Source organism: Schistocerca piceifrons, chromosome 3, assembly GCF_021461385.2.
Source record: "Schistocerca piceifrons isolate TAMUIC-IGC-003096 chromosome 3, iqSchPice1.1, whole genome shotgun sequence".
Classification (NCBI taxonomy): Eukaryota; Metazoa; Arthropoda; class Insecta; order Orthoptera; family Acrididae; genus Schistocerca; species Schistocerca piceifrons.
The window spans coordinates 67106162-67215097 of record NC_060140.1 but is presented as its reverse complement, the minus strand read 5'-3'; the positions used below and the strand labels follow the sequence as shown (position 1 = coordinate 67215097).

The 108936-nt window shown below is 43.0% G+C and overlaps 1 protein-coding gene across 1 annotated transcript; it reads left to right on the top strand.

The window, feature by feature from the left end:
* The first annotated feature begins 2514 nt into the window (after positions 1-2514).
* LOC124788395 (arylsulfatase B-like) lies at positions 2515-90258 on the top strand. The gene is made up of 8 exons (XM_047255661.1): positions 2515-2622; positions 24849-25008; positions 29220-29443; positions 38739-38988; positions 62248-62405; positions 67106-67241; positions 84308-84490; positions 89795-90258. The coding sequence occupies exons 1-8, from the start codon at positions 2515-2517 to the stop codon at positions 90256-90258; spliced, it is 1683 nt and encodes a 560-aa protein (XP_047111617.1).
* The last annotated feature ends 18678 nt before the right edge of the window (positions 90259-108936 follow it).

Sequence of the window (108936 nt, the reverse complement as noted above, 5' to 3'; positions counted from 1 at the left end):
GGCAATCGTTTTTCCCTCAATCTCTTTTCAAGCGGAACAGGAAACGAAATAACTAGTAGTGGTACATGATACCCTCCGAAACGCACCGTACGGTGGCTAGAGGAGAATTTATGTAGATGTAGATGATTTTTCTCTTCAAATTCTGAAAGCCTGCAAGATTTCACTAGTGTATTTACTTGTGTAGGCTTAGAATCCTCAATAATCACTTCCATGTTTTCGTTGCAAGTGTTGCATTTAAGTAAGTTTTCATGTACTGGGCGGAAAAGGGTGTCGTATCAGAGCGTGGAAACACTGTTAGGCTCGAGGATGTAGCCATAGAAAAAGTCTGAACCCCATGCCATATTGCACGTGTACGCCACAAATCCTGCTCGTGGATTTTATCGTCGCAGTGTGAATAATTTGATAGCTGCCGTCGATTCCAGTTCCCTCGTTCCGAAATTCACTTGCGCTGCCAAGTTTTAAAACAATCTGTGAGGCAGACACTAAAAAATAAACTCGTCTTGTTAGATCAGCGTTTATTTGGTGAAGAGCTGATAGAAATCGTTCATGACTGAAATCGAACATTTTTGTGCGCTGTTGCCAACCCTTCATTTTGATGGCCTCCACAGAAAGTGGAACTGATGTAGGTTTACGTTTACAAGAGCATCAACTGACTCTCAAGTGAAACGTGGTTCCTGATCAACATGTGCAATCAAACTACATGGTTCCAGAGACCTTTTCAAGTCTCCAACATCTATTGGGTACAAGTACACATGTAGACTGTAGCGGCGTAAGAACATTTGTATCAAGGCCAGGATTGGAATCAGAGTTTCCTGTCCGCTAGGCAGATGTGCCAACCATACACCACCGAGGAACAGTGGATATTGGCAACTGCACGAACTACGCTAGCACGTCTGCCTCTTCAATCCAAATTCCCACTCACATCTCGCCCCTTTCGGTATACGCTTGAACAGTGTTGCAGAGACTTCCCAACAGCGCAGCAACAGCACCTCAGCATCGAACTAAACGGGGGACGCTGTCTGAAACCCAAACATACGTGGCTAGAGAGACCTTTTGAAGTCTCTGACGTCAATGGTGTAATATGTGCAGATTGAAGCTACGATTTCAAGTTTGTACCAAGGCCAAGTTCCGATCTGAATTTCGTCTGAGGAGAGAAGAATTCCGACATAGTCCCTGCAGTACCGGAGTGACGCTGTGCCAGGGTGGCGTAGTGGCTATCACACCTGCCTAGCGAGCAGCAGGCCCAAATAATAATTCTCACCTTGACACAAATTTCCCTTCGTCGCTTCATTCTGTATACGTATATTACGACCAAAATCTATTTGAAAACACCACTTTACCCAAGCAGTTAAAGAAATGCAACATCACGAAGAAAGCAGAAAGATCTCTTTAATAATAAAATTCAGCTGCCTATTCGTTAGTGCTATTTTAATTTATAGCAGTTATATACTATTTCTTTTACATATCAAATTTGTTTTAATGTGTATTAAAGTGGTAAAACCATTTTTGAGTTGATTATTACATCCGCAAATCTGTCTGCTAGCTTAGAAAAATAAAATAAGTCTTTTTCCTTACGATTTTAAAAGTACTAAGGATGTATGTGTAAAATGTCCCTTCTTGAAATATTTTTTGCATTGAGTCTAGATCTGCTCTCAAGTTACCCGATTTTGTCATATTTTAGAAGGTATGGAAGCTTTAATAATCTCATTTATGTTTTAGTGATATTTATTCATCTGACGCGTTTAGATTATAGTTGTAAGAGTTTTTAATATCCAGCATCTGCATAGTAAATGTTACTTTTCAAAACAGTCATTTCATTGAATTATACTGTCACCGACATTTGAAATAGGAAACGTACAATACGGCTTTGGAAGGATCGTTTTGTGTCTGTGGGATCAACAAGCAGTCAACAATATTTTACTGTTGTTATAAATATATCTTATGCATAAAACATGGAATTCACCCAATGCAAATTTTCAGTTGGATTCAAAGAGTTTGTCGTTAGGTGTCGCGATGGACTTTGCTTCTATTATCGATTAAGCAGCTCTGTCACAAAGTGGTGTTTAATGAATGAGGCAGATATCGCTTGGTTAATGGACCACAATAAATTATATTTAATTCCTCGGAAACGTAAAGTGTGACGTTTTGTGTGACTTTTGGTTGTGCTGTTTGGCATTTGCGGTGATTACTGGCGGAAGTTGCCAGAAAACAGCTAGTGGGAGCGTATTCAGTATTAGTCGTCCATGTGCGTTTCCATAAGCAGTTGTTTTGTTACAGGGCATTACTTATTGACTTCTGACCACTCACAAGTTTAATACAAATTTTCTGGTAAAATCGACGTTGGTGTCCCTATTTTGTAAGTGTTGCAATGCCAAAATGTGATATACACCAATAAATCTTTGCCAAACACTTTGCGTAGTTTGCCCAGCGCGCCTAGATTACTGCTGCCAAAGCTAAATCTACTCGAACTCTACGCCTCGTAATCAATTTGTTTTTGGCTGATTGCAGTAGAAGATGTGCCTGCTGCTAGCTGCCGTGTGGGTTTTAGTCCTTTTGGAATCCAAAGGTGCTATAGCGGCGTCAGAGCAGCCCAACATCATCTTCATCTTCGCTGATGACCTGGTAAGAGATTCTACGCCTGACAGTTGTGCAAGCGGGCTGTCGTTTCATTCTCGTAACAAATGCCTATTAAGTTCAGTACAGCGCAAACGCTTTATGCAATTTGTTACCGAGTATACTAGAGTATGAAGAAAAGTTACGTCACCCGAATTCTTTAATTAATGTGACTCATTGGTATACAATAATTTCAAACGTCTTATTACTTTACAAATAAGTTAACGTATGAAATTTTTGCGCTCCAATATAAAAGAAGCCAACTTTTCACGCACATGAATGTTTATGACGCCATTTCTCTCAAACTGTGTATTGTACATTGATAAAATTCTGCAGATTCATTCAGTGATATATGTGGTGCCTGTAGTGCATAATGTGGTGTGAACAGATGTAGCAGAAAAGAAGGAATAGCCGCGCAGTCTTAGGTGGTTTGCCACGGTTCACACGGCGCCTCCCTGGGGAGGTTCGAGTCTTCCCTCGGGCATGGGTACGTGTGTTCTCCTTAGCGTAAGTTAAGTTAGACAAACTAGTGTGTAAGGATCGATGGACTCAGCAGTTTGGTCCCATATTTTGCGGGGCGTTTCATCGAGAAAGAGTTTAGAGAAGATCTGAAAGTATGTGTAAGGTCTGTAAGTAGCAAATCACTATGTGCTCTCATTTTGGGTGAAATGCTGGATGAATTTAGTCCGGGTGATTCACACACTGTGAGGTTCACTGGCTCAATACACGTACTATTTCTACCTTTAATACTTAACTTATCGCGTTAACATTTCAACGGGAGATTATCTACCTCTTAATGAAAGCCTAGGACAGTAATTTAAATTTTTAAATGTGATCAATAATTACGAGAAATATTGATACCCAAATTTTTCTTTCCACTGGAAGTCCTAGAGAGGTTGCCTGCAGCTGGAATGGATGACGAGTTGGCCGTCCTAGCAGTTTAATAATATACACTGACGGAAAAAATGTCGGGATACTGAAACATAATTCATTTAGTGTAATGAAATTTCGAGAATACATTTATCTATGGAAGATATTTAAGTGTTTAACATTGCAAGGCCACAGGTAAAAGTAAGAGAGAGATAAATTATTCAAATTAAGAAATGCTGGGACACCAATAACCACTGTAACTGACAAAATGTTGAATGCAAATGTGCATGCATTTTGTTGTACAGGTGCCTGACGTCAGTTTGTGGTATGGGCTTGCATGTCTGTTACGCTTGGTCGTTCAATTCTGGAACGGCTAACGCTGTTTGTGGATGACGTTGCAGTCGGCGTTCGATGATGACCCATATATCCAGAATGAGATTTTCACTCTGCAGCGGCATGTACGCTAATATTAAACTTTTTGGCAGATTAAAACTGTGTGCCGGACCGAGACTCGAACTCTGGACCTTTACCTTCCGCGGGCAAGTGCTCTACCAACTGCAAGGTTCGCAGGAGAACTTCTGTAAAGTCTGGAAGGTAGGAGACGAGGTACTGGCAGAAGTAAGGCTGTGAGGACGTGGCGTGAGTCGTGCTTGGGTAGCTCAGTTGGTAGAGCACTTGCCCGCGAAAGGCAAAGTTCCCGAGTTCGAATCTCGGTCCGGCACACAGTTTTAATCTGCCAGGAAGTTTCGTGTCCCATATATTCTCGATTGGAGACAGCATTGGTATGTGGGCGAGCGTTATCCTATCCGAAAACGCCCTCTGGAAAGCTCTTCATGAATGGCAGCACAACTGGTCGAATCATCAGACTACGTACAGTGTCTCATGGTGCTCGGAATAATCACGACACTGTTCTTGCTGTCATGCGGAATTCCACACCAAGCCGTAACTCCAGTTGTAGATCCTGTGTGTCTAGCACGCAGGTAGGTTGGTCGCAGGCCCTAACGAACACACTTTCATCACTGTCACCGAGGCATAAGCAGCTTTCATCAGAAAACATAACAGGCCTCCAACCCGCCCTCCAATAGTATCTCGCCTGACACCACTGAACTCGTAAATGCCAGTGGTTTGGGGTCAGTGGAACGCACGCTGCAGGGTGTCTGGTTGGGAGCTGTCCTTGAAGTAACCATCCTTAACAGTTCGTTGTGTCACTGTGGTGCCAACTTCTGCTAAAATTGCTGCTGCAGATGCATTATGATGCGCTAGAGCCACACACTGAACACGATGGTCTTCGGTTGCCATCTGGCCGTCCGGAGTACATTCTCATTATCACCGTGCCAGCAGTCATTTACAGTGACTGTACTCCTGCCCAGTCTTTCTGGAGTATAGCGGAAGAAAAACCCTGCTTCTCGTAGCCATATTATACGGTCTCGTTAAAACTCAGTGAGATGTTGATAGTTGCGTATATGTTCCCTTAAAAGCATTTTTGACTAACATCATCCCGACACGGTCACTCTTAAACGTAACTAAAGCTCGCGATCCTCACAGTGTATACTAACACTACTGAAGCTACTCTTATGCGACTGGCGTGAAATTTGAGTCTTTCAGATGTAAGAACATGACTACCAACTTCCGCTCATGTCGCACAACTCCTTCTTCATGCTGCAACCTTTTCTTTCTTTCTTCTTTTTTTTTTACGTCAGTGTACGTTATACTACTACTGACCAGATTAAAATAGTTATTGGTTTTGTTACTATTATTATTACCATTTGCCAATTTTAACATTCTAATTTACTCATTCTACCTATTTAACTTTACCATTCTTCTACACGGGAGAACACCGTACATCCACATTACGAATCAACAACAATCTGTTGAACTTACGTAACAAAGCATCCAAGTTTATGCTTCAACAATAAGTAATTGCGCCGATAGCTTTTCACCACACACAATGACTCCTTCAAAATCCATTCCAGTCTTTAAACAATGCAGGTTTGATGCTAAAATTTTGCACTTTCCCATGGCTGATTTTTTTCTCAGGAAAAACAAGAATTCCACAATGACAAATATCGTGAGTACTCATACAGTTAACAGAACCATCATAACATTCTTGTTATATTGTCAGCGCAAAAGAGATCGAAAAATTCCACGACACACTGGAAGGATAGTAACAGGTCGATTCGTCCCATTTGAAAGTGTGATGCAAATGCTGTGGGAAGTTAAATGGTAAACCGTGGAAGGAAGACGACGTAGTTGTCGAGAAACCATGTTGTATTCGAAGAAGATTGTTGGACAATCCTGATGTAACAATCGCGTATTACGCGTTGGGATCATGAGGATAAAGTGACAGATGAGAAGGTGATTAGGGCATGTACTGAGGCACATAGTCACCTTTTCCTCAGAACACGGATGAAATAAAAGATGAAACAGGCAATTTTGCTATGAGGTAACATCCACTATATAAAGAACTATGGATTTTGTAGTATGTACGTACATGAATATGTACAATAAATAGTGAACATTGTAAGAACATCGTGATCGACATCCTTGCGAGGCAGCTACGTGGCAGCAGGCGCTAGCGTCTCGCCTTTTCTGGCTGAAAGACTATATTCGTATTGCATCGACAATGTGAATTAGTAGTGAGGGCGAGAAGGCAGTTGTGGAGCGGTGTCGGGCGAGTGGGCGTGTAACGAAAAAGTCTCGAGACATAAATACACCAATTTGAATTGCAAAGTGTCTAAAACGCGTTGAGGAAATATTCCGTTGGGGTAAACTATTGATTCGTTCGTGCCTTTTAAAGTTAATTTTGAAAATTGTCTGTTTCATCAAAGTGAATGAGTGCCATACTGTTAGGGGCGTTTTACCATTGAGTAAAATAAATTGAAGGACATTATGTTTTATTTCAGAAGAACATTGCCAAAATTTACTACAAATTTTGCAGTAAATGATAATTCATGACAACTAGAGTTAAGCTACGTATTAGTTTTCTGTCTCATCGTTGGTGAAGTAAATCCCCCTCCGCCTATAGTCCGATAACCAACGATAAGGATAACGGTGGGATCTCTTATAATTATGGGGTTAAGAGCTAACAAGAAATTGTAAAAAGAATGTTTAAATTCGTTTTCCTCGATAACTCTCAATGCAAGTAGTGAGCACGTTAATAAAACCACCGTAATTTGTGCCATGTTCTGATACAGTTATAGTAACTCCTTTACACTCTTGCTGATGAGCAGCTAAATGGTTATTGGGAGGTTATATAAGTAACTTACCTAAAACTAATACTTCCGTATTATTACAGAGTGTTACATCCGAAATACGTAGAAATGTTACAGTCCAAAAATTGAAATAGGCGTTTGTCAGCCTGTCGCTAGCAGGAAGGCATGAGGTCATCCGGTAATTTTTACATTTTTATAAACACAGACAAATTTCTTGTTTTTCCTATAAGATGGTCCAAATGCCTGCGCAAGATATTTCTGTCACCACAACAAGGATGTTGGTTACACGGTCAGGGTGTGTGTGTGGTTTTGTAAGTATCTATGCAACAAGTCTGAATTGATCTGTGGTTTTAGTGCGCTAGTATAATTACTTGTTCATTATGCTGAATGACAAATAGCACTGATAATTCAAACAGAAATACCAGTAATGAATAATTCATCTGGACTTAATTCGAAGCGACTCATACTATCAAAAAAGACTAATTACTCATAACATTACAACACCAATACGTTCTCGTAATCGACGATTGGCAGGCACTTGCATGAACAGTGATGAGAATCTTTTCAGGTTGTCTGGTCGATTGAGATACTATCTGAAACTTCCCGGCAGATTAAAACTGTGTGCCGGACCGGGACTCGAACTCGATACCTTTGCCTTTCGTGGGTAAATGCTCTACCAAGAGCAGAAGAGCTTGTGTGGGGTTTGGAAGGTAGGAGACGAGATACTGGCAGAACTGAAGCTGTGGGGACGGGTGGTGAGTCGTGCTTGGGTAACAGTTGGCAGTCTGCTTTCCGCAGTCGTGCGGCGCGGACGTCTGTTTACGCCGCTGCCGCGGTGCTTAGGGCGTACGCGATTGTTTACTTCGCGTTAGCTTTCGCTAGTGCTTGCGCTTTCGAGCTGGAATGGCTCATTCGTACCGACAATCTACAATCAAGATCAGCTTTAATGATGAATTTGCGCGGCCGAATGCATCTGAAATAGAGCGATTTCTAAATGAAGAAATTAAAATTGAACCACAAGACACGATTTGCGTCCACTTCTCTATCATACGCAATGTGGTCTACGTCAAACTGATCAACGACACGATGTATGACAAGATAGTATGCGACCGTAAAGATGGACTTAAATTTAAACATTCAGACGGCCATGTCGGAACGGTAGCAACTGATCATGCGGGACTGTAAGAGTGTTTGAGCTACCATTTGAGGTTCCGGTTGAGATGTTGGTTAACGCGCTACAACCATACAGACGGGTACTTAGTCACATAACAGAAAAATGGACAACCTTCACCACATATCCGGCACTTAATGGTGTGCGACAAATACCGATCGAGCTATCAAAACATGTGCCTTCTTATTTCACAACTGGAGGCTGCAGAGCCATAGTCATTTACGACGGTCAGCCGAAAACTTGCTCAGGTTGTGGTCAGGAAGGCCACGTTCGCTCAACGTGTCTCCAACGAAGAATTGCACAGACACCGACAGGTTAAGGTCTAGCAATACCTGTGGCGATGTCTCTCCCTCTCACATATGCAAATGTGTTCCGTAATCATCGACAGTCGAATAGTGCCAACGGCTGTCTTCGTTACCGACAGCAGTGGTGACAGAGACACTCACCCATATTCGGATACGAACCGCACACACATAAGCAACGGTCTCCAAAACGGCGCAAGAAACGACGTCTAGCCCCTTCGGACGACTCCTTACTACGTATGCACGTCGACGATCAAGAAAGGACCGAGGAAGACGGCCACCTTACAGAGGGTCCAGAAGTCCACTGTCTCGAAAGCAGCATACGTGAAGAGTGACCTGAAAACCTTGACAACGCACGGCAACCTGCAGTCCACTCCCACTAACCAGCATTAGAAGAGGAGCAACAGAGAGACGTGGCTGGCGAGCCTCAGCCCACGGAAAACTTGTCCCAAGGAGAGTGGGCTGATGATTGTGGAAGGGACCCACCGACAGTCGCAACTGGCGACACGGCGGGGGCGGCGCCCCTCTAAAGTTCAACTTATGTCCAACGACGGCGGGCAGGACGGGGTAACGTAACGTGCCAGTACAACAGCAGGCGGCGTAAGCACCCATGGACGATATACAGGGTGATTCAAAAAGAATACCACAACTTTAAAAATGTGTATTTAATGAAAGAAACATAATTTAACCTTCTGTTATATATCATTACAAAGAGTATTTAAAAAGGTTTTTTTCACTCAAAAACAAGTTCAGAGAGGTTCAATATGGCCCCCTCCAGACACACGAGCAATATCAACCCGATACTCCAACTCGTTCCACACTCTCTGTAGCATATCAGGCATAACAGTTCGGATAGCTGCTGTTATTTCTCGTTTCAAATCATCAATGGTGGCTGGAAGAGGTGGCCGAAACACCATATCCTTAACATACCCCCATAAGAAAAAATCGCAGCGGGTAAGAACAGGGCATCTTGGAGGCCAGTGATGAAGTGCTCTGTCACGGGCCTCGGGTAGTTGACGTTCAGGTTTCATAACTAACCTTTTTCGTAGGACTCTCCATAAAGTTGATTGTGGAATTTGCAGCTCTCTGCTAGCTCTGCGAGTCGATTTTCCTGGGCTGCGAACAAATGCTTGCTGGATGCGTGCTACATTTTCATCACTCGTTCTCGGCCGTCCAGAACTTTTCCCTTTGCACAAACACCCATTCTCTGTAAACTGTTTATACCAACGTTTAATACACCACCTATCAGGAGGTTTAACACCATACTTCGTTCGAAATGCACGCTGAACAACTGTCGTCGATTCACTTCTGCGATACTCAATAACACAAAAAGCTTTTTGTTGAGCGGTCGCCATCTTAGCATCAACTGACGCTGACGCCTAGTCAACAGCGCCTCAAGCGAACAAATGTACAACTAAATGAAACTTTATAGCTCCCTTAATTCGCCGACAGATAGTGCTTAGCTCTGCCTTTTGTCGTTGCAGAGTTTTAAATTCCTAAAGTTGTGGTATTCTTTTTGAATCACCCTGTACATGCGACGGAACGAAGAATATCGACTTGCTTTTATCAATAATATACGGTCGCAGATTAAGATGGCCTTACTCAAAGACATGCTCCAAGCAGCGGACATCGACACCGCCCTCTTACAAGAAGTATACGTCGATGAATTTCCTGTCGTGTACGGGTACGTATCCTGTCTATTACACGCTACCGAAACTGGCAGCGGCATAGCAATACTTCTTAAAGAAGGCATCACGGCAGAGGATGTAGTGTACCTACCGTTGGCACGGGGATTAGCAATGACAGTATCTGATGTACGACTCATCAACATCTGTGCACCGTCCGGTACAGACAGGAGGCGAGAGTGTTCCCGATTCTTCGCAGATGAAATTGCCCCTCTCTCACAACGTCGACACGGACGATTAATCCTAGGTGGCGAATTTAATTGTGTACTTGCAGCGAAAGACCAATTTCGTCCATGTACCCCGTGCCCGGGATTACGAATGTTGGTGAAGAGTGTGGTGTCACCGCCAGACACCACACTTGCTAGGTGTTAGCTTAAATCGGCCGCGGTCCATTTAGTACATGTCGGACCCGCGTGTCGCCACTGTGTGATCGCAGACCGAGCGCCATCACAAGGCAGGTCTCGAGATACGGACGAGCACTCGCCCCAGTTGTACGGACGACATTGCTAGCGACAATACGGACGAAGCCTTTCCTCTCATTTGCCGAGAGGCAGTTAGAATAGCCTTCTGCTAAGTCCATGGCTACGACCTAGCAAGGCGCCAATTGTAACAGTGCATGTATCTTACGAGTCTCATTTGTATAGTCAAGAGAGATGTATCACAAGGAGTGATTAAAAGTTAATTATATTCCAAAGCTACGTATTTTCTTTATAGCAGTCATAACGTATCCTGTTCCAGACTTGACGCCAGTCGGCGTGTGTGTACGCGTGCCTTTCGGCTCCCTTCTCAGTGTGGCGTAGCTAGCTTGTTACGCCACAACAAAGAGTATGTATCCGGTTGACATCTGGGATCATGACCATGGCCTCTGTCCTGGGTACAGCCATAGAACAAGTCATTCCGCTAGTCGTCTCGACCGAATTTAAGTCACACGCAATCTTAACGCCCTGGAAGCAGAGCTGTGGCCTACAGCCTATACCGACCATACAGCATTAAAATGTACAATCTTCCTCTGGCGACAGCAAGGGTGGCGTAGCCGCGGTCCTTGGAAAATTAACGTCGCCCACCTGCGGGACCCAGCTTGTCGAGACGTCATTGAAGATGTTTGGAGAACTTGCGATTGACGCCTTCGGTCGTATCCCACGATCCTAAGTGGGCTGATGGGTTGCGCCAAACAGGCGCTGCGCCGTGCAATGATATACTGTCGCGAGCAGGCAGTGTGGCGACGTCAGACGATGGACTCCTATTTCACGGTGCTACGGATATGCGCCGAACAAATGCCTTCTCCGGAGCGGCAAGAGGCGGACGAGCAAAGGCCAAAATTGTATCCATCTTCCGACGCTACCTCGAAGTTCAGGGCGGGGACACTAGATCGGGTTGCAGGAGAACGCCCATCGATATATCACATCATTAACGAAAACAAAAGGCGACAAAGAGCCCTAGTGCAAGCTGTGGACACGGATGATGGCAGACACCTAACATCACAACAAGAAAAAATGCCTTTATAGAACATTACACTCAGCTGTACACCGCAGTGGACACCGGTGTGGCGGCCATTAACGAAGTTATGCATATGATTTTCTGCACTGTTGACGCAAGGGCGGAAGCACAACTGATTGTGGAGCCTATTAGTAGGGCAGCGGTGAACAAATCTGCGGGACCAGATGGCCTCCCTCTGGAATTCTACAGGACCTTTAGCTATGTGATAGTACCACGATGGACTACTATCTGCCGCAAATCAATGTCTCCTGACGTGCCCTTACCGCCGGCTTTTGTGGAGGGGCTAATTATCCCGATACACACACCCTCGGGTGGTACACAGATACGGGACTACCGACCACTGACACTCCTTAACTGCGACTTTAAAATATTCACCAGATTATTAGCAGCACGCGTCCGAAGAGTACTGCGGCAAGCACTCTCACTTGATCAAACTTCGCTCGGCGGAGATAACAACATCCAGACGGCGCTTGTTGAATATCGCGATTTGATCACCCTAGCAATGCGTGCCGCCTTCGTGCAGCACTAGCATCAATAGATTTTGATCAATCCTTTGATAGAGTTAGCCATAAATATCTTGCAGAAGATTTCCATGACCAGATCATTGAGACAAGGATGTCTCTTATCAACGACATTATATGCACTGGCTCTCGACCCGTTACTTTTCGGCCTACGACACCGCTTGACAGGACTGACTTTTCAAGGATATACATTTACGTGAAAGTCATATGTGGATGACCTGGTGCTGATAGTACGGAATGAAAACGAAATGAGTGTGGCTTTAGATTGGATACGCGAATATGGAACGGCCACTGGCAGCCGTATAAATATTGACAAGTCTGTAGCGATGAATATTAGTGTTGGACTAACTGAAGAATGTGTAGCACCCTTACGGCCCATGGATACCCTGGAATGCCTAGGTATTGTTTTTACCAACGACATATATCGCACAGCAACGTACTACTACAGCCAGTCCGGACGGGCATCAGACATGATGCAACGTGTCACGTATGTTAACACGTACCTGGCGTCACGAATTCCGTATTTCCCTCAAGTACTCACAATGAAGGTGACGAGAGCACGATGAATACTGGCGGCGTTGGGTTCCTTTTTGAGTGTAGGTCTACTGTTTAAAGTAAGATACGACGCTCTTAGCCTCCCTCTAAGTAGAGGTGTACTTGGTCTTGCGCATATTCGTGATCGAGCGGTGGCACTATATATCAGCACAATGTTAAAACTATGGAGACGACACCAGTCTTTTTTGACAGGAATCTTAATAGAAGAACTAGCACCAATTTCTCAAACGGCGCCAGGGGCGGTTCAGCACATTTCCCTGTCACTCCAGCATATACGCACTATTTTTATAGACTGGAGCAAAGTTCAGACGGCTGGCCGGAAACCAGACCTGCAGCGGAGCGTGACATACACTCCTGGAAATGGAAAAAAGAACACATTGACACCGGTGTGTCAGACCCACCATACTTGCTCCGGACACTGCGAGAGGGCTGTACAAGTAATGATCACACGCACGGCACAGCGGACACACCAGGAACCGCGGTGTTGGCCGTCGAATGGCACTAGCTGCGCAGCATTTGTGCACCGCCGCCGTCAGTGTCAGCCAGTTTGCCGTGGCATACGGAGCTCCATCGCAGTCTTTAACACTGGTAGCATACCGCGACAGCGTGGACGTGAACCGTATGTGCAGTTGACGGACTTTGAGCGAGGGCGTATAGTGGGCATGCGGGAGGCCGGGTGGACGTACCGCCGAACTGCTCAACACGTGGGGCGTGAGGTCTCCACAGTACATCGATGTTGTCGCCAGTGGTCGGCGGAAGTTGCACGTGCCCGTCAACCTGGGACCGGCCCGCAGCGACGCACGGATGCACGCCAAGACCGTAGGATCCTACGCAGTGCCGTAGGGGACCGCACCGCCACTTCCCAGCAAATTAGGGACACTGTTGCTCCTGGGGTATCAGCAAGGACCATTCGCAACCGTCTCCATGAAGCTGGGCTACGGTCCCACACACCGTTAGGCCGTCTTCCGATCACGCCCCAACATCGTGCAGCCCGCCTCCAGTGGTGTCGCGACAGGCGTGAATGGAGGGACGAATGGAGACGTGTCGTCTTCAGCGATGAAAGTCGCTTCTGCCTTGGTGCCAATGATGGTCGTATGCGTGTTTGGCGCCGTGCAGGTGAGCGCCACAATCAGGACTGCATACGACCGAGGCACACAGGGCCAACACCCGGCATCATGGTGTGGGGAGCGATCTCCTACACTGGCCGTACACCACTGGTGATCGTCGAGGGGACACTGAATAGTGCACGGTACATCCAAACCGTCATCGAACCCATCGTTCTACCATTCCTAGACCGGCAAGGGAACTTGCTGTTCCAACAGGACAATGCACGTCCGCATGTATCCCGTGCCACCCAACGTGCTCTAGAAGGTGTAAGTCAACTACCCTGGCCAGCAAGATCTCCGGATCTGTCCCCCATTGAGCATGTTTGGGACTGGATGAAGCGTCGTCTCACGCGGTCTGCACGTCCAGCACGAACGCTGGTCCAACTGAGGCGCCAGGTGGAAATGGCATGGCAAGCCGTTCCACAGGACTACATCCAGCATCTCTACGATCGTCTCCATGGGAGAACAGCAGCCTGCATTGCTGCGAAAGGTGGATATACACTGTACTAGTGCCGACATTGTGCATGCTCTGTTGCCTGTGTCTATGTGCCTGTGGTTCTGTCAGTGTGATCATGTGATGTATCTGACCCCAGGAATGTGTCAATAAAGTTTCCCCTTCCTGGGTCAATGAATTCACGGTGTTCTTATTTCAATTTCCAGGAGTGTATATAGGATACTAATGACCGGACGGCACAGTAATCCTGTTGAGAGGAAGCATCCACGTATCAATTGTCAAGAAGTAGAACGGCGATCGATACACCACGTTTCCTTAGACACAGAGACACGTTCAACGTGGTACCTAAAAGTAAATGGTAAAAATGTCACCGATCCAGACCCCATGCGATTCATATGACAGATTCGCCATTGTGCCCTCTGTGCCATACTGTGGACAACGATGAACACCGCCTGATATGTGGCCCTTTGGCAGAAGTGTGGCTTTTGGTGACACGAATGATCGCATTCTTTCTCCGAATGGGACAAAGCAACATTGAATTAGGGGTTATATTCTTCCCGGGCGGCACTTACTACCCACGCACGAAAACGTATGCAGTAATATGGCTTCGAGGCCAGACGATGCTCTACTTGTTCAGAGATGGCCCGAAGAATTTAATGGACTTCTGGACTTTTCTACAGGAACAACATCTAAAGATCGTGAACGATCCGAAATACCGATAGTATATCTCTAACTTCCTACGGAGTGCGATTCAAGAGTCCCCGCATAGCTGGAACGTCCAGGGTAGGAGAAGTTAAATTATCGATGCTAAGAAACCACGAAAGGAAGGATAAGAATCGGTGGATACATTGTACTTACGAGAAGACATTCCCGGATAACAGAACAGCAGGAGTGGTTGGAAATACGATTCTCCATTGTAATGTGTGTTTTTTCTTTCGAGAATAAAGTTCAGTTCACTAGCTTGAAGCAATAGAGAAATATGTTTTATGTGAACCAGGATTTGCTTTAATTTGTAAAAGATATTCATTGGAGTTTGAAGCATGGTTAAAGAAGTTTATTCCTTTAACGTAATTTTATTGCATGTTTTTCTTTCTGACGTATGTTTACCTTCCAAAGCTTACTACTTATCACAATGTTAATTTTACATCAATCTGGTTAATAGTCATCCTTTCAGATTATGTATGTATCTATGTAACGAAATTGTTAATCTCATTTATAATACCAATAGAAAGGTAGTTTCTTTGTTTTCTATGGTTCCTGTTTAAATGTAAAAAAAAAGTAAACATAAAAAGTTGGGAGCCCACTTGCCCGCGAAAGGCAAAGGTCCCGAGTTCGAGTCTCAGTCCGGCACACAGCTTTGATCTGCCAGGAAGTCTCATATCAGCGCACACTCCGCTGCAGAGTTAAAATCTCATTCGATGAAATTATGAATAAATCTTGCTTTCCAAGTTACTACCTTTGCTAATTAATGCCGTCTTCCACCTGCTACTCTCCTGTGCTTATCCACATCCCTTCGATGAGACAGTACGATGCAGACGAAGTGACATAACGAGTAACAACACAAGCGTGGAATTGCTTCCAGACAGCTAAAGTTATTAGAAGAAAATTTAAGTCACTGCATTGTTGTAGTGACTCACTATTGCCTACATTCTAATAGCCAGAACTTCCAGTAGACGTAATCAGGATAGTGAAAAGCTGAGAACTGAGAAAGGATTCAGGTAAAGAGCACCCAATAACACTAAACTACTTTAGTCGACGTTTTCGGATCCCTAAACTGGGAAATCGTTTTACGTTTATCATATATCGCACATGACTCTAGTGTAGGCAATGCCTAATATGAATTGATGGGTCGTAATGGAGCAAATGTGAAATTCATTACGATGTGAATAAAATACTTTCAACGTTACGAAGAAAGAGTAGTGAAAATTAACAAAACGCTCGTAGAATCCGTTGTAGGATTTTTGAGTATATGTCTATGTCTATGTCTAGACGGACAGTAAAAGACGTGGAAAAAGAGGAGAATTGGCCTGGTATTTCTTTAATTGTGGCGGAAAAAGAACAAAAAATCTTACTATTTCGTCTGCTCTCATTTCTATGTACTATTTACTGTTTTCTTTCTACCGATTTCGAAGCTCTGCAGTTTCATTTCCAGGCATTATAGCACTGTGATCGATGTGATACACAACCGCATGTTGTTGTTGTTGTTGTTGTGGTCTTCAGTCCTGAAACTGGTTTGATGCAGCTCTCCATGCTACTCTATACTGTGCAAGCTTCCTCATCTCCCAGTACCTACTGCAGCCTACATTGTTCTCAATCTGCTTAGTGTATTCATCTCTTGGTCTCCCTCTACGATTTTTACCCTCCACGCTGTCCTCCAATACCAAATAGGTGATCCCTCGATGTCTCAGAACATGTCCTACCAACCCATCCCTTCTTCTAGTCAAGTTGTGCCACAAGCTCCTCCTCCCCCCATTTCTACTCAATACCTCGCCATCAGTTATGTGATCCACCCATCCAATCTTCAGCATTCTTCTGTAGCACCACATTTCGAAAGCTTCTATTATCTTCTTGTCTAAACTATTTATCGTCCATGTGTCACTCCCATACATGGCTACACTCGAAACAAATACTTTCAGAAACGACTTTCTGACATTTAAAACGCGTGACCGCTACGGTCGCAGGTTCGAATCCTGCCTCGGACATGGATGTGTGTGATCTCTTTAGGTTAGTTAGGTTCAAGTAGTTATAAGTTCTAGGGGACTGACGACCTCAGTAGTTCAGTCCCATAGTGCTCAGAGCCATTTGAACCATTTTGACATTAAAATCTATACTCGATGTTAACAAATTTTTCTTCTTCAGAAACGTTTCCTTGCCATTGCTAGTCTACATTTTATGTCCTCTCTACTTCGACCATCATCAGTTATTTTGCTCCCCAAATTGCAAAACTCCTTTACTACTTTAGGCGTCTCATTTCCTAATCTAATTCCCTCAGCATCACCCGATTTAATTCGACTACATTCCATTATCGTCGTTTTGCTTTTGTTGATGTTCATCTTATACCCTCCTTTCAAGACACTGTCCATTCCGTTCAATTGCTCTTCCAGATCCTTTGCTGTCTCTGACAGAATTACAATGTCATCGGTGAACCTCAAAGTTTTTATTTCTTCTCCATGGATTTTAATACCTACTCCAAATTTTTCTTTTGTTTCCTTTACTGCTTGCTCAATATACAGATTGAATAACATCGGGGAGAGGCTACAAACCTGCCTTACTCCCTTCTCAACCACTGCTTCCCTTTCATGTCCCTCGACTCTTACAACTGCCATCTTGTTTCTGTACAAATTGTAAATAGCCTTTTGCTCCCTGTATTTTATCCCTGCCACCTTCAGAATTTGAAAAAGAGTATTCCACTCAACATTGTCAAAAGCTTTCTCTAAGTCTACAAATGCTAGAAATGTAGGTTTGCCTTTCCTTAATCTTTCTTCTAAGATAAGTCCTTGGGTCAGTATTGCCTCACATGTTCCAACATTTCTACGGAATCCAAACTGATCTTCCCCAAGGTCGGCTTCTATCAGTTTTTCCATTCGTCTATAAAGAATTCGCTTTAGTATTTTGCAGCTGTGACTTATTAAACTGATAGCTCGGTAATTTTCACATCTGTCAACACCTGCTTTCTTTGGGATTGGAATTATTATATTCTTCTTGAAGTCTGAGGGTATTTCGCCTGTCTGATACATCTTGCCCACCAGATGGTAGAGTTTTGTCAGGACTGGCTCTCCCAAGGCTGTCAGTAGTTCTAATGGAATGTTGTCTACTCCCAGGGCCTTGTTACGACTCAGGTCTTTCATTGCTCTGTCAAACTCTTCACGCAGTATCATAACTCCCATTTCATCTTCATCTACATCCAATTCCATTTCCATAATATTGTCCTTAAGTACATCGCCCTTCCACCTTTCTGCTTTCCCTTCTTGGCTTAGAACTGGGTTTCCATCAAAGCTCTTGATATTCGTGCTAGTGGTTCTTCTTTCTCCAAAGGCACTATCTATATTACCCCTAGTGAGATAAGCCTCTACATTCTTACATTTGTCCTCTAGCCATCCCTGCTTAGCCATTTGGCACTTACTGTCAATCTCCTTTTTGAGACGTTTACATTCCTTTTTGCCTGTTTTATTTACTGCGTTTTTATATTTTCTCCTTTCATCAATTAAATTCAATATTTCTTTTGTTACCCAAGGGTTTCTACTAGCCCACGTCTTTTTACCTATTTGATCCCCTCTTGCCTTCACTATTTCATCCCTCAAAGCTACCCATTCTTCTTCTACTGTATTTCTTTCCTCCATTCCTGTCAATTGTTCCCTTATGCTCTCCCTGAAACTTTGTACAACCTCTGGTCCTTTCAGTTTATCCAGGACCCATCTCCTTAAATTCCCACCTTTTTGCAGTTTCTTCAGTTTTATTCATAACCAATAGATTGTGGTCAGAGTCAACATCTGCCCCTGGAAATGTCTTTCAATTTGAAACCTGGTTCCTAAATCTCTGTCTTACCATTATGTAATCTATCTGATACCTTCTAGTATCTCTAGGATTCTTCCATGTATACAACCTTCTTTTCTGTTTCTAGAACCAAGTGTTAGCAATGATTAAGTTATGCTCTGTTGAAAATTCTACCAGACGGCTTCCTCTTTCATTTCTCTCACCCAATCGATATTCATGCACTATGTTTCCTTCTCTCCCTTTTCCTACTCTCGAATTCCAGTCACTCATGACTAGTAAATTTTCGTCTACCTTCACTACCTGAATAACTTCTTTTATCTCATCATACATTTCATCAATTTCTTCATCATCTGCAGAGCTAGTTGGCATATAAACTTATACTACTGTAGTAGGCATGGGCTTCGTGTCTGTCTTGGCCACAATAATGCGTTAATTATGCTATTGGTAGTAGCTTACCCGCACTCCTATTTTTTATTCATTATTAAACCCACTCCTGCATTACCCCTATTTGATTTTGTATTTATAACCCTATATTCACCTGACGAAAAGTCTTGTTCCTCCTGCTACCGAACTTCTCGAATTCCCACTATATCTAACTTTAACCTATCCATTTCCCTTTTTAAATTTTCTAACCTACCTGCACGATTAAGGGATCTGACACTCCACGCTCCGATCCGTAGAACGCCAGTTTTCTTTCTCCTGATAACAACGTCCTCTTGAGTAGTCCCCGCCCGGAGATCCGAATGGGGGACTATTTTACCTCCGGAATATTTTACCCAAGAGGACGCCATCATCATTTAATCATACAGTAAAGCTGCATTCCCGCATGTACATCCAGTTAATGTACTCTAGCATCCTCCACACCAAGAACAATATGGTGAGCTGAAGCTCTTTCCACAGGCCATATTTTCTAGTAAAGCCTTTGGCTCAGTGAAAGAGATTCCTACCTCACATTCAAATCGTTAACTGCTTCCATTGTGCTTGAATTGTCATGATGACGATGATGACGATGATTAGACGCTCTGCCAAGCGGGCAGGTCGATCGCAGGTAGTTATCATTCAGCTCCTCCCAGTTTTCTGCCACTTTTCCTGCATATGATGAATGTGTCTTGATGTTGTCATGTATCTGGTACTTTCTTCTACCTCGGGTCCTCTTCTGAGACACCATTCCCCCTAGTGCAACATATATTGTACATTTTCTTCTCATTCTGTGTCCTCCCTTTGCTCCTCTTAATATTATTTATCTTTTGACATTCATACCTTGTAACACACTCAGTCCTTTAAATATTCATTCATACTTTCTATTTTTTTCGAGATCCACATCTCAAAAACCTCTAAGCATTTCTTCTCTCTCTGCCACACTGTCCATGTCTCAGCACGATATAGCGCAACATTCTGTAGAAAAGACTTCACTATCTTTTATCTTAAATGTTTATCTAATGGATCACAGAATGCATTCCTCGTTCTGTAAAGTCAATAACTGTCTTTTATTCGATTTCTTGTTCACTTTTCACGTTACTGGTAATTTTGCAGCAGAAGTGCCAGAAGTTATCATCTTCCTTCCCTAGCCCATCACAAATTTTCACTTTTACCTTCCATGACTGCTCTGTAAAATAATTGCTCAGTTTTATGAGTTTATCTGCATTACATGTTCCTCACCGCTGGTGTTCACTTCTTTTAACGTACTGTTAATTGGCTTTTTATTTTCAGTCAGTAATACCAGCAAGTCTCACAACATTTTTATGTTTCATTCGTAGTACTGCAGTAACAGTAGTAAAAAAATCTTTCTTTCGATTGCAGCAATAATATACTCTGTTTCTGGAAGATAATTATTCTATGGATCCAGTCTCAGTTTTCATGTAATAACGGTTTCGTACATGATTACAACAGCCTATGCATCGTACGTACCTGCAAAGTCACACGCTTTCGCAATAACATTTGTAAATTCAAACAACCAAAAGACAGACAGTACACAAACGAGTAATATGGGAGTCAAGAGAAATAATTGATCATGTCTACTTCACGATTGTCTTGCGATACTTGGTTAGGGACGCCTCTTAGAAAACAAGGCTGTAGTATTCCATTTGCCTTAACAGCGTTTTTGCATTCGAAAACTATCTTGATGGAATTGCCTCCCTGCTCATCACTAACAGCTCCAAGGTGATCCACGAGGAAGTCCAGATGAAATCCAAAGTGACATTTGACATCCCATAAGGTATGGTGTCAGTAGTTCTTGTCCAATATCACGATAGGTGCGTGCTCTATGGTGACCTAAAGAGCACTTGCAGACACTTGTGAAAGTCAATCACGCTATTCGTTCAACTTCATTAGCACCATTCAGATAATGTTCGTCAGAATTTAATTTCCTAATTATCTGTGCTACAAGTATTGCTAATTTTAATTTTATTTCAATGATGCGTGCGAATGTCTCTCCCTAGTAGATAAATCAACAAGAGATTTTTCCCACAGTTTTTAAGAAAAAGCCACATTTTAATGTGCAGTGCAGATGCATTTTTATTCAACCAGCGAGAGGAGTGTTCACAAATTTGTTCTGTCCAGGCAGCAACGCTTACTGAAAAGACAATTCGTTTCCCAGTGACAGTGGTTTTTCTTTCTCTGCTGTCCCATACGTGGTAAAAATCAGCAGGGCTTTATGTACGTGAGCTGTATGCTGGACAAATTTGTATTTATCTTGATATTTTCACATATTCATTGTTAGTATTTCTTGCACTGGATAAATGCGAGTAGCAAATTGCAGTTCTCGTATGTCTCTTTCAGATTAACTGCGTAAACAAGAAAAATTTTTTCCCATTGTGAAAAAGTACTGCTTTGAGACTAAGCTTGAATCTGCAAACTAGCGCCACTTCCTCATGCGGAAATCTTTGACGACAGTCTCCATAAAGAAATCCACGTCACCTATCTTCGAGGATTATTCAGAAAACAGCATTGTGGTCAGTTTCATAACTGCGATTCCATCGTTACAATCACGAATCCATTGTTTTGAATGAGGTATTCGTTGAGAGACCAGACAAATGTGTTTTTCCTGAAGACGGGCATCAGCCTTTTCTGCAGTTGCGGGGGCAACAATTTGGATGATGCGAACGGCTGAAAGGAAGGGGAAACTAGAGTCATAATTTTTTGCGAGCACATGCATCTGTACTGAATGGTTAAATGATGAGGGCGTCCTCTTGGGTAAAATATTCCGGAGGTAAAATAGTCCCCTATTCTGATCTCCGTCTGGGGGCTACTCAGGAGGATGCCGTCATCAAGAGGAACAGAACTGGTATTCTACGGATCGGAGCGTGGAATGTTCGATCCCAAATTCAGGCATGTAGGTTAAAGATTGAAAGAGGGAAGTGGATAGGTTGAAGGTAGATATAGTGGTAATTAGTAAAGTTCGGTGAGACGAGGAAAAAGAGGTCTGGTCAGATGTATACAGACTTATAAACACAAAGTCATACTGGAGTAATGCAGAAGTGGGTTTAATAATGAACAAGAAAACAGGAATGCGGATAACCTACTCAGTATAGTGAACACATTGTCGTAACCAAGATACACAAAGCCGACATCTACCACAATAGGACAAGTTTACATGCCAACTAGCTCCGCAGATGATGGAGAGATTGAAGAAGTGTTCCATGAGATAAAAGAAATTTTTCAGCTAGTTAAAGGACACGAGAATATAATTTTCACAGGGTGCTGGAATACGATAGCAGGGAAAGGTAGAGAAGGAAAAATAGTAGGTGAATAAGAACTGATAGAAAGGAATGAAAGATGAAGTCGCCAGGTAGAATTTGGCACAGAGCATAATTTAATCGTAGCCGACAGTTAGTTTAGGAACCATGAACGAAGGTAGTAAACGTGAAAGAGACTTCGAGACACCGGAAGGTTTCAGACTGTTTATATACTTCTTAGACAGAGATTTAGGAACCAGATTTTAAATTGTAAGACATTTCCAGAGATAGATGTGGACTCTGACCACAATTTATTGGTTATGAACTGTATATTGAACCGGAAGGAACTACAAGACTGTAGGAATTGAAGGAGACGGGACCTGGATAAACTGAAAGAAGCAGAAATTGTAGAGAGTTTCAGAGAGAGCATTAGGGAACGATTGACAAGAACGGGCAAAAGAAATACAGTAGAAGAAGAATGGGTAACTTTGAGTGATGAAATACTGAAGGCAGAGAAGGATCAAGTAGGTAGAAAGACGAGGCCTAGTAGAACTCCTTTAACTGATGAAAGTATAAAACTTAATAATGCAGCAAAGGAAGCATGCGAAAGTGAGTACAGAAATTCTGAAAATGAGATTACATGAAATGAAAAATGGCTAAGCCGGAATTGTTGGAGGACAAATGTAAGGATTTAGAAGCATTTGTCACTAGGGGAAAGACAGATAGCGCCTGCAGGAAAATTAAAGAGACCTTTAGCTGTATGAATATCAAGAGCTCAGATGGAAAATCAGTTCTATGGAAAGAAGGGAAAGCTGAAGGTGGAAGGAGTATACAGAGGTTCTATATAAGGGAGATGAACTTGAAAGCAATATTATAGGAAGGGCAGTGGACGTAGATGAAAATGAGATGGGAGACATGAGACTGTGAGAAGAATTTGACAGACCTCTGAAAGATCTAAGCCTAAACATGCGCCTGGAGTGGACGATATTCTATAAGAACTAGTCACAGCCTCGGGAGAGCCACCAATAACAAAACTCTTCCATTTGATGTGCAAGATGTGCAGAGACAGACGAAATACCCTCAGACTTAAAGGAAGATGTAGTAATTCCAATTGCATAGAAATCAGTTGCTGACAGCAGTAAAAATTAGCAAACTATCAGTTTATTAAATTATGGTGGCGAATTACTAACACGAATTCTTTATAGAAGAATAGAAAAACGGGTAGAAATCGACATCGCAGAAGATCAGTTTGAATTGAGGAGAAGTATAGGAACACCTCGACCTATCTTCGAATGTAGATTAAGGAAAGGCAAACCCCCATTTATAGCTTCTGAAGGCTGCAGGGGTAAAATACACTGAGCGAAAGGATATTTACAACTTATAGAGAAACGTGACAGCTGTTGTAATAGTGGAAAGACATGGAAGGGAAGCAGTGGTTGATAAGGGTGTGAGACAAGATTGTAGCCTATCCCAGATGTTAGTCAATATACATTGAACAAACAGTGAAAGAAACCAAGGAAAATTTGGAGTAGGAATTCAAGTTCAGGGAGAAGACATTGTAATTCTGTCAGAGACAGCAAAGGACTTAGAAGAGCAATCAAACGGAATGGGCAATGTCTTGAAAGAAGGATATAAGATGAACATCAGCAAAAGCAAAACCGGTGTAATGGAATGTAGTCAAATGAAATTAGATAATGCTAAGGGAATCAGATAGGAAACGAGACAAAGCAGTGGATGACTTTTGTTATTTGGCAGCAAAATAAATGATGATGGCCGAAACAGATAGGATGTAAAATGTAGTCTGGCAATGGGGAGAAAAGTATTTCTGGAGAAAAGACATTTTTTGAGATGGAATGTAGATTTAACATTCAGGAAGTCCTTTTTCTGAAGGCATTTGTCTGGAGTGTAGCCATCTGTGGAAGAGAATCATGGACGATAAACAGTTTAGACGGAAAGCGAATAGAAACTTTCTAAATGTGGTGCTACAGAAGAGTGTTGAGGGTCAGATGGGTCGGTTACGTAAATTATGGGAAAGTACTGTAGAGAATTTGCGATATAAGAAATCTGTGCACAACTTGACTAAAAGAAGGAAATTGATAGGACACTTTATGAGATATCAAGGAATCACCAGTTTAGTACTGGAGGGAAATGTGAGGGAAATAATTGTAGTGAGAGACCAAAAGATGAATACGGTAAGCAGATTCTGAAAGTCTGTAGGTTGCAGTAGTTATTCGGAGATGAAGAGGCTATCACAGAATAGAGTAGCAGGCAAAGCTGCATCTAAACAGTCTCCGGACTGAAGACTACAACGTCAAAAACAAATTGCTATCAGACGAATTGCAAAATTAAACTGTCCAGCATGAACAACTTCTCCGACAGTGCCGAGTATTCATGAAATGAGCGGTCTCCCTAAGTGCGTCACCAGTAATTGATTATAGCAGCTTCAACTACTGATGAATTATTGTGTTCGTTGGACATAAAACCTGATCATATCGTCAGAAATAAGGTTAGCTAGTATGACGCAAATCGCAGTACATGCTAATGCTAACCTTTGTTCGAATCGGAACATGCTGAAGCATTTTTCAGACTAATGTATTGAGCACGGTTCACTACCTATTCACGCGCTGTGTGTATCACGTTTGAAAGCGGTTAGAGCGCTGAACTTATTTGGATATCAATAGAAATTGTTTGCAGGGGTGGAACGACGTGAGCTTCCACGGGTCGGACCAGATCCCGACGCCAAACATCGACGCTCTGGCGTATCACGGTGTGATCCTCAACAGCCACTACGTACAGCCCGTGTGTACTCCATCGAGAGCAGCCCTCATGACTGGAAAGTACCCCATTCGCACAGGTAAGAATACATCCAGTTTGTATCTCAAAGTGTTCATGTTTAGTGGCAATGAGAACTGCTGATCTCTACGGCTAATATATTTGTAAGTACGTCCCCCCCCCCCTTTTCCCACTACCCCACGCTCTCCATCCCTATTAACAACTCTTTAAAGAATGGAACACTCATTTATGATACAGCATAAACCGTCAATCTTCATGGTTATAGTCTCTATAAACTGCGCTCCCATTCAAGAAAAGCTATTATTTACGCATCTACACGTTTATGGCGTCATATCTGCTGAATATATGTGACATACAAGGATAATGTTTCGCATGTACTTTCAGCAGTGTATGTAGGTACTGTCTGAAGAATGTGAAGCAAATAAAGAAATAATAAATTAAAACATCTTGCCTGATGCTGAAGTTTTACTGCGTTATCCGTGAAAATGTAGTCAGCGATAAGGGTTTTGCTTTTCACTATGTAATGGGGGGTGCCAGTGAGGAAAACCTTCCAAAAAATCTCAGAAAATGTCTGAATTTTGTTGGAACTCACAAAGTGAACGTAAATAATTTGGGTAATCTTCGCGCCTTGGGTAATGATGCCTCGAGATAGATACACACTAACTTTAATACGTGATTATAACGTTAAACCAGTAACGTAAGATTATACCTCTTCACGAAGAGATTATGGTAGCATTTTAAATTTCAAAGTTCGCTGAATAATGAAATACTGAAAATAATATTTTTGTTGCCATGGAAGTCGTTAGAAAGACAATCTGCATCAGGAATTGACCGGATGACTATTTAAATCGTTCATTAGTACAGTACTCTGGCTTGGTAATAAATGAAGGTTTATGAAAGCTGTGTATTAAGGAACTTTACAGCAGAACTTTTAATATCTGATTTCGTAACTAAACCTTTTTGCCAGAGGAGCATTGTTTCTGTACTGTTAAATGGATTGTTTCACATAGTGTCTTTTAAATTTCGTGAAGGTACGTTATTCCAGAATTCTGATGCTTCTCCTACAGCTGTGATTTTTGGGGTTCCTTGCCTCATTCGGTAAAAGCGGAATCCTTATAAAATCACTTTCCTGTATGTCTGTCTGTCGGACTGTTAAAAAACTTTTTTGTCGGGAACGGATAGGTGAAATCTGTGCGACATACTAAGGTCTACAGTCCCTTGGCGGTGGAAGAATTGAAGCTTTCAAGTGAGTGACATCAAAATTTACTGTCATTTACGTGACGTACCTTGAAACTTGGAAACCCAGCATCAAACCCCCTAGAGCATTTCCCGTTATCCTGGAATCATGAAATTTGGCAAGAAAGTTTCAGAGTACAACGCAAAGTCAGATTTTCAAGCATGTTAATTTGTAATTATATAAGACAAAAAATGTTTCTTTTATCATTGTTATTCACCTCCTAACTTAAAATTAAAACTGTGGTGTCACCGCCAGACACCACACTTGGTAGGTGGTAGCCTTTAAATCGGCCGCGGTCCGTTAGTATACGTCGGACCCGCGTGTCGCCACTATCAGTGACTGCAGACCGAGCGCCGCCACACGGCAGGTCTAGAGAGACTTCCCAGCACTCGCCCCAGTCGTACAGCCGACTTTGCTAGCGATGGTTCATTGACAAATTACGCTCTCATTTGCCGAGACGATAGTTAGCATAGCCTTCAGCTACGTCATTTGTTACGACCTAGCAAGGCGCCATTACCAGTTACTATTGATGCTGTAAAACATGTACCGTCAAGAGCGTTGTTCACCAAGTATGGATTAAAGTTAAGTATTCCAGAAGCTACGTACCTTTTTTGCTAGTCTCAATCCCTTGTCCTGTTCCAGACCTCACGCCAGCCTGCGTGAGCTTAAACGCGTGCCTTTCGGCTTCCTCATAGTGGATTGGCTGTCCTGCCAATCCACAACAAAAACTTTCTTTAAAGTCCTGAAATTTTCGGCTCTGATATATTGCCAGTATCAATGTAGACTACAGGCAAAATTCTTCGACTTTCTCGTATCCCGGGATGAATAAACTCACCCTAGTCTACTCTCCATCCGAACAGGCCTCGGAAAGCCTAACGGTGCCGACCGACCGCCGTGTCATCCCCACCGATAAGCGTCACTGGATGCGAGTATGTAATGGATGTGGTTAGCACTCCGCTCTCCCGGTCGTTGTCAGTTTTCGTGACCGGAGCCGCTACTTCTCAGTCAAGTAGCCCTCAGTTGGCTTCACAAGGGCTGAGTGCACCCCGCTTGTCAATAGCGCTCGACAGATCCGGATGGTCACCCATCCAAGTGCTAGCCAGGTCCAACAGTGCTTAACTTCGGTGATCTGTCGTGAACCGGTGTTACCACTGCGGCAAGGACGTTGGCCTAGATTTCCTAAAACGTCATAAATTTACGACTGTAGTAAGGTATAAGACAGGATATTTTGTACTTCATTTGGTATGTAACATACGATTGGAGATCTAGTAAGTGTAATTAACTAATGCATCACCTACACATGACTTCCTTTTAACAAAACATCAAGTAGTAACATTTAGGAGGGTTTAGCTGCAGTTTAAGGTTTTTGTTCCTTTAGTGTTCTAGTGTTACGTTTGTACAGTACCCTGAGAGCATGAGTCCTATTCCTATCTTGAAAATTTTTAATTGTAAAACCTATGGTCTCCGACTTAACACTTGCTAACTGTTGCTGGAGACTCGAATGATTAATTTGAGGAGATGCATGACAGCACCAGATATTTTACTTCTATACAGAAACACCTAGAGCCAAATCTATCACAGTCGCTGTCAATAAATTACAGCAGGATGAGAACTGGGATTTATCTTCGTCGTAAAGTATGTTTCTCGACCCGTTTTGTTTACATTGTTACCATTGAGGATTCGAGACTAGTATCAAGTTAATACTCTACAAAGTGAGCTCTATTCACTAAGAGAAACGGTTAACGTACACTGATGTGGCAGCACATTATGACCACCTGCTTAGTAGCTTGTTTGTTCATCTTTGGAACGAAATACATAATTGATCCCTAGTTTGTTGGTAGGTTTGTGGACATAGGTGGCATTAAATGTCGACGCACAGTTAAATTAATTCGCGTAAATAACAGGCTGCTGATTTGCCCACGCGATGATGGCGCCCGATAGCAACTCTGATGGATTCAAAAGGATTTACATCAGGCAGAAGTAGTCTCCGAGACACAGTTACACTGATGAAACATGATATCGCCGTCGGGGAAGACATCAAGCATGAAGGGGTGCAGGTAGTTCGTAGCTGTAGACTTATCTTTGATTACTACCACAGGTCCCACGACCGCAGGAGAATGTCTCCCATAGCATAATACCGCTACCACCATCGTGTGGCCGTCTCGCGGTGCAAGTTTTGAGCCGCCGTTCACCCAAACGACGGCGTTTGTGGAGACGACCAGTAACCTAGTGTAGAAAAAAATGTTGACCACCTGAAGAGCCAACACGTTCCCATTCATTGACGTTCGAATCCCGTTGGTGCCGTGTTCATTGCAATTGTAACTGACGCTCTCGTTCGTCCGACATGTGAACACATAGGGGTCGTCTGCGCGGAGCTTCATGTTCAACAATGTGCGACGAACGGCGCGTTCCGGAAATATTTGTGCGTGAAGCAGCATTGTGCTCTTTCGGTGGAGATGCCGCAGATCACCATCTATCCAATTTTACAGAGCAGAAAAGCGTCCGGACCCCACGTCCAACCATTTAGCGCGTAGTGGTAGTTCCACTGTCCTCCTCCGTCTTCCCGTAGATGCTCACGACAGTACCACGTGAAAATTCGACCAGCTTCGTAGTTTTCGAGATACTCGTTCAGAGGCTCCATAATAATCATCTGCCCTTTGTCAAAATCGCTTATCTTATTGGATTGTCCCTTCGCGCAGGGGTGACCCCCGTCCGTGTTTGCTACGCTTACTTACTTTTGTTACCGCGTCATAAGCCCTCAACGCCACTAGACGGCATCCAATGTCGCGGTGGTCAGTGGTGATAATGTTTTGGCTATCAGTGTATACTGATGTGGTCAGCGTATTAGCAGCAGCGCGATGAACGCAAAATGGCCGACGCCAGCCACTTGTGCCTACTTTCCTTATATAGTTCATTTATGTCTGTCGCTCACATGCGACAGAATACAAGATGATCTTACAAAAAGAAAACTGCACGCAAATATTTTGTGTTACCGCAGTTGCATTGCATGACTAATCTTATTTACTTGCCGACAGGTATGCAGGCCCACGTGATAGGAGCCACCGACCTGAGCGCCCTGCCAGAGGGCAAGATCCTGCCGCAGTACCTGCAGGACTTGGGCTACGTCACCAGGGCAATCGGCAAGTGGCACCTCGGCCACCACGCCAAGAACTACACGCCGGCATACCGAGGGTTCGACACACACTTCGGCTACTGGAACGGCATGGTCGGCTACTACGACTTCGTAGTTCAGTCTGGCGTAAGATCCATTTTACTATTACCATTACTGTTACAACTCTGCCACGAATATTTATCATGTCCTGATAAAAATCTATCGAGTTTCCGGTCCCATCAAGTGGTTTGAGCTTGAAGCTTACTGGCACATTAAAACTGTGTGTCGGACAGAGTCTCGAACTGGGCACCTTTGCCTTTCGCGGGCGAATGCTCTACCATCTGAGCTACTCAAGCACGACTCACGCCCCGTCCTCACAGCTTTACTTCTGTCAGTATCTCGTCTTGTACCTTCCAAACTTTACAGAAGCTCTCCTGCGAACCTTGCAGAACTAGCACTCCTGAAAGAAAGGATGTTGTTGAGACATGGCTTAGCCACAGCCTGGGGGACGTTTCACGAATGAGATTCTCACTCTGCAGCGGAGTGTGCGCTGATATGAAACTTCCTGGCAGATTAAAACTGTGTGCCAGGACCGAATCTCGAACTCGGGACCTTTCCCTTTCGTGGGCAAGTGGTCTACCATCTGAGCTACCGAAGCACGACTCATACCCTATCCTCACAGCTTTACTTCTGGCAGTATCTCGTCTCCTACCTTCCAAACATTACAGAAGCTCTCCTGCGAACCTTGCGGAACTAGCACTCCTGAAAGGAAGGACGGGGCGTGGGTCGGGCTTGGATTGCTCAGATGGTAGAGCACTTGCCCGCGAAAGGCAAAGGTGCTGAGTTCGAGTCACGGACCGGCAGACAGTATTAATCTGCCAGGAAGTTCCATATCAGCACACACTCCGCAGCAGAGTGAAAATCTCATTCAGGTTTGAGCTTGTTTTACGACTCTATACCTTAATACATTTGCCCACGTAATAGTAGATGTTTCATGGAATGTAATTCACTGCCTGTTTTTTAAATCATGTTCTTCTGCCGCTGATTTCTTAGGTTACCGTCCGTGGTTTGTTGATTTGGGACCAAACAGCGAGGTCGTCGGTCCCATCGGATTGGGGAAGGAACGGGAAGGAAGTCGGCAGTGTCCTTGCAAAGGAACCATTCCGGCATTTGCGTGAATAGATTTAGGGAAATCACTGGAAACTTAAATCAGGATGGTCCGAAGCCTGTTTCAACCGTCGTCCTCCCCAATGCGAGTCGTAGGTGGTAATATCTGCCGTGGCCTATACGGCACTGTTGAATTGTGCGCGTATTCTGCCCGGTGTGAAAGTCTCCACATCCGTGCGTGATTTTGTATATTCCTGCATTCTGAGGCCTACGTGATCTTCCACAGACCTCGTAAGTTTTGTAGGACACCTGAAGACAGAATCGACGTTACGCCCCTTTAGGGATCGGCTAATGTTTCCGATTACTCAGCCACAACCCCTAAACACAAAAGATTCATTGAAGTGTTTGGTGAAATGGGTGGCAGGATTTTGTGTTCATTCAAGGCGTTTTCTTTGAGCCTTTTCGCAAATGGCTCAGTCCTTGGACAGGTTTTCTGACTCTGATGTGGCTACCGTCCGATGCACCAAAGTGCTCAGAACAATGTTGCTGTGATGGGCGGTGCTAGCGGGTAGCTCGCAATATCAGTCCGCGTGGGTGGCATCCAGACGGCCCCATATGGTTGAAAGGCTCTTTTCCGAATGCGCTGCAGAACATTTCGTAGCCCTGAAGACAGCTATTCGTGGCCGTAGATTTGCTTCGGATGAAGAAGTGAAAGTCTGGTTACAATCATGGCTCCATAGACAACCACAAACTTTTACCACGAAGACATTGACAGTATCACTCATGGATGAATTTATTGACAGATATGGCGATTACTTTTGAAATAGTAAACAGTTTGCTTTCTTCTGTCTGTCTCCTTTTCAGTTGTCTACACCTTATATTTTATTTTACTGTTTTAATCCAACGCGTTTCGAAGCTACAACTTAATTTTCAAAAACCAAATTGAATTACTTTCTCTGATGAGTTAAATACAAATTTTGAAGTTTTTCATCAATGTTGATGATGGCAAATTCATAGCTAAGTGCGGATGTCACAATAGACGATTTCACCAGGAAGCCAATCTCGGTGTCTGTCGATCTGTTGTGCAGCTAGTCTCCGACCAATGATGGAGGAGACACAGTGTTGCTGGGGGTCCATTACTTATTCTCGGATGGCTGTCGCAAATGTGAAGGGGTTACGATGTGATTGCAGGACTACACGGCGATCCTCCTCTGTGGCGGTCAGACTTGTTCGTTCGGAACCTTCATGACGAGTTTACCTGTCTTAATGTTCCCTTGCAGACCACAATGGCGTCACTGTCACATCTGAATGCCTTACAAGTTTGAATATAGCACCATTTGACCAGGCCGCTAAATGGAGAACCACAATGAGGCTCCTTTCAAACCCCGACAGCGCTCTCTCGAACAGATTCGTGGTATCACCGCTTGCTTCAGTCATTACTCAACATCTGAAGCTGTTCATGCCCCGTGAAACCCCATGAGTCCTAGTAACAACACTAAACATAAACAACAGTGATGCAGTCTAGTACCCAGCTAATTTCCTTCTCTTGGTGCTACGAGGACTTGAATTTTTAAATGTAGATTTTCGGAAACGATGGACCCACGAAGAGAGAATAGCCGCCACAGTCACGCCCGCATTGTTACACATGGTTTGGGAGACAAGGTGCGGCTAAACTTGCATTAGCATAATTATTTCAGACCTGGACAATCCACATTGCCTCTCTCCCCAACTACTATACGGGATGTAACTGGAAATACGAATGACTTTACCACAACCCGTAATGAGAGAAATTCTAATCATGTGATGACGAAAATGACTGGAAGATGCGACGGAGTTTTACCGATTGCTTTTTGATGTCCAGATTTTGGAATGATTCTCACCGAGACGAATCGTTATGCCGAGCAACGAACTCTTGACAGTTTTGTCAACGAAAAATGTACAGAACTCTGTAAACTACAGCAATAGATACACGCCAGTAACGAAGAACTGCGGTTTTTGGATTCGTTCCGTGGGCTGGTTTGGATCGAAAACGTATACTGCAGAGGTATTGGCCAAACAACATGCTATAGAAAAATGAAGTGAATAAAGCTTTACCCCGCAACAAGTTTCAAGCCCTTTTGAGTATGCTACATTTTTCGGGCATAATCGGGTACAAAAATGGCAAACTGTACAACATTTCACCATTAGCTGATATACTAAACGATAAATTTCACGAAGTAGTCCTGGTAAGAAATTGTGCATTAATGTAACTATAGTGCCGTTTAGAGGAAGGTTGGGATTTCGCCAGTATAAACCGTCAGTATAAACGTCAGAAATATGGTCCAAGCCATTCACACGTGTGTTCATGGAGGTTATACCTGGAATGTTAAATTGCATGCTCGAAAGCAGATTGCCCCACAAGCTCATGACACGTTCTCGAGTCTGAGTTGATGGGTCCACTGTTGAAAGCCGGACAGGTCCTCTACGTCGACAATTACTATGCAAGCGTCGCCTTAGCCCTTAAGTTGAACGAACATTCTATCCACCGGGTTGACACATTGAGAAATAACAGAAAGTACAATCCAAGGACCGTAATGGAAGGAAAGGTCAAGAAAGGGGAACTGTTATGGATGCAGTTATAGGAAAATGGAATGTTTGTGACGACGAAAGACGTTCCAGAACTAATAATAACCACGTCAAGAAAAGGAAGAACCAGAAATCCATCCCCAATTTTGGAATATAAACACGCAAAATCCTTCACAGACGTTTCATATCAAATGGCGTCTCATGTCTCCACTTTCCGCAGAGGTGTGAAGCAGTACCGTAAGATTGCATTCGAGCTCAGTCAGGCAGTAGCAGCCGGCCCAGACGGACGCAGCACCAGGGAAGTAACCTACTTTGTGACGTATTACAAGTTCTTAATCAGGGGCAAATTATTTAGTAGACAGAGCTTTATCCCAGTTAGCGGTGTGAAAAGCAACTTCCTGGAAGAAAGTTAAAGGTTTTTTTAATTTCGTAACTTATGCACAGGTTGGCACAACTGGGCAAGCAGAGTGTTTTCACATTCAAACTGACTAAGGCGAGTAATAGTCGGGGCATGTACGTGTAAGTAATTCATGACTTTGGGAACATGTCTTAAGACTTTACATTTATTCGGTGAGTATGTTCACATAATGTAACGTCACCTTCCGTTCCCGGAAATCTAAGTAGAAGTTTCTGCGTGGGTAGCCACTTTGTTGATAACCGGGACACAGGAAAGACCTGTTACAGACCGATGCCGTGCTACACGCTGTGGAACTGGTAACAACAAACTCAGTTATTTAGCACCCAGCCTGCCTCTCGTGTAACAGGATGTTAATAGTACATTTTCTAGCGACATGACCACCTATTCCTCGAAAGCACATTGCGGCTACGTCAAGACAAGCACTTGGTCGTTTATCGCAGCAGAAGTAAACCTTTTGTGGGTTTTGTATTTTTCGTAGCCATGCCTACTCCTTGTATTAACTAGCGATTGTAAATGAAGTCATACTTTGGGCATTTTATGGTTGTGTCATTGCAATTAGTTGCCGCTCCTGAGTCCAGTATTTGAGTCACAACTTGTTTAGTAGTGGACTAATAATTCGAACCAACTTCAGGTGCCGGCCCGTGTGGCCGTGCGGTTAAAGGGGCTTCAGTCTGGAACCGCGTGACCGCTCAGGTCGCAGGTTCGAATCCTGCCTCGGGCATGGATGTGTGTGATGTCCTTAGGTTAGTTAGGTTTAAGTAGTTCTAAGTTCTAGGGGACTGATGACCACAGATGTTAAGTCCCATAGTGCTCAGAGCCATTTGAGCCATCTTCAGGTCCTCCTGGAAATCATTGCTTGTCGGGGTCTGTATTTATAACGTCATTCACTATATCTAAGTGTGTATTATCAGGGATTTTTCTAACAGTGATTAATGTACATTTAGGTATTCCGTTCGTAGAAGGGTAGCAATAAGGAATGTAGCGGGTGTAAGTGCAGTTGTTTCTGTTGGTATCTGAGGACGGTGCACTGAATAACATTACACCAATATTTACCTCATTTGCAGACTAACAGTTATAGCCATTACAAGTCGTATGCTTATAGTTTCTTTAGTATCTCCAAGTACACGTGGCAATAATAAGCAATTAATGCATATTTTAGTGAAGGAAGCATGTCAGGAGTTGAAGTGTGGATGCATGGACACCAAATGGTTAGCATATACTGACAGGTGTAGTCCAGTTGGTGATGCAGTACGACCGTGCAGAAAAAATCAGTCGCAAAATTTGTGGCGCGTCTGTGGAAAATGCGGTGTCGTTGAGTATCGAGAGCTGCGCAAGAATTATCGACCACACTGGAGATACTGTACAGTGAAGCAGTATCACGAGGTGCCAATTAGTACCAGGAAGCAGCAGTGCCTTCCGTAGTTTTGAGGTGACACCGCCACGCCTCTGCCCTGAAATAGCGTCACCAGAGGCCAGGATGGCAGTTCTGTTCGAGATCGGATCCTGCCCACTCCCAGGATGTTCCTGTCAGCGTAACGTCTTTGTGCTGCCTACTCGCAGTAACACAGCTCGTGTCAACCGCAGGGAGTGAAGAGACTTCCGTCTCCTATGAACTGTGCCTACACGCCAACCCGTCAGAACAGTGTCACAAAGTGTCTACGAACTTGCGTTTTCTAGCGCTGGAGTAAAGCGACAGTACGGTCATTCTGAAATTGTATCGATTCACCATTCAGAAATCGTGGCTCATTTAGTGTGTTCTAAATCGCAAGTCGACGTTTGCAGTTTCATAGCTACAGCCGAGCCTGGTGAGCAAAGATACGTTTTGTTGAAATTGATAAATTATTACTTATTCAGAGTGTTCTAATTGACTGTGTTATTACTAACCACCTCAGTGTGCAAGTAGTCATACAGAACAGAAGAACTATTCGCCACAGAGATATAACAACCGACATACTGATGTGTGAACATACGAAGGTAACATATATAAAAATGTCTACACGTATACCCTTACACAATCGGTATATATACTGCAATTCGAATTCTCACTAACTTTGCTAATTTGGCTTCCATTACGATTTACCGACTGTTTAACGATCTCTCCAAATCAAGCCAATAATTTTCGACACTTTTCCTTCATCGGATTCCCAAGTTTGTAATTACGCATGTTTGAAACATCTGGCACTACAAGCGCATCGAGCGGACATATAAATGGATTTTCTTTCAGAGTTCCAGCGGATTTCGCCTCTGTGCTAGTCCACAAGATGTAGGACAGACAGAGCCCAAACAGTACACTGCGCATAATGACAGGTTCAGCGAAAACGCTTTCTCTTTCGAGGCATAATTCTGTCACAGAAAAGTCATATTAAAGTTAAATATTCTCAGAAAGCAATATGCTCAGTGCTTTCAGATAATGTTTAGTTCAAGTCGGATTAGTTTCCACCTTTCAGTCATTCTCTTCATATTTGAAGAAGGGGAGGCCACGACATTAGGATCACAGATTTCTTTCAAACTTTGTACACGCGTTTTTGCACGAAGTTTCAATTTATGTTTTCCACGTCTGTATGACAAATACCACCCTGTCACGTGCGATGTGGAGAGCACATCTGACGAGCAATTGTACATTACTCTTGTGGTCGGGCACATTGTGACTTACTACGCAGGGTGTATAAAAAATATCGTCCGATTTGGCACCTACATATTTCTGAAATTAATAAACATATACAATAAATTTTGTTTTCTGGATGAGCGAGAAACAAAAAATTTTTTTCATACCTTTTCATAGGTGTTCAATATGCCCCCCTTGAGATGCACGGCATATGTCAACGCGGTATTCAAATTATTCCCACACTGCAGCGAGTATGTCTTGGGTTACAGCTTGCACAGGTGCTGCTATTTGATGTCTCAGTTCATTCATTGTTTTTGGTAGCGGAGGAACATATTTTATAAACCGGCACAAGAAATCAGTCAGGTCCAGTGACCTCGGAGGCCAGTAATGTAAGGCTGAATCATTTGGTGCGGGTTGACCGATCCATCGTTCAGTAATCCTTGGGTTTAAAATTTCCAGCACTTCCAGACGCCAGTGTGGAGGTTCCCCATCCAGATAGCAAATGAAGTCGTTCGAATCAGTCTCCACTTGTGGGAAAAGAAAGTTCTCAAGCATATCGAGGTATGTGTTGCCTGTAACAGTGATTTCAAATGGTTCAAATGGTTCTGAGCTCTATGGGACTTAACTTCTGAGGTCCTCAGACCCCTAGAACTTAGAACTACTTAAACCTAACCAACCTAAGGACATCACACACATCCGTACCCGAGGCAGGATTCGAACCTGCGATAGTAGCGGTCGCGCGGTTCCAGACGGAAGCGCCTAAAACCGCTCGGCCACACCGGCCGGCGAACAGTGATCTCCCCAAAGAAAACTGGACCGTACACCTTTTCTCGTGAAATCTGCACAAAACACATTCGATTTTGGAGTGTATTATGTTGCTCAGCTTCAGGTGGGGTATTCTCACGTTATGACGTTTCACTTTTCAGTTGAAATGGAATGTTGCCTCGTCACTAAAGGTTAAGCGTGGAAGAAAATTGTCAACCTTCGTCTTACCAAGAACGAAATTACGTAACTCCACAAGTTGTCGTTTGTCACCTTCACGAAGAGCTTGCAGTAGCTGAATTTTGTATGGTTTCATGTATAGACGTCATGTATAGACGTCGAGGCAACACACGCCACACGGACATCAGCTGCACGGCGATGGGATTTCTGCGGACTCCATGTGAAACTATGGCAGAAGCGTTCTACGTCTGTGTCAGAAACTGGGAACTGACTGGCAATTTGTCCTTACAGAAACAACCCACTCCTAGAAATTGTTCATGCCATCGTCTAATGCTCTGTGCTGTAGGAGGATCCACACCACAGCTAGTACGAAACTCACGCTGAACAGTTATTACTGACCCGAGCTGTGCAAAACGTACAATGCAAAACGCTTTCTGTTGTCCCGACACCATTTTTACTGGAACTGAAGTAGGTGCACACTGCTGATACCTAGCAGGAACCATGTAAAACTCTAGCGTTTGCTCTTCCCGACAGTACGATGTTCACGCACATACCTCAAATAGCATAATAGACATGATTGCTTTAAATCGAGTGATTCATTTTGATACAACCTGTATTACTTATTGTGAATAGCGTCATTCATATAATTATCTATCGAGGTTTACCTTGAACTTTCCAAGCTTGATCTTGAAAATTTAATTACAAATAGTAATTAGTCAAACAACGTCTGACACTCAGTAGAAGTTCTTAAAACTCACATGGTTTTTTTGTCATTATATCATCTCTCAAATATCATATAAATTACACAATATGGCTAGTGATGAAAGGAATATGGATTAAAAGCTAAGGGTTGGTGGAACTCGAGCCGTCGCTTCGTCCGTGACCCTCTTAGAATGCGCGAACGCTAACCATTTGACCACAACTCCTTGAAACTGCCGGCAACTTTGCACAAATGCATCAGGTACATAAGAGACGCGTAGAACTTTTCTTGCTATTTTCTCGGAATTGCCAGAGTAGTGCAGCTTACTTCTTGCACATTAAGTATTTTTATTGGAATAATTATGAAAAATCCGCCTCGATTGCACAAACTACCTGGTGTTTGCCTAGATTTCAGCGTGGGTAACCACGCCTTCTTCAGAACAGATATAAAACAGCTTGCCTAAATATGCATAGTCAAAGGCTAAAATCAGCACCTACAACGGCAAGACCCTACAAAATTTTTTACAAATACACGGTACATATGTACCAAGTCAATAATATAAATTATCTCAACCCTGTAATATTATTGAATTGGTACATATGTGCCGTGTATTTGTAAAAACATTTTATGGGGTCTTGCCGCTGTAGGTGTTGATTTTAGCGTTTGACTATGCGTATTTAGGCAAGATGTTTTATATTTGTTCTGAATAAGGCGTGGTTACCCACGCTGAAACCTAGGTAATCACCACGTAGTTTTGCAATCGAGGCGGATTTTTCATAATTATTTCGATAATTACGATTGCTGACGCGCTACAATGCTGGAAGTTCTTTTTTTATTGACTTACCAAAGGGGTAGAAAGTTTGAAGTAAATCCGTGATCCCAGCGGCGTGGCCTCCCCTTGTAAGTTAAAACTCTAGCAAGTCACATTCATTTGTTTAAATTCAGGATATGAGAACTGCAAGTCAGTTCCACGTCAAAACAATACCCTTTTTATTAAAGAAACTGTGTTCTCGTCGTTGCTAAGTGTAGCGGTGTAGGATTACTTGATGTGTTGGCGTTGCTTTTAGCGGTATGTGTTACTTACCACGTTCATTGGGACGTGCAGGACATGAGCGGCTACGACATGCGCGACAACATGACGACGGCGTGGCAGTACTCCGGCCGCTACGTGACGGACGTGTTCACGGAGGAGGCGGAGAGGCTGATAGCTGAGCACGACACTCAGAGGCCGCTCTTCCTCTACTTCGCCCACCTCGCCTGCCACTGTGGGAACGAAGCCAAGTTGCTGGACGCTCCCCAGGAGGTCGTCAACAGATTCAATTACATCTCCGACCCGAACCGCCGCCTCCTAGCAGGTACAATATGCTACAAGTACCTCTAAAACACGTTCCTTTTCGCTGTATAATAGTCATTTTGTACTGTCACTTTTCTCTGACTTTTAGCAATGTTCAAAACTGAAGTACTCCAGCCGTAATGGCTTAAACGGAATGCTATTAATTTTAACATATTATTATTACTTCGTTTGGCATCAAGGATACATTAATTGAATTGAACAGCAATGATGTTATTGATAACACAATATGCAAATACTACAAAGAAAATAGATTACATTCATTTATGGTAATAAAAGTCTTAGATTAGATCGATAAATCAATAATATACATATGGATAAAAAACACTGGGAGAAAATGTGGTTTTTATAAACAGTAATATTGACAAACAGAGCTTCAAGTTGTAATAAAAACTATAGGTTAATATCTAAAGTATCCAGCCAGGAGATAGCTTCCTCAGAGACTTCATGTATGCTGGTCAGAGTTCCTGCATATTTCCGTAGGGGACACTCTGTGACTATGTGGTGTATTGTTGGTGTCCGCAGTCACACTTGGCCCTTTCAGCGATTCCCCACTTATGCTTCAAGTCGTGGCTACTTCCGTGCTTGGTGCGTATGCGATTTAGGGTGGTCCACGACCTCCTAGGTAAGTGGAATCCAGGAGGAACTCGTGTAGGATCAGCAATGAGACCTGCAGAATCGGGATTGGCTGCGAAGCTTCCTTCCCGCCATGCTGTTTCTGGTTGGAATCCTTCAGATGTAAGCCTTTATCCAAGTCTCCAGGAGGGTTTCCTGGACTTAAGACGTTGCCTTTGAGTGGCATCACAGTTCTGGTGTAGCGGTAACTCGGGATTCTTGGAGCATTTCTCCCATTCCCTTTTCAGCGCTGCTTGACGTCGTAACTTCGGTGGTGCAATATTAGACAGAACAGGTAGCCATTCTGTGGGTGTGGATTTTATTGTCCCGGATACGCTTCTCATGGCTACATTCAGCTGCTTGTCTACCATGGCTGTATGAGCGCTGTTCAGCCATACTGGGCTGCAGTATTCCCCAACAGAGTATACAAGTGAGAGGGCAGTTGTTTTGAGTACTGATGCCTTAGCTCCCCAGCTTGTTCCGGAGAGTTTGTGTAATATATTGTTTCTGGTTCTCATACGAAGTAGACTAGCCTCCAAGTGGTGTACCCCGGGCAACGTAACTAAGTTACGGCTAAATAGTCTACAGGTATAGGCTGCTAGACCTCTGGTGGTTGCAAATTACCTTAAGATATCCCAGCTGTTAGAGGATACATAGCAATTTTAACATATGGAGATGTACATGAAGAGTGGAAATCTGAACAGTAATTTTATCTCGGAATTTGGTGCGTCTTTCCATTCAAAACAACAGTATGGGAATTGTGGGTCCGCCTTGATGCAAAAAACTTTCAGTTACTTATTTATTTGTTTACTTATTCCCCACGTTAGTTTCAGTGGCATATATCGCCATCAATAGTGGTTTAGCCGGCCAGAGTGGCCGAGCGGTTCTAGGCGCTACAGTCTGGAACCGCGCGACCGCTACGGTCGCAGGTTCGAATCCTGCCTTGGGCATGGATGTGTGTGATGTCCTCAGGTTAGTTACGTATAGCTAGTTCTAAGTTCTAGGGGACTGATGACTACAGCAGTTAAGTCCCATAGTGCTCAGAGCCATTTGAATAGTGGTTTCTCTAAATCTGCAGAAAATAGCATAGTTACAAAACACTTTATAACTTTATACATTTGTACTGTTTGCTTTTTTAGATATTGTTTTCTGTTGTTCTTTCAAACTACCTTATTTATAATGTGTACAGCATTGTTTTAAAATTAAATGAAATTAGAGGAGAGTGCCTACGGACGGGTAGAACTGATCGCTTGGTGCAAGTCTTTTGAGGTGACGCCACTTCGGCGACTTGTGCGTCGATGAAGATGAGATGGTGATGATGATAAAGACGACAAAAACTCCCAGTCCCTGAGCGGAGAAAATCTGCAATCCAGCAGAGAATCTAACCCGGGCCCCCTGCCATGACAAGCCGGAGCGATGTCGTCACCTACGGTGGCGGACATGGTTTTAAGGTGTCACTGTTTGCGGAATATTTTCTGTGTTTTTCTGTTGCCGTTTTTCTCTCCATACATCGTGTCATCTGCAACTGTGTGGGCGGCTGTTAGTAAACGTAAACAAAAACATGAACTTACGTCTCGGTCTGGCACACAGTTTTAATCTGCCAGTAAGTTTCATTTCAGCGCACACTCCGCTGCAGGGTGAAAATCTCGTTCTGGAACATCCCCCAGGCTGTGGCTAAGCCATGTCTCCGCAATATCCTTTCTTTCAGGAATGTTAGTTCTGCAAGGTTCGCAGGAGAGCTTCTGTAAAGTTTGGAAGGAAGGAGACGAGGTACTGCTAGAAGTAAAGTTGTGAGGACGGCGCGTGAGTCGTGCTTGGGTAGCTCAGGTAGAGCACTTACCCGCGAAAAGCAAAGGTCCCCTGTTCGAGTCTCGGTATGGCACAAAGTTTTAATCTGCGAGGAAGTTTCATATCAGCGCACACTCCGCTGAAGGGTGAAAGTCTCATTCATGAACTTACGTATGTCATTGTTATACAGTTAGCATTGTGGTAGTGTTCTGGATACTGTATTTGTATGTACTTGGCTCTTACTTAGTTTGTCGCACAGTCACGTTCGTTGGACGGCTTGCAGATAATTTTCGACACATAAAAACTAAACTTCCCCACTACGTTCATAATCCAGAACATTGCACCATCTTGCAATTCGTGCGTGTCGCGAGAAATGTATCGCATATTGCGAGGAGGCTATGAAAATTGTAGCGGGACTTCTGACAACTTCTGTTTCCTATTTATGTTTCTGTGCGGGAGTTTTGACAACTTCTTTCTCTTATTTATGTCTGCGTGCATGATCGAGGAGTGGTTCTTGTGCGTGAGTGTGGTTTCTGTTCTGTGTCCTGGGTCAGTTCTCTCAGCGCGGTAAAGTGTGTGTTGCTGCAAAGTGTCGTGTTTTCGTTTCTTACGTTTTTCCTCCCACTAAAGCCTTTTGTTTGTAGTAGTTTACTTCTGTTGTTAGTTGTCTGTGTAAACTGTTGCTGTGTTTCAGGATATGTGTGGTGTCACCGCCAGACACCACACTTGCTAGGTGGTAGTTTAAATCGGCCGCGGTCCATGTAGTACATGTCGGACTCGCGTGTCGCCACTGTGATCGCAGACCTAGCGCCACCACCAAGGCAGGTCTCGTGATACGAGAGTGGACTCGACCCCAGTTGTACGAGAACCAAGCTACCGCCCAGTTGTACGAGAACCAAGCTACCGCCCAGTTGTACGAGAACCAAGCTACCGCCCAGTTGTACGAGAACCTAGCTACCGACCAGTTGTATGCGAACCTAGCTATCGCCCAGTTGTATGAAGCCTTTCTCTCTCATTAGCCGAGAGACAGAATAGCCATCAGAAGTTAATGGCTACGAACTAGCAAGGAGCCATTTGTATCAGTGCCTATAGCTTACGAGTATTCAAGAGAAATAAAAGATAAGTACAAAGCATCTACATACTTTTCTTCTTATTCATTAATAAGTTCTCATGTTCCAGACTTCACGCCCGTATGCTTAATGCGTGCACTATCGGCTACAGCGTTAGTCAAGCTTTCTTTTTCAGCATTCCACTTCACAGTGTCGGTCCAGCTACCGATACAACATATGGCGACGAGGATAAAGAGTTTGTATTAATTGTTTGCTTCATTGACGACGTTTTAAAGTTCTGATTGTTTACATTTATTTGTGTCATGGCTTCGCCACATTCTCCAGATGTACTGTCCGAATTTTATCGCTTGCAGACTCAGCAGACGCAGGCGTTACTGGATGCCCTTGGACAGCTCGTCCAGGGTCAACGTACCATTCAAACCGATGCGGCCGCCGCCGCTTCTTCGCTACCGCTGCCACTGAACGCTGTTGCACCTCCCTTTCGACCATACGTGGCAGTCGATGAGACCTGGCAAGAGTGGTCTCGTCAGTTTGCATTTCACATGGCTGCCTACAGAATTCAAGGTAATGAGCGGCAGCCGTTTTTGCTTTCTTGTGTCGGTGTGTCCACATACCGTGTGATAGTGAAATTGTTTCCCCGACGCGACGTAGCAACTTTGTCATACGAGGAAATTTTGTCTGCCTTAGATGCCTATTTCAAAGAAACAGTGAATGTGGTTGCAAAACGGTATACGTTTTTTCGTACAAAACGTACGGCCGGTCAAACTAATAGGGAGTGGGTAGCAACATTGCAAGGACTTACTAGGGACTGTGCCTTTGAATGTGACTGTGGTCTTTCTTATTCAGATACAATGGTGCGTGATGCAATAGCACAGAACGTTTCTGATGTTCGCATACGGGAGCAAATTTTGAAACTAGTTAATCCCTCCCTTCAACAAGTGATAGACATATTGGATAGACAGGACACACTGGACTGTGCTCAGGAATCTTTTGAAACTTCGCCAGCCGTGTGTAACATTAACCGGCCCGCTGGACGCGCGGCGCGGCCCGGTAACCGGGCCTCGCGCACGGACACACAGCGACCGCCGCGTGCTAAGCCAGGTGTGCCGCGCCAGCCCGCAAATGCAGTGAAATCATGCCCGCGGTGTGCTACTAGACATTCGCGTGAACATTGCCCGTCACGCCAAGCTATTTGCTTTTTCTGCAATAAGAAAGGACATGTTCAAAGTGTTTGCCAGAAAAAGCTCAGATCAGACAATCACAATCATTCCAGGCCCTTTGCTTCGCGCCGGAATCGAACCAAGGACACTCAGGCTCGTGGACCTTCGCCTATGGACATTCATGTCGTTCATTCCACTTCGTCCAGTGACACTTTCTCTGACAGTAACTGTGATCGTCCCACAAAACCTGTACGTCGACGTCGCCGGAAATCACGTCAATTAGCAAGTGATTCTGTACCAGTGTCTGTTTCAATTGCACAAAACAGTCGCTCTTGTCGTCAGCAGGACAATAAACTTTTTGTGGACTTAGACTTTGAAGGCAAAGTGATACCATTCCAGCTCGATACCGGAGCTGCAGTTTCATTGCTCAATCACGACACATACAAACAACTGGGCGCACCTCCGTTGCGTGCCGCAGATGTTAAGCTAACTACATATTCCGGACAGAAAATTCCTGTGTTAGGACAGTGCAGCCTTCTTGCAACATTCAAGGGCCAAACAAAACTTGTGTCATTTTACGTTCTTCGTTCTTCTTCTGCTGTGAATTTGTTTGGGCTAGATTTATTTAAGTTGTTTAACATGTCTATTGTAAATCAGGTCCTATCAGTGAATCAGACTGTGCCTACAGACAGTGTTTCTCGGCTGTGTGACGAATTTGCAGACATTTTTGCACCGGGCTTAGGTTGCGCTAAAAACTATGAAGCACATTTAGAACTGAAGGTAAACGCGCAACCGAAATTTTTCAGGGCGCGCAATGTTCCCCACGCCTTGCGTGATGAGGTCGCAAGAACGTTACACGACCTCGAATCACAGGGTGTAATTGAACGTGTGCAAGCTTCTCTCTGGGCCTCACCCTTAGTAATTTTGCCAAAACCTTCCGGAAAATTGAGACTTTGCGTGGACTTCAAGGCCACAGTGAATCCACAGCTAGTGACTGCTACTTTTCCTTTGCCCCGCCCGGAAGATCTTTTTGCTAAACTGTGCCCGGGAAAATATTTTTCAAAGTTGGACCTAGCCGATGCGTACTTGCAAATACCGGTGGACGACGAATCCCAGCGCGTATTGGTGGTTAACACGCATCTTGGATTGTACCGCTTCAAAAGACTGCCATTCGGGTGTGCTTCCGCCCCTGCCTTGTTTCAGCAATATTTACAAACTATTTGTGCGTCGGTCCCTACTGCAGCAAACTATCTGGACGATATAGTGATCTCCGGACAGACAGAAGAAGATCATCTTGCGAACTTACGAACATTATTTCAGGTCTTGCGGCAAAATGGTCTTCGCTTGAGGAAGGACAAATGTGTGTTTTTTGCTCGTGACTTACCATACCTGGGACATGTCATTAATGCCCAAGGCATACATCCGAGTCCAGAGCACCTCCGTGCCATACAAGACTTGCCGTCCCCTAAAAATCTCAAACAGCTACAGAGTGTGTTGGGTAAAATTAATTATTACCATAAATATGTGCGCAATGCCTCTTCCATTTCAGCTCCGCTTCATCGCTTACGCCGTAAAGGTGTTCCGTTCGTCTGGACGACGGAATGTGAACGCGCCTTTCGCCAGTTGAAATCGGCGTTGCTTTCTAATACTTGCCTTACGCCATTCGATCCCCAGAAACCCCTTTTGTTGATGGTAGATGCATCGGATTTCGGGATCGGTGCTGTGCTTGCGCACAAAGTTGGCTCACATGATCGCCCTATTGCCTTTGCGTCCAAATTGCTCTCGTCTGCGCAAAGAAATTATTCACAGATAGAGAAAGAAGCTTTGGCTCTCGTGTTTGGTGTTACTAAGTTCCATGATTTCTTGTATGGTCGTCACTTTACCATCATCACAGACCACAAACCTTTGACGTCGCTTTTTCATCCGACCAAGCCTGTACCTCCACGTACAGCGCAGAAATTCATTCGCTGGTCTATTTTCCTCTCGCAGTACCGCTACGATATCTTGTATCGGTCCACTGCTAAGCACGGAAACGCCGATGCGTTGTCCCGTTTGCCTGTTGCTGAGGATAAAGCATTCGATTCTTCCGAACTTGCTTGCATGTTCATTGATTCGGAAACCGATGAAGTGGTCGAATCGTTTCCGATTGATTTTCGTCGTGTAGCTACAGCCACAGCTGCTGACCCTGTCCTTGCTACTGTTTTACGTTTTGTTGCTACGCAATGGCCTTTGTCAAAGTCTCGGATCGAGGATCCGTTGGTTCGCCGATTTTTTGCTCACAAAGAGAGACTTTTTGTTCGACGTGGTGTTTTGTTGTTGCGTTCTGATAATGATCAGTCCAGAGTCGTGGTCCCACGTTCGTTACAGTCCTCTGTTTTAAGGCTTCTTCACCAAGGCCATTGGGGTATAGTGCGAACGAAACAACTTGCTCGTCAGCACTGTACTTGGTTCGGGATCGATGCTGCGATTACGAATATGTGTTCTTCGTGCCCGGCGTGTGCCGAACAACAGTCCGCACCGCCGCGGAAAGTCTTTGCGTGGCCAAAAGCCACTTCCCCTTGGCAACGCTTGCACATTGATTTTGCTGGTCCATTCTGGAATGCTCGATGGTTGGTTCTGGTCGACGCCTTCAGTAATTTTCCTTTTGTTGTCCGGATGTCTTCCACGACGTCCTCCGCCACCATCCAAGCGTTGTCTGCTATCTTTTGCATTGAAGGTCTTCCGCAGACTATTGTTTCCGACAATGGCCCACAATTCATGTCCGCAGAATTTCAGTCATTCTGCCAGGCCAATGGTATTCAACATCTGACATCCGCGCCGTTTTCGCCTCAGTCCAACGGTGCCGCTGAACGATTGGTCCGGACTTTCAAGTCACAGATGTTGAAATTGAAAGAGTCGCATTCTCGGGAGGACGCATTGTTGCTCTTTTTGTCTTCGTATCGCTCTCAGCCCCGAGATGGTCGCTCGCCGGCTGAGTTGCTCCACGGTCGTCCTCATCGCACCTTGATGTCTTTGCTGCATCCGCCGCATCAGGTTCCTGCGCAGCGGCAGACTCCTGCTTTTGCTCCAGGCGACGTTGTCTGTTATCGCAACTATCGAGGTTCACGGCGTTGGCTCGCAGGGCGCATTCTTCGCTGCCTCGGCCGCGCGATGTATTTGGTTTTGGGGGCCTCTGGTGAGGTGCGTCGGCATCTCAATCAGCTGCGCCTCTGTCGTCGCTCGTGTTCTGCCGCTCCCCGTCTGCTTTCAGCGACGGTGCCGTCCGGTCAGCGCCCTGGGGACCCATCTACTGGCTCGCCTCATCCCCAGGTGTTACCGACGATGCCTTCCCTTTTGCCCCATGGCGACGCGCCGCCGCCGCCGCCGCAGCAGCAGCAGCCGCCGGCGCCGTCCGCGTTCGACGCTTCGTTGCAGCCGCCAGGCGCATCCCAGGGTCACGCGCCGCCGATCGCTTCCCGTGACCAGCTGTCCTCCGCCATGGAACTCCCGCCCGCTCAGGACCACATGACGTCATCGCGCGTCGGCTACCCCGACGCAATGGAGGTCGACCCCGGTTCTTTACGGGCGCATACACCGCATGTTGACGTGCACCCTGGACTAGTTTTGCAGGCGTTTCCTAGCTCCCCTCGGACCGGATGGCCGGGTGCGGGTGGCACAGCCTCGCCTGTTGTTAGGCTCCCCACCTCATCGCATACGTCAACATGTGGTCCTCCCCACGGCGGGCGGAAGCCTTATTACACGACCGTTCGCCGATTTGCGGGGGAGGAATGTGGTGTCACCGCCAGACACCACACTTGCTAGGTGGTAGTTTAAATCGGCCGCGGTCCATGTAGTACATGTCGGACTCGCGTGTCGCCACTGTGATCGCAGACCTAGCGCCACCACCAAGGCAGGTCTCGTGATACGAGAGTGGACTCGACCCCAGTTGTACGAGAACCAAGCTACCGCCCAGTTGTACGAGAACCAAGCTACCGCCCAGTTGTACGAGAACCAAGCTACCGCCCAGTTGTACGAGAACCTAGCTACCGACCAGTTGTATGCGAACCTAGCTATCGCCCAGTTGTATGAAGCCTTTCTCTCTCATTAGCCGAGAGACAGAATAGCCATCAGAAGTTAATGGCTACGAACTAGCAAGGAGCCATTTGTATCAGTGCCTATAGCTTACGAGTATTCAAGAGAAATAAAAGATAAGTACAAAGCATCTACATACTTTTCTTCTTATTCATTAATAAGTTCTCATGTTCCAGACTTCACGCCCGTATGCTTAATGCGTGCACTATCGGCTACAGCGTTAGTCAAGCTTTCTTTTTCAGCATTCCACTTCACAGTGTCGGTCCAGCTACCGATACAACAATATGTAGATCACGAAACCACTGATGATGGGGATATTTGTCGCTGGAATTAGTCTGGGGAATAAATCAATAAATAAACAGCAAAAACTGTTTTCATCAAGGTGGACTCACAATTCTCATATTTTTGTCAAATCTGAAATTTGTTACAAAGATTAAAGATAAATATGCGTGTATCTGTATATGACTTATTTGTATCCAAAAATGGGGAAGGTTTTCTGATACCAGAGAATTGTCCTACTCGCCTCTTCACTGCAATAACTAAAGGGTACCAGCTACAACATAAATACTTTATTCGAAACATTCTAAGTGGCATACCAGGGAACTCAAAATTCCAATAAGAAGGTTTCTGTTTGAAGTTAACACTGAAGCACTACCTTTTATTTGTGACAACAAAGGTACAGACATATAGAAGTAATGTTATAGTTAGTACAACTGCAGTCAATTAGTTTCTTTTCCTTTTCTTCCCCTCAACGGATGAATTTGGCTGGTGTTTCAGATTTAGTATGTTGTGGCATATATCGCCCATAGTCTTCCCTATTTTGAAGATGTCGACTTTTTTTTCTCCCATTCTTCTGTTTCAGAATAAGAATTTCTAACAGCTATTTCGGATGGATAAGCAGACTACATTTGGCGACATTATAAATTTGCATTGGTAATAATGTTACAGCAACATTTTTAAAATCAAAGAAGTCTAGTTTATACGTTAGAATGACATGGAATGGGTTCATATCTTTTTCTGATTCAACACTCTGGTGTAAACCTTGCGGAACAGTGGCACGCTTACCTTAATTCTACCATCCGCCATTTAATTGTAACGTTTGAAACTTATTCTTCAGGATCTGACACTTGGAATAAATCTATAGATATGCAGTAGCATATCTGGAACACAAGAGCACTGAAACTGCGTTTAGTGATAAAATGACACTTGGAACGTTAGCTACCAAATATAAAAACCATTTACCTTAAGAATCGTGAGTTTATACCAGCTCTTCTCAAGAACATTTTGAAAGCCACGAACGAAACAAAAAATGTCGGAAAGAAAGTAAAACTTCAGGTGTATCACGTTACAAGCAAAGAGTAAATATTGTGATACTGTCGTTGACGTAGCGAAGATCCCTGCTCAAAATGGCGTATTTCAAAACATCTTAGTAGCGCTATAATACCTGTAGACATCGTTATACAGACAAGCAAGACGCCAGTGAGAAGACGTATATCAGTCAGCGATATGCAGTAAAGGATATGTATTGCGAAACATTACATCGAAGCTCTCCTTCCACACATCCAAACAAATAAAAAGTTTGTTAGGTCTACAGTTGGCATGGTATTTACTCATGCGTCATTCCACAGCATTCTTCATTGAATACACGTCCAACACAAATATTACTGCGAGTGTGATAGAGTAAGTATAGGGGACATCAATCACACTTCCTTCGAATGTAAACTGCGTGAAAACCAAAACAGATCCATACAACAGTACTCTTTAATCAAAATAATAGATCAGTTTCAATACTAAGTCTGTAATTAGCTATAAAACTCCAAAAACAGAGTGGTATGTATGTCGTGTATCTTATACAGTACAAAAAGGAGAAAAAACCAATCATTGTGCATAGCCGATGTTAATAAGTTAGCGAATCGAATGAAGTGTACTAACCATGGCAAAGACTTACATAATGTGTTGACTCTCACTTTAGTTATGAAACTAATGCAATCCGGAGAGATCGAATGTGATTCGTATGCCAACATGGTGACATTAAAAAGTGTTGAAATTGATCCATTCCATTGCGTTAACATATCATGTTTCCAAAAGATTCCTTTCTGGTGGGCCCGCAACTCATATTGTGTCGGAGACCGACATATTACATATTGCGTTGGTGCGTGAGTTCGTAGCGTTTCCTCATAAGTTAATTAACACAACAGGTACACATAACAGAGATTTTAGTCATCTCCTTCACCATTTAAGACAGCCTGCCAACGCTGGAGTAACTTATCGATTTCGCGACTATAGAAATAAAGTAGTTTTGGGGCGAAGAACAATTCGAGCCATGTTTGGAGTGTATTTACATCCGGAAAGGAAGTTCCTTGAAGGTGTCCCATAGAGAGCGGAAAAGGAGAAGATCTGAGGGCGCAAGATCAGGTGAATACGGCGGCTGCGGAATGAAATCCCTAACCAAACTCTTGTATAGTGATTTTTGTCAGTGTAGCAGAATGCGGGCTAGCGTTATCGTGGAGTAGCGTCACTCCACGCAATATTTCTGGTCGTTGTTCTTGGACTGCGTCTGCCCGATGTCTAAGTTGTTGACAATAAACGTCAGCACCAACGATTAAACCTCGAGGAAGCAATTCGTAGTTCACCACTCTGTCGCTCTTCCACCAGGTGCTTCACATTACGATTTGTGGATGAGTGCAGCTCTTTGTACTAGGAGTTACTAAACCATTCCTTTCTGTTCTTTATGTTTGCGTAAAGACACCATTTATCGTCACCAGTAACGATGCAGGATAGGAATGGTTGGTGTTGTCCACGAGAAAATTGACGACGAGCAAGCAAAGGAGCACCTGCTGATTTTTGTGATTTTGGCGTAGAGAATGCGGTAGCCATAAACCCGATTTTTAAACCTTCCCCACTGCATGCTAATATTGCACGGTTGTGGAATCATTACAGTTCATCACATTTACCAGTTCTCGGCTACAGTGACGTGGGTCGTGTTGTCTGTAGTTCAACCGTGCCTAGACGGTCAATACACCGGCTCGATCGCGTCCGCATTGTTACTTTGTGGCAGGAAGGGCTCTCAACAAGTGAAATGTCCAGGCGTCTCGGAGTGAACCAAAGCGATGTGTCTGGACATGGAGGAGATACAGAGAGACAAGAACTGTCGATGCCTCGCTCATGCCGCTACTGCAGTGGACGACCGCTACCTTGGAGGAACCCTAACAGCAACGCCAACATATTGAATAACGCTATTCGTGCAGCCACAGGACATCGTATTACGACTCAAACTGCTGGAAATAGACTTCATGATGCGCAATTTGACCCTCGACGTCGATCTTTGCAAACCACAACACCATGCAGCACGGTACAGATGGGCACAACAACATGCCGGATAGACCACTCAGGATTGGCATTACGTTCTCTTCACCGATGAGTGTCGCATATGTCTTCAACCAGACAATCGTCTGAAACGTGTTAGGAGGCAACCCGGTCAGGCTGAACGCCTTAGGCACACTGTCCAGAGAGTGCAGCAAGATGGAGGTTCCCTGCTGTTTTGGGGTGGCATTTTATTGGGCCGACGTACGCCGCTGGTGGTCATGAAAGGCGCCGTGACGGCTGTACGATACGTAAATGCCATATCGGCAGCATATTGGCGAGGGACTCGTCTTCATGCACAACAACTCGCGCTCCCATCGTGCACGTCTTGTGAGTGACTTCCTTCAGGATAATGACATCGCTCGATTAGAGTGGCCGGCATGTGCTCCAGACATGAGCCCTACTGAATATGCCTAGGATCGACGTGACCCACCAAACACTCTGAGGGATCTACGCCGAATCGCCGTTGAGGAGGGGGACAATCTGGACCCACAGTGCTTTTATGAACGTGTGGATAGTATACCACGACGAATATAGACATGCATCAATGCGAGAGGACGTGCTACTGGGTATTAGAGGTACTGGTGTGTACAGCGGTGTAGACCACCATCCCTGAAGTTCTCGCTGTATGGTGGTACAACTTTCAATGTGGGGTTTTCATGAGCAATAAAAAGGGCAGAACTGATGTTTGTGTTGATGTCTATTCCAATTTCCTATACAGGTTCCGTAACTCTCGGAACCGGGGTGATGCAAAACTTATTTTTGAGCTGGTCGAGGCGTAAATACTGTATAACAATTGTAAGAAAACCTTGTAAAGAATATATGTAATAGATTCAATCATATGTTCAATTATTTCGATGTAATACCTGAGACGAGAAATTAATTTTTAAGTTGAAATAATAACTTTTTGTCAATGGAATGAAGATTTATTAATTTAATCCATCAAGCCACCACCCACCACAGTCCAGCATCACTCTTAAAAGCCATAGTTGCAACTGCTGACTTGGCTTGGACACGATAAGTATCCAACTATTGGAAGTAGGACGCTGTTTATCAACTCCAGTACCAGTTCCAAGATTTTGCGAAACTTAGTATCCCACCAATGCAGAAAAGGTACTCCTACAGAAACTCAATGTTTGGAATGCTCACCGAGAGAGGCGGCGCAGTGGTTAGCACACTGAACTCGGATTCGGGAGGACGGCGGTTCAAACGTCCGTCCAGACATCCACATTTATGTTTTCCGTGATTTCTGTAAATCGCTCCAGGCAAATGCGGAGATGATTCCTTTGAAAGGGAACGGCCGATTTCCTTGCCCATTCGTGACATAATCTGAACTAGTGCTCAGTCTGCAACGACCTCGATGTCGACGGGACGATAAACCCAATCTTCCTCGGAAGCCTTACTATTACACATACACAGCAACGGCAGCTAATGGGAGAATGCTATAGAAGCCTTCGTTGGTAATGGCAAGGAATTTGGGTGACCGGTTGCTACTGATTCGGCTGATGACACACTGAAAAACTACACTGAAATTGATCCGGGACCGAGTAAAAGGCAGATATTGTAATTAAGATTATTATGAATCACACTAAGTTGGTTTTCTTGCGGTTTTAGAAGCGTCAGGGAGTTTATTATAAACTTTAATAACATTATAAGTTATTTAAACTAATTTTTGTAGTTCTATTCATGACTTAAGTATATTAGTTAATGATAATTTAAGGACACTAAATCTGTTTACAATTTTTAGAAGTCGTATGTGATTTTTCGTTTATTAATGTCACTTTGCGATTACGTTGATGATGTATGTCGGTCACGTATTCGTTTTGGTGGTACAAACAATTGAAAATGAAATACGTAAAAAAAAGGAAGAATCAAGGAATGACTGCTTCGTATCACTGCATGGCTGACATTGAATTTTCGACCTGATTTCGCTGAGTTAGAACCTCGACATCCAAAGAGACAATGAAATATAGAAGATACAAGTCTTATAGCCAAATTTTTCGACCTACAACCTTATTGACAGTTAATATTCCTCAGAACTGTGTCACAAACGAGGTACAATCCAAAATTAAATCTAGTCGTAGATTTTATTTGTTTTTGATGAGTTACACGAATTTTTAAGGCTTTACTTTTCGGAAACTATAAGAGATGGAAGAGAGTCTGTAGAAACTTCTATGATCTTCAAAATTTAGTCATGCTGTTTTAACTGAAATCTGCATTTGAATGGGGATACATGGGAGAAAAACGATTCTGTAATGACTTTTTCATCATGGGAGCGAGGGTACAGGCGAGCAAGGTAGAGAACAATGTGGCGCCAGTTCGTAAAACATATTAAAAAATTGAACGACCGGAATAATTACGACCGCAGATCACTAATTGCAGTGTACAGAGTACAGTTCGTAAAACAAATTAAAAATTGGGACCGGATCGAATAATTACGATCGTACAGCACAAATTATAACATATATCAAGGCAGCAGAGCAGTGGGACTACGTTTGGATGCCATAGTCACGGTATGTTCCACAAAGTAGGTGATACGGCAATTCTACAAACCCATCAGCATGGTAGTTCTGTTGGCTCGCTTCCGTCGCTGTCAGAAGAAAGCAGCAAGGTACCTCAGCGTTCGAGTTGCTAAACGCTGACACGGAGCAAAGGTATGCGGGCGTGCTGGAAAGTAATGCCTTCGAATTTTGTATGTAAAAACTCCGAAAGCGTTTTAAATTAAACTAAAATTTATTAATATTCAACACATTTATTTCTCGACAAATTCACCCAGGCAATGAAGACATTTCTCCAGACAAGATACCAGTTGGTTGATATCGTCACTGTAAAATGTGTGACGTTTCTCACGGAGTCGCAACATCACTTGTTTTTGTTGCGCATCATAATCATCAAAGTAGAGTCCTTGGAGGTGTTCTTAAGTACTGGGAACAGGTAATAATAGGATGGGGCCACTTCGGGACTGTATCGTGGATGATCGGCTACAGTAAACACAAGACGCCGGATTGTTGCAGATGTGGCGAAGCTAGTGTGTGGTCTGGCATTGGCATGCTCAATGATAGGGTGCTCCGTGTGTGGATGAAGTCTTCGTATTTGAAACTCGATCAAAACATGCTGCTTCTCATGCACCGGCGTACTTAGTTTACACATTGCCATTCCACCCGCTACGATTTGGAGCCAACTAGCGGGAGAGGGTTGCAATTTGGGTCAGCGAAGCCGGAAATTCGATCAAGTAATATTCATCACACGGAATACATCTACATCTACATTGATACTCCGCAAGCCACCCAACGGTGTGTGGCGGAGGGCACTTTACGTGCCACTGTCATTACCTCCCTTTCCTGTTCCAGTCGCGTATGGTTCGCGGGAAGAACGACTGTCTGAAAGCCTCCGTGCGCGCTCTAATCTCTCTAATTTTAGATTCGTGATCTCCTCGGGAGGTATAAGTAGGGGGAAGCAATATATTCGATACCTCATCCAGAAACGCACCCTCTCGAAACCTGGCGAGCAAGCTACACCGCGATGCAGAGCGCCTCTCTTGCAGAGTCTGCCACTTGAGTTTATTAAACATCTCCGTAACGCTATCACGGTTACCAAATAACCCTGTGACGAAACGCGCCGCTCTTCTTTGGATCTTCTCTATCTCCTCCGTCAGACCGATCTGGTACGGATCCCACACTGATGAGCAATACTCAAGTATAGGTCGAACGAGTGTTTTGTAAGCCACCTCCTTTGTTGATGGACTGCATTTTCTAAGCACTCTCCCAATGAATCTCAACCTGGTACCCTCCGTACCAACAATTAATTTTATATGATCATTCCACTTCAGATCGTTCCGTACGCATACTCCCAGATATTTTCCAGAAGTAACTGCTACCAGTGTTTGTTCCGCTATCATATAATCATACAATAAAAGATCCTTCTTTCTATGTATTCGCAATACCTCAACCGATATTGACAGAATAATATAAAATTCGGAGACATTACTTTTCAGTACGTCCGCGTAAATGTGTAACTCTCAGCTTTAACCCTGGTAGTTAAATAACTCTTTAAGGCCAGCTACATCCCAGTGTATATCCATGTATCTGACTCATTTGTGTACCAATATTGACGTCTTAGCGTTCGTGTAGAGGCTGATTTATGTCACAATGTTACTTTAATGCTCTTTTCTCTATTTTTCGAGAAAAATATGTTGACTATTACAGAGGACATCGATGAACATATCTATTAAGAAGTAGTTGTTGGAATGTACGCTCTCAAAAGTACAAAAATAAACCTCTCCATGAAGCACAACGCTTCTCTTGCCGTGTCTCCAACTGGACTTTATTGCGCATCTCTGTAACTCTCTCCCGCCGAGTCGAGTAAACGGGCCCGTGACGAAAGGCGTCGCTCTTCTATGGCCTTCTTTACCTCTTTTATTAATCTTTCAGGGCGATGTTTCAAGACTGATGTCCGATACTCAGGAATTGATTGAATAAGTGTTCTGTAAGCCACTCCTTTCGGGGATTAATTTAAGTTGCTTCAGATTTTCCAATAACCGTCAGACTTGCACCTACTTTTCCTGCTGTTTGTTTTATGTGTTCATTCTCCACTATAGGTTGCTCTTTATCATCACTCCTAGGTATTTTATGGTAGTTGCTGTTTCCAGCGATTTGTTGCCAATAATGTATTCTGACAGTAGTGGACCTCTTCAGCCATTCATGCGCAATAGATTACATGTAACACAGAGACGTGCCAAGAAGGGATTATTCGAACTGAACGAAAATCGTTAGATGTGATGTACATGTAATATTAGAATTTTTTAAATAAAATATTCAACAGAAAGATATTCACAAACTGAACAAGCCAGTAACGCGTTGGTTCGTCTCTGGTCCTTATTACGCTTGACATTGAGTTGTTTCATGTCCCACCGAGGGATGTGACAAACCCTCTCCAACCGGCACGTTAGATCGTCAAAATCCCTGATTGGTTGCAGAGCCTTGGCCATAATACTCCAGACGTTTTCAGTTCGGGAGAGATGCGGCGGCTTTACTGACGAAAACATGGTTTGCCAACCACGAAGATAAGAGGTAGAAACTCTCGCCGAGTCTGACATTATCTTCCTGAAATGAAAGCACAGGTTGGCTTGCCATAAGGCAACAAAACGGGGCGCAGAGTATCGTCAACGTACCAGTGTACTTTAAGGGTGCCGTGGATGACTACCAAAGGGGTCCTGCAATGAAAAGAAATGACACCATGGACCATCACTACGGGTTGACGAGGTCTGGAGCTTTTCCGTACACATTTCAGCTGGTCATCGGGAGTAAGATCGAAGTGGAACTCATTACTGAAGACAATTATTCTACAGTCAATCAGATTCCAGGCCATAGACGTGTCTAGAGATGCCTCGGACAGCAGTGGAATACAAACCTGACTGTCGCCCACCATATGGCCTGACAGCTTCGAATGATGGACTGCGGTGTCATTTCTTTCCATAGCAGGAGCCATTTGGTCCTCATCTGCTGCACCCTCACAGTACAGCCGTGTATGGGCGATATTCTACGCCCCGTTTTGTTGCCCTCATGCCAAATCATCCTGGTCTTATATTTAAGCAAGGTGATATTTGCCTGCACTTCTTGGAAATTTCTACTGTTTGTCCTTGTGCTTTCCAAATCCTACGTTGGTCAAAAAGGCCGCCGGATCTCATCCCCGTTCTGAACATTTGGAACGTCCCATCTCGGGATTTTGACGCTCTAACGTGCTATGCAAGACGGTCATTCGAATACGTCAGGCTATGGAGACAGGATTACCGAGACGACCACCCACGCTATGGCGGCGAGACATTCGATTGTGAAAACCCAGGCTTTGGATTTGTCACACCCTGGTACGGCAACAACGAAGACCGACGGAGGGGCTGGGCCCCGTGTGCGAGCGACCAGCCTACGCCCTCCCAGACAACTATCAAGGTCCGGCTCACAGCTCAGGACGGTCGCACTTAGTGTCTACACTCCTCCCACTATGACCATTCAGCGTCGGCCAGCAGACCAAGATCATACGACAATCGAAGCAGACAGGAAGAGGAGAGATCAACAGGCCAGAGAATCAGCAGCCAGGCGCGGCTTGAAAACAACTGATCACGATGCAGAAGAATCTTCTGAACACGATAACAGGCGTACCCGATATCAGAGACCGATCAAGACGCTATGAAGTCAACAGACCAGTGCTTTCGAACCGCTCGCTATTGAAGTCGAACATATAGATTTGTCTACGACGCTTCCCGCCACCGCTGTTTCAAGCATTACTTCACCTAGTACATCTCAAGCAACAAAAAAACTGAATGTGATAGGTCCACCCATCACAACCCAATATACAGAGAAATGTCTGTCCCTAAACACAGAGCTGAAGAAACGTGTCACTGGGCTCATCAGAGTGTCTATAAGCGTGACGCAATTAAGTACCACTAGAAAGACCAACGATGGTGAATCTTCCAACAATCCAAGATCGTTTTCTTCACACTCCACTTGCCAGCGGTCAAGAATCTCAAGGTGATCAATAAAACATACCTGTCAAAGAATTTGAAGTGGAGCTCCACACCACTTGCTTTCCCAAAGTTCTTCATCAGTTTAAGTCCAGAGATGACAAAACCAACAACCTTCCAGTATAGCCTGTCTACTGTGCCTCCCTGCCTGCATGTCCAACTAGCGATTCCATCCACAGCGTGCGTTACATAATGGATACAAGAAATGAAATTGAATTCTCCCATGCAAAGGAGGGACCACACAGTGTAAACGCTGTTCGAGATTGTTCCATACCACCAAATACTCTAATTTACCCACCAGATGTCTCAGATGTGGGGACAGCCAACAGTCCAAAAACTGTCAAGCACCATGCACTCAGAAAGCGATGTGTGCAAACAGTGAAAGTGATCACCTAGCTACATGGCGCGGCTGCACCACGTTTCAGTAAGCCCTGAGGACCTACATGGCACCAGGACAACCAATCAGGGAACGAAAACAGCAAGCCACGAAAACTACAGCACAATCGAATATCGCAACTCCTAAGAATTTTCCAACGCTGCCAGCTCGCCAGGTTCGGACCACGACGTCAGTTAGCTCAACCGGCTCACTGACGCGATGGCCAAAGCGACCACTTCAAATAGCGGACAATCATCATTCGACTTCTCGGAACTTCAGGTAATATTTACTAGTCTCAAGAACTTCATGTCACTGTAGAATGGAAACATCTTCACCATCATCAAAGATACATTGCGCTAATTTCAGGCTGCATCTAACACCCTTATGAAATTAAGGATGTTTTCTGATGGGACCATGTCACACTTCATCGCCAGCAGTGGCCCGTAGATGTATCAAGAGCCACCGACTACTCACTTTGCGTATTCAATGCAAACGGCCTTCTGCACAAGAAACTCGATTTGGATCATTTGATTGTTCAGCACCATATGATATCCTTCTTGTCACCGGGCTTATCTCCACCATACCCAATCGTTTCACCTGAAGGACATGACAGCATACAGGGCGGACCGTGCGAACAGTCGTAGGGAGGCACAGCAGCCTTTCTCAAGAAATCCGTTATGTTATCGCTAAACACTGCACGTGGAACTCCACGTGCAACAACGCACGGGGGATTCACCTTCACAAACTGGAGCAATAACGTTTGGCCAGACGACTCCATCCACTTTCTGTCGAATCCAGCATAGAGTTCAGATATTTTGTACATAGCGATGTTAAAGAAATCGAGGCTGGATCTCCGTTTACAAACATTGAACGATTTGACGTCTGATAACCATCCTGTGGTTGGTGTGATATCAGAGGTTCGCTTCCACTTGCTTACCCAATCGTCAACTATAACTTATAGGGAACAATTTGAGTGGTGCCTGAAAACTAATGTTAAACCTACCGCAAATGTCTCTATAACTGAACAAAAAGATCATGTCATACCTACTCTCTCAAAGAAAATACGTTGCGCTTCCTAGTGGACCTGTCTCCAGTGGATCGACAAACAGCATGCACGACACCTATTCGCCACTGTTGCAAAAGTTGAGAACCTTCAAAAATAGAGAGAGGAGATGCTGGCAACGGTTCCAAACGTGGCTGATCAGAGACATACGAAGTGACTCTCAAGGGAACAGCACAGATAGGCAGTGGAACGCAGATAATAACTATGGGAAGATAACGTGGCTGTCCTTGAGCTCCATACTAGCTATCGCTGGAGCTAGGTACTCATTCTCCGAAACCATAACCAGCGTCGAGAGCTCTCAAGGTCCAAGAGCCTTTGTCTGTTGGTAAAAGTAGAAATTTTGGCTTCCGTGCTTGAGGCTCAAAACGGACTAGACGACTTTGGAAACGATGCGGATCCTGAACGGGTTAGTCAGAGAGCTCAAGACATCAGAGAAGCGGACCAGCGTATTAACCAGGACGTTACAACGCGTGCAGAAGCCTGTAGGATCACCAGACACTTGAGATCTTATTCCGCTTCTCCTCCAAGTGAAATTACACTCTCACCTTAAGCACATCCCACGGAAACCTCTTGTGCTGATCACGAGGCTCTATAACGGTTGTATGAGAATTGGCTACTGTCTGGACACTTGGAATGTGGCCCGTGTAGTTCTGCTGCGTATAATAATGAAAGACCCAAGCTAACCAGCCAGTTATCGCCCGATTAGCCTCTTACCGACCTTATCAAAAATTTTAGAACGACTCGTCCCGATCTGCTTACGACCTCTCATCATGGACCATGATATCATCAGAACGGATCAGTTTGGTTTTCAACCTTCCCTGACGGCGGAACTCCAGCTTCTACAATTCGGGGAATACATCGCATACAAAATCAACCTCTGCAGCTATACGGCTGCCGTGTTTCTGGATATTGAGAATGCTTATGACAGAACCTGGCGGGAGGGATAAACTGCTCCGAAAACTTCATGGTTTACGTGTGTTACCTCACATCATCTTGGCACAGTTTGCGGACGACACCACTCTGTTAACTATAAGCAGACGGATCACTGCCGCAATCGGTCGACTGCAGCGACAAGTATTGCTAACTTACAAATGGGCCACAGCGAACCACATTTGTACTGACAAGACCACGGCAGTCCTTTTCATTCACCGAAGGCCTACTAACTTGTGGAACAGACTCCTACTCCAGAGCAACGAATTCTCAGGGTCCACCAGAGTAAAGTACTCGAACATAAGTTACTCTTGAAACCACATATCCAAGCCAACAGTGTTCAACTTCTTCATGTATTGCACTAGCTGTATGCTATTCTGTCTAGTGGGAAAATGAATGTCTGGACAAAACTCAAGCTTTAGAAAGTAACGATCGTGCCTGCACTGTTGTACGGTTGCTCAACGTGGGGTATAACCAGCCCCTCAAATTTGAGACCCCTACAGATAATTCAAAATCAGTGTTTATGTTTTGTCTTGTTTGCTCCTCGGTGGGCCCAGATCTATGACTTGTATATTGAAGCTCAACTGCCGATGAACAGAGAACAAATCATGGAGACGAAGTGGAAACTATTGGTAAAAATCGATGCGTTACGCCATACAACTCAACACCCCGACTACACTGCCTCGGTAGTCCATGTACGGTGGCATCGAATAAAGATACCTCGTGAAAGTCGGAGGCACCCCAGTGACTACCAAATTGTTGTAACCACTACCCCAACAGGACTCAAGGACCGCGAGCCCTAGCCCCTAGCTACGCGTAAATAAAATTTACCTAAACCCACTAAATCTATTCGCCCCAGAATTCCAGCTTCAGGGAAGGTAGCACTATGGAAACACCAAACAAAAATTTAAAAAATCCCTGTAGCATTCCCTGGGATTACTCATGAAGTTAACTTTGCACTTATCACGTTTCTTCCACTAAGAACGGAGTGTTGAGTTCTATTTGCAACGAAGTACTGCTTCCAGTCCCGAATCTGGTTCGATTCTCTATAAGTTTCTGTCTCGGTCAATAAAAGACATCGCGGATATGTATTTCATAAGTCATTAGTGAACGTAAACATGTAAAATGAACTAGTTTCTTAAGTTTAAACCACCCATAGTAGCAGTCACGCACTGTGAAAATATGGTTGATTGCGTTGCTTTATTAATGCTAGGGCCGGCCGGAGTGGCCGTGCGGTTCTAGGCGCTACAGTCTGGAGCCGACGAGCGATACGGTCGCAGGTTCGAATCCTGCCTCGGGCATGGATGTGTGTGATGCCCTTAGGTTAGTTAGGTTTGATTAGTTCTAAGTTCTAGGTGACTGATGATCTCAGAATTTAAGTCGCATAGTGCTCAGAGCTATTTTAACCCTTTTTTTGTTAATGCTAGGCAGTAAGTTCCCCATTTAAGGTTGTGATCGGAGTGTTGTCATAAAACCTAAACAGTTTCTAATTCTTGTATTTTAGTATTTAGTCACCGCTGTACATACAGTGTGGTGTTTCATGGGAAACACTGACTGCATGTATTGCGGATTTCCAACATTCAATGGTAAATTAGTGAACAACTTGATGATGTTTTCGAATATTTCACCAATTGCTTGTAAGTGAGGTAACTAATATTACTTTATATTTCTATACTTATATCATCTTCAAAAAGCAATAGGTGAACTAAAATAGCATCTTGTGGCTGAAATTCTGAGTACTTATTGGTATGTGGAAGACAAGGATCTGATACACTATGCTTATAATCGTTAAGATATGATAAAAACATGAATCTGAAGTGCCTATGATTCCATAGTACCTTAAATTTTACATTAGGATGTCTTGGAACAAATATTGACTGTACATAAATAGAGGCTGGTACAGAGAAGGTATCATGATAGGTGATAAAATACCCATATGTTAAAATCATTATTATTCAGTTTTAGACGTTCTCTTCTTGGCCTAACTTTTGAATATGTGCCTTCATCATATCCTACTTGCCTAGGGTTCGTTGTGGTGTAGAACCTTTGGACAATATTTTCTCCTTTCAAATGGAGTTCGATTAAAAATTTTGTTCGTCAATCGATCGTCGAATTTGGTCTTCCAGATACCTTATCCTTACAAAAATGGAAAATGGAATGACGTTAATCTATAATACAAAGATATTGGAAATGTGCTCAATGGCTTAAAAGAGAAAATAATTTCTTGATTCCAGCACGTACACGTATCTTGTTATCAGTGTATGAGCTGCAGTTCGAAACTAGACAGTGCACAATTTTTCCTTCTGACAGCCGTCGTCTCGAAGATGGATGAATCTGTGGGACGAGTTGTGGCCGCTCTGGAAAAACGTGACATGCTGGACAACTCCATCATAGTGTTCGCGGCCGACAACGGCGCTCCTACAAGTGGAATCCTTCCGAACTGGGGTTCCAACTACCCTCTCAGAGGGGTGAGTAGCCAGACATTGCATTGTAGCACCGATATGTTTTCTTGTTCCTCCTTTATTGTGAGTCTCATTTTGAGAGACCATGAATAAGCGCATCGCAAGGTTACATAACGGCGTAAGCGTTCAATGATGTAAGAAATATGAAGTTATTAATCACTTTCCCACGAATATTAACTTACGTTCTCAAAAAGAATAACCATGGATTCCATATACACTAAAGCTAGTCCCATTTGATATGAGGTCTTAAACAGCAATACAAGCTGCTGACATAAAAAGTGTGACGACTATACCAGCTAGTCCCCACTGTTTATCAGATTCTATCCATGATCTCTCAGCTGTTTCTAACGCTGTTCGATTCTGTTTCTCAGTTTCAGTCACTTGTTAAGCACATTTTAAATTTCTTCTTCGCTTTTTCCTTCCTTTTCCCAACAGGTCAAGGAAATTTTTATAACACTTTTTAAGCTATGAAGGCAACGATTTTCCGTCAGCAGTGTGATAGTGGTTAAAAACATGGCCCATCTGCCTTTCTGCGCATACAGCGCGTTCAGACAGTTAATTCATTTATTTGTTCAATTTATTTGGAAAATAAATTCATTCACGCTCCTCAGCAAAATGTTTCAAAATGATTAGTAGGAGAATATTATGGATTAATTACAGGAGCTTTCCTCATGTGAGAATGCGCTTAGAGATAATATTGTGGAGCAACAAAAATATGCGCATATCAACAATAACAGGTAATAATTTTAACTCAGCATGGTTCATTATTTGTCTTAATATCCAGTTTCTCCCTAGATTGGTGGAAGTGCTCAGTGTTCTTGCAGCATGCTGTCATAATGAAATTCAATTGGAATAAATTATGAGTTCATTTTTCAGCTCAATCACAGGATTTCTTACTTTCTCTGTTAGGCTAAGCTTCTATTTTTGTCAAAGTGGTGTCAGACTGGCCATTTCTACTTGTTGACACACACACACACAATATATATATATATATATATATATATATATATATATAGAGAGAGAGAGAGAGAGAGAGAGAGAGAGAGAGAGAGACAGAGTGGTTAAAAATATTGCCCATCATATATATATATATATATATATATATGGCATCCCACTTATCTTGACCACCCTAAATAACTGTTGTCCAGATGGAAATTACAAAATGTTTCAAGCAAATGCTCTTTAGCTGTCAGGGAGACATCAGTCAGCACGATTGCCTTCGTCGTAGCTTTGATTTTTACAGAGATATGACCAGCGGAATGACTTTTTTAAATGGCATCCAGTAGTTTCTATTTGGTAATTCATTTACTCTCCTAAAGATCTATATAAAAATGTAGCACAATGTACCATTCACTGAAACACAACCTTATTTATTACACGATTGACGTTGACGCTCCCAGCGCTTAGTGAAGGTATTCAGGGTAATGGAACACATACACGTGATGAGATGACGTTTACAGAGGACAGATGTAAACATAAGTAGAATGCACATCCGTCGTTCTGTCAACCATCAATTGAAGAGTTGTGTGAGTAGAATGTACATCAATGAAGAGAAGGTATAAGTGCTACTCGTCTATGGGGAATGTAAGTTACCCGAACAGTAATTGCAATACTATTTTCTTATATGCACGGGTACACTCAGTACAGTACTTTAGTCATTTTGAATACTGATGTCTAGAGTAGGCATACAGTAAAGGCTATCATTCCTACAAACTGAATCGACGTAACTTTTCTTTTATTGTTGTTGTTCAAGGTAGGCCAAATGCTACGCTGGCAGCGGAACTGTGCAGAGAGCGATATCCTGACAAGAACCCACCTTCGCGACGGATGTTTTCTCGTCTTGTTGCGACGCTTCAGGAAACAAGAAGTTTCAATCCGCGACAACGCAATCGTCTTAACACTCGCACAGACGAAGCTGCCGAAATTACTGTTCTCGCTTCCGTTGCTATGAATCTCCATGTCAGCACACGACAGCTTGAACACGAGATTAGCACTCCTAAAACCAGTGTACATCGTATTTTTACACGCCACCGATTCCATCCTTGCCATGTACACCTACATCAAGAATTACGTGGGAATGATTTCCAGAATCGTGTACAGTTCCGTCAATGGGCACAGCAGCAATTCCTCGTCAACCCGAACTTCTTCTCCTATGTCCTATTCACCTATGAATGTTCCTTCTCAAACTAAGGACAGGTAAATACAAGGAACATGCATCATTGGTCCAGCGATAACCCACGATGGCTTAGACAGGTGGAACATCAGCGTCAATGGAGGTTTAACATCTGGTGTGGGATTCTTGGTACCACGATTCTTTGCCATTATTTCATCAATGGTATTCTTAACGGCACAGCGTATGCCAACTTCCTCAGACGAATTCTTCCTCCCCTTCTGGATGAAGTGCCGCTAAGAACCAGAATGCTTATGTGGTATAAACACGGTGAATGTCCAGCACATAATGTCTTGCGTGCACGTAGCGTTCTGAACCGAAAGTATCCTGCCAGATGGATTGGTCGAGGAGGAACAGCTACTTGGCCTGCTAGGTCTCCTGATTTCAATCCTCTGTCTATCGCGATATTCGAACAACTCCAGAGGACATACAGGTACGTATCGTGCTTGCATGTAATCCTCTTCAGTAGGCAACACTGGAAGCAGTAATTCTTTCATTCAACGAGTCCACCACTGTATCGGTGACCAGGGTCACCACTTTGAGCACCTTTGAATGTTCTGCTCCTGGGCAACGGTACAGGAGAGTCAAAGTTAATTTTGTCTTATTTACTTGGTTTTCTTTTGTTTTCTGACAACTCCAGAAGCTAAAGAATATTTGCTTGAAACATTTTGTATTTTGCATCTGGACAAAGAGTTATTTAGGGTTGTCAAGATAAATGGGACACCCTGTATATATATATATATATATATATATATATATATATATATATATATATAGGGCGAAAAATAATTCGTGTGCACAAACCTCAAATCGTTAATATGATGTTACTGGTAAGTTAGGCAGAGAGAACAAAAAATATTTAAGACGTAATTCACTTACAACGTTTGACATGTAGACAACACGAAGAACATAGAATACGATAAGCAGTGCAGCAGTCTCGCTGGCAGAAAAATTGAAACGGAAGAAATTCTCTCTTCGCGTTGCTTTCCATTATAGTGTACGTTAAACACGGAATTTTAGCCAACGTAAAATCTGAAATTACAGAAAAGAACATGTTGGACTTCGTTTTAACGTAGCACGAATGTAGAACGCACAGCACACGCTTTACTAAATCTATAATTTAGTCGAATTAAGTCGGGTGATGATGAGGGAATTAGATTAGAAAATGAGTCACTTAAAGTAGTAAAGGAGTTTTGCTATTTAGGGAGCAAAATAACTGATGATGGTCGAAGTAGAGAAGATATAAAATGTAGACTGGCAATAGCAAGGTTGGTTGTTTTTGGGGAAGGAGACCAGACAGCGTGGTCATCGGTCTCATCGGATTAGGGAAGGATGGGGAAGGAAGTCGGCCGTGCCCTTTCAGAGGAACCATCCCGGCATTTGCCTGGAGTGATTTAGGGAAATCACGGAAAACCTAAATCAGGATGGCCGGACGCGGGATTGAACCGTCGTCCTCCCGAATGCGAGTCCAGTGTCTAACCACTGCGCCACCTCGCTCGGTGGCAATGGCAAGGAAAGCGTTTCTGCAGAAGAGAAATTTGTTAACATTGTTAACATCGAGTACAAACTTAAGTGTCAGGAAGTCGCTTCTGAAAGTATTTGTATGGAGTGTAGCCATGTATGGAAGTGAAACATGGACGATAAATAATTTGGGCAAGAAGACAATAGAAGCTTTCTAAATGTAGTGCTACAGAAGAATGCTGAAGATTAGATGGGTAGATCACATAAGTAACGAGGAGGAATAGAATTGGGGAGAAGAGGAGTTTGTAGAACAACTTGAGAAGAAGAAGGGACCGATTGCTAGGACATGTTCTGAGGCATCAAGGGGGCACAAATTTAGCATTGGAGGGCAACGTGGAGAGTAAAAATCGTAGAGGAAGACCAAGAGATGAATACACTAAGCAGATTCCGAAGGATGTAGGTTGCAGTAAGTACTGGTAGATGAAGAAGCTTCCACAGGACAGGGTAGCATGGAGAGCTGCATCAAACCAGTCTCAGGACTGAAGACCACTACAACAATATAGCTTAGGTACGAATACTGTGATGCCTCCATGGATTAGCGAACTCATACACTAGTTTGAACAGCTGTGTATCATTTTTAACTAGGAAGCTTTGGGACGTTGTCGAAAACTGACGATCATCTCTCTAAGATAATATTCTACATGCTATAAATTATACAGGGTGATACATAGATGTGGAACCACCACTGAAAATCAAAAGCAGGTAGATAAACAGAAAGTTAAATTCAATTAGTATGAGGTAGGCGAGTGAGATAATCTGTAGGACAAAGCTACGAACATGGTGACCCTTTCATTTACACATCCCTTTAGAAGATGGTTCAGTACCTAGGGACTCCTTCTGTTGTAAAGAGAAAGTGATACTAATCGTCAACCACACAGACACTGCTGTGAAACTAGCTGACAGCTCTCTGTAGTGCCAGTAATATTTCAAGTTTCAAGGTACGTCGATGACACTACTTCCGTTACTGTCGGATACAGCTCCCAGACACCAGTACGAAGGAGATTATGTGTTCCAGATGAAGGGAACCCTCTGGGAGGGTGGCGTGCGGGGCGTGGCCGCAGTTTGGAGCCCGCTGCTGCAGAACACGCCCAGGGTGTCCAACCAGCTGATGCACGTCACCGACTGGCTGCCCACCCTGTACGCCGCTGCAGGTACGTGACAGCTAGCAGCGAGTACGGGGTGTAAGAAGATATCGGGGAACCAACAACATTGCTAGTGAAGATAACGACCGAGGGAAGAATAACAGCCGGCTGGGGTGGCCGAGGGGTTCTAGGCGCTACAGTCTGGAACCGCACGACCACTACGGTCGCAGGTTCGAATCCTGCCTCGGACATGGATGTGTGTGATGTCCTTAGGTTAGTTAGGTTTAAGTAGTTCTAGGGGACTGATGACCTCAGATGTTAAGCCCTATAGTGCTCAGAGCCATTTGAACCATTCCTTTTTTTTTTTTTTTTTTTTTTGAAGAATAACAAGTCGATGGCTGGGCAACTAGAGAACAGCTAAAATCTTACACTGTATGGAAATTCCGTCAAGTTATGTGTTTGTTTAACAGCTCTGAAACACAATTTGCCTGACTCAGCTAATTAGTTTAACATCTGACTTACACCTCTGTGGGGTACCAAAAAAATGGAATTAGTTTTTATAAAACAACCTTATCCCCTGCAAAATACTCTCCATTAAACTAACTCATTTGTCCCAGCGGTGCTTCCACTGTTCGAAACACTTTTTATATAGTCATATTTATGTATGACTGATGGCTCCTCACTCGGTTTCTTCTTCATCTTTGTTCTCGTCTCTGTGTTCTTTTATGTCCCTTTTCATGAGTGCAAATAGGAAAAAGTCGCATGGAGCAAAGACAGGCGAGAAATGTGCATGGGACAGCGAAACCATGCTGTTTTTAGCCAAATACTGTCTAAGAGGGATGGCTGTGTGTTCAGATGGTTGTAATGGTGAAAGAACCAATCTCCTGTCTGCCTAAATCTTCCGTTAAAGTTCCCTGGTCGCTGATCCAGGATAACCCACTGATCTACGAAAGCTGATCAGTTGTCTGTCGACTGAGCACAAACTCTCGAACATAATATTTTCTTTGCCGACTGGGGCAGGTGATAGACGTCCAGAATGGCGCCGCCATTTTTAAATCGAACAAACCGTTCGAACATTGAGTTTTTCCCATTGCGTCATCTTGGTAAGACGTTTTCAACATTAAAACAGTTTCAGCAGCATTTTTATCGAGTAGAAAACAAAATTTGGCAGCTGTACGTTGTTCCATGTCTAGGGAATACTTTTCATGTTAATATCGGGCACTTCTTTTAATTATTTGTAGATTACATTGAAACTAAATCAACTGATTAATATTTTATTTCATAACTGAAATTGAGTTGCATTACTTCATTTACCTGCACTTAGCAAAGACGCTTGCAAAATGGTAAAACTGACGGTAAACATCACTTTCAAAGCCAGAGGACGTTAATGTCTTCTGTGAAATGTTACAGTCGTTCTCTTCAGATGATTTACTCGATGTCACCTACTTCAAGTAGAACAAGGAAGAAAAAATTGCAGAAGATCAGCTGCTTTCCGTTGCAATAAATTCGTTCTGCGTTGTTCAAGTTTACATTTTCGCGGAATTACTGGAAGTGTAGTATCCCCTTCAGCAATATAGAACAATATTCCAACTTCACGAAACTCACGTACGATGCCTGCTGAATTTAATAGTGCCATGACTTCCAGTTCTGCATATTTCTGACCTAAACTAGCTGTGCATAATTTCGGGCCCCATGTACTGCAACGTCACACTGACATGAACAGTGTGCTCTTACTGCCAACTCGATTTCATAATCACTGAAACAAAAGTCACATGACCTCCCAACATGGGAGTTTTCACTTCGTTCCTCCTTTCCTTCTGGGAGATTAGTATTTTCGTCAATAAGCTTTTTCGCTTCTAAGGAGCGAAATGCGACAAAAATGCGGTCAATAATCACTACACAAACCGCTATTCAGTCCTCTTTCTTTTTTGGTCATCAGTGTACTGACTGGTTTGATGCGGCCCGCCACGAATTCCTTTCCTCTGCTAACCTCTTCATCTCAGAGTAACACTTGCAACCTACGTCCTCAATTATTTGCTTGACGTATCCCAATCTCTGTCTTCCTCTACAGTTTTTGCCCTCTACAGCTCCCTCTAGTACCATGGAAGTCATTCCCTCATGTCTTAGCAGATGTCCTATCATCCTGTCCCTTCTCCTTATCAGTGTTTTCCTCATATTCCTTTCCTCTCCGATTCTGCGTAGAACCTCCTCATTCCTTACCTTATCAGTCCACCTAGTTTTCAACATTCGTCAATAGCACCACATCTCAAATGCTTCGATTCTCTTCTGTTCCGGTTTTCCCACAGTCCACTACCATGCAATGCTGTACTCCAGACGTACATCCTCTGAAATTTCTTCCTCAAATTAAGGCCGGTATTTGATATTAGTAGACTTCTCTTGGCCAGAAATGCCTTTTTTGCCATAGCGAGTCTGCTTTTGATGTCCTCCTTGCTCCGTCCGTCATTGGTTATTTTACTGCCTAGATAGCAGAATTCCTTAACTTCATTGACTTCGTGACCATCAATCCTGATGTTAAGTTTCTCGCTGTTCTCATTTCTACTACTTCTCATTACCTTCGTCTTTCTCCAATTTACTCTCAAACCATACTGTGTACTCATTAGACTGTTCATTCCGTTCAGCAGATCATTTAATTCTTTTTCACTTTCACTCAGGATAGCAATGTCATCAGCGAATCGTATCATTTTTATCCTTTCACCTTGTGTTTTAATTCCACTCCCGAACCTTTCTTTTATTTCCATCATTGCTTCCTCGATGTACAGATTGAAGAGTAGGGGCGAAAGGTTACAGCCTTGTCTTACACCCTTCTTAATACAAGCACTTCGTTCTTGATCGTGCACTCTTATTATTCCCTCTTGGTTGTTGTACATATTGTATATGACCCGTCTCTCCCTATAGCTTACCCCTACTTTTTTCAGAATCTCGAACAGATTGCACCATTTTATATTGTCGAACGCTTTTTCCAGGTCGACAAATCCTATGAAAGTGTCTTGATTTTTCTTTAGCCTTGCTTCCATTATTAGCCGTAACGTCAGAATTGCCTCCCTCGTCCCTTTACTTTTCCTAAAGCCAAACTGATCGTCACCTAGCGGATTCTCAATTTTCTTTTCCATTCTTCTGTATACTATTCTTGTAAACAGCTTCGATGCATGAGCTGTTAAGCTGATTGTGCTATAATTCTCGCTCTTGTCAGCTCTTGCCGTCTTCAGAATTGTGTGGATGATGTTTTTCCGAAAGTCAGATGGTATATCGCAAAGACTCATATATTCTACACACCAACGTGAATAATCGTTTTGTTGCCACTTCCCCCAATGATTTTAGAAATTCTGATGGAATGTTATCAATCCCTTCTGCCTTATTTGACTGCCAGTCCTCCAAAGCTCTTATAAATTCCGATTCTAATACTGGATCCCCTATCTCTTCTAAATCGGTTCCTGTTTCTTCTTCTATCACATCAGACAAATCTTCACCCTCATAGAGGCTTTCAATGTATTCTTTCCAAATATCTGCTCTCTCCTCTGCATTTAGCAGTGGAATTCCCGTTGCTCCCTCAATGTTACCACCGTTGCTTTTAATGTCACCAAAGGCTGTTTTGACTTTCCTGTATGCTGATTCTGACCTTCCGACAATCTTATCTTTTTCGATGTCTTCACATTTTTCCTGCAGCCATTTCGTCTTAGCTTCCCTGCACTTCCTATTTATTTCATTCCTCAGCGACTTGTATTTCTGTATTTCTGATTTTCTCGGAACATGTTTGTACTTCCTCCTTTCATCAATCAACTGAAGTATTTCTTCTGTTACCCATGGTTTCTTCGCAGCTACCTTCTTTGTACCTATGTTTTCCTTCCCATCTTCTGTGATGGCCCTTCTTAGAGATGTCCATTCCTCTTCAACTGTACTGCCTACTGCGCTATTCCTTATTGCTGTACCTATAGCGTTAGAGAAATTCAAACGTATCTCGTCATTCCTTAGTACTTCCGTATCCCACTTCTTTGCGTATTGATTCTTCCTGACTAATGTCTTGAACTTCAGCCTACTCTTCATCACTACTATATTGTGATCTGTGTCTATATCTGATCCTGGGTACGCTTTACAATCCAGTATCTGATTTCGGAATCTCTGTCTGACCATGATGTAATCTAATTGAAATCTTCCCGTATCTCCCGGCCTTTTCCATGTATACCTCCTCCTCTTGTGATTCTTGAACAGGGTATTCGCTATTACTAGCTGAAACTTGTTACAGAACTCAATTAGTCTTTCTCCTCTTTCATTTCTTGTCCCAAGCCGATATTCTCCTGTAACCTTTTCTTCTACTCCTTCCCCTACAACTGCATTCCAGTCGCCCATGACTATTAGATTTTCGTCCCCCTTTGCATACTGCATTACCCTTTTAATATCCTCATACACTTTCTCTATCTGTTCATCTTCAGCTTGCGACGTCGGCATGTGTACCTGAACTATCGTTGTCGGTGTTGGTCTGCTGTCGATTCTGATTAGAACAACCCGGTCACTGAACTATTCACAGTAACACACCCTCTGTCCTACCTTCCATTTCATAACGAATCCTACACCTGTTATACCATTTTCTGCTGCTGTTGATATTACCCGATACTCATCTGACCAGAAATCCTTGTCTTCCTTCCACTTCACTTCACTGACCCCTACTATATCTAGATTGAGCCTTTGCATTTCCCTTTTCAGATTTTCTAGTTTCCCTACCACGTTCAAGCTTCAGACATTCCACGCCCCGACTCGTAGAACGTTATCCTTTCGTAGATTATTCAATCTTTTTCTCATGGTAACCTCCCTCTTGGCAGTCCCCTCCCGGAGATCCGAATGGGGGACTATTCCGGAATCTTTTGCCAATGGAGAGATCATTATGACACTTCTTCAATTACAGGCCACATGTTCTGTGGATACATGATACGTGTCTTTAATGCAGTGGTTTCCATTGCCTTCTGCATCCTCATGTCGTTGGTCATTGCTGATTCTTCCGCCTTTAGGGGCAATTTCCCACCCGTAGGAAAAGAGAGTGCCCTGAACCTGTACCCGCTCCTCCGCCCTCTGTGACAAGGCCGTTGGCAGAATGAGGCTGACTTCTAATGCCGGAAGTCTTCGGCCACCAACGCTGATTATTTATCAAAATTTAGGCAGTGGCGGGGGTCGAACCCGGGACCGAAGACGTTTTGATTATGGATCTAAGACACTACCCCTAGACCACGAGTCTCTTAAGAAAGTTTATTTTAACGTTGTCGTAGGCGTAGGAATCGTAAAACATCTTAAGCAGCAACATTCACAAATCTACCGAATAACAATTCCTTCTTGTCTAGGTGAAAAAGGCTTAAAACAAAGTCTGCACAGTCTGGGTCAGGTGGATTCTTTCGTCTGATAGTATTGTATTATAGTTTTCCCGAGAGTTCCTGTTGCGTTGTGTTCCTGCAGCTGCGGATATCATGGGTTTAAAACGAGTTAACCATCAGACAGTACGAAATGATTAATACCCCAACGGTTGTGTTCATCCACCAGATGAGATCCGTTCACAACAGGGAAACCGCGAGAGACGGCTTGCCCTTGCCTTCCTCCAACGAGTGCTGGATGCCATATACACAAATGATACACAAATGTTTACGACACTGTATGTTGGACGTCACAGTTAACTTTACCCTGCTAAACTAACAATTCTCTGTTTACAACGAGCTAAGTTCTGTAGAAGCTGCAGTATTCGAACTCGATAGCACAGGAGTAGGCCTACAAACTCATCACTTTGCCTACTCCGCTATCGTACCAATTGCATGAAGCCCAGTTACACACTTCTGTGGTGTGATGTGTGGGGTAACACAGGTGAGTTAATACTAGCAGGAGAAGGATGCTGTGCGTCACAAAGTGAATATCAGAGCCTCGTTATTATTACTACGTGTAATGTTTAGAGGCAAAATACCCACAGGGAACTAATTTGTCAGATCTTTTTCCTAACCGTCTAATCGGGAAAGAATGTGACTTCAGAGGAGAAGGATGTGCTCTCCACCTCATATGGCACTTCGTTTGCATCTGCCTTGTCAGTAGGATCTTACATGCAAAATGTCACAGCTCAAGGAATTTGATAAAGATCGCATTACTACGCTTTATGAGGATGGATACTGCATCAGCGCCGTGCCCTAGGATGCGTCAAATCTACGATACATCTCTGGGTGAAGAGGATGGAGGCGGAAGATCATGTCAACCGCCGTCGTTTCCCTGGACAATCACGGACTACCACCAATGACCAAGACAATAGTATACGGCACTGCAGTGATGAAAACCATTTCAGGACTAACATAGTAATTAAAACCATCCTCCAGCTACAGGTGGGCAGGTCTACCCTTCGTTGCCGTCACAACGTGAAGAGATGGTATGGACGAAAATCAGCGGTCAAGGACACGTTGAAGGAACAACGTAAGGCAGCCAGATTATATTTCGCACTGGCGCACAGAAGGGAACCGCTTTTATACGGAAGTCAAGTTATATTTTCAGCCGAGGAGATGTTTTCTACTGGACCAAATTCTTCATTCCAGGTATATCGACCAAGTGAAGCGAGATTCGGCAGCAAATATGTCCATCAGAGCCAAAGGTGTGGCTGAACTCCAGTCATAGTTTGGGGATGGTTGCGGAGTTCTGCGGCAACTGGACCGTCCGTTTCGTAGTCATTACTTCTGCGAAATAATGGGGGACGTAATGCTTGCTTCTGAATTTCAGAGGTTTTCAGTAGGCTGTATAATCCTCCAACATGACCGTTCTACTGTTCAGAAAGAGAACTGAGTAAAACATTGGTTTCAACTGAACGGAGACCTTGAGCTGTTGGACTGGCCTCCCATGGCACCCACCACAGTCCCATAGAGCACGTGTGGGCAGAGATGGTGTAGAAGACCAGCACCGACAACCAAGCCATCGCTGTCCAAAGCTGTTCATAACCCATGGGGAGAGTTGTCACAAACTAACAGATTCATTCTATTCCGCGACGGGTTAATGCAGTTGTAGAGGAGGACGGACACGGGACACGGCACTGAGTTTTGTTGTTGTTAGAATGAAAGAGAGGAGCAGGCTATACACAAAAAATAAGCTGCCTGCTTTAGTCTTTTCAGCCGTTCAATAGGCTCTTGATGTTGAATTATTTTACAACTAGTGATCAAAAAAATCTCAGGCAAACATGCAATTTGTTTTACACAAGAGCATGACTTCAATGCCGATGAAGGCATCAAAGATAAAGTATTACTTTTTTACTTCAAGAAAAAAGCATTACATTAATTTGTGTTCCCTTTATATACATGCAAACAAGACGCCAATAGCGACGAAAGCACAAAGCAAATACCACACTGAAATCGTGATACACAAAGCGAAAAAGTGGAGCAATACTGGCGATGTAGACGTGAAGTCGAGCGTCTCACTCCCCTCCATCCTCAGTTACACACTTCTTAATGCTTTAAAATAAAGAATACTTAATTATTCTCATTATCCTCCTAAATTAATAACTCTTACCACGAATTAAAATTCATAGAGACCGGAATCCAATCCCTCTAACTGCAGACTACAAACTGGTCACCTTAGCCAATGTGCCGTTCTACCAGCCACGCAAAGTACACTTGCGAAACGGTATGACGTGGTCTGTGATGTCCCGTGAAAAAGAAATGATATACCGAGTAAAAGCGGGGTATTGCGACTTTGACGGAAATGCTGAGCGTCCATCTGACATTGAATTCCATGAGAGGAGTTATGAACAACATTAGCGCACTGGAAGAAAAATGGTTGAAATTGCTCTGAGCACTATGGGACTTAACTGCTGAGGTCATCAGTCCCCTAGAACTTGAACTACTTAAACCTAACTAACCTAAGGACATCACACACATCCATGCCCGAGGCAGGATTCGAACCTGTGACCGCAGCGGTAGTGGTTCCAGACTGTAGCGCCTAGAACCGCTCGGCCATGCCGGCCGGCGCACTGGAAGACACACATTACGTATTGTGTTAGGATTTACCAGATCTACTTCTTTTGGCTATAGCGTGTACCGGAGTGTGTGAGAAATTAATAGCTGCTAACGAAAGTCTGACAAAATTTCGAGATGGTGTTGGCAATGGTACGTGTGAGGCATATCATGTGACAATCGCTAGAGCACAAAGCCACTTTGCGTATTTTGTAACTTCGACCAAAAATGCTAGTATCGATGAGTGTATACAGTATGCCATGTACGACTACAATAATCTGAAAAAGATTCCGAAATACAAAGCTTTGGTTCACTATTTTTTACTTCACACTTTACAGTAAAGGAGAGGTAATTTTTGATGTGCCTACTTCAGGTAAGAGAGTTGCTACAAAGTGTGCATCATTTTAATTAATTTGGCACAAAAATTTGTGTTTTTGACAAGTCATGGTGCCTCAGGAGAACTCACGTTTCGGCAGAAGCCACAATACGGAAGAATAAAAACAACGGAAAAAAACCTTTTCCAAGAAGTGTTTGATTTATTTGTCTAGTGGGTATTGAATGTTATCTCAAGAAGATTTATTTATTTATGTATTTATTTTCAGTTTCAAGATTGCACAAAAATTAACCAACATAAATACAATGGGCACTGTTTACCGCTGCACTTGTCGCAAGTCACTGTTTATGTGCAATGTATTATAGAAGTAATGCATCCTTCAAGAATTCGATGAACGTCATGTACAGGAAATAGGTTGAGTAAAAACTAATTTCAGAACTTGTTGGTGCATTAACTTTCATGCCAAAGCGCTGCTATAAATCAACGCTTGACTGTTACCCATATTGAAATGTATGACACAGTACCAGTACCGCACCACAAAAAAGGCCGCCAAACTATCGGTTTCTGATACAGGCTTTGATGTCAGTCACTACGACACAGAGCTCCACGTCAGTAGAGGACACAACTGAACGTTGATTCCTGGCGTGCTGCTGACACCCCTCTCTTAAAATATTCCAACAGCCACTCCAGCAGCGAACGAAACAGTTATATATTACGTAAAATTAAGATATGTAGATAAAAGTTTTCTGTATACATGAGCCCCTGGTGATGAGCAAAACATGTCTGAAATGCGTTGCATTATGTTAAACTAAACATAAAATAAATAATTAAATTGATTCTCTCTGCCTTAGTATGTACTACACTATTGAGAGAATGAACGCATTATTGATTCCACAGTAACTGAGTGTAACTAAACCTGCTGCAATGGGCTCAAATCCCACTGGAACAGTGTATTTAAAGTCAGACGTTTTCTGCTACTCTATTGTACTAGATAAAGAGAGCAAAGAATCTAAGTAACAGATTACTATGAAACCCTCAAGTTTGTACTGGAGTACTGGCTAAGCCAGAGAGGAGTTTCCCATAATCATCTGATCACTGATGGGGTGTGCCCAATTTCACTGACTATTACATATTACTTTATAGGTGCTTCTCTGTCTCTTATTTTCACAATTTTTCGAATAAAGGACCTGTAATAATTGGAATAATTCGATGATCACCATACAGAATATTCGTATTCCTCCTAAGTATGTCTCTTCAGAGTAAGGACAAAATTCCCAGAATGTGATTTTACTCAGTTAACAGACGGATTACGTGCTAGGTTTGAGTCTGCGTCACAAATCTTTACATCATGGCACATCGTTTTGAGCGTGTGCAAACGCGGCTGCTTTAAATTATATTAAATGTTTATCGCAGTTAGTTAACGAGGAAATAAGGGTGTTGACGTGATTCGAGGCAGTGCACGAAGTTTTGAAGTTCAGATTTTTTAACTGATATTGGTGAAATCTTTCCGCTCGGTTACCGATGACGAACGTTACTGTAATCGAAACTCGGTCAGAAAGCTTTGCGTAGTTTCAGTGCCTGTAGGTGCTTGGTTTAAATACAGATACAGAACAAAATAGTCCGCCATGTCGTTTAAAGTTCTAAAATATGCATAAATAATTGCTCAGTCATTACTACAGAGAAATTTCTCGTGATACTATGTTAATTTTGAGGTTTACTTAGAGCACTTGCCGCTGTTAATCTCGTTTCTTTTAACTGCTTAGTTCAAAATCCAGTTTATGGCTATCCACTCGTATCAGGAATGACATTTCACAAGTATGGGAAAACCTTTTAAAGAGTAAAAATACTTCGAAATCTCATAGAATTTTAGAAGTCCAGATACTGACTCGAAATCTCTTGCCCATATATTTAATTTTGCCTAAAGGTTGCTGGAAGCACTTACGTGGCGGAGTTGGTTAACTAAAAATATAGTGAGTGTTGTAGTGATTTTGAAATGTGACTTACAGTAATAGTATTAAGTCTACGAACGTTATGGGCTGTCTCATCCCTAATGAAGCATTTCCTATTATTTGCAATATTGTGATGTTGATTTACATCTCGACTGATTACATTAAAGAGCAGTGTTCTAGTCGAACGACTGTACTGCAAAGAGATTAAAGGACTCGCAAAACAGTTACGTTATGGGCGCTGAAAGAAAGTCAAGTGAAAAGTAATTCAGGTCGTTTGGTTACTTTTGGGTATGATAGTACCTCTTGGTTATTTTTGTTTCTTGTGCACGGTGCCGTGGCAGAGGCATGTTTAACTGCCTAATGTTTCGGCTTCCAATAATGATTCCATCGTCAGTGTCGAATAACTCAACAACCAGGATTATTTACAGGTGTCCATGCAATGATCGGTTCGTGTCGTCATCGGATCCGTGCGTATATCGCAGAGTCACACCGACATATGTTATGTAGCTTATAGTGGGGAAGATTTGGCGGCGTTTGCTTGATATAGCACTAAGGTCCACAACCCTAGTTTAGTTTTTCTTTTCTGTTAGAGCTGTTCTTGTGCTTTTCAATTGCTGTGGCTTCTCTGCACATCCTGACGTAATAATGATTAGATCTCGCCTGAACAATAGCATCGGAGAAATAAATTTGGCGGTTCCCCGGTGCCAATGCCACTGCCGATTTTCACTGTTTTCCAGACGACAATTTATCTTGTGTTCCTTGAGAAGGGTGTCGTTTTTGTCGTTCGTACGTGCATACGACAGCATGTTGTCTGCTCCAAAGGGATAAATCGGGTGTAGCAGATAACGGTCGGACACCGGGGAACCTTTCAAAGGTCGTTCAAATGGCTCTGAGCACTACGAATAACTTTAATAGGGAAGGAGGAGAATTAAAATTAGACAAGCTGCGTGCCTTAGAACTAAATCAAGTATACAGCGCCATCTCTTCTGCATTACAAGCTCCGCAAAACATGTCGAGGCGACTCCACAATTTTAGGAGACACGAAGCGACTCTTGCGTTGATACACATAGACGCTCCGGCTTCCTGGTCTTGTTTGAAATTGTAACTGCTTTCTAACATGTTATGGTCTCTGATGACGTCTCCAGCACTGGAAAACGAAACGTTAGGCAGAGAAATTTGCCTTTTACCACAGTCCAGTTCCCAAAATATGAAAATCGTGAAGGACGCAAATACAGGTCGTGAAATTCTGCGTTCTGTACATCTTATTTTTATTATTTTCGTCGGTTTCAGAAGAAACGCAGGTGGATGTAGCAAGAGTATTTACCCAGGCGGTTGCTATTTAATGAATGAGTTCCATTACAGTTATTTTAAAATGGTAAAATGATGTGGGAGGAAGTGCTCTCTCGAAATTTCGATAGTAAACCTCTTCCTGGTGCACAGTGCCTCCCTTGTCTGCATCTCGGTAACACTCTCTGGCCAAGTAAACGATCCTATGACGAAATGCGCCACTCTTCGTTGGATCTTCTCTATCTCTTATATCAGTGCTACTGAGTAAGGATCCCAAACGCGTGAACAATATTCAAGAATCGGTCGAATAAACGACTTGTGGGCCGTTCCCTTTGTGGATGAGTTACGTTTCCTTAAGGGGGGTAGGACGTCAACCGGGTCGACTTGGAGCAGGAGAGGCACCACAGGGCATTTTAATTTCCACTGTCTATACTTTCGCAAATAAATTCATAAAACTTCGTCAGCATGACCCGTTAGGATTCAGAATTCACACTCGCAGCAGTGGAAGTTCAAAAACATAACAAAATAAATTGTTTTTGCATGTGAAATTTCATCATTTTTTTCAGTTAAATTTTTTTGCATTTGTTGATATAGGTACACTTTTCTCCATAACTAAGAGAGATCCTCCGATGAATTTTGGACATCATACAAACATTTCTTACAGGTGTACGAAACTCTAGAATTTACTTCGTTTATGAAAAAATGAATGAGATGTTACATTTTAAACTACATGTTTACAAAAAAGTCAAGTTTTATAGTTAATTATCTAAGTTTCTACCAGAGTTGTCAATGGGTTTTAAAATTATAGGGTTTTGCATTAAGGGGTTTGTGTGTAATAAGCATGCTCAGTTTGAAACTAATAGGATATTTATTTTGGGTGTTACATGTGCCTAAGTACATACAGTAAGTATTTAGCATTCTTTTGGGATTGTCCAGTACCATTAGAAGGTGCTTTTTCATTTTCTAAATATGTTTCTTCCTTTTCACATTCCTGTGATGCACTCTTCTTCATTTATTCACCTCCAAGAGTGATTTGTCTGCTTTCACTACACGCTCTCTGTCAATCGGATACAAAGCTTTCATGCAGTTCACTCTAAAATATATTTCCTGCTTTGCACGCCATCATTAAAACACCAAAATGCATCATAAACACCAATAGCAAGTGTATTTCTTCAAACAAAAATGGTTTTTCTCAATCTTTCCCATTCACATGGGTTCAGACTTTCATTTGGGTTTTGGGTACAGCCATGAAGACATTTCTTCAATACGTTTTCATACACGAGGTCCCTTAATACAGGTTTGATGGCTTCCATTACAGCAGTTGGTAGAGAATACCTGCGATGATATTCTTCACCAGCAGCAATTGACATTTTAATAGCCACACTCCTTTTGGGCACAAGTTGGGGTTAGGGTTACTGTCTGAGGACATTTTGTGGAAGTATAAGGACCAAACTGCTTGCTTCAAATTTTTCAAATCCCCGTATTGCCAAACCATAATATGTCTGTTGCCTGTCAATTTCTGCATACGTCAGTCACCCTCTCCCTTTTATTCCTTCCCATCACACAATTTATCTCCTGACAAACCTTGTCTCACCCTTATAGGTCTGGCACCAAGTCTTTTCTGTACATGTCCAACACATTCTAACTTTTGCACAATAGTCTCAGCTCCACATGAAGCACGTTTTTGAACTTCAAGAAAAGCTTTTTATCACCATCACCAGCATCGTCGTACACTTAAGTCCAAATAACGTAGCTTATAATCTCTCAAACTGTTTTATCCATCAAACTATTCAGGAAATTGTGTGCTACAAAACAGGCACGTTGTTGTTGTTCAGTACAGAGACAGGTTTGATGCAGCTCACCATGCTACTCTATCCTGTGCAAGCTTCTTCATCTCCGAGTAACTACTGCATCCAGATGAATCTGCTTAGTGTACTCATCTCTTGTTCTCCCTGTACGATTTTTACCCTCCACGCTTCCCTCCAGTACTAAATTGGTGATGCTTTAATGCCCCAAAATCTGTCGTACCAATCGATCCCTTCTTTTAGTCAGGTTGTGCCACAAATTCCTCTTCCCCCCAATTCTATTCAGTACCTCCTCATTAGTTACGCTATCTACCCATCTAATCTTCAGCATACTTCTGTAGCACCACATTTCGAAAGCTTCTACTTTCTTCTTGTCTAAACTATTTATCATCCATGTTTCACTTCTATATATGGCTACACTCCATATACATGCTTTCAGAAAATGATTCCTGACAGTTGAATCTGTACACGATGTTAACAAATTTTTCTTCTTCAGAAACGCTTTCCTTGCCATTGCCAGTCAAAATTTAAATCCTCACTACTTCGACCATCATCAGTTATTTTGCTCTCCAAATAGTAAAACTCATCTACTACTTTAGGTCTCTGATTTCCTAATCTAAATCCGTCAGCATCACCTGATATAATTCGACTACATTCCATTACATTCGTTTAGCTCTTGTTGTTGTTCATCTTATATCCTCCTTTCAAGAAACTGTCCATTTCTCTCAACTACTCTTCCAGGTCCTTTTCTGACAGAATTACAATGTCGTCGGTAAACCTCAAGTCTTTTTATTTCTTCTCCATGGATTTTAGTTCCTACTACAAACTTTTCTTTTCTTACCTTTGCTGCTTGCCCAATATACGGATTGAACAACATATAGGATAGGCTGCAACCCTTACTCCCTTCTCAACCACTGCGTCCCTTTCACGCCCCCGTCTCTTATAACTTCGGAATTTGAAAGAGCGTATTCCATTCAACATTGTCTAAAGCTTTCTCTAAGTCTACAAATGCTAGAAATATAGGTTTGCCTTTTCTTAATCTATCTTTCTACATAAGTCGTAGAGTCAGTATTGCCTCGTGTGTTCCAACATTTCTACGGATCCAAACTGCTCTTCCCCGAGATCGGCTTCTACCAGTTTTCCATTCGTCGGTAAAGAATATGTGTTAGTATTTTGCAACTGTGACTTATTAAACCGATAGTTCGGTTATTTTCACACCTGCCTCAACACCTGCTTTCTTTGGAATTGGTATTATTATGTTCTTCTGGAAGTCTGAGGGTATTTTGCCTGTCTCGTACATCTTGCTCTCGAGATGGAAGAGTTTTACCATGGCTGGCTCTCCCAAGGCTATCAGATTTTCTAATGGAATGTCTACTCTCGGGAACGTTTTTTGACATAGGTCTTTCAGTGCTCTATCAGATTCTTCACGCAGTATCTCATCTCCCATCTCATCTTCATCTACATCGTCTTCCAGTTCCGTAATACTGTCCTCAGATACATCGCACTTGTGTAGCCCCTCTATACACTCCTTCTATACACTCCTTCCCTTCTTTGTTTAGGACTGGTTTTTCATCTGAGCTCTTGATATTCATACACGTCGTTCTCTTTTCTCCAAGGGTTTCTTTAATTTTCCTCTAGGTGGTATCTATTGTACCCCTAGTGATATGTGCCGCTACAGCCTTACTTAGTCCTCCAGCCCTCTCTGCTTAGTCATTTTGCACTTCCAGTCGATCTCATTTTTGAGACTTTTTCTCTCCTTTTCGCTTGCTTTATTAAATGTATTTTTATATTTTCTCCTTTCATCAATTAAAGTCAGTATCTCCTCTTTTACCCAAGGATTCCTACTAGTCCTCGCCTTTTTACTTACCCGATCCTCTCCTGCCTTAACTATTCCATCTCTCAAAGCTACGCATTCTTGTTCTGCTGTATATCTTTCCCCTGTTCTTGTTAATCGTTCCCTAATGCCCTCTCTGAAACTCTATAAAAACTCTGGTTCTTTCAGTTCATCCGTGTACCATCTCGTTAAATTCCTACCATTTTGCAGTTTCTTCAGTTTTAATTTACAGTTCGTAACCAATAAATTATGGTCAGAGTCCACATCTGCCCCTGGAAAGTCTTACAATTTGATACTTGGTTCCTAAATCTCTGTCTTACCATTAAGTAATGTATCTGAAATCTTCCATTGTGTTCAGGCCTCTTTCACGTGTACAACCTTCATTCGTGATTCTTAAATCAAGTGTTAGCTGTGTTTAAGTTATGCTCTGCGCAGAATTCTACCAGGCGGCTTCCTCTTTTATTCCTTACCCTCAGTCCTTATTCACCTGCTACTCATCCTTCTCTTCGTTTCTCTACTATCGAATTCCGGTCCACATGACCGTCTGCCTTAACCATCTGAATAATTTCTTTTATCACATCGTACGTTTCTTCAATCTCTTCATCATCTGCGGAGCTAGTAGGCCTATAAACTTGTACTGTTATGGTAGGAGTGGCCTTGGTGTCCATCTAGGCTACAATAGAGCGTTCAATATGCTGTTCGTAGTAGCTTACCCGCATTCCTATTGTTTATTCATTATCAGACCTACTCCTGCATAGTCATATTTTTGAAAAATCGATTTTTTTTATTTTTAACGTCCTACCCCTCGCCCCCTTAAGATTCTTCCAATGAAGCTGCTTTTCCAACTGTTTGTTTTACATGATCATTCCACTTAAGGTCGATCTGGAATGCTACTCCTAGATAGTATTTTACGGTTGATAGTGTTTCCAGCGTTTTACCGTCAATAGTGTAATTGTACAATAGTGGATTTCTTTTCCTATGTGTGTACAGCGTGTTACATTTGTTTACACTCAGAGTCAACTGCCAGAGCCTGCACCATTCATTAATACTCTGTAGATTGCTCTTCAAATTGATACTGCCTTCTAACGTAAGTGCTTTATTATAGGCAACCATATCATCTGCGAAGAGTCTTAAGGAATTTTCGACGCTTTCTGCTAGATCACCTCTATTGTATTAACGGCGCTGTTCGTTACATTACTCTCATACATCATACTACGTTCTTAATGTTATTGTTTTAACAATATCATTAGAAAGGGGAAATACTAGTACGACAATAGCTTCTGGCAAGGTCGGCTTATCATTTCAACATGTTTATTATTAATTACCATGATTTTACTGCCGGCCGGGGTGCTCAGAGCCATTTGAACCATGATTTTACTTTGCCCTAATTGTCGTGTACTGATACATATTTTAAATTAATTTTCCATTTCACTGTTTCAATCTCGACTAGACTGACGCATTCTCACCCATTGCTGTCCGTTGTGCCGAAACGCCACAACGTTTCTGAAGCAGAAGAATCGTAAGTCATAAGTCGTGACATCTGTAACATTGTATTTTGTAGATGCGGCGTTTTAAAAGGGAAATTCAGGTCAGGAAGATGGAAAAACTGAAGCAGAAATGTATGGTGTTGATCTGTTGTATGTCGAAAACAGCACCAACAGACGGACAATCTTTGGGGAATAAATTGTAACCTTTATAATTTGAGGGAATGCATCTTCATTTTAATTTATTATCAGAATACATATGCCCTGACGATATACTATAAATTGTTACAAATTGTTCAAATGGCTCTGAGCACTATGGGACTTAACAGCTATGGTCATCAGTCCCCTAGAACTTAGAACTACTTAAACCTAACTAACCTAAGGACAGCACACAACACCCAGTCATCACGAGGCATAAATTGTTACACCGCGTGGGGCGAGGAATACTGAAATTTCCTTGTATTCGCAGGAGGAAACGCATCTTCCCTCTCAGATGACCTGGACGGCGTCAACGTGTGGCCAGAGCTGGTGGCCGATGAACTACACCCACGCACCGAGCTGCTCGTCAACATCGACGAAAAGGCCGGCAACGCAGCCGTGCGGGTCGGCAATTGGAAGCTCATCAGAGGTAAGAGCGAGAGACACAGACACGGTGGAGTGTTGTAGGCTGGCAGACCAAAGGGGCGTCTCTTTGCACAAATTCCTGAAAATAAAGTTTGCATTGCAACTTCTGTCTTAGCATACACAAGAAATGGTCCTTACTGAAGCAGCCGCTTAATTTTTATACCTTATAACTATTGTTACACTACACACAAGGTGTCCAAGAGCCGCGTTATCATTTCAAAAACATCATAACTAGGAACTTAGCCGGCCAAATGGTGGTTTTCTCGTGACAAAATCACGCAAGTTTTATTCTGAGGGCTTCCATGGGTTTCATGTGGTGCTGAACACGAATTTCATGTCTGCTGCCTTGTGAGAGCTGGACGGAAAACGTAAAAAACAACAAAATATTCGCAGTTTCTTCATTTTCTTGCCTATATACCGGAGGCTATGGGTTTTTCGAAGGTAACTACTCTATGCAAAATAGACAAAATTTCATTAAAATTTCGTTACTCAGTTTTGATTTTCTGACGAATAATGTTGACACTAGACTGCGCAGAGAAGGATCTATTTTAGGGCCTTCGGCGTGAACATCAAGGGAGAAAAAAAAACACTTCCACCCTTTAAAAATCTAAGAATAAACATGTTATCTTCAAAAACACCTATACCACTTGGAAACACATTAAATTTCGTACAAAAGACGTCAGTACACTTCAATTTTCTGATAACGGGTGAGTGAGCGAAGCGAAAATTAAGAAAAATGCATTCTGCGCCCTAAAATCGAAAAACCCCTCCACATATTACTATCTCATCGGATCATGTGTATAGAACGCATTCGAAGACATTTTTTCGCGCATCGCGACTTCCTGTTCCTTTTCGTTTCGCAGCATATAGCGAATGCAGTCTCAATACTGTACATGCGAGTTCTACAACCTCGAGTGTCAACATATTCGCTGCGAAGGCAGAGTTCTAACTTACACGTTCCGCAGTAATACTGTGCCTTTCTTGGCCTCGCACTTCAGCGCAGCGTATTGGCGCGATGTTCTAGTGCGAAAGATATTGAACTGGAGAGGGCTCGATGAGGAACAGAAATACAATAACAGAGATGTATTTCAGTGGCGGTCGCCATAGGCTGAGAACTGTAAGTCATTCGGGGACGAGTGACAGTCAAGGTCCACCGAGAGGGCGGTCCTTGACAGTTGGTGTTAGTGAGCAGCGAGACGGCAGTCGTTGACCCTCAGAGAGAGGGTCCAGTGAGACAGCAGCTCTGAACTGTCACAGATGGCGTCCAGTGGGACAAGAGGTCTTGGACAGTCGTATAGAACGTCCAGCAAAATGAGGGGCAGGACGGTCAGTGGCAAGCTAGAGGACAGACTGGTGGCAGATTTCAGCGAGCACCATGCAGGAAGCACTCGCTGTTAGCCTGTTGATTAGAATATGGTGGTGGTTACAGCTGGCACATAATACCATGGATGATGTGTCGGCGATGACAGCGCTGCATATCGTGACAAACACACCACCAGCCGATGCAATGATGGTGTCGTGAATATCCATCAAAAGAAACCTGGGGTATTTATGTAACATTCAGTCTGTTTGTCTATGATATTCGGATGAAGTGTTGCCAATGGCTTGTAGGTGCAGCAACCCACGGTCCATGTCTGTACGGTTGGTTGTAGGATAGATGACTCCCTGGAATGTATACCAATCCATCCTTAAGAAGAGATGGTTTAGTCAGGCAACGCAGCATCTGAAGAGAGGAGGCACTGCCTTCATGCAGCGGGCCATGGTGGGAGGGTCTTCATGGCCAGGTCCAAACATGGATGGCGACCTGAGACACGACTGGACATATGGGGCATCTGCGGCCAATGGAAGACTGGGCTCAACCTTCAGCGGCTGCTGGAGATCCGACTGCGCCATTGGGTCGTCTACGGCTGATGGGAGGAGAACTTTACCAACGACAGCCACGGATGATGCCAAAGAAACACAGATACAATATGACAGAATAGTGAAAAATTAACTCGCCACGTAATATATATAATTTCACAGAATGGCCATGTGATTAGTGAAACTGAACATTTAAAATTTCTAGGTCTTCAGACAAATAGTAAACTGCCGTAGAAAGCCCACGTTCAGGATCTTGTTATATTCAGGATACAGTAATAGCTCAATACAGAAACGTTTAAAGAAGGAGGATGATTCTGACATATATCAAAGATCTGGAATATACTGTGTAAGAGTTGTGATACTCCATACTTAGACTAGACTAACAGAACACTTGAAATAAGGTGTAAAGAACATAAAAGAGCATGAAAATACAGAAACAGTCATTCAACATTTGCGGAACCCCTCCGACAAGAAAACTACCACCCTACCTCAATAGAAACATTCACTAAGAAGAAGCATTTCCTAGCCGTACAAGAAAACTTCTAAATCCAAAAACAGAAATAGTAAAGAATAAATTATAAATTACCAAACATTAGCAACCAAACGTTTTTTGAACTAAGAAAACACGTACTAGATAAATAATGACCCATTTGGACACTACGAACGTACTACCACATAATGTATGCAATCTATCCGCCCTAGAGCACCCACCACTGTATCATAGTGAAATAATAATTTATATTTATACACACAAAAGACAGGACAAACTAGCTCCCTCAGTACACCCCCTCACACCCCCACACACACCCACACACCCTACCACACACACATACAAACACACACACACACACGCACATACACACACACACACACACACACACACACACACACACACACTAATTGGTGTTTCAAAATTCGAATTACACGAACAATGTTTGAGTAGATGTGGAAGGTGTCTTGAAGAACAAAATTAGGATACAAAGCCACGTCTAGAGATATTACCCAGTGACGTTGTGGAGCGTCGAAGTTTCAGGCTCCGGCGACTGATGGTAGGCCCTACCTCCAGTAGCAGGCACGACTTCGTTCGCTAATGCATGCAGGCAGAACATCTCGCATTGCGCCTGACAGCAATGTGGATCTCGGATGGCACTGAATGCGGCCACGCCTGTCACACCATCACTGTAGAGACCGCTAACAGTGGTAGCTGCAGAGGTCAGTCACATTCTGTCATGTGCTGGCACACTGCATCAAGAAAACGTTCACCTGGGCCTCTTTCACCAAGAGCAGACGGCCTGGAAATATCGCATCTGCTACCGAGTGGGCTAACTGGCTAATGAGACTGTGTATTACTTACGCTCAGTTAAAGTTTGGACAGCAACGAGTATTTGATACCTTTGAGATTATACAGAACAGTCATCCTAACATCACAGGATTAGTCATTGACTACAGCTTCACACCAGCATGCTCATGCTAGCCAAAGTTATGAATGCATTTGATATTTACTTGTGTTCTTGAATCTATAAAATGTGCTAAAGTTACATGCAGTAGCCGGCCGGGGTGGCAGAGCGGTTCTCGGCGCTTCAGTCTGGAACCGCGTGACCGCTACGGTCGCAGGTTCGAATCCTGCCTTGGGCATGGATGTGTGTGACATCCTTAGGTTAGCTGGGTTTAAGTAGTTCTAAGTTCTAGGTGACTGATGACCTCAGATATTAAGTCCCATAGTGCTCAGAGCAATTTTTACATGCAGTTCCGAAGTGCTTTACCTCTCCTGCTCCTACTCGCTTCCTTCACTCACCGCCTATATTACAGAAGCAGTTCTCTGGAGCAGACCCACGCGCCGCCTATCCAGGCGTGATATAAAAGCCTTACAGCCTGTTCTCGATCAGATGGCGAGAGAGTCACGTTCATGTTGATCTGCTGTCCCATGAATGGGCAGGAATCTGGGCTAGAGATTCCGTTACTTCGCAGAAACTTAGTGAAAACACTTTCTGGCCGGCTACCAGCGAGGTGTGGGAATGACTTGTGTTCCCAGGCAGTCTTGGCGGGCAAATTCCCGAGTTTTCTGCAAAATCGTAACTGCGATTAGCTTGCTCAGGGCATAGCTCCGTGACGTGGCAAAATCGGCGCAGAAATTGACGCCAAGGCTCTCCATTGGCGGACTAGTAGTGCTTCAGCAATAGAGTGGAATTTTACGCCGATTTTCGAGTTGCTGATTGGAACGTTTAACCACGGCCACTGTCGTGGGGGCGGGAATGTTCTGTGTTCGGCTTGTACGGGTGCTCTTGAGAGAGTCGGCTCTCGCCTTTCGGTCAGAGTAAGTTACAAGACTGATCTCTCGCTGCCCTGGACAGCCTGCCTTCCGTTGGCTGTCTAATATACTTTTATTTAATTGTAACTGTTTGACGAAGTTGCTGAAGTGTCGACTTCAACTTAACTTTCAGAGTACAGGTGGCAATTGAGCGTTCTGCGTACAAGCGGCCTATGTTGTATGTCTTGAGGAGTTTTGGCTGAAGTTGACTGTATTGGAGTTACTGTGTGACTTCGCTTGTTAAATTCAATCACTGTACCGTCAGTGATTGTGTGGTGAGCCTTCTTCGTCTCCATCAGAGGGGCATTTGGATTGCTAAGAAGTCTTTAGTCTGGTACAGCAAGACCAGGATAATTTGTTTCGGGTTATACTCGCAACATTATCATCATCACGACGGGACGTCGAAGCAATCAGCCATGGCCTCCGGTACGCCAGATTGTGTTCTAGCAGTTAAGAAGACAGCTTGGTAATGTATGTCCGCAGCACCGGTAGATTAGGGATTTTCCTAGGTGATAATCAGAGCTCAGCAGCGCGCGCCTGTTCGTCTTTTTCTAACTTTGTTCTGTCTTGCGTGGTCATTGTCTGAGCTATCACTACTGTAGCAGCAATTAATGTTGGTTGGCTGTGTGTTTCTCTTAAGATTTGAGTTGCAAGGAATTGGCTCCACATACCACTGCGTCATAAATGTCACAGTCTAGTTTAGGGACTTCACCTTCACAGCATTTGAGTATCCAATTTGAGGCAATTTGCTGTATTGTAAATGTTTCATGTGTTTTGTTTATTATTTTCAGTTTAATCATAATAAATCATATTGTTATTTTGGACAGAAATGTCATTCTGTCAATCAGTAGAGCAACCCTTTCATTTCTCACTACGTTAATGAAACTTGCCTTTATTTAACTTATTTATCAAATTAAATTATTGCAGGTGCCAAACTCTTTTATACTCCACTTGCAGAGTCGATTAGTCAGTTCTCGTTTCTTTTTAATCCATGTGCAACAGCAAAAGTCGGGGTTAGAATAGGTAGGGGGGGGGGGGGGGCTTAAAGCATAGTTTATATATGAAGATTCTAGAAGAATTTAGTGCTAAATACACTGCTAGCCCCGGCACCTCGCAGTTTTGATAAGAAGAACTGATGCCCACATTTAAATATCTACCTAACAGGAACGCAGAAGGCAGAGGTGTACGAAGGAGCGAGCGGCTCAGAAGACGCGGCGTACACGCCCCCTTATGATGCCGAGCAGGTGTTGTCCAGCCCGGCGGGCCAGGCCCTCTCCAGCGCGCTCGGCAGTCCCACTCCAGCCGAGGAGGTGCTGAGGCTGCGCGCGGAGGCAACCGTCTCCTGTCCAGTCCGGCCCCTGGAGCCGCTGTGCTCCATCCAGAACAACACCGACTTCTGCGTCTTCAACATCCTGGAGGACCCCTGCGAATCCGGTGACGGTGTACCTCCTGAAGACGTCCTCGCCACGCTGCTGGACCGCCTGGAGGCTCTGTCGCAACCGCTGGAGCCCCAACAGGAGGGCGAGACGGAGCCCGACCTGGCTGACCCCAGGCGCTGGAACGGCACCTGGGTGCCCTGGACAGACTGCCTCGTCGACGAGACGGACGAGGTTTGCAACGTCGTCTGAAGGGCACTGGAAAAATTCACCAGTTACTGTACTTACGTTTAGACTGTATGGTGGTGCTCTTCCTATTTAAAATATTTATGCGATGTTTTGGGTAATCTCAGCAGCTTCAGTATCTATACAGGGCGTCCTAGGAGTATATGACAGGAACGATCATTCGAAGCGAACAGAAGTCTAGTAAACATGGGCACTTAAAAGCATACCTTAAGAGCTCTAAGCACTTATACATGCTCAATATTGCGAAATTGGTCTGTTCTATCATAAGATCTACGGTTTTCATATTTTGAGGGAGTGTAGTTTGGATCAGAACAAGAAAAAATCTCCAGAAATAAATACAGTAAGAGCTATGAGGGCTTGTTCACCTCACTATTGTGAAACACATATCTTCTACTAAACAGATGCCCGCAACTCTTGATGTATACACTTTAAAGCCTATATTTATTAAACAATTTGTCTTTGTTTGGTTGCTACCTCCTCCCAAAATATGGAAAGCAAGGAACTTACAGTAGAGGAGATCTGTTGCACATTATTGAAGATGAAGAAGCCCTCTTAGCTGTTAATGTATGGATTTTAATGCCCATGTTCACTAGACTGTTTTGCCTCGAATGATTGTTTCTATCATATCCTTGAATACTGACCATTCCTTCTGGGACACCCTGTATATCCGATTCAAAGTCGCTATGTTTCCGCTGAAGATGTTGTCCTATAATACTGCTTAAGAGACCTTTATTCGTCACCATTACGGGCACAGAACCTGTATCTTAAACTGTACCCTAAAAGGTCACAGGTTGTCCTCGTATCACATCGAAAGTTGACCTACCGTCATTTCCGTGAAACAGCCTTTCCTCTTCTTCTTCTTCCTCTTCTTCTAGTGCCTTTCCGGTTCGGATTTTGGTTAACATCATATCTACACCACTTTTGCTTATTTCAAAATGTTTCTCGCTCGGGTGTGAAGGCTATGTGCTGAAGTTCTCGAGCCAAGATCTTTTGTTTACCCGTCGTCTTTTACCAAGTATTTTTCCTTGAAGAATGTTCTGCAGTGGTTTATACGTGTTTCCATTTCCCATTACATAGTTGAGATACGACAGTTTTTTCCATTTACCGTGGCCACGACTACATTTTCTCTTTCCATTTTGTCGAGAACGTCATTATTAAGAATTTTATTTGTCCGTGATACTCTCAGCATCCTCGTCTACAGCTCTCCTGTGCATCTCAAATGCCTCACGCGGTTTGTCCGTCGTCTCGGTGAAGGTCCAGTTGTCGGCTCATTACAAAAGGGTGAGAAAAATGTTGCAGGGTAGCAGTCTTGATTTTGTTTCGATTCAGAGATAATGGTTGTTGAACACATTTTGTAAAATATGGTTATCGCTTTCACGGTACAGTATTTTCTTAGGGTTATCTCATTGACTGTCAACGTTAGTTCCTCGATATGTGCGTTTGTTTACTTGTTCAGTTAGTTTACCGTTAATATTTGGATAAAAATTTCTGAGAACGTCTTTATTCCGTCTTTATAACTACAAGGAAATGCGTTTTTTTCTCAGCACACGCGTTTCACTGTATTGAGGTAAAGCATCATCAGTGGCCTGTAATTAGAGATATTTTCAATTTGACTTGTTTTTAAGATCGAAAAACAGTTCATTAACAATTTCTTGGTTTTCACGTAGGATAATTTCTGCTTGTTATCTCGCCTACATCAGGCAAAGCCTTCGGATAGAACGTCTTCCGTTTCTTCCTTCATTGAACACTGATACTTGCAGTCTGATTTTCCGTCTGCTTTGCAGAACTATGCATTTTTTACGTTATACATAGCACGCTTTTTCGTAGACCATTGTTTACTCTTTATCAGTATATTTCTAAGTATGTATTGCGCTTTGTAATGTTGTCAACATTGCCACTAGTTTGTCTTTGACGTATACAGTTTTTGTAGTAAATTATATGTTCATTATTGTATTTCATTATGTTGCTGTATACTTAAATCGTGCGTAAGAATAATGATGGGATAGTAATGGAGTGGGTTTTTGTGGTGAACAGGCATGGAATTCAGAAACATAATGGACAAAAGTCGATAGTAGTGTGATGGACAGTGTTCTGGAGGAAAAGGCGAGGAGCAAGACGTGAAATGAGACTGGGGGGGGGGGGGGGTCGGGGTGAGGGGCGGGAGGGAGAATGGGTGGGAGAGGGTGAAGTATGGAAACGGCTTTTCTCTGTGGTTTTTCAATCATTTTGCATGGGGTCTGAATATCAGTATTTGTTTGGTTATTGAGAAACTGCTTATTTTATGTTTAATGCTTTGTGTATACGGAAATTTTCTTAGAAAGGGAGGAGGTGTCTGTTATCGCCGATTCTTATGATGGTCATGTTGTTTCTAATATTGCTTGGTTGTAACGATGGAACAAAGATATCCTCATAAATTTTAAAGCAGCTACAGTGAATATGGCCACACGAATGAAGAATTTTGTCAACAGTTAGGTATGTCACTCTGATAATAAAAAAATTTGCCTTACTCCTGTAGGTTTCTTGGCCATAACGCTAATTATTTTCATTGAGTTTGGATGAAAGATGTACACTATTTAAGCTGCCAGAAAATATTGCAGTATCATCAGCGTAGCGGATATTGTTTAATCTCTATATATTCACGATTCCTTCTCGTACTGTTTCAAAGGATTCTTAGAAGATATATTCTGAGTAAAGAGTAAATACCAATAGCGACAAAAATACAAGTCTGTCTTATCATTGACCTATCTATAAAGTGTCAGATTTCCCATCTTTTTCTGCACTACCTAATGGCATCCTATTAATCTATTTATAAAAAAAACAAAGAAATTGTAAAATACCACAGCAAAATATTCGATCATCACATTAATTGGGAAGAACTATCAAACCCAGCATGCAGGAAACGCCTCTTGTGTCACTTTAGGATCCAGAAGTTTAGAAGAACACGTGAACTTCAATTCCTGCCAAACAGTGACAACTGTGGCCGACAATACATAGCTATGAATGCTTATGTAAGTTATGCATGCAACACTCCCTGTGCTCAGTTATTCTGTTGTTTGAGAAGATACACAAGAGACATCTTCTAGTTCAAGTTCTCATTAATATGTACAACCAAAAATTGGGAGTATTCACCATATTTACTGTCTCCTGTCTGTGTGCTACATAAATCGTTGGTATAACTGTAATTGTTGAACACAACTGAATATAGCGTGGTTTTCCAAGATTTTAGTCCATTTACAGAGAACCACTTAATAATTCATAATCGTTAAATATCTCTTCTGTGGCTTTCTATGTATGCATTATAACAGTAGTATCGCATGCAAATGCACCATTCTGCTTGCTGAATCTCAAACAGAAGCTCATTCTCATATATAAGGAATAGAACTGGACCTAAAATTGAACCCTGTGAGACTCCCTTATCATTCTAATTGTTCTGAATGATTCAAACCAATTGTTTACAAAGCTTTCAGATCCACAAGACTTGAATTTTTCTGGGAGTATAACAGACCACAAAAAATTCGAACTGCTGATATTTTATTATTTAAGGCTTGTAATATTTGGTGAGTGAATGTGTAAACGGCATTCTCAGTTCAACAATCCTTATGGAATCGAACGTGTGATACGCTAACTAAATTGTATCTACTTAAATGTAAGAAGACCCTTTATGATACTTTACAAATAGATGTCACTAAGCAGACTGGCCAACAGCAGTTTTTAATCATTGTTGGTCGATTGTGGACTGTGGGACAACGGATGGCATGTATTTGTTGATACAATAATTTACTAACAGCCGTATGTACTGTAGAAATTTATTTTATGAACTTCTTATGTGCTACCAGTTTCAGCAATACATTGATGCCATCTTCATCGATGTTTACTAACCGCCCCAGTCTGTGTCCCCTGGCCACCAAGAGCTGTTGGATAGCGATTAAATTCACGAATCTAGTTATATGGCTCCTTCCGTGTATAGCGATTTTACGACAATGACGTTTAGGGCCTGAAGATGGCATCAATGTAATGCAAAAACTGGTAGCACATAAGTTCATTAAATTAATTTCTATAATACATACGGCTGTTGGCAAATTATTGCATCAAGAAAAACATTATTTTTGGGTTTTCTTGCCACCTGCTTTAAATGTTTAACAATTGCATATTTTAACCATTACAGTACGAATGCAGTGCTGGGGGATATTTATACAACCCTTTCAAAAACATTGTAACCTACTCATGTGATTAATATTACAAATTTTAAGGATATTTATTGTTGTTAATGATTTATTATACTTGATTCCAAGTTTGCTTTAAATTTTTCAGTTAAACGTAACCTAATAATTTAGATCTTACTCGTGAACTTGACTTTTCAAGACAAATGTCATATCCACATTTCCTGGTTCAGGACCTGTCTTACGCATCTATATACATTTAACCAACCACAGTCAACGGAAGTTGCAATTCTTCAATTTTTTTGTGGTGGTCATGAAGAACTTCTCCCCACAATGTAAACAATTCACAAAATGCGTTGGTGCAGCTAAAATTGTTCTAAAGGACACTTTCAGGTTGTAAACACAACTTATACATCAGTAGCTCTTCAAAAAACATGTCATTAATAAAAGTTAACAAGAAGAAATGAAATCTGTCTTTTATCTTTGTTTGTAATTGTGGGCACAAATTACTCCTGCACAAATTACTCCTCCCCCCCTGCCATTCCCTCCCCTCTTAGTATACCCATTATGGAAAATATGTTGCTATTCATAGGGCTAATCTTCATAACAAACTGCAGACAACCCTGTAGTTAGGGCAACCACAGTTAAGAGAAGCCATCTTGGGTATTAATAACTGCCTCAACTGTATTTAAGTCTTTATTATTGGATCACCACCGGTTTTGTGACACTGAAAGCCACCTTTTCATGTGAACATCTGTATAAAAATCAAGTCTAGAAGGAATAACAACCCTGAGATATACACCAGTATGCTAAATTATTAATACACTCCTGGAAATGGAAAAAAGAACACATTGACACCGGTGTGTCAGACCCACCATACTTGCTCCGGACACTGCGAGAGGGCTGTACAAGCAATGATCACACGCACGGCACAGCGGACACACTAGGAACCGCGGTGTTGGCCGTCGAATGGCGCTAGCTGCGCAGCATTTGTGCACCGCCGCCGTCAGTGTCAGCCAGTTTGCCGTGGCATACGGAGCTCCATCGCAGTCTTTAACACTGGTAGCATGCCGCGACAGCGTGGACGTGAACCGTATGTGCAGTTGACAGACTTTGAGCGAGGGCGTATAGTGGGCATGCGGGAGGCCGGGTGGACGTACCGCCGAATTGCTCAACACGTGGGGCGTGAGGTCTCCACAGTACATCGATGTTGTCGCCAGTGGTCGGCGGAAGGTGCACGTGCCCGTCGACCTGGGACCGGACCGCAGCGACGCACGGATGCACGCCAAGACCGTAGGATCCTACGCAGTGCCGTAGGGTACCGCACCGCCACTTCCCAGCAAATTAGGGACACTGTTGCTCCTGGGGTATCGGCGAGGACCATTCGCAACCGTCTCCATGAAGCTGGGCTACGGTGCCGCAAACCGTTAGGCCGTCTTCCGCTCACGCCCCAACATCGTGCAGCCCGCCTCCAGTGGTGTCGCGACAGGCGTGAATGGAGGGACGAATGGAGGCGTGTCGTCTTCAGCGATGAGAGTCGCTTCTGCCTTGGTGCCAATGATGGTCGTATGCGTGTTTGGCGCCGTGCAGGTGAGCGCCACAATCAGGACTGCATACGACCGAGGCACACAGGGCCAACACCCGGCATCATGGTGTGGGGAGCGATCTCCTACACTGGCCTACACCACTGGTGATCGTCGAGGGGACACTGAATAGTGCCCGGTACATCCAAACCGTCATCGAACCCATCGTTCTACCATTCCTAGACCGGCAAGGGAACTTGCTGTTCCAACAGGACAATGCACGTCCGCATGTATCCCGTGCCACCCAACGTGCTCTAGAAGGTGTAAGTCAACTACCCTGGCCAGCAAGATCTCCGGATCTGTCCCCCATTGAGCATGTTTGGGACTGGATGAAGCGTCGTCTCACGCGGTCTGCACGTCCAGCACGAACGCTGGTCCAACTGAGGCGCCAGGTGGAAATGGCATGGCAAGTCGTTCCACAGGACTACATCCAGCATCTCTACGATCGTCTCCATGGGAGAATAGCAGCCTGCATTGCTACGAAAGGTGGATATACACTGTACTAGTGCCGACATTGTGCATGCTCTGTTGCCTGTGTCTATGTGCCTGTGGTTCTGTCAGTGTGATCATGTGATGTATCTGACCCCAGGAATGTGTCAATAAAGTTTCCCCTTCCTGGGACAATGAATTCACGGTGTTCTTATTTCAATTTCCAGGAGTGTATTTTAAAATTTTCAAAAAGTACTAAATTTTTTATTTGAGAATATCAACGTGACAGAGCACACGGCCGCGTCCCCTGGTCACGATTCCATATAGATCGTAGAAGCCGTAAACAGTTTTTAGTTTCAACTCTTCCTGAATAGCTATTTGCTTGACGATTTTGTACTAGAACATCTCTCTATTTTGTGGCAACCACTTGTTGGTTTTTCTTTCTGGTACAGAATTAGGAATTAATAATTTTCATCTATTTTCTTCTTACAAATGAATCACTACGGTAAAATTTGCTTAGAATCCATCCACTATACTGGAATCTGGCTGTTTTATACTATGACATACCGTCTTTTAGCGGTGCTTCGTTGTGGTGGACAACGAACGAAGGGTAGCGAGGTTCCGAGCTTTTCCACTCTAATGTTTTAGTCATGTCACTACTAACATGTTGATAACCTTATGCAAAAAATTTTCATTAATTTTTAAAAAATTTTAAAATTTTAACAATTTACTATACCAGTGTATATCTCAGGGTTGTTATTCCTCCTTGTTTCTAGTGCCAAGAAACCGGTAGAGATGCAATAATAAAGGAATAAATACATCTGAAGCAGTTGTTAATACCCAAGCTGCCTAGGGAAGTTCTCTGTGCCAGTGAGGCATTATATATATCACTGAGGACATAAATTATTAAGTGCAAACATCTTTTCAGAATTTTGTTTGAAATTCCACAGACAAAATTTGAGCTTTTGTTTTTAAGTTTTTTATAATACTGATAATTTAAGTGCAGTATGTTGGTACTAATTAATGTTTTGAGGAAGAAATTTTAATATATTCTCTTGCTTCTTCGACTGATCATTGAATCCTATTTTTGCAGCTATATTTGGAAATTTATTGTTGAAAGTACTCGCAATGTATGAATTAGCAGTCATAAATTTTCCCTTAATTTAATTCTTATGGTATCTTGTTCACTAGCTAGCTGTCCTCCCTCCCATGTGACAATGTCAGAAAATTCTAAGCTTATTATCTCCATTATTAATTGGTGTCAGAATGTACATACTTTTTGCCACTTTAATCAATTTCCTCAAAATATTACGAGATTTTTCGTGGTCTGCAAGTAATGTTGGATCTTGACTTACTCTGGCCTTTGTACATATTTCCCTTTCCATCTTACATCAGATTTCAATTCGCGCAGTTATCCATTGTGTACTTGTTCTTTAACGAATTTTTCCGTGTAAGTTTTAAGAAAGCAACACACCGTTGGGTGGCTTGCGGAGTATCAATGTAGATGTAGATGTAACATATTCACAGAAATTTGTGGCCTGATAAAATAAATTTGATGTTAGCATCATGCTCTATGTATGCTTTATCCCATACCACTTCTTTTAACTTACTCTTAAAGTACTGCATCCTGCTGTCATTAAGAACCCCCATACCTTCATATAAAGTTGCCTGAAGGCTGTAAGATATTATACTGCTTATTTCTATAAATTGTGCATCATGATCGGATAGCCCATTAACAACTGGGTACACATTGTTTTTGCTTGGTCACTGTCTATAAAAATGCTATGTGTCGGTGTCTTACTATCACACATTGTATTTACTTCGTCAGTTTCTTAGTCACTGACGTTCCGAGTACCTCTCCTCATATATGAAATACTCAGCAATTAAAATACCAGTTGAGATACTTCCAGTATCTGGGCAGCACGTCTGCATAACACTAAATCTTTCTCTAACTCCTTCATCATTTCAGCCGTCTGGCTGTGGAACAAAGTAATCTGAGCCCAATGTGTTATTAAAAATCATTCAAGAGGAGGTTAAAACTTTTGCTTAGGGGGAATATCACTTTAGACGTATTCCAACTCTTTTCCTTCTATTCAACACGGAAGAAGCATCTCAGTTCTGTTGTAAACTATCCACGTTTTCCTCATAACTTTCTGTTTTCTCCCTTCTGTCTCATCTGCTAACTTTATGCTATTGTTTCTCGCTCTTCCTTTGACCAGTTAACTTCTTCCCCTCGTTGATTTCTTCATTACTGCTTTCGCACACTTCTGTTAGGTGCCATAAATTACATGTCAGGAGAAACGTATTGAAAATTGCTTAACGCAATATTATTTCTTTAATTACACATATTCATTACTAGTCATATTGTCAATATTTTTTTACTATTATGTATTGTCCATGTACTGTATAAATTGTAGTTGATACTCACTACGGATATCTGGTTAGATGTAAAAGAGGGCCTAAACTAGCCAGGGTTTATAAAAGAAAATGCAATTCCGATGAACCAAATTACTTGTGCAGTTCACATTATTCGTGAGGATCAGTTGCTATGTTAAAACAAAAGGAGCGCATAAATTAACAACTATTTTATACTGTCGAAGACATTCGAACGTAATTAATAATCCACATGTAAGAACGGGACAGTAGTGAAAAATAAAGAATTTTTATAAGAACGCCCCCTGGCTGAAACATTGCTTCTTTCACTATTTTTTCGTTGGTTTTGTAGACTTTAAACATCAGCTGTATTACACCCATAAAGTTCACACAAATACGTCTTGAGTAAGATACTAACACAATTGTAGAGTGGAAATCAATAACGGGCTAAGCGTTAAGAAGTCTTTTTTGGGTTACACCCGAATAACCGAGCTAAGTGCCGTAGCTAGTAACCTAAAAAGTGGGCTAAGTACTACGATCATTTCTAATAGTTCTTATAAGGCCCGAGAGGTAGTATCGGTGGTATGTGTTGGACAAATTGTGAGGCTAAAGCGGGATAAATACCACAAAGCTTTGTAATTGCTTGCATCTTATGACAGATTTTGTCCAGACTGAAACACGTAAGAGGCTGGAAGAATAACAGAGAGGCAAGTATCTAAGGAACTTGTAAAACGTATAGAGAATGCGACAAATAACAGTTGATTTGTGATCTCTATGCTTCAGCTTGAGGACTTTTTTGGTTTTTAAAAAGCAACCCGTGAATGTATTAACACAATGAAAATAAATAAATCCAAATGTAGAGGGGCTCAAGAGGAAAGATTGAACCTGATGTCATCAAGACGAGAACAACGTTTAACGAATTTGAAGGCTGGAAGACCTACAAAATTATAGAGAAAGTGATTACTACTTACATAATGAAGAACTTTATTTACTGTCACAACACCGTAAAAACAACTTGTCACGTTAAATGAGAAAGGATCTGCATGAGATGCTGCCGTATTGGAAAGTAGGTAATAGAGCATTTTTCAAACAGGTAATCAATTAAAATTGCTCTGTGCTTTATGAAATTAAAAGAGGGATTAAAAATAACTTAATCACAGGACAGCGTATCTGTAAAATGTATTTGTAATACTTTCATTACTAACAAAACTAATAAATGCTTGAAATTCCTTTCATTTGCACTTAGAATGACCTTTGTGTTTCAGAGGAAAATATTTACTTTCATTGACAAAATGAAGTGATATTTGAAAACAATGAAGTAGTTCTGTGTCTCTTATTGTACACTAAAATTAAAAAACATTGTTTAGAAATTCTCATTAAAATATTCTGGTCACAAACAAAACTGAAAATTTCGTAATCAATCTTTTGGCTCTTAGACCGTTGTTGATTTCCAGATTTCCACTCTACGATTGTTGTTTCTGTTATCGTGTGATTTATGTTCACATGATAAAATGAAAATATTTTTATCCTTTTCTGGATTATTCTGCACTGTTGAGAGATAGTTTGTTTGTATACAAGTAGCAGGCTGATTACAAAAATCGAAACAACAATACTGACTACTGCTCTTCATGCCTTCCCTTACAATGACGACTGAGCCTGTGGTCAATATTTTTTCCAGTCCATTCGCTTACTAAACACTTATTAGAGAAAGGAGACAACGGCTTAGCATTGCATTGATGGCAAGGTCGCTAGAGACGGAGAATGAGATGAGACAGAGCAGGGGTGGGGAACGAAATCGGTTGTGTCCCTTTCAGAGGAAGCGTTCTATTTTTCACCTTAATAGGTGCAAGGAAATCACTAAAATCTTGATTCTAATTTGCCATATGAAACTTCCATCTCCAGCTCTTCCACACACGAAACAACTATAGTAACCTCTTCACCATCTCGCTTTTTCAATCACTTCAGTCTGATCAGCTTGTTGTAATCATAGTAGCTGTCCGCCCCTGGTAGCTGAGTGGTCAGCGTGACGGAATGTCGTACCTAACGGGCCGGGTTCGATTTCCGGCTGGGTCGGAGATTTTCTCCGCTCACGGACTGGGTGTTGTGTTGTCCTTATCATCATTTCATCCCCATCGACACCCAAGTAGCCAGACTGGCATCAACTCGAAAGACTTGCACCAGGCGAATGGTCTACCCGACGGGAGGCCCTAGCCACACGGCGCTATCAGAGTAGCTGGCGCTTATAGTACTAAATGTATTACGACGCTTGTTCATTACGCAATATTCCAGAGGCCGAGTTCCTGTATTAATCACAAAAGGCAGGGTCCGTTACTCTATCAGATTCTCCTAAAGTTATAGAGGCATCCGATTCAGATTGACCGCCTTTCATATATTGCAGAATTACGCCACAATCTGGCGTAACGTACTTATTAATGATCACATACACTCAGTCAATAATCGCTTCCTGCTGCAGGAGTGAGGTATCTTTACTGGAACGAGAGAGTGCGAGGGTATCTTACTGCAAGTTGAAAGCTTTTTCCCGCTCCAAGCAATAGAACTCAAGGCGGCGGAATGTCTTTCCCTTCCACAAAGCTTTGCAGGACGAGGATTACTTCCTCCTTGTCTGATGCGCGGGGTAGCACGCTGTAGCAAACAGCTCTCTTAAGGAAACATGAGCGCATATGACGAGGAAACTTCTTTATAATGGAGAGATCGTAGCAAACTGCAAGCACTGCAATAGTTTTCATATGACTGGGAACAGTGATGTTTGTTAGATTAGGGGAAGTTGTATCTTTGTATTTATCTATAGTTATTTCATCTCCCACGCCCCACGTCATTAGCATGCTCAAGGAGATGGACTGGTCTGGGTGGTTAGGGTATATCAGCCGAGGAAGTAAAGAAGAGGCGAGAGGTTGGAGTATTTGGGCACTCATGAGTGGGATAGAAGGTACGTGAACAGGTATTGTTAACAGTGACAAAGTGGGGGTGATCAGATAGGAAGGATGTAATAAGACAGATATAGTTAACTGCAAGTGCACATTTGTGGAGTTTGGAAAGGACAGTGGAATGCCATAGACGGTTGTAGCCTTTTCCTTGCAGCGAGCTTGTACAGTGACGCCACCACTGCAGTTCTGCATGGGATCTACTACGTACATTGAAGTCAGTGCTATGTGGCAGCTGGAAAATGTGCAGTCTATGTGGTTGAGGAAGTCATATGGGATGGGGTGATTAGGTTATATACAGATGATAACAGTTAAAGTGCGGAAAGAGAGGGGAGGGATAAATTTCTTGTTGATATTGCATAAGGATTGTGGTCGAAAATTGATATTCTTGTGTTGACCAATTACGAGTCCATCTCTGGCCAGGTGAAGACGTTATCTGTGTGGTGGAGGGAATAAGAAGAGGTTTGGATGGTGTGATACGGTTAGAGGAATCTTTCGTTAAGAATGAAGGTATGGATGTCATGTTGCGACACGGTATGCACCAGAAGATGTTTGGTGGAAGAGATGGAGCGGCTGTTGAGGTACAAGGATTTGTTGCACTGTCACGCCATGACAGGGAAATGAATTGTGATGTTTTTGGGCGAGGACTGGATTGACCTTACACTACGGTGTTGAGGCAGATGAAGAGGAAGTGGACACGTTTGTGAAAGTAAATGGATTGGGTACTGAAATGAAAGATGCAGCGAGCAGCAGCAAGCGAGATTTGTTGAAGGGTATCTGGGCGTTGGAATGGGTGAATGTTTTGGAGGACGATTGTCGTGAATTTGATGATGTCCTCAATAGTAGGAGTTGGACGGAGGGAATTGCAGAGATGACTAGGTGTATCTATGGGACAGTTTTGATTTAGTTGGTTATGGCTTGGCATTGCATTTCATGGAGCAGGTGTTGTGGGAGTCATGGAAGGTGTTGCAGGCAGGCAGGGAAGCTAGGTTAGATCACTGTTTAAGGAAAGTGGAGGCTTTGCAGTGTGCTTTTCGAACTTCTAAATTCAGGTTGGTGAACACATCACATTCCACTTCCATAACTATGATCTCATGGTTGGGAGGAAAGTGGGAGATTGGGGTTGTGTGGCGTATGGTACTATGGTACGGTGTGTTAGGGTTTCTTTTGGACTGAAGGTAATGCAAGGAAATTTGGAGAGGGATTCATTGTAAACTCTGGGGTAATGGTAATGCAGAGTCTCTTTTATGAATGATTTGTTGGATGTGGAAGCTTGATAGATATTTTTTGACTTCGAGGGTGTGGGATTAGGGACTGAGGAATTACAGATCTAGTGTAGGGAGGACAAAGGTGTGGATGGTAGGAAAGGATGTTGCATGGAGGGGCAGGACTTGTGTCCTTATGCTGAGTGTTGTCAGGATCAGTTATTAGTTTACTTTTGGTATGGAAGTAGGGCTGATATCAGTGTTTTTTTTTTAGCATAGGTGGATTTTTAAGGGCAGTTGTTGGACGGGGGGGGGGGATGTGTTAGGGGCTACCTTTGAGTGGAGCAGGTCCTTCAGCAGGGTATGCATTGGTGGCTGCAGGAGTCCCGATTAGGTGATGCTGGAGATCTGAACCAACCCGGCGGCCTGTTATGCTTGTGGCGGATGTCGTGGCTGAAAGGGAATATATAGGGGCCGCTGACGGCAGACAGAGATGCATGGGTTAGTGCTGTGGTGGGGGAGGAAGCTGTAGGTAAGGATAGACAGGTGTGGGGGTGTTGGTGAGAGGATTTGCTCCATGCAGTGACGGTGGGAGCCTAACAACGAGAGGTATAAATGATAGTTGTTGCAGGATGATCCATGACAGCAGAGTACCATTGAGGGGAGTGAGCGGCCTCCGAAGTGGCGCTGGATATATTGTGACGAGCAGTGTCGGAGTCCCGAACTATGAGAACGTCTCTGATTTGATGCAGTAGCGGTGATAAAACAGATGGAAGCGGCGGCGGTGAGGAACAGGAGATGAAACTGCAGATGACTGGCAGTGCAGATCCTGGCCAGTGGCGAGGAAGAGGTCGGGGTGCGACGATGTTGACTGGAAGCCAAAGCGGCGGCAGGTAGTGTGCACTGGTAGCAAAGGCGATGACTGGCAGCAAGCGCTGATAACAAAGGCGACGATGCTGACGATGACGACTGGGAACTTGTGTCTATCCGAATTGTAACTCCAAAAGCAGTCCAGGCAGTTCTTATTGTCGAGAGAAAGAGGCGTTCCAACCCCTGAATGACGTAAAGTTGTATCGTTTTCCAGAGCTTTTCAAATACATATTTCATATGCGGAATATCACGTCTTTACTCACATTTTCATTTGATTCGCAACAAGTGGCATGTGTGGCATGTGTAAAATCAAACTACTTAAAAATAGCGTTTCCCAATCAAAGTTTTCAGGGGATTTCTAACACTATTCCTTGTGTGATGATTAGATGTGTTCTGGTGTGGATGCAGAGTACAGCGACGAAGTTTTTCACTGCTACACTTGAACTTCACAAAGTCATTAATTCGCGTAGTCTACCTGGAATCACCAGTGACCATCACATTAATTTGCCTGTATATTACAATTCCTACATATTTTCATGGTATGGTATGTTTGTCGCATTTGTGTTGCCCTTGATTCAGGCTTACATCGCACATGCATTCTTTACTTGAATTTTTTGTTTAGAAAAAGATCTTCAGCTAAAATGTAAGTTGGTGCTAATTTCCTTCTGATGAGATTACACAACAGTTAAGGAATACAGTCGAGCGCCGGCACGTCAGTCGGGAACGACAAAGCAGAGAAGATCAACCAATCACACACTGGCCGTACCTCCCTCCAGGACGACAACGCAACAGCATCAGCCCCTATGTGAAGATCACGTAAGCGCTGCAACCAACTGCTGACGGCCCAGTTCAACAGCAGCTTTAAGATCAGTGACTTCGATACCAGCGTCAATGCTTGACACTTCGTTTGTACTCTCTAAGTAGCACAGACTTGTATTGTCTGCACTCAAGAAGATCGAGTATTTTCTATGTCGCACTTTGCTTGCGGCACATCTGTGTAATTGCATTTGTAAATTTCTTATTGTAATAAAACTCATTAATACAACTATGTGATTGTTTGTCTAGCGAACCGAGAAAGCAGGCTTTCTAGACACCACATATTTGGCGACGAGTTGGACGAATACCACAGCTGAGACCCAGAGCCTACCTGCCACAGTTTTCTGGTGTTGTGGGTTTTTGTGTTTTGCTGGCGCCTTAATTCTCCCTTGTCTTTTCTTCGTGGGGGTGTGTTTACATGTTTTAACAGTGTCTCTTATAGTGTTTCTTCCATTCAGTGTTTTCAGGTGGTCGCTGTAGATATTTCATTTGCTTGTGTGCTTATTTTTATTGCTTGCGTTGTCTGTTTATTGCATTTGCCCATTCCAAAATGAGCAACCCACCCCTCCCACCTCCCGCTCAGGCTCCACAAATGCAAGCAATAGATGCAGTGCAGCTCATACAGATGTTTCCGTTTTTCGACGCAGAAGATTGCCACTCTTCTAAACATGGTACAGCAGCTACTAGACAACCACGGGAAAAACGCATCGCAAAATACAGTTGTAGCTCCTACTGCCACACCGCTTTTTCGCCAGTTTAACGTAAAAGAAGAGGAATGGCTTGAGTAGTTGCAACAGTATGAAGGCCATGTCATTGCTCACTATTCCCTATCGGCAATCCAAGTGAAGTTTCCTATGATCAGGTCGTAGAGTCTCTAACCAAATGTTATGACCAACAAGTGACTGTGGTACCAGCTACATACCAATTCTTCCGTTGCAAGAAAAGGTAAGAACAAATTTATCGCGAGTGGGTAACAGATTTGCAGAGTATGACTAAATAGGAAATGATAATTCAGATGTGCTTGTGGTGATTTATATTCAGATGCTATGTTGCTTGATGCGATCGTGTACAATGTAACTGTTGATAAACTTAGAGACCAGATTTTGAAACAGCCAGAATGAACATTTCAATACGTTTTTGGAAATAACGACATTGTGTCAGTGGAGTGAGTGACTGATTACTTTGCAAAAAATTTTTGTATATTTATAGACGTAATCACATTCTTATGACACAGTTATAGCTGGTTTCGGCCATACAATGACCATCTTCAGATTCTACAACAATTCAAAAGAAAATTTATATTAAAACCTAAAGAATTAGTGCAATATTTAACCAGGCTTATTAATAATCTACTGAATTTATGGGAAATACATATAGTTCATACCTAAAGGCGGAATACATTGAACACAGGTAATTGCGTTGTCAAACTAGCTACAAAATGTAAAACTCCGGTCTTATATAGATATAAGAATTTATTAGAATTTGTTCCCTCTCTTTGTGCCAGATGCGCGCGTCCTCTATAAGATGGTCTTTATTTTTCAAAAGCCTAAAATATGGCAAATTTACTGTTTAGGTCAAATGTATATAAAATTTAAAATTACAGAACAGATCGTTAAAGCAGTGAACTAACATTAAAAAAAAAAAAAGAGAAAACATTGCTATAGATGAAAATAGTAGTAGCACTTGTAGACTGTATGTCTGACGCCCAATGCCGCTGTATTTCGGGCTATCGGGCGTCAGAAATACCCTCTACAAGTGCTACTACTATTTTCATCTATAGCAATGTTTTCTCTTTTTTTTGAAATGTTATTTCAGTGCTTTAACGATCTGTTCTGTAATTTTAAATTTTACATGCATGTGACCTAAATATTAATACTAAATTTGTTATATTTCATGTTTTTGAGAAATAAAGACCATTTTATAGAGGGTGCGCGCATCTAGCACAGAGAGAGAGAGATCAAAATATAACAAATTTTTGTATCTATATAAGAACGGGGTCTTACATTTTATAGCTAGTTTGGCAACGCAATAACCTGTGTTCAATCTATTCCGCCTTTACGTATGAATTATATGTATTTCGCATAAATTCAGTAGATTATTAATAAGCCTGGTTAAATATTGCACTTACTTTTAGGTTTTAATATAAATTTTCTTTTGTATTGTTGTAGAATCTGAAGATGGTCATAGTATGGCCGAAACCTGTTATGACTGTGTCATAAGAATGTCCTTGCGTCTATAAATGAAGGCCCATGTAAAAAATGCAGGGTATTCAAGGCCTGCTGAAGGCATTAGCAAATCTAGCAAGCAAACAATTTCTTCAGTGACATAGCAGTCAAAACACTGTTGGTTTGCATATCAATGGAAAACTTGTGAAATGTCAGTTGGACACGGGTGCATCTGATACACTGCTGAGTCGTAACGCATATGAACTGTTAGGCTCCCCATGCCTGTCTAAAACTAGCTCACACCTGACGGCTGATAATGGCAAAGATATTCCCGATCTCTGAAAATGTACTTTGCCTGACATGTATCGCTCGCTTACGCGAGCTGTGACTTTCACTGTGCTACAAACAGGCAATTGTGAGAACATATTTGACATTGATTCGTTTGATTTATTTGGCTTAGAAATTTAGGACAATGTGTTGTCAGTGACTGCATTCAATGCCAACGACAGTGCAGCTAGCCTGCTGGAAGAATTCCATGAACATTTTCCCGAAGGTTTAGGCAAGGGTAATAGTTTTGTTGCACTTATTACTATGAAAGACAATGCCTAGCCGAACTTTTTCCGGGACAGAACTGATCCAATTGCATTATGGGACAAAGTGGCCGCTGAACATAAGGAATTGCAAGGTAGCGGAGCTGTTGCACCCATAAAAGATAGTCTATGGGTGAGTCCACTGGTTTTGCTCCCAAAACCTTCCTGTCGCATTTGTCTCTGTGTTGATTTTAAGTCTACAGTGATGGATACTTATCCATTGCCACGCTTAAAAGATCTTACGGACAGATTAAGCGCTGGTCAGCACTTTTCAAAAATTGATTTGCGCGACGCATATCTTCAAATACAACTAGATGAAGAATCTCAAATCATGCGTGTTGTGAACACTCGTTTGCCTTTTGGCAGTGCTTTCACACCCGCCATTTTCCAATTATGTTTGGAACAGCTGTCTGCTCAAGTATCAAACTGTTCAAAATATTCCGACGATAATGTCGTAGCACATTGTACATCTGAAGAACATATCGCAGATTTGCGTGCTTTGTTTCGTGTGTTATCTGATGCAGGACTAAAGTGTAGACTAGACAAGTGTGATTTTTTAATCCTGAGTTGCACGCACTATCTTGGTCATGTCATAAACAGTTAAGGTGTACATCTTCTTCAGTCACATTCGTTAGCCATATGTGACCTTCCAGTTCCTCGCAATGTCACAGAATTACAGACAGTCTTACGGCAAATGAACCATTATATTCATACCGAATGCTCTACAAATCGCATCTCCACTGCATCGCTTGCGTCTCAAGAACGTCCCCTTTGTTTGGACAGATGAGAGCCAAGAATCTTTCCAAAAACTTAAAGATGCATTTCTCAGTGATCGATGTGTTTTTCACTTTGATCCTGATGAACCAGTTGTGTTGGAAGTTGAGCTTCCTCTTATCGAATCGGTGCAGTGCTTTGGCAGGGATTTGGTGATAAACACAGGCCTATTGCTTTCGCATGAAAAGTATTGTCTAAAGCTCAGTGTAACTATTCGCAAACAGAGAGATCAGCATTGGCTATTCTGCATGGTGTCACCAAATTCCATCACTACTTGTTTAGGAGGAAGTTCTATTTCATCCGATGGAGGCGGTTCCTGTAAGGACTGCCGAAAAAGCTTCGAAGATAGGCTTTGTTGTTGTCTCAATGCCAGTACGATATTGTGTGTCCTCCGACAGCTCAACACGGTAATGCGGACGCACTGTCACGTATGATACAGACTTTGACGCTTCCGCTGCATCTTGTTGTCACATCGATGCCCACAATTCTGAATTGCCTCAATCCTTTCCTCTACACTATAGGAAAACTGCACAGACCCGGAAGGTGATTCAGATTAGAACATTTTGCTAAAATACATTCACACATCTTGTCCTCGCTAATTGTATACCATAAAGAACTCTCTAGTGCACCGATACTTTCCACGCCGGCATAGCCTGACTATACAGCTAGGTGTGATTCTTATTCAGAGTGACAGTGAACAGTCACGTGTTTTGATCCCCAAAGCTTTGCAAAAAATGTGTTGCACTTACTTCACCAAGGACAGTGGGGGATTGTTCG

What these genes read in the sequence shown, in the direction of transcription:
- LOC124788395 (XM_047255661.1), top strand. Translation starts at nt 2,515, where the DNA reads ATGTGCCTGCTGCTAGCTGCCGTGTGGGTTTTAGTCCTTTTGGAATCC. An exon ending in TCATCTTCGCTGATGACCTG is followed by an intron (nt 2,623 to 24,848) that starts GTAAGAGATTCT and finishes AATTGTTTGCAG; the next exon opens with GGGTGGAACGACGTGAGCTT. An exon ending in ACTTCGTAGTTCAGTCTGGC is followed by an intron (nt 29,444 to 38,738) that starts GTAAGATCCATT and finishes TGGGACGTGCAG; the next exon opens with GACATGAGCGGCTACGACAT.